This window comes from Parus major, chromosome 1A, assembly GCF_001522545.3.
Source record: "Parus major isolate Abel chromosome 1A, Parus_major1.1, whole genome shotgun sequence".
Classification (NCBI taxonomy): domain Eukaryota; kingdom Metazoa; phylum Chordata; class Aves; order Passeriformes; family Paridae; genus Parus; species Parus major.
Window position 1 is genome coordinate 52031492 of NC_031773.1, and position 131647 is coordinate 52163138.

A 131647-nucleotide genomic window follows, 5' to 3' on the forward strand; every position below is an offset into this window, starting at 1 on the left:
CTCCTCCTCCTCCTCCTCCTCCTCTCCCCACCCATCGCCCGGGAAACCGCCGGCCCCGAGCGCCGCCGCCCGGCCCCGGCCCCGGCCCCTCACGGCACCCCGTGCTCGTCCCCAAGCAGAGCCACACCCCGCCTCCCGGGCTGGCCCCTCGGCCGGACGGGCTGCAGCTGCTCTCCGGAGATACAGGCTCAAGCCTGCAGGACTCCGAACCACCCCCAGCCGCAGCCCAGAGCCCCCCCGGGCAGCGGAGATGCTCCTTGGCTCACGCCTTCCACGGGAGCTTTGGGACACCCCTCGTTCGCCAAGGGAAACATCGGTCTAACCACAGGACCAGGCTGCAAACCCTACATCTGCTACCAGTAACATCCAGTTCACTATTTTAAGCAAATCTTTATTGATTAGTTTGAGTATTTCTCTTCTTAGAAGAAACATGATGGTGAAACTGAAGACCCATTGAGTTGGGAAGGGCTACAGATTCACTTTCCCCAAGTAATATCAGCAGCACTGAGAAACGTGAAAGACAAGTTTAAAAACTCTTCAAGCAATCATTTTCATTCAACATTTGTGTCATTTACCAAAAAGAATTTGGCTTTCTGTTAACCCGAACCTGTCTTCCACACAGAAGAGTAAAACACTTCAAAACCTTGATGCCTTGGTTACTCTTCCATCCTCAAATGACTGGGAAGCTGAAATCCAATGTATACATCTGGCTACGATGCAAACACGACAGACAGACAGACAGACAGATAGATACTACTGCTACAACAAATTTGCTTGCAGTTCCAGAAAGATGTTTTAGGGGTGTCATAGAAACACCAGAACGAGAATCACACACGCATACGACTGATAATTGCCTGCTACAAAAGGACCAGATATAAAGTCCTGCTGCCTGATCTTGCAGTCTGTTCAGAGAAGTGGGAGGAAAAAAGACATCACAATTCTCTTACAGGTTTCCCAAGAAGTACACATTAAAACAAAGCAGCTCCATAAGCAGCAGAGTCTTCTATGGATTTTTGCCCTAGGGAGGAACCCCTATATGGGCTCACTGATGTCTACCTCATGACAGGGCGTAAGATCTCCCTCCTCTGACTGGCCATCTATTTTCAAGTCAATTGCAGAAAGTCAGTATTTTCCAGATCTTTGTCTATAGCTTCCCGACAAATTGCCTGAATCTGAACAATCAGCTCAAAATTTAACAGGACAAGGTTAATGGGCACATAGGTATGGCGACACAATTCCTTCACCATCACCATCCCTACAGCAGACAGGCAGTGCAAACGTGTGCATTTTTCTTCAGAAAAAAGGAATCTCAAAAAGGTTCAAAATCACTGGTTTTGAAAGGTTCAAAGGCATCTTTTGATGGCCAGTTTTCAGAAATTCACACATCAAAAAATAAACCCTCAGGCCAAGTTTTCAGCACCAAGCATCAGTGCAAAACAAATTTTTAATGGCAGAGTTAAGAAGGAGGAAAGGGTGCTCTGAAAGCAATGGTGAAATACATGTTCCTTAAGGCCCCATGTGGTTTTCTAATATAAAAACAGACAGAAAAAAAAAATCCCAGCAACCCACACTGACCACAGGCTTGGCAAGTTTTGAAGCATCTATGAGTGTGTTTTTAATATGCAGTTTACCTTGGAGGAAGCAGTTGTGATGAGCACAGAAACCGAGTCACATCCTCAGATATTAGAAGAGGCAGCTGGGAGGCAAAAATCCCCTGGAGATGTCTTAACACCAAGCCATTGCCCTGGCCACAAGGAGAAGATATGAGGCTGGTTCAGAGACCTGCAGTGGTATTAAGGATGAGAAAAAGGTGATGTAACTTGTGAGTGCTCTCATTCCTCCTACAAGTTCAGCGTAGCACACACAAGCCAAGCACCCTGTGTGCACAAACTAAGGGCTGCATTTAGTTCAATAAGGCAAGAAACTTCCAGCACACCCATCCAAGGCTGGAATTAGTAGCACTTTCAGGGGACTTAAGACAACAGAAATGTGATGTATTCCTCTATGTGGTGTCTCAGATTGTAATGAGTCAGCCCCTCTCTTGGCAGCTCTATTGTAGCTGCCTCCTACTACAAATGGGAAGACACTCTTTAGTTTCAACTTTACTTGTTTTACACAAACAGAGCATTTCACCTTATTACTGAAAATAACTGGTAAAATGCAGTCACCTAAGCAAGTTAATTAAATGAACACTTAACATGAAGAGAAAGGAGTGATGTGTTCCCTGCATCAGCAAACTCTTGGTGTCTGTCATCACACACCCTGTCTACATCATCTCCTCCTTCTCCCCAGAGGAAGACTGGGAGATGTATGGATGTGAACTTCTGTAAGTATTTCAGAAGATGTAGAGAAGAAGGATTTTGTTATTCTTTCCCCTAAACCAACAGAAAAAATTTACCCAGCTGGGAAAACAGGTTGATTGATGGGATTATCCAAATCTGAAATGCCACTAATTTTCCCCTTTTGGACCTTTTTGCTAGTCTGAGTGCTTAAAATCCAAACAATCTGTCTGTCAGGCTGGTATGCAAGTCTATGGAAAGGATCTTTAAAACACATTATTTCTGGCATTAGGGAATAGTCCTTATTTGCACAATAATGTATACTTTTCAAAATCCTTTTTTATGTAAGTATCCACACAAAAATGCATCCATGATTTCATTCTAACAAAACTTTTGCTTATAAAGGTTTGGATCTCATTTTATGCAAGTATAAGAGCTAGACTTTCTTGTGGGTCCCTTCCAACTCTAGGATTTTATAGAAAAAAAAATATAGTGCTAATTAGCATCTTCTGAGTATTTTCTTTTTAACAGTGTCTCTTAAACATGGATGTTCTCAAAACTGCAAATGTCCTGAAAAAATTGTCAGTTCTTCATCAGTAGTTAGCACCTTGAGATAATTTTTTTCCTGATCAAATCTACAACAGGAATTCAATTTAGACCAAACTTGCCCTCTTTAAGAAGGGCAAGTTGCACTGCAAATATGTGGTCAGAGTTTGCCAGTGAAACCACCTTGTTTATGGTTGTTTCTCAGTTCCATTGTTTTCAAGTGCTAATTCCCATGTTTTCAGGCTACATTGTATTAATGTTTCTCCCTGGTCAGATTTGCTAGAGCACTGTTGTTTTATAGCTGGCAACCTGGGCTTGTAGGTTGCACTGACTTCTTCAAATATTACAGTTCAGCATAGATGGTGCATGAGAACACTTAGCCAGTAAAGAACAGAAAGTTACGACCCAATTTCCCAGTAAACCTGCAAGGATAATTCTTCTTGAAAAATTCTGTAGTACAAGCCCCAGTCTAACAAAAAAAAAAAAAAAACCCAAACAACAAAAAACAAACACTCATGTCAACAGAGGGGTGTTTGTTTTACATGTCAATAAGGAAAGACCAATACATCAAGATACTAATTTATTTAAATTAATAGAAAGAGGGGGTAAAATCAAGATCTTATTAGTAAAAGGTATCATGATTCCACAGCCTTGAAGTTGCTCACTACATGGCAAAGGGAGACACTGGGAAGATCTCTACATTGCTGGCAACATTTAACTTAACAAAAAGGGTTAACTAATTTGGTTTGGTTTACAGAAGCCAAAAGACAGTCATAACAAAACCCAGAGGGCAACAAAAAGAAAAAACAAACCTACCATGTTTCTATACTATTTCTTAATAATGGCTATATTGTGAAAGCACTTGGTCACACCAAGTGACCCCAACTGTGCAAGATACTACCTGGACACATAAGGAATGTTCATTTTTGCTGGCAGTCAGAAAGACAAGAAATAACTGATGGATGAGATAATAGAGAAGCCAAAGTAGGAAGCAGTGAGATAGCATTACTATTTATAAAATGGATGTGCCTAACAAGAACAAAAAAAAATAGAAAAAAGAAAGAAAAAAAAAAAAAGAAAAAAGCAGGGGGGAAAGTGCTGTATCAGGTCAAAGGAAAGAGCCACCTTTTTCAGGATTTTGTCTCTTACAGCAGCTGAAAAGAACATAGGAAACTCATAGGGTCTGTGCCCCCCAAAGTCTCCCATCTTCCAGTATTTGCAGGTCACAGGCTGCCTGAGGCAGATGTGGTTGCCATGTATTTAGCAACCCTTATTACATTTCTCTTCTATGAACCTGTTCCACCAACCCCTGAACACATATAAGACCCTGGCACTCAAAGCATCCTCTGTTCCACCTCTCAGCCACATGTGAATTGAAGAAGCTACTTCTGTATGCTTTGAGCCTGGCTCCTGCCCACTTCAGCTGTTGGTGGTTTGCTCCTTGTATCAGGATAAACACTGAAGAATCAATTCCCCACCTCACACCGTTTCTGATTTTTTGTTCTTCATAGTAGAATAAACACCAAAGAATCAATATGCCATGTCCCCTATCCTCACCTTTAGTTAACAGCAGAGATAGCAAGTTGTCATTTTCCTGCAGTTGATCAATAGGTAGTTAAAAACACTTTGAAAGAGATTTTCTGTGAAAGGATTTAGAAACCCCATCCTAGAGACTAGGTTCTGCTAGTAATACCAAGTTTATATGAGAAGCAGTGCAGGGACCCTGCATGGAGGGAGCAGCCAAATTTGTCCATCATAGACTTATTGTAATCCATGCAGTGTGTCCCCCCCTTGCATTCCTTGTTAGCAATGAGAAAATGTGGTAAAGGGCTCTCTACCTGCCCCTCTCTCCCTTTTCTGGCTGCCTGGCAGCCCCACACTCACAATGGGAGATTTTCAGCACCATCTCTCACTCCTCTGAACTCTGAGCTGGTCTTGGCCTCACTTGAGTTCAAACCACAGTGAGTAACCCACAGATGGACCAGCTACCATTTAGCCTTAAATAACATTGCATTATTTATCATGGCAGCACAGTGAGGAACAGAATCAAACTGCAAGAACTTAAGAGGGAACGCAATTTGTCTTTCTCCTTGCAGTGACAGTGGATAATTTGACTTGAATATTTCTTTTAAATTAGAATGATGACTCCTTCTATTAAAAAAAAAATCCATAAACCGGTAGAACATTTAGGTTTATAATGGTCTGTTGAAGCAGACTTAAAAATATATAATTTAAATACCTCACTTCAAAGCAAAAAAAAGGAGTTATTTGCCAAGACCAAGGGTTTTCTTTCCTCTTAAGATTTTATCTATCTGTTCCTGCTCTCATAAAAGTCACTAATAAAATTCTCATTATTGAGCTAAATCAGACATGAATTGAGACAAAATCAATGATTTCTTCTAAAACATCTAGTAAGCAATGAACAAGGAACCCACTGGCCAGTCAGTAAATGCCAAAGAAATGTGAAAATTCTGTTAGTGGATATGCCAGCTTTACAGAAATTTCTGCATCTCTTTCCTCCCCAGTCTCTGACAGAATAGAAATTAATTTTGCAATAATTCTTGCTGAATGTGATTATTGTCCATAGCCATGAAACCCACTTTGTTTTTAAAAGCTTATGGGGCATACGATTCTTAGCTGATTCACAAGATAGAAATGGAGTTCAGGACTAAAACTTTTAAAGATAAGTTCATGGGGAAGAAATAAGTCATAATTCAATGCTACTCGGTTCACAACAGTATTATATCTATTCCTAAAAAGTCTGGATTTTAGCACACAGACCTGAAGAACTTGCTGTTGAACTCAGCTATTACCCCCTCCCTGCAAAGATTTCTCTTCCAGAGTTATTTTCAGGTGCCCTTGAAAATTAAAAAAATGGCGAAATGCTTAAATTGGATACCAAGAAACAGTTTGTTATCCTTTCTGTGCCCAAAAGGTTGATCTATATGATGTATTAGATTCTTCTGTTAGAGATTTCACAAAAATACAGGAGATGAGTACGGGTGCCTTTTACCTCTGAGATCACTCAAGCTTCATTTTACTATCTCTACAAACAGCCTCCCAAAGCTATATTCCAGAGGAGAAAAGCATCTCTCTCTCTCTCATTTTAATATACTATGCAGACAGATGAATATCTTTCCCTGTCTCTCACTTCATAAATTAATTTTCAGGATGCAGCTAAATCAGCTTTTACTACAACATCACAAAATGAAAAGATGAAAAATTGGCAAAATGCTGGAGAAAGGAGCTTTATACTGCACTCTCTTGAAGATATCAGTGTAGCACTGCATCTTTCTGAAACAAAGTGTGTGCATCACTTCGGGCACATGTGTACCTCAACCACACTTGCTCCATTTGAAAAGCCTAAATTAGTACTTGAGAAGTGTAAGAGAACTGCATTTAGATCCAGGAAAAGAAACTCTCTCTGCCTCAGAACTGTGTATGAGAAAGGCACATCTCTTGTTTGGAGTCCCACACTCTTATTTCAAGAGGCCCTTCTGCACACATAGCTCTTATTTGTGCAGTTCTGTGGGAAGATGATATCCCTGCTTTATTATGTTTTACTTTCATGCACTTTTTCAGATGCCGATTCTTCCTCTGTTGTTGATAAAAATTTCCATTACAGCTTTCCACACATAATAATTGCTTTTGCCCTATATTGGTAACGATGCCAACCAGCACAGTCGCTGCCTTGTTTTTGTATGCAGTGTGCCTACAGACTACAGAAGCATCAGACGCATCCTCACGATGAAAAATGTCTTCATCAAAGCAGTATATTTATCCACCTCTGCTTAATTAATACCTTAGCTTTTGAAAACCTAGGGAACCTAGATTTGCCAGTCTTTTTACAGTAGCTCTATATAATTCACACTGACTGGGACTTTCACAACTCGCATGTGCCATTTTATTGAAATAATAGCATTCTGCTTCAGCAAATACCAGCCAGACTAAGAAAAGACAAATGTACATCAAAACAGCACCTCTCTATCTAAATATGGGCTTAATACAAGAGGATGCTAACAATTTTGGTTAATCAAAACTTCTGTCATACTAGGCTTACAGTAAACAGAAGTTCTGACCATTAGCAATATGGAAGCAGTGTGTGTTAGGCCATTAAAAATAAAGAGGCACCCACATATACCAACTATATATTGTGCTTTGGCTGCTTTTAACACACACAATGTGGTTCTTGACAGCTAAAGTACTAGTAATTTTTAAGCACTTAAGGAAGGCTCTTGGATGCATAATTTCAAATATTTGTAAGAGCAGAAGATTTGTACCCATGAAATAAAACAAACTGTAAACAATCAATAGTAGTTACGTGATGACCTCACATGATGATCTCACAGAAGACATCCTTTTAGCACCTATATAAGGGTGACAAACTCCTCTCATTTATATTAATAAAGATTAAACAATTCACCCTTGTTAAACACAGAATCAGCTTTTGGATCCATAAGTAGAGGCAAATGATAGAGACAGACATAGAAATGGACAGTTTGGGAATTTCTGCATTAAATACTTTATCTAGTTTCATTTATTCCAGGTTTAACAGCAAAATGGAGGCAGCACACCCAAACCATCTGTTCCTCAATATATACCTGGAATTACTCCCAAAGCACTGATATTTTGTTTATTAGGATTTGCATTGCATTGCAAAATTCATGACTTGGGGCTCCTAAAATGCATGGAATTCAGTGAGAATAATGAACACAGCTTAAAGTAATTGCTGCGGAGATTTAATGCTTTGATTTCTGACAGTGAGCATTTAGGATTCAAGGACTTGCTTTTCTCTTTCCTCCAGAATGAGAAGGGCCAGTCATTTTCCAACCAATCCCAAATCTCTCCCATCTCATAATAAGAAGCACACTTGGGGAAGGTCTGATGTGGAGATGACAGCCTGGTAGCCCCTCACAGTCCCAGAAGGTTGTAATGTGGTGAAACCACAGGTGCTGGCAGCACCAGTCCAAATGCACAAAAGCATGAACAAGAAGAGATCTGGACTCAAACCTAACAATGACCAGAGCACTCATTTGAAACTAAGCCACACTTTTTTGATTTAGTTTTCAAAGTACTGAACATTGCTCCATTTGGCAGTGCTACAACACAGTGTAAATCAAATCTAACAAAACCTCTGAAATTCTGTAGGCACAAGCAGTTCTGTTCAGGGAAGGGATGAAAAACTCTGGCAACTTCTCTTCTGTCACAGATTTCTTCCAAAGCTTTTAAGTTAAACACTGATGAGAACATTTTCCATTGCATTGTTATTCATGTTCCCACAGTCACAGATATGATACTGCTCTGCTGTTTGGGTTTTTTTTTTCTTTTTGCTGTTTCATAGAAGTGTGATTTGAGAGGGTGAAAAACTAATTAGAGACCATTGATCCCTTCTAAAAAAAACTATGCATATTACTAGGTGCTGTTGACTCTCACTGCAGTACATACTGTCTGCACGCCTCATGGTTTTAACTGAGAGATACTTGCTGACCTAGGATATTGTCAGCACTTATGTTTACAGAGTATTTAAAGATAATGACTGTACATGACCCTTGAACTAAATGTTCTGGTTTTAAAATGTGAAAGAAAAACAAGGGAAAGCAATGTGTTACCATAAATGATTTTGAAAGAACTGGGAAACTATTTACTGATCCAGCCAACATTTATATGCCTGATTAATCTCCAGGAATCTGACAGGCTAAACACAAGTTTCTCAGTTTGCAGGACTGGAGCTGGGTTGTCAAGTGCACAGGTAACACAGGGCATTGCTGCAGGGTTACAAACCACCTGTCTGAATGGCAAATCATACCATGGAAAGCAAAAGGGCACGGCAGCTTCTCAGCTGCAAGGCAAATTCTGCAGAAGTTCAGGTGCTTGAGTAGTCAAATATGGTGGGCAGTTTATAGCCCAAAAGCTGCCCACGGCCTGCTGAGGTTGTTCACCTTGCTTGTACCTTGCTCACAGTGACCTTTATCATAGGAAAATACTGAGAGAAGTTTGCCAGCTGGAAGAATAATTTTGTTAACAGTGGCAGTCAGGCCCTGCTGTCAGCCTTGAAGGGCACCACACCTCTGAGAAGACACTCCAAGAGCTACAAAGCTAAAAAAGGAAATGACAGTAAGTGGCTTGCAACCTCTCCTAATGATTCAATGCTGCTTCCCTCACACTCCTCAGTGGCTCCTACTAAAGCAAGTCACCAGCTCGCCATGGTGAGAACCCTGCCTCCAGCAGCAGTGCTGGATGGAGTGCCTCAGCGCACATGCTGCAGAATTCCAGCTTTCTGGCAAGCCCTTCATTTCAGCAATAGGGCCAGTCATATGACAGGAAAGGGTTCCCAGCATTTGGCTTTCTCCAGACAGCAGAAGAACTTCTAAGTAGCCACCACAGGAAGAAAAATTGGAAACATCTGACCTTGTGACACTGGAAGCATCTGAGCACTCTGGAGGAGCACAGAGCTCGCAAGAGGGTTCCTGCTGAGCTGGACTGGGGGTGCCCAGACAGCAATGCAGCAATGCCTGGGCAGCAATGCAGCCATGCATTTTCCTTGTATGACTGCACTTGCTCGTGTACTTGTGCTCCTGACATTGCCTCGGCAGCCTGCTGGGAGGAGTCACTGCCCAGCAGGAAACAAACAGATTGCGCTATCAGTGCCCATTCGGGTGCTGCCTAGAGTCTCCTTATTGCTTTCTGTATCATCCTCTGGGGCTTTTTGCTGTTTCTCTAAAAATACAAAATGACATCCGATTGCACCACCACATCCTGCTCTCCCTTTGCCCTGGGCAGCACAGACAGGCTCTGCTCAAGGGGGAAGCAGGCAGGAGAGCTGTTTGGGCTCCTGTGGTCCGCAGGAGCCTGTTATGTACCCAGACCCCTTTGTGCTACACCGTGTATGGAGAACAAGAAGAGTCCAAACAGAAAACAAGATCAACATGGATATCATCGTGCTTTTTGCATGCACGGTAAACTTTTGTGGACTTCTAATAGGGCTTAAGGCATGTTCTGCTCTATTTAAGTGTTAAGACATTATCATTCAGCTTTTTTAGCCTAACCAGCCATAGAAAGATGAAGGGAAAGTGAATCAAAGGGAGTGATCAGAATTAAGACCACATGAATTTTTCAGTTGTGTTGTTCAGAAAGAAACACAAATGTGCAGGGCCTGATTGGTTCATGTGATCTCATGATAAAAAAAATCAGACCAAGAGCTGGCTTTAGACACAGTGACATTAAGTGCATTTGCTTCTGATATTTGTATTAATGTTGCAAAGACTGAAAAAGCAGGCTCCCTCTGACATTAAGTTGATGGTCTTTTCTGCAGATCCAGCCTGCATTTGAATGTGGTATTCTGACTTTTGGTAACCTTTATGCCTGACAGGTTATTTATTGGCATTTCATAATCATATGTCAGGCACTAGAGGTCTCTTATATTAATGTACAGGATCATACCAGATATGCATTTCTTTGATGAAGTACCTGTATTATTCTTTCTGTCACTTCTTGTATTCACACAAGGATTTTTCATCATTCCTCAGACAGCTCCTCAGACAGCCGTGAACTCCATTGAACTCCATCACCTGAAGCAGGTTAGGGAGCAACATACATCACAAAAAGCACAGCTAGAAGGAGGAAGGAGCCTGTATATTGACATCTGCGCTGCAAAAACATAAACATTTTAGCTTAAAATATTCCACTAGTTCTCCAACGAACTACCCACTCTCTCATTGTTCCTGTTTCTTACAAAGCAAATGCAAACTGTTAAATCAGATGCCTTCCATCAGAAAGGCCCCCAAACAAAAAGTCATGGAAACATATCCACAGAGCAGTGGCAGGCGTAGAGGAAGTGGTGGGGACACCTCTGGCTGATGTTGCCATCCGTGACTTCAGCATCTGAAACCATATTTTTATTCTGGATCTGGGTGGAGGCTGCTACTATGCTTGGTTACAGGAGGGGACTTAATTGTCCCTAAATTACATGAAATTAAAGATGGCAGTTATACCCTTCACCTTCAATGATGTTTTAATTAGATCCATCCCACCAGCCAGTCCATCTGTGCGTATCCATTTTGGCATATTACTAATGTGTTTAAAGGAAATAAACAAAGCCATGTGTTTTATGTTAAAACAAAGAACATGACATCTTGGTCACATAGCAATTAATAATTTCAGTGGAATTTTATTTCAGCCCAATATTATGATATGGGTAATACACAAAATCACAAGATATTAGTTTTCTATGTGTCAAGACATGTCTAGTACATCAGATGCCCTATTATTAATTTAACCAGTAATTTATTCAGATATTATTGAAAAAATTGGTTTGGGATGCTTCTGGTAGTGAAAGAGCTAAGAGTCTTTTTCACATCTTTCACATGTATTCATGTGAAGCAATTTATTGCTACTATCATATAAGATATCCTCTCTATTTATATATATATATTCATACCAAGCTGCACAACTTACGGTAAATTATTACATGTCTAAAAGTCATCTGTAGTTCAAAGATTTGTTACTGAGCACAAAGGAAAATATGAGACGCTTTGTTAAATGCATAAATAGACTCAGCTGACTTAGCAGACATGTGACCACCAATGCTCAGAAATTTCTTGTGAAGTATAAGGTAGGAAGCCAAAAAGGAAGCATAATGCAATATGTTCTTAAAGTTATACTGGAACATATGAGAAAGAGAGCACAATGCAGTATGACTTACTCTGTAACTAGTCTAACCAGAAAAAAGTAATTATAGTCAGCTCGCCATTAATACTGGGTGGATTATCAAATTTGGAAATAAATTAGGCTAAGGATGCACAACAGCTGCCTTGTTTCCAAACAGTCCAATTAAAGCTGGCAGGGCTTATTAACTCAGGCACAGCACCATCCAGGCATGGCACTGCGGCTTCCAGCCCTGAGCTGGTGCTGGGCAGTCAGGGGGGAAAGCACTTGGGCAGAGCTGGAAGCATGGCACTGACACCTTCAGTCCTGCAGAAGGCACAGTCCCAGCTGCCACCTCACAGCACTGGCCAGACTCCACTGGCTGCTTACCAAGGGATGTTCCTGGCCCTCCTCAAACAGGAACAAGACTGTCCTGTGTAAAACCCCAATTTCAGATTTGAAGATGCACCGATTTCTGTGGACCTACGGTAATACTGGAAGATTTTATATCATTTTGCCAAGACATTTGTTTAGCAGACAAATCTTGAACTTCCAGATGAATTCAAACTTTCTTCTTTCCTTTAAAATTGATCATTCTCCCAACTATGAGATTTTTTGGCTACAGCCAGGCTTTTCTGGGAGGAAGCATCATCTTTTCTTAGAAGCAGTACAATTACTTTATGTAATGAATTACTTCATGCTCAACACTCAATTATTTATTGATTTTACTTGATACTATGATTTCTTACTAGTTTTATAAGCAGTGTGGATCAGTTTAATTGTAGCCATTCTGAGGTTTTTCCCTTAAGTTTTCACACCCTAAGAGCAATTTTTCTTAACGTAATTGAGTCATCTGCAGGTTACAGAATACATGTATACAAATTAATTGGGCTGCTTCCTGGAAGTGATCTCCAGCTCAGTTCACACTTCAATGGCAGGTCTTTTGAGTAATCACCTGACTGATTCTGGGTACTGTGCCTACTGTTTCCCTATTCTCTTTCCATGTGCTCAGAGCTCCTAGAATGGCTATAAGAGTGCTTTTCACTAGAAAGACTTTTTGTAGTGAGTATATTGCACTCAGTACCTGGAGACAGAACATGGAAACTCAGGAAACCCAGAAACTGTGTTTTCTTGTGTCCAAGAATGAGACACCTCTACCCAAAGGACTGCCCATGCCCAAGGTACTTAACTTCTTTTTATGATATTGCTAATGCTGTATAAATAAATTGTTGAAATGTTTGGTGGTAGTGCTGTGGGTTATTTAGATTCTTCTAGAAATGTTATTTGGAGTTACCAAAACTGAATAATTCTTGAGACCCAATAAAACCAAGTGACTGTAAAATTAAATTCAATTACAAATAGGAAACTTTTTGAAATTCAAAACCACCTAGACTGTATTGTGGAAGGTCAATAAAAAGATTTTGATCACTATAAATAAGCAATCTGACAAGTTTATAGCTGTGTAAGAAATGATGCAACAAAGAATGACAACTAGTAAAATGAATCAGCCTTCAGTAAGTTAATGAAGTGCTTTTTATTTTATTCAAATAATACCAGTAGAACCTGTTCTAGAAATAACTATCCTTAACTTTGGAATGACAAAAGGCTTCCACTCTTGAACCTCAAACTAAACAAAGCCATCAAAAGGAAGACAAAAACTTCCAGGTTATTGCACTGATGTGAAGTAAAACCACAAACCACTTCAATGCTTTCCTGGTGAAGGAAATACTTCAATTCAGTGGGTAAGAGCTGTTGCTGAACTATTTCAAGACAAGAGGGGAAAAGAAAGAGGCAAGAGTTTTAACTAAAACTAAGTATTTGGGAAATATTAAAAAATGCCCTGAAGCTACTTTAACGTATAATCTGATGAATCATGGTTCTCTTTTTCTCCATTAATTTCAAGTAACATTTTCAAAATCTCTGATGAAAGAAGAATAAGATCTAACACACACTGACAAAATGGGCTCAGAAGTGATCATGGATTCTTAAGCCCAATGCCTAACTGGTGCCCTATTTCATATTCTATAGAAAAAAAATCACTGACCTCTTTCACCATTCTAAAATTCTCTGAAACATTATTATGATAAATCCATATCCATTTTTATTTTCTCTTTATGTAAATACATACTGTCATCCTTGGTATTTTTGGTATTAGCTAGAGATTTTTTATTATGGTTCAGTGTCTTTATTCAGGCAAGAAAAGGAACTGAATGTGAGACCTCTGTTCTTACTCAAAGGCCTGGAACAGGGAGTCCAGCTTCAGGACTGGTGGAGCAGTCCCACTGTTACGGCTTGGCACATTGGGTTAAAGGTCCCATCACAAGCTTCAGAAGCAATACCAATCAATGTCAGACACACAGAAATACCTTAGCCAAAATTACAGGGTTCAGTGGTCTTTCTCATACATAATTAGAGCAAACAATCATCCAGCCAATCTGCAAGAAGTCTTTTAATCAGAAAAAACCCTCAATCCTTATTAGCAATCACCTTGTCATATAAAATATTTGCTATTGCTTAAGAATGACAGAAGTGGAAAAATCCACTGGGACTTAGACGCAAAAAGCTGGCCGATATCCACGTCTGGAGCTCTTTTACAACTCAAGCTGCATTTTTTGAAATGATTTTCCTTCTTTTAAAAGAGGGCAGCGATGTGAGTTATCTGAAGACTGTGACATTTCTTCCAAGATAAGTAGCATCTTACAGCCAGTACTGTTGTTTGCATATTCTGTTTAACCGGCAGGATTCTTTCTGAAGTCTTCAAAAGTGGGTTTTGTTTTTTTCTTAAGTGACATTCTGGATTTGAGTACCTCCATTTTTATCTCAAGGCACACTGGAACAACAAATGCTACAGCTGACAGGAATGGAGCAACTTACCTGCAAGATCTATAACCCTGGACTTTTGGAGAAGCTAAGGCATCTAAAAGCAATGGACACCCTTCAAAAGCATGTACATAATCAAATGCTCACAGATCAAACTGTGCTTACTTTGCAAATATTAATTTTGCTCAACTAAGCATCGCAATTAATGTCCAAATGCTGGAGTTATCCAACACAATTAAGACAGCATCAAGACAGTCATAAAATCATAACTCAGGACATGAAGGACTAGTAACTTAAAATGCATCCCTTCTAATCGCCCAAGGGTTATGGTGTTATGGGCTATGGCTGTGTGGGGATTTGCCTGTCTGGAGCACAACGAGGTCCCCCAGTTTCGCTTGCAGAGTTGTCCAGGGACCAAGAGCAAATACAGATGCCACGATACGCAAGCGGTTGTGCAGACCCTGGGGAGTGTCCCTGCCCTGCACCTGAGGAGAGCACAGCAAAGGGCTCGCCCGCACCTGCAGGTCCCCAAGCCCCGCCAGCTCAGGCTGAAGGGGGTGATCTTCCCCTGTTTTTTATCGCAGCCTCACAGCCTCGCTCAGCGGAGGGGATATCCCTGCTGCATCCCTCCTTCCGCCGTCCTGCTCCCGGGAGCGGAGCTGCGGGAGGCCGCTCCACGCTGCCGCCCTCCACCGGGGCCTGCGTCCCGCCGCCCGCCGAGCTAATGGCGGCCAGGAGCCTCCCCCAGCGCCCTGCCCGTGACTCGCTTCCTCCAGCGGACGGGAACTGGGCGGAGTGAGCGGCCCCGGCCCCGCCAGCGGAGCCGTCCGGCCGTGCCCGGTGCCTGCAGAGCGCCGCGGCCGCCCCCGCGGGGCCGGAGGAAGGGAGGGAGAGAGGGAGGGGACGCCGCCGAGCCCCGCCGCCGGGGCGTGCCAGCGCCGCTCACCCCGCTCCTGCCAGGGCTCCGCCGCGCCGCACCACCAACATGCCCGCCGTTGACAAGCTCCTCCTGGAAGAGGCTCTGCAGGACAGTCCGCAGGTAGCGACCGCTGCCGGGACAGCCCGTCCGTGTGTTTTCGGTCGGTCGGTGTGACGCACCTGAGCGCTCTGAGGCGGGCTGGCGAGGGCCGGGGAGCGGCGTCCCGTGGCGGGGAGAGGGGCGCCGGGGGCGGTGCGGGGAGGCGGCTCAGGGCGAGCTCGGCGGCCGGAGCCAGCGGGGATGCGCTGAGACGGGCGGACGGCACCCGTGCGGCCGCGGGGGAGGTCTGGTGTCCCGAGGGGAGTTCGTCGGGGGAAAAGCAGGCAGAGTCTGCACCTCGGGGTCTCCTGGGACGAGGGCTGTCCCCCAGCGCGGGGGGCACCGTGTCCTTTTCTACTCAGCGCCCTGAGTGAAACTCCTGTGGCCTTTTCCTCGCACCGTCCCGTCTGGGTGCGCGCTCGGTGCTGTGAGGGTTGCCCTGAACGGCCGAGGTGTGTCGGGGAAGGACGGGTGGGCAGGGCTCGGTGCGCTGGCTTCCCCCGAAGGGAAAGGGACACCTGTGCGCTGTGAGTCACCTGGCCCCGGTGACAGAATGGGCTGGAGGAGTGTCGCCACCGGCGTCCCTGCTCCTCAAGGGCCGCAGTTCCCATACAGGAGCTCCCATGAGGACAAGTGAGGCGGATCCCACCGAAGATGACCTTCTGAAGGGATCAGAGGAACCAGGAGAGGCGCTGCCCTTCCTTACCCATGTGCAGGCAGGGCGGGAGGATGTTCCTCCTTTGGCCCCAGGGCAGCGCCCCGTGCCCCGCCGCCAGGAGCCGCGATGTGACACAGCTGCACAAGGGACCCCTGGCACTGTGGAAGCCCCACAGGGAAGAACATGCCACGTCTTGATGTATTCAGGGGCTGGTTGAGTGGAAGAGAGAAGTAACAGGAAGGGGAAAGAATGGAAATTCCACGGAGGGATGTGGAAGGTGTGCTTGGAGACCAAGCGTGGTGCAGAGAGAGATACGAAAGTAGTTGGTGAAGTGGGCAAAGACCAAATGAGGGCAGGGTGGATCAGTATGGGTCCAGCTCCCAAGTAAATGTGTGTTGTAATCCTAACTTGTCTGCTGATGGATCAGGAGGAGGAATGAATAGGTAAGCTGTGGAGCAGATTGCTGCAAGGTGTTATAGAGTCTGTCATGAGACATTCTGAAGTGCACCTGTCAGGACTTAATGAGCCTTGGGTCTTATCTTAATTGCCTCATTTTATCCTGTTCTTTTTTGTAATTTCATGAAATCCCATTCTAGTAAGAAGGATTTCCATCATCTCTTTGATGTGGTGTATTTGTAATCGTCCTTGGAATTTTAAACACTGCGCTGGAGGAAGTGTTGAGTAACGTGATGTTACACCAAAGTCAGCCCTGCTTGGAGCAGAGGTTTGGACAAGGTGACCTGCAGAGTTCCTTACCAGCCTGAGCTTTTCTGTGTTCCACAGTTTACCAGAATGTGCCAGATTTATTATGGGTAGTTAGTAACATTTTTAGTGTTAACCTATCTACTGCATCCTAAAGCCGAAGAAATTGATGTGCAGGAGAAGTGAACTAATTTACCTCTTCAGTCAACACTTCCCTCGATGATTAAAAATGTAACACTGACTGAAAGCAGCTGAACAATGCACTGAACTGGATTTGGAGGTCGTCGTATTTCCTGTGTCCTGAAATGAAGGCTGTCAATGTCTCCTTTGCAATCAGTGGAATACCAGGCAACACATAAACTTGAGCATTGGCAGGATGTTTTTTCTTGATTTGGTCATTGCTTTCTCTTTAAGCTCTACAGCTTTCAGAGGGAGAGACATTGTTTAATTTATATAATGTCCCAGTGTTGCTAAAATATATTCTTTTGATGCAAGGAAGCAGGAGTGGTTTTTTTCAGTCTTTTCTGTTTTTATGATTTTTTTCACTGGGGGGAACTTTAGATTCACGAAGTCAGGGCAAAAAAATTAGTCTCTGTTCCACAGAAATAAGCAACATAGCATCTTATAGGATCATTTACTTCTGTGAGAAGGAGCCTGATTCTCCTCTGCTCTGTGCAGTCACAGTGCAAAGGGATGGTGAAATGAGGCTGTAACATCACTTTTTATAATCTGTGGAAGTATGTGATTTACATGCAAGACCAAGGAGAATTATGCCAAAGTTATTTCTTCATCAGGTTTCTGGAACTTTATTTATCTCTACTCATCAATAGAGTACTTTTGTCTTGATTTGTCTCCAGACACTGGCTGAAAGATGCCATAAGAAGTGTCTTAATTTTGAGGTGTTTGGCTACAAAATAGAGAACAAATCATGTCAGCAGTCATGCTAAAATCAAGAGAAGTACTTACATGAAGCTAGAAACTATCTTTCCAGAAATTGAGATAATGTGAATAATGGGGCCTCCTAAATGTTAGCTTAATATTTGGATTATTGGTTTATTTCAGCAACATTAGCTGCTATTCCAAAATTTATCAAAATAGCAACAAAGAAAATACACGCATCTTGGTATTTTGTTGCAGTGAATTTTGTATGGTATTCTTACATGTTAAAGTTTCCAAGAATAACTTCCAAACTGTCTGAATCATTTATTGTTTTTATTATTTTTGAACAATGTGCTAATAACAGAGGCCAAGACTTTCAGAAGTTGGTTCCTGGAGCTGCTATACCTCAAGCCATATTTAGACAAATGAAAAATCTGAGCCTGCAAAAATTCAGTAAAGTTTACAAATGTAGCTGACATTCCTGTATTTGGGAACCTTTTCCAGCAGGATGAAGTGTGTGATTTGTGGCCTACTTCAGGCAATTTCTTTATAACTTTTGAGTTTTGGCTTGATAAACATTATGTCAAGTTTTATAATTTTTGCTTTCCCCAGATTTATTTTTTCACCAACTTTGTACCCTGTACTTTTCACGTTCCTTTGTAACACAGCTTGAACACTGTATAGATACAAGATATTTTATTGACATTATTTTGCTCGTTTCAATACATCATTGAAAACAAAACAGAAACCAGATATTTTTGAAAATCAATATGTTTTCAGTTACTGAAATAATATCTTAGTGTGGAAAACTCTTGAAATCATGCTGCAGTCCTTACAGGGGAGTTCTGTACAAAGGGCCTTTAAACATTTGGGTTCTTGCTATCTGTTTCATCAAATTGGACTTCTCTCCATTCTCTGGTTTTTATATTCACTTTATTTGAAAACAATACTTTGTAATGCATATTCCCTTACATGCTAGGATCTCAAACTGGCTTCCCAAACTGCCAGCATCTCTCAGGTAGGAAGTGTTGTAGCAACTCAGCACATCAGCAGAGTGAACTGCTGAGAGCTTTTAAAGTTACTCAGAGTAAGAAGGTACCGAAGAGAACCCAAAGACTGACTCCCAGGTCACGTATTTTAACTGCTGAGCAGCACTAGTTTCTGGCTTAGATACTTCTCAGCAGAGATGGAAAGATAGTTAATCACAGGCCAGGATTCTTGAAGGATGCTGGTGCTGACTTTTTCAGGACAAGAAAGTTTGGGCAGTAAGTTTTGCAGAGAAGAATAAATGCCTTAGGGAAGTGCATGTGCCTTCTGTTAAAATAGTGGAGTACCTTAAAACTTTGAAAATAAATTTCCCAAATTCAATCCTGGATGCCTCAGGTCGATTAGAGATTCCTGTAGTAGGAGGATAAATAAAGCACTTGCTCTTTTGCAGGACTGACATGTCTATGAAAGTACTGGAGTTTATGTATGCCCCTCATGTAAGCAGATGAAGCTCATTAATGTCATATGAGTTAGCTGTACAGATGGAGAGACATTTCCAGTTAGCCTCAAATAGATTGGATTTATCAAAGCTAAGACTAAGTATGGATCATGATTTTGTTAAAGGGACAGTCTTTCCTCTTTAATTATTGTAAAGATCTAGCAAATTCTGGAGCCCAGCATTATTCTGAAATGTCTTTTCTTTCCCTTTCGGGAGCTGTTTCAGCAACATAATTCTTTATTCCTGATGATTGCACCAAAACAAACCAAGGGAATTTGTTTAAGGTAACACGAATTCTTCCTTCCTGTTCCAGCTTGCTGACAAGGATGAGTTAGCAGAGTGAAGAAAGGACAGGGTATCTCCAAGTGGGTGTATCCTTGTGTGCCTCTTGGAGATGAACACTCAGTTGTTTGGTCCAGTGACATCAGCTCGCTTTGGCCTTGGCCCCTTAAGAGTTGCTCAAGACAGTAGGGAGTGAATAACAGAGTGTAAATTATCTCACTGGAAAGGGGTGCTTTCAGTGCACTCTGACACTGGAGAAGTAAAATGAGCAAGCTGTGGTGTTTGACCCCCAGTCCTTAACGTGGTTTGAATTACTGTTGTCAGCAGGAAGATACTCAGGATTTTTTACATTCCTAATTATGTTGGAAGGACTGTCTATTAGTTGGAACAAGAGCCTGGGAGTCAGGATGTGGCCATTACATTATATCACTTTGACTCTTTGTGCCTCAGTTCCTATCCTTAATAAAAGAACTGATGTTCCATGTGTTTAGTGATTCTGAATAAACAGAATAGTGCAAGTCAAGGGCATTTCTGATGGATTTTTACTTTTTACTGGCATCTCTTTGTAGTTGTTTATGGTTCTTTTTAATATTTCCACTCAGGACTAAAAACTGTTTGCTTTTTTTTTCTTTCATTGAAGACTCGTTCTTTGCTCAGTGTCTTTGAAGAAGATGCAGGAACCCTTACTGAATACACAAATCAGTTGCTTCAGGCAATGCAACGAGTCTATGGTGCCCAGGTAATTTTACATTTCTATTTCTTTTGTTCAATGTGGAGTAGAAGATAAATTGCTATTATGATGCTATTATTTACATTAAAGTTGCTAAGTACATGTACCTTCCGTGGTTTAAGAGGAATTGTGGGTGTTTTTCATCTGGTAGCTGAACCTCTTCGTGCCTTGATGCTCAGAAAACTCGTATTTATGAAAAAAAAAGAGTTATTTACTGTGTCTCCAAACAATTAATCAAAGTAAAATTGTGCTCCCTCCTTTTGGGGAGGCCAGCCATGACAAAATTGCTTGACAAAATGTAGACACAATTCCCAGGTCTGCACACTGACTTTAGGCACCTAACTTTGATGCTGTGACTCACCTCTTGGAGGGAACTGCCCATGTCCATTGATTACAGGGCAGACGTGCACTTTGGGTCATACTAAAATCAAGTGCCTACAGTAGCTGAGAAAAAAAAAAATGAGCTGGATCAGGAAAAATAACATTTTCTAGAGTGTTTACATGACCTAGATGACTAAATCTCTTTGAAAGTAAAACCTGTATGAGAAATTATATCCAGTGCTTTGGAAAATGTAAATCTGAGTGATTTTCAGTGCAGCTGATTCCCATGTGCATAAAATTAGGTGTTTCAAAATGCCGTATCTGGGTCTTTAAAGACGTAACACAATGTCTCATGGAAGTTTTGCAAGTATTTATGTAGGTTAAATTCCTGGGTTCACTAGAAACAACTTTTCTATTCTTAAACCAGTAAATCACAGTACACAGAGAGATTAAGAGCTATGGGGTATTTTGAATTTCCCTGAGGAGTGCCTGATCCTTACATTATTAGAAATCAGCTCAGCTATGAGTCAACTGCAAGTGTATGTCCGTTTGGTGGGATTGCTCTTTGGGTGACTGATGGTTTGACAGTGAAGAACCATTTCTCCAGGATCTGGCTGCCTATACCTGGAGGATACAGCTTTGGAGAGCTTCAAAGTTTTCATGTCCTGGATGTTGTGGAGATGCAGAGCAGCCAGCAGTGCTTAGGTACATAGGAAATGATGCAGGGCATGGCCCAGGGAGGGCTCGAGAGGTGACATGAAATCAGCACTGAAAGTCAGGGATAGGCATTTTGGTAGTCATGGTTCTTTAAGAGTAACAAAGAGCAGGGGGACATTGAGTGGTAGGAATCTGACAGCAAAGACTGGGTAGGGTTGAAATGGATGAGGAAGGGAATCAGGAGATAAATCTGATTTTCAATGTCCAGCTTGTGGGCTGCATGCCCCTTTCTGCTGATAATGACGTTTTAGGATGTCTTTTTAGGAAGTGCTTGCTCTGGTCTGTGATTCAAGGAAAAAAAAAAGCTTTTTCTGCTTTTGTTTGCCCCTTCCTTTTCATCTTGGTTTTTAGCCTTCTCCATTTGTTTCACCACAATTATAACATTTCCTTTTTCTTCTCATTATCTCAGTATATTTACCTGTCAGTAGTTTGCAGTACTACTGAGTCTACTTCATTTCTCTAGCACTTTTTGGCCACTTCTTTCCTGAGCACTGCTTTAGTTTGATGTAAATATTCAGTCATTTGTGAATATTGGATATATTCTTTGAAATAGGTCTTCGGAGTTTGATGCAATTTTGAGATATAGAAATAGAAGGGTAATGCTGAATTGCCTACTAAACATAAATGGACAGTTAAGAAAAACGTTTGTGCTATTTCTTGGCTGCCTAATCACAACTTGAGAGAGAGAAAAAGCACTTTTGTTGCTGTGTTATCTGGGCCTCAGTAGCAGGTGTTGCCAACTCTGTAAAAGCTGAGAGTATTGAGAAACTGTCTGAATTTGCCTTTTTATTTCCCTGGCTTAAATTTTATCTCTGCAAAGTCAGATTTTCTCTTTGCAAAGTCATTGTCATCTCCTGCTCTGATTTCCGTATCTATAAGATAGGAGTTACAGTTTCTGACCTACTTTAAAACAATGACCATAAAATGACTGGGATCACTGTCATGACAGTCAGACAAAGCAGCAGTGGTTGAGGCTGGTTGTGCCAGTCTCCAGTACTGAAAATTCAGGGTTTATGCCCTCTCAAAACACTTATGACAGTTTACAAAAATGTTAACTTTGTTTTCTTCCATAGTTTTTTTTCTGAACTTTGACATTTCTCAGATGTCTTAACCATGTTTTCAAGATTTTTTTTTTGGGCTAGCTTACTAGAAGTTTGGTGTTTCTTGTGATGAAAACTCAGATTTTCATGTAATTCAAACCACTGTGGCTTGTGATCAAATAACAACAGTTAACATTGCTCCTGTGCAAAGTCTCAGGGGAGTAGCAATTAGTACCAACTGCATGCTGTTAATTAACCATGTGGATGTATGATTATAGCTGTCTATAGCTGTCTCAAAACACTGCTCTGTGTGGAGAGCCACACTAAATTTGTAAAGTGACTGCTCAAACTGCTTTTAGCACTTGGATCAGTGCATTTGAAAGAAGTGTGAAAAAGAAATACTTGGCCATATTTTTTAAAAAAACATTTAGGAAAATGGGAATCCTTTTAAACATCTTTTCAGACTTCCATGTGTTCGATCAGGACTTTAAAAAGAGTGTAAGGAGGGATGTGCAGCATCCCGTGCAGCAGTGGCTCTGCTTCCTGTGCTGCAGCTGGGTGATGCATGGGTAGCAGATTGCCCTGGCTGCAGGGCCCTGGGTGCTTTACAAGCCTCTGGTTGCCTTGCAGGATGAGGACATTGCTCTCACCTTCCTGGGCACCCACACCACATGGGATCAGGGGGTGACTCTTCTGCACATGGAGCTCTTTAGTGAGAAAGGGGCTGTGATGCTACAAGGCAGATGCATTGTGCGATGCCCTGATAGAGGAGAAGTCACAGGACCCAAAAGCAGTACTTAAGGAGTGAGGTTGCCCTGATGCCCTGATTAAGAAGTCACAGAACCCAAAAGTAGCACTGGAGGAGTGAGGTTTGGTTGATCTGGCAAACCAATGTGATTACATACAATAAAGCACAGTGGAGCATTTTTATGTTTGTCAAATAAACCACACCTGTGTGAGTACATATTCTGCTTCCTGCTGTAGGTGTCCCAGCTGTGCTACAGTACCCTGAAATAGTTACCACAGTAGTGGTCTTATACAGGAACTCTTCCTTATAGAGTTTATCCTTGTAGTGCTTCCTTCTTGCATGCAAGCCCTGATGTTGCATCTGACATTACTGTTGGTTTCTGTAAATGTTGTGTTTGTCTGGATGTTTTAGTTCCTGATAAATGAAAAATATTATAAGGCAGCAGCAAACAAGGACTGTTGGAAAATGTAATTTGCTTAATTTACAATGCTGAGGTTCTTGCAATGGTGTATGAGCAAAGTGTGCCCAGTTTACCTTCCTGACCACTGTCGTAGTAAATTGTTTTCAGAGCTTTAGTATCATTTCCAGTTCTCCATCAGGCTATAGAAATGGCTGAGCTGGGAATCAAAATGCCTTTAGTAAATTTAGGAGACTCTTGTGTCTCTATCTTAGAAGGAATAAACAGTTGAGCGGGCGAGAGTAAGACGCAGTATTTTGTCATTGTAAAGAGATTTCATCTCATGAGTCCTGTCTAGAAACAGGGGCAGTGATGTCAGAAGAGGAGTAAAAAGAAACACATGTTGTCTTTATCAATAAATTTGGAGAGGGAATACCATGGGAATTGTGAAGCATGATCTTGTTCAGCATCTCTGTCTCTGTGAGCAATTGTCTTGTGATTCCAGAGGTGCAGAGGCAAAGCAGCAACAACCTCTGGAGCTTACTGCCTTTTTACATCCAGACTCTTAGAGAAACACCATAACTCCAAACAGTTATGGAATAGTCTTGGTTTATAGATACCACATTACATGGGTGTCAGGTCAGCTTGAATCTGTTGAGCTATTTTAAGTAGCGCTTTGTAAGTGTTACTTCTCTCTGCAAATTCATGGTTCCTCATGTCTGCATTGTTCAGCAGTGCTGCTTGTTTGATTTTCCTGTGTATTGCCTTCAGAAGGCTGTAACTCAATAGGTGGGTGTCAGGCTCTTTAGGCTATGCATGGACTTTCATATTTATTATGTTGCATAGCTAACCCCAGGTGCTGAGACTTCTTGCTTAATTAGCAAGTAAGCATTGATACAGCTTTTCTTTTAATTGTTTTCTCTTCATGTCTTCAGGAACAATTTTGTTGCCTTTTCAAATTATAAGACCTTTTTTTCCTAAAACATTTTAATGGAACAAAAATTAAGTTAGAATTTTATAAACTTTTAGTTCAACATAGAGAAGCTTCAACTGAGCGTTAGAATGGGACAAACATTTGCAATAAATTGCAGTTGTCATCACTGACTTCTGTGAAATACTGTATGTATTATTATTCCATACTCATAGGTTTGCATCATATCTCTTACCTTCCTGAGGCATACTCACCTTATATGAATGTCATTGTCTATGTCATTTGCTGACAGAGATGAGCACATGAGAACTAATATATTTACAAAGGCAGGGGAGTTGGATTTAGTACTGCCTATAAAGTCAGCATTGTCACCGTGCCTGGAAGCAAGTAAACATTTTGCTAAGGAGGATCTGGAGATCTGAGGCAGCATAAATGTATGGATATCCTGCTGGTAGTAATTGTTTTGACAGAAGATATTCTTTCTGTGCTGAGCTAACCACCCTATTGTAGCTGCTCTTGGTGTTTTTCAGCAGGGCTTTGACTGGTGGCTTCTATTCCTTGGAGCTATTGGATGATCCTTTGCTGAGCTGTTCCCATTTGTAAGGATGGAAAGCCATGCTGTGAATCAGCACCAGGGCAAGCCATATGTTAGCCTGATCTTGTAAAATGCTGTGCAGCCTGAGCACCCCAGTGAGGCTTAGCTTCTGCAACCCTGGGTTCACATTTCCAAGCCATTTAATATGCAAACCTAAGCCTGTGGGACTGTGCCATTTACTAGATTGCTGGATAATTCTGTGTTGTAGGAAGGTAAGCATATGTAAATAGAGCTGCCTAAAACTGTTGTATCAAGACACAGTTCTTTCTGTGCTGTGTCTGACTTGGAAGGTAAATGTGTGCTGAGTTCTGAAGGGGTGGACAGGCTGCAGCTACCTCATGGGTCTTCCACTTCAACCGCATTCCTGGGTCTTTTTTCTCTTTGATGAAGCATCAAGTTTTCCCAGATGTAAGCCAAAATGTATTGTGTGTCATTCTGTGTCTATACAGAGTGCATGGACAAATACCTTTACCAGTGTCATGCTTGTTTATGTGAAGCAGCCTTTGGCAGTTCTGTGTTGCAGTTTTAAAAATGCCAACAGTAGCTGGAGTAGGACAGTTGCTTTGCAGAAAGCTTCATTATATTGGGATTTGAACTGGGCATGCTGGAATAGTTCTGTGTCTTTAGAAGTTAATTTATAGCTCAACTTAATCCTTTACATGCCCTCAAATCTGTAGTCTGTTAGACAACTGTCTACAGAAATACCTTCGGATTTCAGCAGATTAGTCCTCAGTGTTTATTTTGGAAAAATACAGAGATCCTAAAAATGGATGGGCTGCATCACTGGGAAATTGTAAATGGCATGAATATTTTAATGCAGAGGTTGTAGAAAAATCAGTCTCTTCTGATGATATGAACAGCTTAGTGAATAAAAGTGATAATGAAGAAGGTGGAATCAGCCGCAAGTCTTTGCTCTGGGCACTAACTCAGAAAATAAGCTGGACTTTTTTTTTCACCCCTGGCTTATTTGAAGGCTGAGTCAGGTATTGAAGTAACTTGAAAATTAAACAGTATTTTTAAATCAGCTGTTTTTCATTTTGGGTAGATTAATTCTAGATTCAAGCCACCACTTCCATTACCTTATCCATTTGAACTAGACTCCTAGAAATCTATTACTAGGGCTATCATGCAAGTCAGGGTTAAAGAAAAGGGGAAAAAAACCCCACATCTGCAATCACTACTCATTTCATTATACTTGTTTACATAAAGTTTTTTCTTTCTTCTGGTACACTTTTTTATATTAATGCTGGAGAGATGTCTTCCCTGTTAAATAAAACCATCTAGTGTGAATGAATGTATTTGTATGGCCCAATACTGGCTAAGTTTGCCTTCATTTAGAAGGCTTCAATTTATGTTTGGGATTTTATTGAGTTTTTGCTTGATATATTGTCTCATTCATAGCTCTCCCACTCCATAAATGCGTGATGAATTCTGAAATGTCAAGATAATGTGGAAGAGATGTGGAGTCAGGAATGTATTGTAGCTTTTCTTTTGCTGTGGTGTATTGAATTGCAGTCACTTCAGGACAAAGGACATCAGTGTTGCTGTATCCATGGGAAAATGCCTTGGAAATAGATTAAAACCTGTTAAAATAATTTGCCTGGATTTAGTGGATCTGTCAATTGAAGCAATGCAAATAACTTCTAAGTCTTGGAACTGAATGGCAGCAAGGCAGGGGGAGGGGAAAAGGCTGATTAGGAAGAAATGGGAGGGGGATTAAACCAAACTTTCCCAGATTAGTATGCTTAGCAATGCAGTATTACCACTAGGTCAGCAGAGCACTTTGCCTGCTTCCTGTTCCTTATGCAATGGACTGTGTTTCAACTTGCTAGCTTAACTTGATTTGTTTACAGTTTTGGGGTGTGTTTTGTTTTGATTTTTGTTTGGTTTTGTTTTTTTCCCAAATGATACAGTTAATGATTTTGTACCTCTAATGGGAACTAAGTCTAGCAGGTGTTGGGAGGGAGGATGAAGGACACAGGATTCATTTTTTCACATGGGTAGGGATTGAGGATTGAGTAACAAGTTTGTGGTGTTCTGACACAAAGAACTGAGCCAATAAATGAAAAATGTGACCAGCTGGCAGTAGTGGGTTGTGAGTAATACATGGAACTGTTGTCCCCAAATCAGCCTAAAATCCCAAAGTAAGTTTTGTGTCAGGCACGTCTCTCAATTTGTTCTGTATCTGGAGTAGTAGGCTATGAATGTCTGCCTGAGGTCAGTTAATTAACTGTTGTCACTTGATTGTGTACTTGGTAAGGTGTTGTTAATTTACAGCCCTTCGAGATCCTCAGGGTTTATGAATTCTCCCATTATCCTGTCACATACTGGAGATCACTTCTGGGGAGTGGTAATCCCCATAAAATGCTTATTCCACTCATCTCTTTACACTGCCCATCTTCAAACTTCCCCACACACATGAGTAGTGATGCCCTTTGAATATTAAGTGAGGAAATTGAGGATTGAGTCTGAAAACCAAACTGGCAGAAGCCTTGTGGATGGTGGACACAAAGGAACAGGATGTCTTTGGCCAGGGTTCTTTAGGGGTTGGGGATTTTGGTTGGTTGTTTTTTTTTTATCAGCCCATTATTCTGAAGCATCTTTTAGTTTAGGAAATTTAAGCCAGAAGCATGTATTCTCTGGATTCAAAGCAGGTCACAAAACTGCAGAGTTTGCAGGAATAAGTAAATTGAAATAAACAGGGAAAAGAGGCGTGTTTCTGACACTTGATTTATTTCAGAAGAGTTCTCTCACCCTGATCCAGCTGTACAAGTTTCAGTTGGCTTTCAGTACCTGTGTCAGGACTTAGAACTGGGTAAGAGCTGCAAGAACACTATCTTTGAGGTTGTGTTTATGAAAAAGATGCCAGGTCTGAGAACCTCTGCTTCTTTTTGTAATCTTAATTTTCTCCCACATGCATACAAACAAACCCTTTTAATGTCTTCTGTATACTTGCAGGGAGTCCTGTCCTCCCTGTCATAAACTCATTGCTTGCTAGCTCCCACTTTGAAGGTGGCAAAGTCTCTCTGGTTGGGGAGACTGCTTGGGGGCAGATAGTTTAGGCTCATTCCTATCCATGTCTGACCCCTTAACAGGATTTGTTTTTTTTCATTATAAGGCAGAACATCCTTTTCCATCGCGTGCCTTGGGAAATGGTTAAATACCAAGTATTTGTGTAAAGGAAAAAACCTATATAATCTACATAATCAACCTGCAAATCTTAGAGGAATCATTGGCATTATTGTTGTGTGAAAAGTGTGGTCCTTATTACTAATTGGGCTGAGACAAGAAATAAGACTAATCCGTCACTGTGAAGTGAGAATAGTCATGGGGTGTGGATGATCCAAGCATGGGCCCCCATTCTCTCAGCTCTGAACTCCTGTTGGTACCTCAGAAGGCCTCTGCTGTGCCATCTCCTCCTGCCTCTGAGTGTTTCCACCACGGTTTTAAGATGGTCAAAATTATCTCATTCAACTTTTCCTGTCATGTGCTCACATGCAGTTGCTGGTACCTAGGCTGTAGCTGCTTTGGTTTGACTTTTTTTATTTCCCTGAGCACTTGGGCACACTTGAACACTGACTGAATGTTGGGCCCTGCTGCCCATATGAAGTCCTGGCGTGCCAAGGCGGTGCAGAAGCACCAGGCTGTAATGCAGTATGTCACAGGTGGCAGCAGGCCAAAGCAAAGGGTGTTTCAGGCTCTCTGGCCCAGATAGTTCTCTGTGTTGGCCTCTGCTTGCTCAGAATGACAAGGGACAATAAGAGAGCACACAAGCTCTGTCCCAGTTTTAATGGTTTTCTGTGTCAGCCCTAGTATAAAGGGTTCAGAGATTTGTTCCTAGTTTTACAAAATCTCTATGGCCTTATATATTTGGAGACGGGAATAGTTTTTTAAGGTTTAAAATTAAAGTTACTGGTTTTTTGCATTTCTGAGCATGAGAAGGATCTGATAGGGGTTAAGACCGATGTCAGTTACCCCCTTCCCTTTTTGCTTTTATTATTGTTGTAAGTCCTTGTTGACAAATCAGGGACAGAGCAGTTGATATGCTAGTGTTAGGAATACATTGATTAAAGATTGATATATCCAAATGCTTGTCTGGTTTTTCCAGCTGCCAAGTAAAATTATATACCTTCCCTACAAATCTTACCTGGTGTAAGCACAACGAGAGATGTGCTGGTTTGTGCTCCTGTAGCCACTTACAGCGCTGTAATTGCATTGGTACATTCCCTGAGCATGACTGCATTATGGAGGCACATCTGCTGGTTCACCTTATTGATGTAGATTTTGGGGGAAAATTATTATGTATGAAACATTCTTGTGCTGGTGTGGCAGCCTACGTGTTTGAGGTTGTTCTAGTTTTTGTTATTTTCTTGTGGTGGGGGAAACCCAAGCCTCAAACCAAACTCCCCAAATCTTAGCTCTATTCAAAGTAGTTAAACTATAGATCTGAATTATGTAGCTCTTACTTCTGCTTCTCTGTTGTCATGGTTTAAGCTCAGCTGGAAGTACTGACAGTCCTATTTCTGTGGCTTGCTCAACCCTATTTCTGTCCCACTCACCCCAGTGGAATGGGGAGGAGAATCAAAGTAAAACTTGTATTTTGAGATAAAAGAAGTTTAATAATTGAAAATAAAGTAAAATACAATAATAATGGTAAATTACAATAATGATAGTAAAAAGGGAAAAAAAAGTGATGTGCATTGCAATTGTTCACGACCCACTAATTGATTGAGCTCCCTTCCTGAACCCAGACTGGTTTTCCTTTAAGATACGTGTCCTAATTTATTTACTGGGCACAATGGTCCATGGTGTGGAATATCCCTTTGGTCTTTTGGGTTGTCTGTCCCAGCTGTGCTCCCTCCCAATTTCTTCTGAGTGCCCTCTCACTGGCCAAGCTCAAGAAAAAGGGGAAAAAAAATCCTTTATTTAGGATAAATGAAACTTTACAAAAATCCAAATCATCAGTGTGTTATCAGCACCATTCTTAGTCTGAATCCAAAACACAGCACTCTAACAGCTTCTGAGAAGAAATTAACTCTATTCTAACTGAAAGCAGGTATTTTGTGTGCAGGTATTTTGGGATTTGCTGTTTGCACACAGCTGAATGTTTGTGTAAGCAGTGTCAGATTCAGTCAAGAAGCTGGTAACAAAGTAGTGTTAACAGTAGCACTAGGGACCTTTCATTATTTCTGTTAACATGTCATTTTTGTTTGTAGAATGAAATGTGTCTTGCCACACAGCAGCTTTCAAAGCAGCTCCTTGCCTATGAAAAGCAGGTATGTTCAGCACATGACTTTGATTTCTTTTCTGCCTCAACACTTGTGAAGAGCTCTGTAAACACTGTTCTCTGGAAGTGCTCAGTGCATTTGCTTTACTTGGTTTCACGTGAATGCAGTTGTGAATTTCCCCAGGGTGTTCAAGTGAGTTGGGTAATTTTTGAGAATCTTAAGAAAAGAACCAAGCAAAGAAGAATCTTAAGAAAAGAGTCAAGCAAATTAAAAAAAAAAAATCCAAAAGGTGCAAAATCTGAATTAATAAATTTATGAACATACAAGTTAGTTTGCTCCAGTTCTATGACTTTAAAATTAGTATAATATGAATGAGTATAATAAGAATTAACACTTAATTTAACACAGTAAGTGCAGGGTAAAATAATGTATATTAATGAGTTTCTGGTTTTATATTTATTTTTATAATTTGTTGCATTTTGTAGAAATATTCATTAGCTTTGTAGTAAACCATGTGTTGTATTTTATGTATTTTATATTCATATTTACTGGTTTATGGACCAAATGTGTGTTTCTATTTCCAGCATTTTGCCTTAGGTAAAGGAGATGAAGAAGTGATATCCACCCTCCATTATTTTTCAAAAGTTGTGGATGAGGTAATTTGAATTGCTAATATTCTCTTTTTACAATACACAATATTAGTGGGGTTTTCTTTGTGTCTCTTATTTTGATTCCCACTCAAGGCTAGATTGTGCTTGGCTTTTAGAGTCATTTCATTCTGGATAAGAAAGTTTGATACCACCCTTCCATAATGGTTAGAGATGTTTCTGTGGCTTCATCCCATATTCTATCCTCAGAACAAAGCTGAAATTCCTAAGGGAACTTAAAACGAGACTAAAAAAGGATGTGTCATCTAGGCTGGGGCAATCTTTTATTTAATTCCATATTAAAATTACACATTTCTAAGCTTTAAACACTGCAGTTTGAGCCAAAACTTGCCAGGTATGGATGCTAGGCAGCTGTGAATGGGTAGAGTTGCAGTTTAGTTGCTGTGAGATCATGCAGAATCCAGAGATGTCTGGGGAAGGCTGCAGTACTGTGTGGTGAATACAGTAAAGCTGTGTGCAGTGAATACCTCCACACCCTGGAGGTTGCTGCTAAGTACTGGGAGTGTTTGCAAATGCTTTTGTTAGACCTGCCCATGGAACATTTCAATATGGCCTTGGTATCTAGGTCCTTCTAGCTTAGGTTTCATTTGTCATAGCAATCTTTGTGCTGTGAGCAATTCTGTGCTGTCAGAAAAGTCAGTTCTCATTGGTCTGCTTCCAACTTTGACTAAGAAGGCAAAAGGCTGTACTGAGGTCTGCTGTTCGGGAGAGGAGACAGGGTTGTGGGACGAAAAGTAAGTTAAAAATTTTAGAGCCCATGGATAACTCTAAGGATGTAGTGAGAGGAATCCCAAAGGTTTATTTTTTTTTTTTTTTAGGCTTTTCTTACTGCATGTGTGTTCTTGGGATACTAGAAAGGAGCATTTGTTATTACAAGTTTTGTAGTTGCTTATATGAACTCCAAATAGATCAAAGCAAGAACTTTCTCCTTCCCAGGTTTGAGGATGGTGCCTTTTGGGGGCAGAAAGCTGAAAGCCTCTGCTCAGTTCTGTCAGTCACATTTTCCCTCACAAGAACTTGTTCCATTCCTTGGCCTCCTTTTCTGTGTGTTAGCTTCCCCTTGTGCTTATTTAATTGTCTGTTCCATCAGCATTGAGTTGTATTGTCTTGTGGGAAATCCTGACTTCATCTTTACTTGCATGAGACTGCCTGGAGGTATCCAGGACACTGAGAAAACAGGCAGGATGTCACTTCATCACCCTCCTAGTGCTCCAGCAGTGTGACTGATAGCTGTCCTGCCTGCACCCATCTCATATTCTTAGCATGGCACTGTTGACATGAAAGCCTTGCCTGCCTTCATCCTATATAGTGTCACATGGGTGCTTTTAAACAGCTGAGTGCTGAAGTGTAGAAACACTTGCAAAGCCATCAGTGGGAAACTGCTGTGGAGGTAAAATATTTGAGTGGGACCTTTCATTGTGGTTGCCCCCTGTTGTGGTTGTGTCCTGGTTAACCTTTGTTCGTGGGAAGACTGTAGTTGTGGTGGTGGGGCTGTAACTCCATGGCATTGAGACTTAACAAAAACAGGTTAATAAAGGATAATTACAGTTCAAATCCTGTTGGGCTAAGCATTAGAATAGTCAAATGAATTGCCCTAATCCGTTATGTGGGAACTGAAAAGTTCTTGGATCCTTGGGAAATACCAGGCAGGAATGAAGCATTTAGGGATCCCCATCTGTCTCAGATACTTTAAGAAATGTATTTTGAACACTGAAGTACATTATATCCACTGGGCACAAATGGCTGGTGTGTTTTGATGTTCTGTGGTCTGGGGTTTTTATCTACATTGTGTCTTAGAACAATTCTCTGTTTCAGCTCAATATTCTTCATTCTGAACTGGCAAAACAGCTTGCAGATACAATGGTTCTCCCAATAATACAATTTAGAGAAAAGGACCTCACAGGTAAAGTTTATTCTAAGTTTTGATTTTCCTTATATGTTTCTTCTTGTTTATTTCATCATAAACTGAGACATAATGCCGTGTATTAATTTGTTCTTTGATGATTCACAGGAAAGTTCTTGGGTTTTTGTTTTTTTCTGCTACAGAATTTCACTGACAGGTGCATGCTTCTACTCAGACAAAACAAGTTCAAGTTCACCACATAACATTTTATGCACCATATGGTGCAAGTTTAAAAATACACAGCTTTGTTCTTTGTTGGGTCACTGTGCTTTTACACCAGTGTAATTTCACTGAAGTCAGTGATGCTATAATTGCCAGAAGGGAAATTTAGCCATGCATTGAGCTTGCAAACTGTATTTATTCCACTTCAGAAGTTTGGGGCTGTTTGACAAGCACAAGCAAGACTGTTGTTTTAACTTCAGAGAATAGTATATTCCCTACTTTTTAAGGCATCAGTCCTCTTTAAATCCTTGGCATGCAAGGGTAGTTCTGAGTTACCTGATTTCACCAATTTGGGATTTCATTGCTTAAACAACAAGGCAGTAACTCGAACATTTGATGTAATTTCAAAAGAAACAAGCTCATATTCAAGGTCAAGGACACTCTTACCTACTTATGCAACAGAAATTGGAGGTTTTGCAGCAGCATTTCCTTCTTTCCTTTTTCTTTTTTTTTAAAGCCCACTGCTCATTTCACTTGTCACAGTCCCACTTCTGGCCTTCATGACATCATTTTGATGTGAGACAAAACAACTACAGCATAATAAGGACTACTTTAAGTTCCTCAGTGTCTGATGGGAAATTGTGAATCCATCCAGGTGCCTATGTTAACGAATCCATTCGTTTTTCTTTCTCAGAGTGACAGCTTGCTCAATAAAATAAACTCACTCCACTCTTAATTAGTTTATCATATACTGTCAAATCTAAAGCAGAATTTGGATGGTAAGATATTGATGCTATAAACACTTCTTCACCTCTTTCATCTGGCCTCAGAGATAGTGATTCTTTTTCCATAGAAAAAATAGAGGATTTTTCCCTCTTGTTCATTAAAAAATATACAAAAATGCGTATCAAGCCTGCAACCAAAGCTTCAGTTGCTGCATGACAAAAAATGAAAGGTTCTTCAATTTCCCTGAATGTTATTTTTTCTTTATTATTCTATCCATCACTTTTTCTGATGCAGTCTGTAGAACAGCATTTTTAGTTGAGACCGGGCCACACTTGAGTTTCATAGAGGGATTAAACAAGGAAGCAAGGAAGAATAACTGTGTTACTGTATTTACTTTTGGTCCTGTTACATTGATACATTGAATATTGTAGAAACCTGTAGATTCAAGTTAGTTACAGGTGGAAAAATCTTCTGTCTTTCTACATCTGAGTAATAATGAAGCATTCTGGGGAAAAAAATGATGGGAGCGAAACTGATTAATGAGAAGGGTGTTAAAAATAATCAGAGACCATGATGACATCCTACAATTTCCCCTTGGTATTTTCACAGTTGCATAATGTCTGTTCTTGTAAATGTGCTTTCTTTGTAGCTTTTTTGAGAGAGTTTTGCCAGTTGCAGCATATGTTGGTGGGGACACTAAGAGTAGCTTGTGCCTGACACTTGTGAAGTTAAGTTGCCGGTTTAGTCTGTCTTCTCTCTACCTGTATCAGAATCTCACAGCCAGCGTTTGTAATGCAAGCTTCATACCCAGCAGTCAGGTGTGTTAGATACAGATTTCTTTGCACAGAGCAGCTTAGCAAAAACTTTTCCACACTGAGAAAAAATCATGTACAACAATAAGGTTTTAGTTCATACATTCATGAGTCTTAAATTTCTTGGTATCACATAAGCACTGTCAGGTTGTTCAGAGCTGTTGATCTTGTATGATAGTGGTGGGTCTTTTGTCAGAATAAACATACTGAAATGGTGCTTCTTTGGAGAAATGACACTGGCAGATAACGCACTTTCTCAGAGTGACAACTTGCTTAATAAAATAGACTCACTCCACCCTTAATTAGCTATCTGCCTATTCATTTCTCTAGAAGCCCATCTGGTTTAGCATTTTCAGGACAGGCACAGAAATGTATACATTTCTGCTGTGGAAGGGCTGGAGTGACTTGGGCAGTAAATATGCCATAAATGGTCTCAATTGAACCAAGTGATAACAGCTGGTTTTACTTGGAATGTCTGATTTCTCTTTTCCAGAAGTAAGCACACTGAAGGATCTCTTTGGCCTTGCTAGCAATGGTATGTGTCCCTGTTTTGTTTCTTTCTATTCATATGCAGCTGTTAGAGCAAAGAAGACATGTTTAATCTGTGCACATACACATCACATTTCTAAAAAAACCAATAATATTCCTTGTCTACAGAACATGACGTGTCCATGGCAAAGTATAGCAGATTACCGAAAAGGAAAGAAAATGAAAAGGTAACAAATGTGAAAGGGAAAATAGAATGTTTTCATAAGCCATTCTGTCTGTATTGTTGTTGATTTTGAACTTTGGAGAGTTCATTGCTTAAATTCACAGTAGCTCAAGAATACTTGTGATTTCATTTCCAAGCAGACATAAAGCTTTTAAACATCAACTCAGCAGTTGCACCTGTTTTCTCCAAGTTAGGCAAGTGATTAAATATTGTGCTCAACTAGAGTCCTTCAGATCCATGGGAGCTTTCCAGATAGAAGCAATCCAAGTGACTATAAACAGCTTTGTGTAGGCCTAGTGTTGTACAGCTGAAGTGGTGATGCAGTATCACTGAGGACAATTCATTGTGAACTGCCATAAAGCCTTGTGTCTGCTGTTCCTAAAGCATTCCATTTCTTCACATGTACCTTCCTGTTACCATACTCTGTATAGACTGTCATTCCACTGAACAATGCACATAACTCTCTTGGTGGGATTGCTCTACATTCCTCCTTCTTTGCCCACTGGACTGCTATTCTAAAATACATCCCTTAGTCAAAAAGTGTATGGCTGGCCCTGTCCTGAGAGTGAATCCGTTCTGCAGGATGGTCCTTGAAAGGAAACGCTTTATGGAACACAATGTGATATGGCATACTGTGAATTATTTACCTCTGAATTCTGCACTGGCAGACTTGTGTTGTGATCTCAGCTGCAAATAAATTTCTTCCACAGAGATCTGATCCAGATATTTAGTGGTGGTAGTTACATAGTTTGTAGTCACCAGGGCTCCCCAAATTCGTAAGTATTGTGACAGGGAAGGGCTTGAAGTACTTTGGGTTTTCGATTTCCTTTCTTTGTTTCTCATCCTTCATTTTAACCTGGAGAAGTTCTGTAATGAGAGTGATTTAAAAATAACTTGAAAATGATCAGTAAATATATCCATATACACAGTAACACTGTCAACCTCTTTATCATTTTTTGTTCAGCTTAAGGCAGAAGTGGCAAAAGAAGTGGCAAATGCCAGAAGAAAGCAGCACCTTTCATCCTTGCAATATTACTGTGCCCTGAATGCTCTGCAGTACAGGAAGAGAGTGGCAATGATGGAACCTATGCTAGGATATACACGAGGACAGGTATTGACAGTAAAGTGTCTGTATCACTTAGACATGTTCCTGGGAAAAGGTAAAACATTGTAGTTCTGGATTTATTTTGAGAACTGACAAATTACAGTGAGGGTGGGGGGAAAACAATTTGCATTCAGCTTGCCTGGATTCTAACAACAGATTTTGTTTGTGGCAGATAGTTGATAGTTTAGATATTCAGGAAAGACACTAATGACAAGAAAATCCAATACACTTCTATGCAAAATCAGCCTTGGGTTAGTTTTTTCACAGATGAGCTATCAGTGCAGTAGCATTTACTTCCACTGTTTACTCAGTCTGCACAAACTCTCCTATGTAGCAGTTCCCTTCCTGGCACATAATGTTCAGCATACTGATGAGGAGTGTGCAGGATGAGGAACAGAGCATGCTCTGGAGAGCTGGAAGGACAGAACAGTCAAGAGGATTGAGCATAAGGCTGGAAAATCCTTTTTCCAATTTTTCTTCTAACAGCAATTTGATTGAGTGTTTCTGAAGTCTGATAGTCTGACCCTCCAGGATATCAGGAGGATCAGCACTTGAGTCTCACTGTGACCCATTTTAAGGGTCTTTCATTTTGATGAAAGAAAGTGTTTGGAAAATGAGAATTGGGCTATGAAAAGCAGGAAATTGGATGTGGTGCTCTGTTTGAGGTTGGAGTGTGGCTCATCATCATCATGATATCATTTTGTATCCAACGTGCCTCATTTAAAATAGGTAGTAAATGAGGATTCAGTCACTTTCCCCACCATGGGAGTTCACACTGATTCTCTGCTGTTATTATCTTAAGTGTAAGAATTGCTTTGGTTTCCTTTACTGGAAGCCAAACAGAACTTTCTTTCCCTGTACTTCATCTGGCAAAACGGCTGTATCTCAGTGCTTTATACAGGGAAGTCTCAGGTTGTCATGGGAATGACTGAATAACCAGAAGCCAGTTTATGTTGATGCTTAAATATTGTGGACTGCCTTTCAGCACAAATATTTATTTTCTTAATTAATTACTCAAACATGTGTCTGCAGTTTCACATTTCCGACAAATGAGTAGGTCAAATGGAATTTTTGGAAGAAACAGTGGCTAATAGAGGGTTCATTTGACTGAAAACTGGCATCAACATTTATCATCAGTGGAATTTAGAGCTCTTTCCTTCTGAAGCAGGCTTCAGAAATAGAATAGGTGAATCACTCTTTAGGAGGGCATTCTTTCTGTCCTTTGTAAAGGGAGGCTGTGGTCTATACCATGGTTACAGAAATCTGAATCTTGGGAATCCTAGGTCCCAAGGTTAGAGAATAGGAGTGAAATCACAAGTTAAAGTGGATGAAATAGCTAATAAATTGCTTAACATCCAAGAATTTGCTTTTACATCTCTTTGCAGAGTAGATCACTGATTTTTATGCGTTTACCCTAATTAATTGCACACACATCCTAGCTGTATCCGTGTTTCACTCAGTTGCCAGTAGGCTCTAATGATGACTGTGCCCTGCAGCAGATAATACAAGGTCAAGTCTACACCAAGTGCTTTGCTCCTATTGTGTGCCTGCTGAGCCATACCAGCTAAGAGAATTAATCTTCTGACACAAAAGGTGCACTTTGGCCCTAGTAGCTTTTTTAGCTCCTTCAGTAGAACAAAACCCATCGTAAAACTGTAGCTGATAGAACCAATTGCCCTTGGAGGCTTCTGCAAGCACAGCTACGCTTTCCTGACTGACTTTGCTACAGCACTTTGAAAACTTTTATGGTGGAGTCGCTTTTATGGTGAGGTTGGACTGCTAAATCTAATGGATGAGCTGTGAGCTGTGTCCCATTCCCTTTGATAGGGTGGCATTGCACACGGTAGTTACTAACACCACGAGCCCCAGCCCTGCCTGGTGCTAGTGTGGAAGAAGCTACCTGTTCCCTGATTTGAGTCATTTAGCAAGTTCTTTGGAAACATACCTGTCAGCAGCCAGCAGCTTATCTGTGTGTGAAAGGGTGGAGAGTTGCAAAAGTGGGAAGTAGCAAGAAAGGCAACGCAGCTGTTTTGCCCATGTGTTTGATCGCCCGCCAAAAGTACTAGTCATAATGGGAGCACTGTTAACACTTCCACAATCTGCTTCTTGTCTGCCAAAGCCAAGAGAACCTTCAGTGCCCTTTTTCTTGGTATTTTTCAGATCAACTTCTTTAAGAAAGGAGCAGAGATGTTTTCCAAACGAATGGACAGCTTTTTGTCATCTGTTTCAGACATGGTTCAGAGGTAACCCAGTGCTTTTGTTTGCTTTTGTCATTCCCTTGGAGTCAGTAGTGCTCTAACCTAGAGCAGTAGTGCTCTAACCTTCAGCACATACCAGAGAGTGCCTCTTTTTCTTTCTAATTAGATTCCTTCCATGCTTACATTGTGTTGTTGGGCATATTATGTTGAAGCAACAGGTAGAAAGGAAATGTTTGTACATGGAAAAGTAAATGCTGTCTGTACACTGAAGAGAGTATTTTTACAGTATAGTCAGAAACTATATACTGTAAAGCATTCACATGCTCTCTTACATCCCTGTGTCTCTTCAGGAACAGAAAAGCATGCAATTTGGGCTAGAAATGGGTTACTAGTATTAATATGATAAACTTAAGGTGCTTTCTGAATTATAGGTATTTATATTTACTGGGTCTTCTGTAATAATACAGCAACAATAATCCATTAACCTCTCAAATAAGGATTTAAGGCCTAAAGTGTTTGGTGATGTAGCTACACAAGGCAAACAAAACTCCTCACCCTAGGTAACATATTTGTTGCATCCAGTGTAGGCTGTATTAGTCCACTGAGTTCAATGTGCTTTGGCTAAGTCCTAAATTTCAGTGAACTGCTTTTGTACTCCTAATTTTGTCATAATTTTTTTCTTACACCTCCCCTCCACATCTTCTACTTGTAGTGAAGAGTTTCTTTATAATTAAGTCCCTGTAAATATAAACTTTACACTTGAAATGTAATCATAATAGAGAGAGCATATGTTAAGGGGTTGTGATGGACCATAAAGATAATACAGTCCCAACTGAGTCCTTGACTTCAATGCTTCGTTCCTTTCATATCAAGCTGTAGCCAAATCATTACTTATTCTCACTCTGGTGGCACTTAAATAATGCATACTTGTTAATTTGAGAACCATGCTACAAACAAGTGCTCTGTACAGTAGATTATTTCACTAAATGATTCTTTACTTTCTGCACTTTCATACTTGTATATCTTTGCACACTCACTTGTGAAATAAATCCCTCTATACAGTCTCTGCAGCATTTGTGGAGACTGGAGGACAGATTTTAAATTCCATTGAAATAGTGTCTATTGTTTAGTAAGTCTAAGGCATCTTACTTGTGTCTTACAGGCACTGGGAGGATCCTGCCATTGTATCCTCACCATAGAATAAGCCCTTGTTTTCCACAGTTGGATGGATTTGAGTTCTGGACAGTGTGCAGTAGTAAATGAAAACAAAAATAGGCTGTTCAGTTATTTTGCTGAATCTGGTTTTTGTGTTTAAAGTCTGTCACACAGTAAAAAAGTACAACTCAAATGTAACTAGTAAAGGAGCATGATGTCTTTGGAAAAACCAAAATAGAAGCTTGTAAAATTCTGAATGGTACTGTGCAGCAAAGAATTACTGACACAGGGCAGGGTTTCATGACTTCACTTTGCACAGCCACTGAAAACTCTGCTGCCCACTCCTCTCCTTCCTTAGTGCTGGGGATCACAAGGCCTCAGTGAGTCAGATCTGCTTGCTAGTCAAGCTAAAAGCTTTCCATTTGTCAGCTTTGTTCCTTTGGAACAACAAGCTGATGTGACCCATTGTGCAGCTGAAGAATTTCAGTGGTATTTAAAAGCATTTTCATTTATACAGTGAATATTGCTAATGGTGTAAAAACACAGGAGATATCTACACTAACACGTTCTCAGTAACCACTTGGCCTAATTTTCACAAATGCATATCACTTCAGAATTGTCAGCACTTTTCTTCCTGCCTTAGAGAAGGGAGAAGCACATCTTAGGAAGAGTAATACAGTCTCAGAAAGCATGAAGATGCCAGGGGGGCTTTGTCAAAAGCATTTTCTAGTGCAACAAAAATGACAGATTAAAAGATTCATTGAAATAAAACTGAGGTAAAAACTGACAGTAGTTCCACTGTATTTAAAAACAGAATTTAAATAATTCTTGTTCTCATATCCAGTGATGGAGTCAAAAGGCATTAGCTTGCAAAATATGGTCCAATTTAATTAAGATTTTATGTTTTTCTGAATCACACCAAAGCAGAACACAGTATTATAAACAAAAAATTAAAGCTGAAGTGAGATTTGAGCTACAGCTTTTGTTAGTGTATTGTTCTGAGTTAATTAAAATCCATGACCAGTTACTAGTTGGTGTCAAGGCAGGAATTCCTGTGCGTTACAGACTTGGAGGGATTAGACAAAGTTCTGTGAAAGCCAAGAGATCCTCTAGTACAGCCTGCTTTGAACTACACCACAATACTATGGCAATGGCTGTATGTGTTCAGCAGTGTAAATTCATAGAAGCATTACTTTTAGAAGCTGTCTCTCAAAAAATAAACCTAACTCTTATTTCTCAACACAACATTCCTCATGTGCTCGTTCAAGTATTATAAAACACTATTTCCTATAAAGTCTATTCAAAAAATAAATTTCATATTTGCACTACCCACCAAGGTAAACTCAGATGGTATTTTTGTTCATTTTGGCTTACAGCTGTTACCTGTATCTGGTATAAATGGCTAATGATGGCTTTGGGTGCCTTTTGTATTGTTTGTTGTTTTTTTTCCAGCATACAGGGAGAGCTGGATGCAGAAGCTGAAAAAATGAGAATTTCCCAGCAGGACTTAATTGCAGTTAATGAATCTGTGTACACCCCAGATTCAGATGTAACTTCACCTGTCATCAATAGAAATCTCATCCAGAAGGCTGGCTACCTTAATCTTAGAAAGTAAGAATATTGTTGTTATCTGCTGGTTTGTTTAGTGGCTACATTTTTAGGGGGGAGGTAATAAACATCAGATATTGATGTTTGAGGGTCCTGAATCAGTTTGGTAGCTCTACTTTTCATCCACCAAGTACCTCTGTCACCTTTGGAAATGTGTTTTTGAAGCTTTGACCAAATTAGAGGCATTTGAGACTATTTTTCTGAAAACAGAATTTTGTTTCTGCTTGAATTTACCTGCAGGAATAATTTCCTGCATTCAAGTGGCTAAAAATTGGAAGCTGATGAGGCTGGGTTAAGATTGTTCCCAGATCTTAAAGAAGACATATTGTTTACAAAAAATATATGTATTTTGTAGTTACTACGTATTTTCATAAATATTCTCTTTTATATAAATGAAAGCTTTAGGAACAATGCAAGTTTGTAACTTTGAATGTGTATCATATGTAGAATTACTTCTGTAGATTTTACATATAAAATTTTCCATAAACTTCCACAGGAGTTAGATACATTGGTGGCATATAATAACCCTATTTATGTGACTGATTAATTATCAGTTTATTATTTTGTTTGTCTAGTAGTTTTTTCCTTTGTGAGTGTACATCTGTTAATTTCTCACAGTATTCCAAAATCTGGATTACACTATTATAGGACTCTATAGCTAAGAGATGGACTCTGAGATACTACTGCAGTAGATACTTTTATATATTATGATTCTTTGTGCTGAAATTGCTCATAGTATTTCATGTCAGTTACTCAGTACTCAATAATTCCTTAAACTAGAAAAGACGATTTTTAACTAGGACGTTTGAAATCAATTAAATTTTTCAGCTTTCATTAAGGATCAGTCTCTGCTAGGAACAGGTGCTGCTTTTTCTTCTTAACAGAGACCCATCATTAAAAAAAAAAAGCCAGGGTGAACATAGAGTTCTGATTAGCATCAGGATATGTTTGCAGTTTCATACCTGTTTGGAGTTACTTGTAAATAGTTACGAGTCTTTATCACTGCATCTTCTCATCAGTAAAACAGGTCTGGTGACCACAACTTGGGAAAGACTCTATTTCTTCACTCAAGGTGGCAACTTGATGTGTCAGCCAAGGGGAGCAGTAGCTGGAGGATTGATTCAGGACCTGGATAACTGCTCTGTTATGGCTGTGGACTGTGAAGACAGAAGATACTGCTTTCAGATCACTACTCCTACTGGCAAAACGTATGAGACAGGTTTTGTTTGAGGACAGCCAGTCACACCTACCCCTTCAGATGCTCTTTCCTGTAAAACTTGTTTGGTATAGTAGTAAGCTTTTCTGGGTCTCCAGAAGAATGTTTCCAAATTAAAAGCATATTCCTTCCAATCCTCCCCCACAAGTGCCTGAAAGGCACAGTGGTGTCTTAGCTGCAGCTTATTCATGATTCTTGTTCCTTTGGTGGTTAATGGATGTAAAGTTTGGTGATGTTACTATAAACACTGGAGTCAAAGAATCCTGGTGTCCACTGTTAGCACTTATACACTGTGTTTATATTTTAGGGGTATAACTCTTCAAGCAGAAAGCAAGAAAGAATATGAGGAGGTAAAAATATTTTCTTAATGTTATTATTCTTGCATACAAGTGAGCTTGAAGACTTCAGTTTCATTTTTCCTTTACAGTGGATATGTGCTATCAACAACATCTCCAGACAGATCTATCTCACTGACAATCCAGAGGTGGGAGCTTGTTTTCCATCTTTCAGTCCATTCCTTCAGCTTGCTCTCCCATTATTCTTCAGATGGTAAGGTAAACTACATGTCTAAAACAGATATTCTGTCTTGTTTTCATAGGCAGCTGCAATCAAATTAAATCAGACAGCCCTGCAAGCAGTGACTCCCATTACTAGCTTAGGAAAAAAACACGAAGTTCAGCACCCCAGGTAATGTTCCCCCTTGCATGGAGCAGGGACTGTGTGCAGTTGAATTGAGCCTGGGGCCGAGGGGTCTTAAGGAGATGTTGGGATTGTCACTGAAAAGTATAGATACAAGTCCAGGTCTCTGCTGGTAATGCAGCTGTGAATATGGACAGGGCAGGGACACAAATGGCCACCTATTGCTGAAAGTCAGCCTATGCTCAGAGTTGATCTGCATTCAGGTTTAATATACCAGTGTTTACTTTTGTCCTAAATAATATTAGGTTAAAAAAATAAATTATTAGAGTCCTCAGTGACAGGCAGATAGGAAAATACCTTACATGTTTGCATAGTGGTTAAGTCCTGCTTTGGATTTTTGAATAATCTTGTCTCCCTTCCAGAGCAAGGGTAGAGCATCAGTGATGCATAGAAACATATTTTTTTTTTACATTTGCACTTTAGCCAGACTGTGAAGAATATGGAAAATGACAAAATAATTCCCAGTGAATCAGCTGGCATTCAAGACTCCACACAACTCATTGCTCCTGGAACACCAATCCAATTTGATATCGTACTGCCTGCCATGGAGTTTCTGGACCAAAACAGAGGTGGCAGGTATGGCCAGAGACAGTGATCCATCAGTGTAACAGTGTGAATTTAGGCGAGATGAAGCATTGCAGCATCTGTTTGTGGTGATGACCAGAATCTGTAATTAAAGTTTTAATTCTTCCTTCTACAGGCGTGCAAATCCATTTGGGGAATCTGAACACAGCAGCAAAGATGAGGAGGAAGGTCAGTGCTTCTTTCTTCCGAAGAAAGTTAGTCATGATTTTAGCTAGTGTCTCTTAAGAAAAACAACTGACACTGTGGAGCAGAAATAAGAGACCCATAGTTAAGTGACCTTCCTGTACCAGCACATGCAGTGCCTGGCCCTGGCTGTTCTCCTCCTACCCTGTGCCTGGAACTTGCAGCCCTGTCAGAAAACTGCTCTCGGAACCAAAGCAGTATCTACTGCTCTGAACATTCACCCTGCTTTCCCTTGCTCACCACTGGCCATAAAGGGAGCCTGGTCAAGTGATGGCTTTGCTGCATGATGGCTGCTTAGTTGTCATTAAATCTTATGGTGACAGTCAAGGAGCAAGGAAGAATTTGGTGAAAACCTCACTGGGCCTAGCTGCAAGGAAGGTCAGAAGGACATAGAAGAAAGGGAAGCACGTACAAGGCTTAATGGAAGCCAAGGCTTGTGCACAGTCCTAAATTCATCACAGTTTATGTGCATCCAATAGCAAAACAGGCAAGGGAATTTTATTCTCTTATCAAATGAAGCATAAAGGACCAGTCACACTTTTAAAGCTTCCAGTCAACTGCAGTAATTTTCTTCCCCACCTCCACACTGCTGCCTGTTCACAGTTTGAAACTGGGTCAAGGCACTGTGTGACTCATGGCAGAAAGCCACCACTCATGACGGTCACCAACCACAGGCTTACTGTTGAATTTCCAAAGTGAATAAAATAATTCCACTGATAGTTTGAGCTACTGGAAAATTGAAGTAGCACAATGAAGGAAGTCATGGCTTTTCTCTTGCAGATTCCCTGCTGCAGCAGATGTTCGTGGTTCGGTTTTTAGGGTCCATGGCTGTTCAGTCGGATGAGACGTGCGAGGTGATTTATGAAGCCATGAGACAAGTGTTGGCCGCTCGAGCCATTCACAACATCTTCCGCATGACTGAATCCCACCTCATGGTCACCAGCAAGAACCTGAGGTACTGTAAAAGCATTAACTTGTCAAAATTCTGTTCTCTTCATACAATTGGTGGTTAATTATGTATCATTGGTTTTGTTTTTCTGAGACACACCCTTTGAGGAAGCAAGATCCCAAGAGTCACTTTACCTAGAAAGAAATCTCTTTTCATATTCTGGAGTACCTAGAAATGATCCTCCAGACCAAACTGTAGGAATGTCCTATCAAAATCTAAGGGATGCAGAGGGCCTTTTTGTCAAAGATACAAAAAAAGATGCAAAAGAATGGATTGGAAGATTCTCTTTCCTAACAATGTCCTTTAACAGTAGTGTCACTGTAGAATATGCCAGTATCGGACATTCCCTTTAGCTGGGCTGTGTTTATGTCCCTCTGCATTGTGTTAGCCCAGGCACTCAGGATGCTTTCTGAGTGACTCAGAAAGGTGCTCTGACCTGTGCCTGTCAGGCAGCTGAGAGTCAAGGCCTAGATTTGAACCTTGCCATCACAGCTCAAGCACCTGATTCTGTGCATGTTTCCTCATCTGTAAAACTGCTGGAGTTACTGCCTTTCTATTGTAAATGCCCTTGAAATTACCAGGAATCGCTTTAAAAATATTTTCTTTTTTTCCCAACTAATTGCAGGTTAATAGATCCTCAAACCCAAGTTACACGAGCAAGTGTAAGTAACTTTTTCTATCACAGCAGTGACTACTCAGTCACATGAACCTGAGCTAGCCTGCCAACTTGAGCTGATTAAAACAAATAAACTATTTCTTTTCCAGTTTGAACTCACCACTGTGACACAGTTTGCTGCCCATCAGGAGAACAGGAGACTGATTGGCTTTGTGATCCACCTCAGTGAGACTCTGGGAGAAGACTCCATGAGCGCGTATGTTTTTGAGAGCAACACAGAAGGGGAAAAGGTTTGTGTAACATTTAATACAATTTTTCATTTAGAAAAGAGGTCTGTGGCTTCTTGGCTTACACATCTGGGAAACAGTGCTATAGGAACAAGAGCAGCTCAATTTCTGGCCAAGAAAGCCTGTGTTAACATGCAAGCCTTTACTGGCTTATGTCTAAAAAGGACCAAATGAACAGACAATGCAGCAGCAGGTATAAGGAGGAAAGAATGGGATTGCTAATCCTAGCATAAAGAGAGAAGGGAAAGTGCTGTCCAGCAGCACCACTAACAAAAGGAATGTCAGGTATGTTGAGACATGTACAGCTGTGAAGCCATATGTGCTAACACCACTGGCTGTTTGCTGCCTGCTGTAACAGAAATAAGGAGTGAGATGCAGAACTTTTGTCCCTACAGACACTCCCCCAAGTGTGGGAATAAAGTGTGGTGACTAAATCTAACCAAGCTGAGTGCAAAGATTTTCCAGCCTCTGTGAGCTTTGAAGCTGAACCCAAGATAGTGTTCCTTATTTAGCATAGCAAATTGGTATTCCACCTCTGCTTTTAGACCTGGTTTTAAGACTAAGTTTGCACTGACATTTGTGTGATTTACTCTTAATTAAAAAACCAAACCACAACTGAACAGAACTTTACATTTATTTCTTCTTTGTAGATTTGCTATGCCATTAGCTTGGGAAAAGAAATTATTGAGGCACAGAGGGTAAGTTTGTTTAATTCCCCACATCTGTATGATATATCATGTTCTGCTTTTAGGCTGCACTGTCCAGGTACCTCTGGTGTGCATAAGAAAAACAAACTGCTACCCCTCCTAAGGACAAAGTTTTGCAGATATTGTTTGATTTCTCAGTAACACAATTTGAGATAAAATGTGCCACCCCAATCCAAATTCAAAATTACATAAATCCAAATGTTTGTGTCTGAAAGAAAGTTATGAGAAAAGTTTTCAAAAAAAACAACAAACTAACTCTTTGGGTGATGTATAAATCACAAACACTGCTTTTTCACTTTTAGAAACTTAGATCTTTTTTTCCTCACGTAGGGATGAAAATCACAGTGTTTTTCCACTTTAAATGAATGGCAGTTACCAGGTTCCTTGTAAATACATTTTATCAGTACAGATGTGACATTATTATTTGCTGTGTATTTTTGCTGCTAAGATTTCAGAACAAGATGGGGAATGAGCTTTTAGTCACAATCACTAAGCATGTGTTTAATAAATTCTTGAGGCAGTTTTTTCCTGGCTTTTCAATAACTAAAGAACAGCAGAATAAAGGCTCAAAATTAATTACTTTTTTTTTTTCTTCTTAAATACCCAAGGATTGTCTTTAGTTAACCAAAACGGTACTATTTATGTTTCAAATCTTTAGAATAAAGCTTGTTAAAAAAAACAAAGTTGCAAAAGCTTAGCAAGAAGTACTGGGCAGCTTGCTGACCTCTTCTTTTTCTTTAGGATCCAGAAGCATTAGCTCAGCTAATGAAGTCTGTGCCATTAACAAGTGATGGGAAGTTCATACTTCTGAATGATGTGTCAGAAGAGGATGGAACCATGCATGAAGGAGGGGAGGAATCAGAAGCATAAGCAGCTCCTGTCACTTCCTGCAGCCTGTGGGAGCAGCATAAAGCAGGGAGTCTTCTTGCAAGAATCTGTGGTTTTCGGTCACCTGCGCACACCTGAGGCCAGCTGCCCTTTCCTGCTGGAGAGCAGTGGTGTCTTTGCAGCGGAGTCCCTTTGGATTAACAGCCCAAGCACAGCAGGACTGTGCCCTCCAGGCATTTTGCGTGTGGGAATGTGTAGGGTGGAGCTGTGTCTGCGGAGCTGACAATCCCGAGGGGAGCCCCGTGCTGCTGGTGGGCAGGAGAGCACAGCTGGCAGCCACCGAGGGTTAATGGCATTTCTTACATTTATAGGGCCAGCAGCCTCTCATTCCACTGAAATTTGCGTGAGCTGCCAGCTCCGCTAACAAATATCAGGCTTCAAATTTCCTACCATAGTCAATTTTCATAGTTTGCATTATGTGCATCTGAATGAAGGTTAAAAATGCACTATCTACTTTATTTCAGATGAAGTTACTTTTAGTTTAGTTTATGTATAATGAGATTTAGCTTTTGTGTTAGCATATTTACAAAACAATTTGTTAAACACTAAATTTTTCCTATTAATATAATCTATTTTTATATTGCATCTAGAATAAGCTTACAAAACAAATCTAAGTGCCTACTCTTACCTTCCATGGGACCAAACTCTCACATTCTGTAATTAAATAATGGGCAAAATGTACCTCCTGGATTTATTATTCTAAATACCACTGATAATATGCAAACCTCGGAAGTAGGCAATGAATGTGGCATGTTAGCTGTGTGCAGTTTTTTCTATGGTTAGGTTTCTTGCCAGAGATGGTAACAGTAGGACAAATAAGTACTTTTATAGTAAGAATTCTTTGTATTTTTAACATTGTGGTGACATGCAACAGCTGAGTCTACCAGCAACCTTTGGTTTTAAGAAACTGAGCAATAAAATGTTAGATTTTACAAGTCTACAATGTATTGACAAGTCTCATAGTACCTTCCTGAGATTAGATACTAGAGAGATTTGGCTAATAAGTTTACATTGCTTTTCTGTCCTGCAAACATCAGCAACATTACTTTGCAAGAAGAAACAAAACAGATAAAATAAAGAGCTGTTGGGGGGAGGGTGGGGGGGTGTAACTTGTAGCACAGTTTCTATTAATCAGGATAAGGTACCTAACTTCTCAGTCACCCAGAGACTAGATTTTCCATAAGCAGAATCTGTGCAACAGTATCTGAAAGACCCCAGATTGGAAGTGTTTGATGTGTAATAAATCTTATTTAACTGGTTATTGAATTTTTAAAAGTACCGTGGAAGAAAACTGTTAGTAACTGACACAAAAACTTCTTCATAAATAAAAGCTGAAGCTCTCTTATTAAAAAAATCAACGCTGAACGGGTGTTACTGAAAACACTGGGAATGAGGTTCTCAAAATTGCATTTATTAACACAGTTTTATGTACATAATGTTCTCTACTCACAAACCAAAGAGACTGGAGTAACAAAATACCCTTTTGTACAATGAGTTAGGAAACATTAAGTATTACATTTGGTCCTTTGTACCTGAGAAGCTGACAACAGCTGTTGATGGACGTCTGATGCAACTCAAATTTCCTTCTGGTTCCAGGCTGCATTAGGACTTGCAGAATGTGCCTTTTCATCACCAGGAGTTTGCAGCAGCTGGCTGCTGCTGGGGCCATGCAAACCCTTGGTGGCAGGGCTGACAGGGAGCTGTGTGGCCACAACCCCTGGGAGAGCAGCTGCTGCCACTTCCAGCAGCCTTGGCACAAGGCTGAACACCTGAGGGCAGTGGTGGCAGCTGCCTGCTGGGGGTGAGAGCCTGACCTTCAGCCTGTTCTAACCCTGTCCTGAAGAAAAAAAACCTAAATTCATCATCCTCACGTCTATCACTCCTGGGAATTTCTGAGTGAGCACATCTGGTTTAGTATAGAGGACTTCTTGTTTTAGCTCCATTGTCTCATCTCCAGACAACCAGTTAGGGTCCATTTAGTTCCTGTAATTGCAACAGGAGGCCAAAAGCAACAGAAAGAGTAGTAGCACCACAGCATGAATTTTGCCCCCTTTCCATATCCTTGTGGGGAGAAAAAAGGATTTAATTCAACTCAGTGTCACGTGTGACATCCAAACCCAGGACCCACCTTGGATTTCAGGTAAGAAAAATCTTTCTGCATGTCTATGCTGCTACATGACAAAGAGAAAGAAGGAAATACAAACTACAGTCCTGTATTAGCAAGAATAGCTCTATTATCACTGTACATATTTGTGTATGTATATATTTTTGCCACATAGAGTATACATTCAGTTCTCCCAGATTAAACAGGCTTCTATAAAAATAGGCTATGTCTTTCCTCTAGAATTTCCATCACCAGAACCACGTGAATTTGTTAACCACCGTACATGAAGACAGCGCTCAGTTCACGTTATGTTCAACTGCAAAGTCTTACCATAGCAAGATAATGTCTTTCCAAAAGAAAAAAAAAGATGTAGAAGGGAAAATACAAGTGCAGACTAGAGTGTGGGCTGTGTCTTGACCATACACGGCTCCCTAGCAAGGCCATCCTGGGGAAAGGAACACCATCTATGGGTGATTCTGCCGTTGCTGTGGAAGGAGGAAACGCAGCACTTGGCCATTCCACTCCACGAACTTAGGTGACTTCAGCAGAGATGGGAATGTGGAAGGATGGGCACAGCAACTGCAGCAGGATGGGAAGCAGCAGCAAGAATGCTGATCTTGGCAGTGCTACTGAGCGTTCAGTGCGGGCACAGTTTAGTCAAAAAAAGTGTACACAAATTTAAAAAAAAAACAACACAAACCTGTATCAAAGTAAAAAAGCAAAAATATAAATCAAGTAATGCAGCATTCTTTAGGGCAGTTATAATGAATTAAAAATAAAAACTTTAATGAGCCCAGCTGATTTTAACAGTCCATGAAGCTTGTGTGTCATGTTCTCAGAACCAACAAATGGAACGTTCGGATCAGTCTGGTCTTTCCAGTTGCGACAAAACATTCATCCTTGCTGTCTGAATGTTGAAGTGACTGGCAGGAAAGGGTGAATCAAAAATACATCAGGAATTGTTTTAACCAATGACCCGAGAGTGGGTGGAACAATCTGAACCACTAAAACACGTATTAAAGCAGGTTTGGTCTAAAAAGAGAGTTTAGGAGTGCCAAAAAAAACCCCCAAGGGTAATTCTCTCAGCTGGACTGACTAGAATAGTTTATCCTGGTTGGTAAGAACTAGAAGGGTGTTATGTTCTGGGAGATTAAAACACACCTGTATATTTTAATAGAAGTGGTGTTTTCTTTTAAGCTAAGTCTAGCTACTTAAGTTAGGAATCCAAGTAACTCTTGCACAATCTATAACCTCTACTTGCAGGCATGGACACATGTTATACAGAGTTCTCACAGTGTTCAGCAGCTTCTGAGCCTGCAGTGCAATTATTGTTAATAACCAGGCATGTAAGACTGTATGAACAACACATGGTACAACAGACCTACAAAGGCTAGGAAATACAGAATTGAGGCTGAAACTTGCAATTAGGCACAACATATTCATGAACTGTAAGATCACTTAATAGTTACAGACACCCATCACAGTGTCTGGTCATAAAAGGAAGAGCTGATTGTGATTCTGTCTCGGCTCTGGATTTCCTTACTTCTGTGGATGCAAATCACACCTTCAGTATGAAATGAGAAGCAATTTGTTACGTTCACTTTTCTTGTTTTCCCATTCTTTGATAAGGGGGAAAAATGAGGGGAAAATAAATATTTGATGGGATCCTAAGCTCCCACAGTACAAATGCTGTTTATAATAAGGGGATTTGGAATTAAACAGTAATAAGCACTTCCATTTTGTGTAATAGATTTAACATATATTCACAACATACACTGTTATACCCACAGTGTAATCTGTGACTGCATTAAATGCAACAGGACTGCACAATGACATGTCTCATTTTTTGGACAACAGATAGACCCAATATCTAGATTCAAGGTTTTTTTTCTGGTTGAAGAGATGCCAGTTCAAATCTTGGACCAACAGCCTATGAGTTTGGATTTTTTTAAATGCTATGACAGAGATGCGAGAATGCATCTAGAAGTTGATAAGGATTTTTTTATCTGCATATCTGTACTTTAAAATAACTACCTCCAAGGTCAACATTTTATTAAATTATTTTCAATCTAAAGAAAGTGCTGTAAATAATGCAAACTCCTGAAAAATAGGAGTTTCTACAGGAAATATAGACAAACACAGACCTAGCTTCAGTGGATGCTAGTATACTACTGTACATTTTCTCTTGGATTTAACAGAGCAAGTAAATAAAATCTAGAGCTTTAACTCCTACAGAGTGTTACTGATGAAGACAAGGACATGAGTTATTTGAGTAAGTAATCATCACCCATACCAGCCATGTCATTTCACAACAGGCTCTGCAGGCGTAGAGTTGGAAAGATCTCCATTGCTTGCTTTACCAGATTCTTCTAAGAAAATAAAAAATAAAGGCATAAATCATGTTTAAGACTTCAAAACAAAACTCCTCAAATCCTAGCATATATACACGATGTCACAGCAACATCTCATGCAGTATTTCATGATCAGCATATGCAACATGACATTGCAGCACAATAAGTCCTGGCCCTATGAAGAAATTCATATTTGGGGTGAAAGGTTCTTCAATCAGCAGTACTTGTCTCAAAATTACATATACAATGCCCATACATTTTTGAGAGTCCAAGTCCAAATATCATAGTGGAGGGCATAGATATTACCATGTTCAAAAATTTCCACTCTGGTATGCATTTCCAGCTTTTCCCACTGCATAACACATTGCCTGGGGAACCCAACAGGTACCACAACAGAGAATATTTAACCTAAAATATAATTAGCTGATCATCTCCAAAATGGTCTTCTACAGACTCCAGAGCAGCATGTCTATTCTTCCCACACTGCTTGGAGTTCTTCAGATTTGTTTCTTTTTTTTTTTTTTTCTGGCACAGAATATTTATCTGAGCAACTTCACTGAATATGATCAAATATAAATTCATGCTAAAAGAGTTTTTCTTTACAAACTTTTTCTAGCACATAAGAAAACTGATCTTTTTCTCCAGTGACTGTAATTTCACAGGTTACTTGTGCCTTTGTCAGAACTACAGTGGGGAATTATTTCCAATTCAGTTTTTAATATACTGTTCCCTGAGTTTCTAAGTAACTTGTGACCAAACTGCATTTCTATATCTTGATCCTTAGGTGCACTCCCATTTCTTTGGAAAGAATATTCTCAAGAGAATCTTTCAGCATTCATGAGGGAGAATATACAAACAGGAACAGAAATGCAAAACACCAATATTACCTAGTCAAGAGACCACACCACAAATTAAGATCTTACCCCTTGAATACAAAATTCAGTGGGAGACCAAGCATATCATAAACATCTGAATATCTACATTAACTGCATCATCTGCTATATAAGTTGAAAACCAGCTGGTACAACGGGTGAAACTTTATTTAACACCACCAGTCAACACTGGTAACTGAAGAGATAAGTATGATGCTGAAGTTACTGAATTTAATATTACTGCAAGTATGCAATTCTCCCCGTCCCAGGCTTTTTTTGCCAATTGGGTCTTCTGTGGGATTGCTTTTTTTTCCACACCCCAGAAACCCAGCTTGAAATTCACCTATTCCAAAGAAGGAGTTCTTGAGCTGTTCTTGCTGAGTTTTAATCACCCATATCACATAAACCTCTCTCTGGAATACTCAACCTATATGCAAGAAAGCATCTATGAAAAAGAAACTCTATTAAGGCACACAGTCTCATTAGCCAAAATATTCTATATATAAGATTCACTCACCTTCTTTTTCTTTCTTTTCCTGACTTTCTTCTGCTGCAGTTTTATCTGCTCTGAAAAAAATTCTTGCACTACTTAGTGAGAAATAAAGGAGTTCAAATTCCTAAGGGAAAAGATAAAGAAGAAGAGCATCAGTGTATCACAAATTTGTAAACAAATATCAATGGGACTTTTCATGAGCATCTTAGGCACCTAGAATTCAGTATCTAAATCACTTAAATGCTTTTGAAAATCTTCCTCCTTTCATACCTTATTCACATGCATTTTACAAAGAAAATGTCAAATTCCATTAAAGGTCAACTTCAGCAAAGCAGCATTAAATTTGTCACCGACCTACTGAGGCTGAAAATGAGGCTTGTAGCAGCAGTGAGAACTTAGAGCAACTTGCCTATGGAAAATCATGCAAGCCAGTAATTTAAACTACAATCTTCATCAGTGTCTGAACAAGGTTCAGTGATGTGGTTTTTTAACACACAGGACCAAACACAGTGCACACTCCTGGGAACCATGAGGGCATACCAGGCCTTATCTATTCTAACAAGACATTACAGAATGTAATCATGGGCTGTAAAAATAGCCATTGACATATTTGTGGATAGGCTTCTCCAATCAAGAGAGAGAAAGCACCATATCACAGCTGAAACCCGAGATGCTGCGCTTCCAAATTCAAATGCACCTTTCCTTTACTTGATAGCCAATGCATCATTCAATTAAACAGCTCAGAATTAACACACAGGCAACTCTGAGGGATCACAGCATTATGTGCAATCTTCGTTATAAGAAGTTTAACCAAAAGATAGTCTCTCCTGTTAAAGCATTCAGTTGCATTGGATTTCAAACTCCATGGGACAAAGAATTCCAATGAACCAGGTCTTCAGATATCACAAAAACCAATGGCATTCCCTTCAGGTCATACACCTTAAGTCTTTATGCTCTTTCTGCATTGCTGCTGTAGACAATCCTCTGGATCTTGCTCTCAATGAGCTCCATCACAACACAGGTACATGATTTGTGATGAGTAAGTGCTGAACCCAATATAGAAATAACAGAATACTAACAGAAATTGTTACCAGAACACATAACCAGGCCCATGCTGTACCTGTAAACAAAATTCCAGTCGCTTGTGGGTAAGGTTCATAGTCTGTAGTAGTTTTTCATCTTGATTCGTGGACTGCACTTTCTGTTGCTTAGTTACTCCTCTTATTTCCTTCACATACTTCTCTCTAACAGACTGGAACCAGTGCAGAGAATCAAACTCCTGGTACTGATCCAAAAGCTTCAGAATGTAAGCCACACCTAGTCATTAACAAACCATGTACTAAAGTCAACATGCAATTTGCAAAATATTTTGTGAATGTCTTTAATGGATGAGCCTAATGATAGTTCCATGCAAATATAGTTTTAATTGTTATTAACTTACAATTAATCTATCAGGAAAAATCACAATAAAGAACAAGCTTATATTAAAACATCACTTCTCCAAATACTTGCATTCCTTCTCAACTGGATGAGAACCACAAACTTGGAAAGAAATTTGGAAGCACCAATATATGTTAAAACTCTCTGCTCCCATACACAGCTATTCCATGTTTAGGAAATTCTGAACACAACCATAACCCTCAAATCCATTTGAAGGAAAGACATATCCAAATAAATTATGGAATTTTTAACTATGGGAACAGACAAAGTATAAACAAAACTTTTCTGAAATGTTGGCTTACCCAAAGGCTAATGAGGGTGCTGAAACTTACCCATGGCAAACCCATCATCAGTGAAAGCTGCTCCACTTTTGTTCTTCTTATTCAATTTCTCTTTGCAATTCATTGAATGCTCTACAAAATTGAGGGTCTGAAAGAATGAAAGGTTGTCTTGGGATCACGAAGACGCAGAAATGTCACAAGGTATTGTCATATATGCTACTACAGTCTAGTACAAAACATTTAAACACAAGCCTGCTCTGACAAGAGCCCGGTGCAGTGCAAACACTCACCAGCGGGGGGACAATGATGTAGAAGTTCTGCAAATGCATGTTCTTTGGGCTGCGGAATTCGGGAGCGAACACATCCACCAGCATTTTGAAGTACTCTGTTCCTTCTGCAAAATTCCGGGTCAGGTCACTGAGCACAGAGTCCAGCTGCCTGCAAGGGATGAGCAATGAGCTACCTGCTTCTGCTGAAAATCCCTTTGCTTACGCACCTCTTGGGAAAACAACCCTCTCTTTGCCCTTTGCCTATCCACAATCCAGGATTTGGGAGAGTATCCTCCCTCTACAGCCCATTTGAACAGTGTTTCTTGATTTAATGGATCTCAAAAAAAAGGTCTATGAATAGAATACTTGCATCTTTTTTATCTAAGACCCTGAAAATATTACAAGTATTGCTCAGGCACACAGCGAGGAAAGCTTGTTAGCTTCTAGACAAGGATTTCTTCAAGAAATCAGGTTCTAGGTCTATTACTATCAATGCTGCTTCACATTTTCAAAACAACTGCTTCTATTTGCTTTGTTTTGAAACAAGTATTTTTGCATAAAGGCAGAACTTTTAATACATGTATAATACATATACAATACAATAACTAATAGCTCCATTTATAAATATAAAATGACAATTCTTTCATTCCACCCTTGTCCCAGACCTCAAAAGTGTGCTGTACCTTGCTGCTTTTTGTGTTTCTTCTGAGAGTCCTTCTTCTTTCACCAGCTCTTCAAAGTTAACAATATCTTCCAGATCAGGAACAAACCTGAAAACTTACTACTTGTTAGGATTATGCTCAACTGTCTGTGTTCATTGAAGTATCTACACTAATTTATAATTTATTTAATTTAATCTTCTGGGCTTGAACTACTTAGTTCAAATTATGTCACATCTGTCATACATTCTCATCCAGGCATTATTAACCTCATTTCTAAACACATACACATCATTGTTTGTACTTCTGTTTTTACTGAGCTGTCATCTCCTCTCTCTAGCAGATTGATACTCTTGGTAACTCTAAGTTTACTGTTATTTGCAAGAAAACCAACTCCTTCCTATTATGTATAAGTTGCTACGTTTTAATGACCTTTCATAAACATAGACAAAATCTATACAGAAAAGCATGAAAGGAATGTGCTTTCCAAATTCCTCAAGGTTTGTATTGTTTTTTCCTTAATGAACCCTCAAAATTGTTTAACATGACAAATTGCTGGCTTATGGACTATATGCCTTACTAATGTGTATTTCTATTCACTCTTTTGCCATGTTTTTACATAGAATATATTTTATTTTTAGTGATTTATGTCCATACAGTGCTGAATCCTAGCACTATCTTCAATAATTCCACTTAAATGAAAGCATATAAGTGGAGCTTTCCAAAATCTATGGGGGATAAGGGCATAGGGAATATTAGCAAGAATAGAGAGCAAGGAGAAGAGAAAGAGCAAAGAGAAAAATGAAATATTTGTGGAAATACCTAATGGCACTACTGCAGCAGTGAAGTCCCCCAGATCTTATCATTCGTACATAACCCATAGCGTTGCCTTTAAAAACAAGAAAAAACAAGGAAGCAATTTGTAATTACATACACACACACACACACTCTTCATAGCTCCTACAGGCTCTGAAACACAGATTAAAGTTGCCATGTAGTTCTGGCACAGAACTTGGCTCTCAAAGCCAAGTTATAAAAGTTAAATTGAATCCTGCTATTAAAAGTCTATATAGAGAAATAAAACAAAAATGTATCATCAACCAAGGTTTTGTTCACTTTCGTACAAATTCACTCCAGTGGGCACATTAAACATTTGCAAGTTCAGATCAGTTCTGCACATTTACAGCATCAGTGGCTGAAAATATCATTGTCACATCATGCATTGCTCAGGATACTTCAGCTGGATATATGGCCAATTTTTGAAACACATGGAACTTAGCACTAGGAAATACACTCAGTGTGGATAAAAGTCAGTTCTATGACAAAGAGAAGAACTGAAAAGGGAACAGGAATCTATGCAAGCTGTAACTGCATTTGAGATTAAGACATGCAAAGGCCATTTCTGTGTAATTAGATGAGAGCATGTACTTAGCATGGGCTGCAAGTGAACTACTTTCCACCTGACTGGAATTAAACCTAGCTTTAGCCTGAGCTAAAAGGTCAGCTACTAGGTGATGAAGATCTGTTCCATTTAATTACATTTATAACATATTAGATAGCATTTCATACCAATTTGACTTATGAGTTGTCTGAACTGGTCAAGATAGCTCTGGCCATCCGGGGTTATTCCAAGTTTTCTGATGCCACGGTTGAATTTATCTGCTCTTTCAAAGGGATACTAGAAAAAAAAATATGTAATTTGTAATAATTACCTACTCTTAGAAAAAAAACTTTTCATCACATCAATAAAATCCCATTTGTAATGTAGTTTTACACCACATTTACAGCTTTATTTTTTTATAAATTATATACCTGCTTGTCTGTATTGGCTCACATGAGTCATTTTACTAAGTCACTTCTCCAAGTTGAAAAGTGAAATAGTTTTCTTGTGAAAAAAAAAAAGAATTCTTATAAGAGATAAGCACTTGATATGCAAAGAAGCTAGCAGTCTATTTTTCTAAATATATTGTCTCTCCAATTTTTGAGACAGTTTTCTAGCATGGAAAACCAGACCCTCATTCCCAAATTCTGACACACTGGAATGAGTGCTACAGGATCACATAATTTTGGATTCCATTCAAGTAAACTTATTATTCAAAGCTGAAAACTGTTATGCATGAGTTGAACAAGAAGTTTAGAACCTCAAATAGACTACAACTCCATCAAGTCATCCTTAGGTCACTGAGAGAATGGTTTTAGCCAACTCCATATTTACAGAGCAGACAGAATGGAGCAAAGCCCTGAATACAGACATTGCTAACACTGCTTTTTTCCAGGACAAAAGCTGTCCCTTTGTCTGGAGATACACATTTAAATAATAGTAGTGTTATGGTTTGGTGCACCTTCAGTCACATGAAAGTAGCACTCCTTTTAGTAAATTACTCTTGAGCCTTCAAAAGCTACTATACCTTGTGATCATTCTGATCCTTCACTTCCCTGAAGAATCTGATGTCTTTGATAAGTCTGGATTTGATATGTTCATCATACATGAACTGGCTAAAAATGTAAAACTTTTTCCTCAAGAATTGGTAAGTGAAATTTACCTAGAAGGCAAAAAGAAAAAAACCCAGTCAAATCAAGAAAGTTAGTGAAGTAACAAAGACATCTAACACCCTGTTATCAACATATGCCTGAGTAACTTCTAATGCAAGTTCTCAACTTATTTTAATTTCACTGTTTTAAAAGAATAAGGAAAAATAACAAACATTCTCCTGGAAAGCCTACTCTATTCCAGGAGAGGCAGAGGGACCACAGGACAAGGTCAGTATTTCAGGTGATCACCTGCCCTACACAGCCATTAGTTTATCTGGAATATCCTGTAACTGTCCTTTTGAAACAATACAAATACCAAGTTGAAACAGGCAGACATGATCAACTTCCTCAGTCTGTAGAATCTCCATAACCTCCTGACACAACCTTTTCACTTCCTAAAAGTTTTGTAAAATACTTTCTCATAGGGCAGAACCTTCTACCCTACATATCTCAATACTTCTCATATGCAAAAAATAACTTGCAATCAGAAGTGAATAAATCTACATCACCATAAACCAACATAACAGCATTTTTGAGACAGTACCCACTCTCAGAAGAAAAGTGAAAGAAATCATTATAACTTTATTTTTAGTAATTTCTACTTCTAAAATAATGACTTGAGAGTGGATTCAATATTTCAGCAAGTTCGTTCTCTTTTTTATGATAGAGCCAGAACAGAAAAAAAAGGAAACAGCAACAAGGTGGAACTTAAGCAGCAGACTGGAAAGCACTGACCTAAAAATACCTTTATCACTGTATCCAACCTTGAGAATCCCAATGATAAATTCCTGCTGTAGCAGACACAATGCACCTCTTTGCATTTACCTTGCAGAGAGGCAAATACCTTTGGCTGGTTAAAATGGTTACCTACACTTCAGACATCATTAAAAGATTTGCAGTAAGAATTCATTTTTCCAACAAGTGTTCAAAGGTCTGTATTTTGCAATTTGAAAATCTGATATTTCTTAAACATAACAAGTACAAGACGAACTTTAAAAAATTGACACTGCATTTTTTTCAAGGTTTACTTTAACTGCAGCAAAAGTATCTGTCTGCTAAGTGTCATTAAGGAGAAAATCAGGGCATACTGTCCAGAACAGTCCAATCAGAACATCCATCTCTTCTTTGATGTGGTTTTTCATCTCTTCCTTAACATTTATGTAACTGGAAGTGACAACACTCTCAAAAGATTGTGATATTGATTTGTGCCACAGTGAAGAATTGATTTCTTAATTCACACAGAACATTATTACTGCATTATTAAAACTGCATAACCAAATAAAGTATTATGAGATGCAAGGAAGAGGCTTTTGTCCACAACCACAAACAAACAATCCAACAGCAGCAGTGCAAAAGATACTCACTGTTGTGTTCATGATTCCTGTTCCATGGGTTCGAATTGAATTAGCGATGTGTCGGATGTTGATGGTGTTCAAGTGTTTGTTATTACTTGTTCTTTCAATGAAGATCTGGGAGGCAGGGAGGGAAAAATAAAGTTAATTACCCAAAACTGGTTCTGTGATAAATTATTGAAATAAACAGCCTACATCCTATTTCTGAGAGCAGCTGATTATGGTGATTAGGTAAAGAACCAAGAAAATACAGCATGGATACAATGAACTTTATCTGGTAAATTCTTATGATTTCTACACAGCTGTGATTCAGCAATATAAGGCAAATGTTGCACTCAAGACTCCCATATTTGAGATTATATCCTACATTACGTAGTCTAAACTCTATTGGCACCTGTTTTCACATTCTGACCTCTTATATACCACACCAATGAGTTCCACTACTGAACTACAAGCTATGAGAAAATGTACTTCTTCCCTTTTAGGAAGCCCTTCATTCATTTTGCTTCATCTCTCCAATAATCCATTTTCAGATACACACTTTTCAAGCTCAAAAATCACATACTTAGTATGTTCTTATACAGCAGCCAATTATCCTTGCTGCCTTCTAGCTTCACCAGAAAACTGACATGCAGTGATCCCACTGGAATGACATGTTCAAAATACGCTACACAACATTCTCTGAGACCAAGCCATAGCATCCCCCAAGATGTTTCTCTAGAGTATCGATACTATTTCACAGCCTCTCACTATGCATGTTCAGCCTGGGCTTTTCTTACATATACTCCACTCTACATTTTGCAATCCCTTCAAATTGGAGCCAAATGTCAGGAAAAGTGTGGGATATACCTTACCTGATTATTCAGATTGTAGAGGTAGCGGGATACAAAAACATGAATATTTCTCATGATTTCCAAAACATCCAGACCCTGAAACAATATTATTTATTAAGAATTACTATAAAACTTCTCAAGAACTACTGGCACACCTAACAACTCAGATGCAGAAATACTGTTTCTGCAGTTACTTGAAGGTTATTTAGAAAGCAGTGTTTTTCTTTGCAAAATGAAGAACCTCTTAACGATTTTTGCTCCATGTCTGTAAGATAATGCATAGAGGAGAACAAAAGCAGCTCAGCCCACGTTTTAGCATTTGCACTCTTGCCTGTTTTTTGCCAGCTTCCCCTGAAAGTAAGGAATCCTCCAGCCTATTCCATAAGGCACATTAAACAACAAAAAAACCCCACAAATTGAGATTTGAGATTTATCTTGAGATTAGTATTTTTCAGATTCTAAAATATAGAACCTTGCCTTAGAGATTCCTACAGACATTTAGATGTCTATAGAGAAATAAGCAACTAGCCAATTTTCAATATTGTTAACCCAGCCTGCATAAAAGACTGAGGTTTGCTGTTTACAATAAAAATTGTACAACAATGGTTTACATTTTTTCCCCTAAGGAGTCCCTTCATTATCATTGTGCCTAGAGATGATTTCATTTATATACCCTATTTCCAAGCTGTGCCAGGGATTCTATCAGGCTTTTGAGGCTGGGATGTTATGAAGTGTGGGGTGTCTTTGCTTTGAAGTAAAGCTCACACCAGAATGAATATTATGAAACGAATGTTGTTAAATTGTTTAATTCTTTGTAACAATGTGCTGATCAGGTATGGCCAATAGAAAACCAAAGCTAGAAACAGAAGTTCATCTACAGCACTTTTGGGCCAAAAAAACAGCAGAAGTTCTTAGTTCTATGTGCTCCTTCACCTTAGGAAGACACAGCCACCATAAACATGACTAAAAAAGGGCAATTTCTAAGAGCTTTCATCCATGTGCTAACCCAAATGAGGGAATGAAGCAAACTGCCAAAAACATCCAATATATTAAAAATTTTGAAGGAAAGTCTTCAAAACTTTTTGAAGCAATCTATAGACCTTCTAACAGTGGATATCTTGACCATTAACTTGATGACACTACAACTTTATTCTGATGTCACCATGTTTAGCAGCTTTTAGGAGTCTCTAAAGCACTCTCCTAGAATCTAATTCACAGGTGTCCCGAAGTCCTCTGTGTCCAACCTGTGAAATAGTTTCTTTTGATGATCACTAAGCAGAATCTGCAGAAAACCTAGCAATAAACCAGGAAAGAAGACCAAACACTCAAAGGTCATTCCAGACTTTCAACAGTTTTCTGGATCTACTGCTTGCCAAATTGCTGACACTGAATTTTCAAGAAAACATTCTCTGAATTTGCATATTCAATTCATTTCATTATGTTAAAAAAATGAACAATACAAGTCCAGCAGGATATTAAATTATATCAGTGTGATCTCCAAAGGCAGATAAAGATCCTGCCTCACAATTAAACTAGAAATTAAAGGTGATTTTTTCCAAACAGGTCTCTGCTCTTGAATACTTTAATTTCAGTGACTCAGTGGTATGACAGTGGAATGGTTTAAACTCTATTCCTGTCCTGTGGGCACTGTACCTGCTCCAGAGTCTGGCTGGGAAGGTGAGCCTCAGTCATATTTAAACCATAGCGTTGGGTTGCCAAGTTTCTCATCTCACTGTAGGTGGCCCAGTCATGAAGAGCTACGGTCGTTAAGTTGTAGAAGGTCTTGTCCAAATAATGAGTTACATAAGCTGTGAACAAAAGGATGAACTAAAATAATGCTACCTGTTTAGTTAGGAAAAGTGTGGAAAGAAGTGAAAAGCTATACAAAGCTGAAGTATAAGAGATGAAAACAGAACCAAGCAAATGTTTAACTCCTCACCTTTTATGTCAATGAATCGATTGAAAAAACGTATTGGGTTCAGAAAGAAGAAATGAGCCAGGTCTTTCATGCCAACTCTGAAGGGGTTTCTGTCATCCAGCTTCAGGTGTGTGTGAACTGATAAGCGCAGGTCCTTTTCTATCTCTTTACACAATTTGTCCAGCAAGTGCTGTTCAAGAAAGTTAAAAAAAATAAAGAAAAACCCACCAAAACCCCAAACACACACACACAAAAAAAAAACAAACCACAAAAAAAAAAAAAAAAAAAAAGAGTCATCTTCAGTGTCCATTTACAGTGCTGTTAGCAGAATCAACGTTTCTCTCCACAGACATGTGTAAGACCATTAAACTAGTGAAGAAAGCTTCACTCTGGTAGGGCCACACAAGTCAAAGTGAATAAATATTTGGGAACCAGAAAGATACTGATTTCCTGTGTTCTTGTTCTACTAGACAGTAGCAAGAAAAACCTACACAGCTCAGAAAATGTAAAGGTTTACCTACCAAATGCCATTTTTTACATGGCTAAAACTTCCACATGGAAGTTTAACACAACTCACACTCAAGTATTCTCACTTCTCATTTTAAGGGAAACTAAGCTTATGGCTATCTATCTAAATAGTAAGAACAAATTCAGTGAGGAAGAGTCTTGCAATAAGAAATTTGGTCTGATTTTTGAATAATATGTAATGTTTTGTCTTGAGCTAGTTAAATAAAAAACATAGTTCAAAGGTTAAAAACTAGGACTTGGGAAATCCAAATTTGCACTTTCTTTGTCAAGTCTAGATAATAATGCAGTTAAGAGGCCATCTATATTTGCAGATCCCTCACTACTAAAAGCCATGCATGCACACTAAGAACAGTAGCATTTATTTTAGGCATTCATCCAAACAGAAGCTAATCTGACAAGAAGCACTCCTCTGTCTGCACAGTCAAATCTATAACTGAGGTTTTGTTAACTTACATAATTTAGAGTGCAGTATTTTCATGTTCCCAGACAACACAGATACCACTAAAAATGAGTCTTAAATAACCAAAATCATCAGTCAAACCAAAAACTTATTTATTAAAATACTTCACACTGAAGTTGTCTGTGCTATTTTTACAGATCATATCAGATTTGCTACAATAGATAAGAGCTAATATACATTACAATAGCTAATTCAATGGCTATTGTAATATTATTATTAATAAGAATTGCATAATTATTCATTGTATTTATTGTGTATTAATAATTCACAGTAATTACAATTAAAATAATTCAATATTGTAATAGATTACAATAGTTAATCTGAGATAAAGATATTTCAAGCACAGTGGTATGTTTAATTCCCAACCACAACAAATTACCTCATTGAGCACTTCCATGATTTCTTTGTCATAGCATTCCAGAAGCACCTCATAAGATTCCAAGTGTCTTGCATGCATCATAGCAGGTACACAGTCCCGTAGTGCACTAAACATATACTTATTAAAAAATATCTAATATTAACAGACACATATGTCACCAGCACCTCAAACAGTGTTCAAAGCTAACAAAAATCAGAATCACCAATCTTCTCATTTTCATTAAAAATGGACTTCATAAACCCTACTGGAGTGTCCTGTCCTTTATCTGAGGTATTATTTCTTACTGACTTGAAGATCCTAATTATTAGCTATTTCATCAGAAATTATTTTCACTTTATTCATTTCAGTACTGTACAACCCTGGAACAGATGTTTTTTATCAGGATTATCATGCCAAAGCATGATTCACATCTGCAGCAAGTACACAGTACTTCAACAAGGGGATAAGAGACGAGGGGTGGAAAAAGCTACAGGACAACTATCCAACACAGAATCACTGAACACAGTGATATCTGCTTTAGAAATATGTAACCACAAAGAGGAACAAAGGCTTTTAATGTTCAAGTCTAGCAGGTGTTCACTTCAAATTAAGAGTGAAGAGAGGAACAAAGAGACAGACGGACACAGAGTTGACAATAGCAACCTGAGATTTTTTAAAAAATCTAATAGACAGATTTAAACCAAAGATTGCTTTTATATCCTCCAGAATGAGAAGAAAAGTCTGAGTCAGTACTAATCAGGGATTTGCTTTTTGAGCTTTTCCTTTAAGAGCTTCAGTCTTAGGTTTATCATCTCTTAGTCTGAATCTGTCACAACAGTTAGTAAGTTGTACCATTATTACTTACATGTAGTCTAGCAGAATCCACTGCATTTTCATAGACATCATCTAAGTAGATTGGAAAGACGGCTCGATGCCAGTACAAGAAACAACAGTCACATTGTGCTCGAACTCTGGAATAAAAGATGAATTGTTAGACACAGATTTGGAAGAAACCATTCTTCTAACACAGTGAGTGTATTTAAACTGAAGACAAGTGCATTTTGAGCCTAAGCTTTACACCATTATTTTAATATTCCAGATGCACTGACCTTCAGAAGAAAGTTCTTTATTAAAGAATTTATCTTTTTTTTTATTAGCCTTTTATAAATAAAAGGTGACGGCTTTAAAGAAAAGGTTAACTCAGTCTCTGAAAGACTTAAGTCTTACATTACAGCAAAGTCCTAAATAAGTTTTCTTATTACATGCAATTATGACCCTAGAGACCAAACCTACAGTCTCAATTTCTCCTGAGTCAACAGAGAAACAGGCCTGTCCTGATACAACTTCTCTACATTTATCCAAGGATTTTATCAGGAGTCTGCCACTAAAGGTGTTCATCTCTCTCCGTAAAAGCTACTTGGAACAGACATATTGACCTGGTTTTCAAATGGTCAACATGATGTATCTTGAGTGTGCACTGTAACTACAGCAGCAGTAAAACATGGTGTCACACGTGAACTAGCAGCCCAATCTCCCAAACAGACTGGTACTAACTCAGAAATTTTGAGGTTGGGTTAAGGGGAACACTTCAGCTTATCATAAAACCAAGTCACCCAGGAAAGTGACAGAATTTCTAAATAATCACCCGTCAGGTGAAATATGACTTGCCAAAGACAAGCAAGCTTCAGGCTTAACTCTGGAACTCTTTCTGTCCATCCCTGCTCTACAACACATGTAAAAATCACCACCAGCATGCAGAGACCAGATTTTGCCATTCACACAATGAGCTCCCCCAAGACACTATTCTGCCTTCTATATACTGCTGTCACTGCTTACCTCTCTGTGAGTTCACTGATCAAGTCCAGTTTTTTCAGAACTAACTGAAGGGGAATAAGTTCTTCATCTTTAAATGTTTTCTGCAGAAATGAAGGGAAAAAAAAACCAAACCAAAACATGAGATCACAAGCTGATATTTTTCGTAAGACACTCCAGCAAACAAATGAAGGGCTGGAACAACCATGGCACTTACCATCTGTGTTCCCACACTCAGTGCAAGGGACACGATCAGCCGCCTCTGTTTTGTACTTGGCCCATCAAGGGTGTTCTCAGCCAACACCAAAGCAGAGAGGACATCCAGGCGTTGCTCACTGTACTTTTTATCAGAAATTACCCTTTTCTTGATGACAAAAAGACACAGAAATTCAGGGGAAAGTTATCTAAGCCCAAAGGCAATAGCTTACTACTTTTTCCCAAAGCTTGTGGATTTGTCATAAATTGAGTATTTCTGCAAACAAGTTATGTTTTGTGAACAGAGTACCTGAATCCAGATTCACTCTGCCAATTCAGTGATATTACCTGTCTGTACTCTTGGAATATGTGCAGCCAACATGAACATAGGTTAAGTCATACTAATGGAGCCCTCTATTTACCAACATTTGCCTTTTTACATATTTTCTGATAAGTAGTCAAAATATCAAGAACTGCTCACACCAGTGTTCTTTTCAATATCCTTCAATACAAAAGTTCAAGCATATTTTTATTAATTTAAAAATAATTTCAATGTAATTACACATACAATTTGAAAAGTTCATGAAAGTTATCTATCTATATATATATACAGGAAGTGTTTGAAGATATAGTTTTTTTTAGTGACTTTGAAGTTTGGAACCTCTTCAGCTCATGCCACTCCTGCTACATAGATATATATCTGTATATAAATTTTTTATAAGCACAACTATTTTTTTGCTTACCCTAGAAAATATAGAGATGGCAGATACATAAATTGAGATTACAGCCAAATAAAAAGGAAGTTTAATAGCTGCACCAGTAACAGTAGCATACATGCTTCGTAATTCTGCTGGTGGATGTGGTGAAAGAATAAAACCAATCAGTAATACATCAGAACAGCCATGCTAAAGTCTCATTTTCCCCTTTGCTCTGAATTCTGAAATTCAAGGTTGTACAAGCAAAAGAAGCCATTTTATCCCACAGTGAAACAGAGGACTTATGCCCACAGTATGCTCCTGTAAGTCATCATGTACTGTTATTTTGCCAAGAAGACAAAGATTTAAATAACAGCCTGTTTGCTTAGACCTGCAACAGATTGCTTTATGAATGTGCATCAGAAAAGAGGTAAGCAAAGGTCACTTTGTGAAAAATCACTAGAAATAAAATGTAAAAAGAACACAGGAAGATGATGACAAGAGTTGCAGCAGTTTAGAGGAAGAGAGGAACCATTCTTGGTCAAAAAATAGGTAACCATCTATGCTGTACTGTTTTCCAGGAAAAAGCTTGGAATTACTGGAAAGCTTATATATCTCTGGATTATGATACAGCACTACACTACAGATTTTGAAAAAAATGCAAAAAATACTTTAAACTCAATATTTTAAAAAAGACTTAATTAGGGAGGTTAATTACTAGAACTTGGATTACATACCTTGGCCACAGAGATAGAGTGAAGGGCCTGATACTGCAGATGCTGAGTGATGTGTGTCACAGAGTCTGCCACAACCATGCTTCTTCGGTAAAACATATGTTCTATTGCCTGAAGTCAATCCCAAAACACATTAGTTCACATAGTCACCAAAACTGCTGCCTTTAGAATCTGCCTTTATGCTGTGTGACTCATCCACACTGCAAATACAGACTCTTTCCATTTTGTAATGTGCTGTTACTAGCAGTTACAATTAACCCTTAGAAACCAAGAAAATCAAACTATTCAGGAGCATTAAAAAGTTTCAGGACTGATCTAAGTTTTGGGGGTTTTTTGTTTGGGTTTTTTTCAGTTTTGTTTGCCACTGCTTTTTGAAGTTATCCTGAAAGAGTATCTCCCTTTTGGAAAAGATACCAGGAGAAATGTGAAATCTGGGGAGGAACAATCTCCCACACACCAGCATATACTAGGAATCACCCAAGTGGAAAGCAGCTTGGAAGGCCAGGAGCTGGGGGGTCCTGGTGGACAGCAGGTTGAGTGCAAGGCAGCAATGTGCCCTTGTCTCAGAGAAGGCCAATGGCAGCTTTGGCTCCAGTGGACAACGCTTTGCTGGCAGCTCAAGGGAGGTGACCCTTCCCCCTGTTCAGCACTGGTGAGGCCACATCTGGAGTCCTGGGTCCATTTCTGGGCTCCTCAGAACAAGAGAGACACAGACATACGGGAGAGTCCAGCCAAGGGCCATGAAGGTAATTCACAGACTGGAGCATCTCGCATGAGAGGAAAGGCTGGGAGAGTTGTGACTGTTCAGCCAGACAAGAGAAGGCCTGGACAGGGATCTTATTATTGTTTATAAATACTTGGAGGGATGGTGCAAAGAAGATGGAGGTAGGCTCTTGTTAGAGGTGCCCAGTAACAGAACAAGGGGGAATGAGAACAAAACGAAACACAGGAGTTTCCCTCTGAACATCAGGAAACACTTTCTTACTATGAGGGTAATCAAGCATTGTCACAGCCTGGTTGCCTAGAAAGGTTGTGGAGCCTCTACCCACAGAGTTACTCAAAAGTCAACACAGTTCTGGCCAACTGGCTCCAGGTGTCTGCTTGAGCAGGCACAGGCTGGACCAATGATCCCCAGAGATCCCTTCCAACCTCAAGCATTCCTTGACATCAACTAAGGAAGCCAGTTAGAAGCTATGAAAAACAATCCCAAAACAAACACACACACCAACCCAGTCCTAGCCTTCCAAATCTATTCTCTAACCAAACTGCTCTCAAACTAGAAGCCACACATGCAAAAATACTTCCCATCACAGTTTTGGTTTTTTAAAATATGGGATGTTTGGTCAATGTTCTCTGTAATTCCTACATGAAATAAATAATTTTCATCCAGTGACCTACCTTCAGAAGTTCCACAAGTCTGCACAAGGCTTTTACTGAGGTTTTGGTCATAGGTTTTTGCATCGACATGTAAAGATTCATTGTAGTTTTAATGATGGTGCTAAGACTGTATGCATAAAGAAAACCCTACAATAGAATGAATACAAGGGGAAGAAAAATGAATAATCAATATTTCCACGTGTCAATAAAATAAGTGCGCTCTGTTTTGTTCCATACATGACAGACAGCTAACGTTTGCCCCTGCACAACAGAGAGCCCACCACTCCACTACACTAAGTAAGCCTGGGATCCCAAAGATGAATGAGACTCTTTTATTAGCACACACTATGAAATTGCCTATGATTCATTAGACCATCTGATTAACCTCTTCTAAAGCCATTCCAATTAAACACAGATTAGTGAGTTAAATAACCACAGTGCCTAATGATTCCAGTCTAATGTAAACAAACCCATCAAACAACTCCCATCTCTCCAAGAAACATCCCATCACAAAAACATCTTAACCTTCCAGATTCTGTGGAACAAATACACTGACAGTATTTACACAGTTTTACACTTTATAAATAGAGATGTCCATCCCTCAATAAAGATACCAATCATTTCTACATCAATATATGCTAAGCTTTTAAATACAATGTTAATTATATCCAAGATGACAAAAAATTATTAAACTTACTTCAAAGAAAAAGCGTTAACAATAAAAAAAGAGAAAAAGAGACTAAGAAAAGACAGCAAGTGGTGTAGGAAACTCAATTCAGTATGAAGCAAATTTTTAAGACCACTTCAACTAATTCAAATGTAAAAACCACAGATCCTAGTACATGCCTATCTTTAGCTAAAGAAGATTCAGGATCATGATTCTTTCACACACCTATTCTCATCAAATTTCTGTCAGGTAGGTAGATACTTAAAAAAACTAACAAAAAATTAAATTCAGAAATAAGATGCATCTTACATTAAGACTACATGCTGTTAGTAGGTCAAAAGAAAACCAGCTGTCTTGGAACGTAGTAAGATTCTTTCAAAGTACCATCACTAGGCAAAGCACAATAAACAACACAAAACCTTTACTGGGAGTATGTACTCTCCTAAATAAAACTAAATAGACACTGGTTCAGTCCACTCTAAGTACCTCATGACTCAAAAGGAAAGAAACCCCAAATCTTTACTACAGAGAAGACGAAGCTTTCTTGATTTCCTATGTCAAGAAAAAAATCCAAAATTCTAGCCACTGAATATTTAGTCAGATTCCCTTTCCCCACATCCTTTACCAAAACACCTTCTATTGATTTTCTTGGAAGTGTACTGGGCATTAAAAGCTTTATAAGAATTCCAAAACTGTGAAATAACACACCAACGATCACAGAACTCCTGTGATTTCTTTTTATGTTCAACAACTTGCACCAAAACATCTGTTTGCTGCATCACCACATTAAAAGATTGCACACCTGGATGAAGACGTTGCAGCGGTTAGAAAGATCTTCAGAAAACTTGGTTGTGCGTTGCTCCTTGGACAAGATAGATTCCATTTTTGTCATCCACGAGCTCACAAAAACATAATATGACTGCATATCTCTGGGGATGGAAACAGAGAATGTTACTCACTTCAAATAAGAATATTGTGAAGATTTTCTTATTTCTTTCCAAAACTTTAAATCTTGCAAGGGAAATATTTTAAACCTTCAGTCCCCAAAATAATAACTCACCTTTCCAAAAGTATCAAAGCCCTATACTCATTTACATTTTAATTCTCTAAAGGTTAAGGATTAGTTAGTCTGCCAATTATATCTGTATAATGAGTCAAAAATTATCTCCTTTTCAGGAGAACACACTGCCCTCTTAGCAGTGCATATACTACACTTCCTTAAATTAAAAGGCTAGATAAAATGGTTAGAAAATGCTTTTAAACACTGGACAGAAAAGTCCAACTCTGGTGCTACTTTTTTTATTCCAGTTTGAACTTCTGTTGCTTACACACACACAAACTAATACAACTTGTCATTACATCAATGCCAGACTGGACTGCTCTTAAGTAACATAATTCTACCAAAGTTTATCTGCTTGAATCACACTAGCTGTAATTAAATGGTTAAGTAGAGTTAAATAGAGAATTGTGAGACTGTAATACAACTTCCAGCAGTTTTAGAAGGAAAGTATTTAGGTCATTGATCCTGTTTCCAAAAATCACACTTTTAAAAAGAGTCCTCACATTTAGGGAACAGTCCAATTATTAAAGGCAGTGCTAAGATTTGTAAACAAGCAAAAAAAAAGTTATTTGCACAATTCAAATCAGCAGATGCAAAACCTGAATTCTACTACAACATCCTCAAAATTGTGTGTGCAAAGCAGGGCAACAATACTGGGGAAGGAACAATAAGGCCTGCAAGGGAGCTGAGGATGTTCAGCCTGCAGAAAAGGAGGCCCACACTTCACTGCTCTCTACAACTCCCTGAAAAGAGATTTTAGTGAGGTGGGGTCTGGTCTCTTCTCCCAAATAACAAGTGACAGGCTAAGAGGAAACAGCCTCAAGTTGTACAAGAGAAGGTTTAGATTGAATATTAGGAAAATTTCTTCACCAAACGGGCTGTCAAGCACTGGAACAGGCTGTCCAGGGAAGGGATTGAGTCACCATTGCTAGAGATATTTAAGAGACATGTGGATGTGGGCCTTGGGGACATGGCTTAGTGGTGAACTTGGCACTGCTGAGTTACAATTGGTGATCTCTCAGGACTTCTCCAACTTAAATGAGTCGATGCTTCTATGAAATTAATGTGAATACCAAGATGTTTTTCTGACCTTTTTCTTAATCCCAAGACCAGAAGCAAAGAAGCAGTGCAATTATACCCTATCTAGGAATTAAAGCCCAGGAAAGAATCAGCGCCAGGAAAAAGTGGATTAAAAAAGAAACAGAGCAGAAGTGAAAATAATCTGTCAGAGAATCAGGCACAGAGCTGCTTTTTCCCCTTCCCTCCTCCCCTCCAATTCAGTTCTGCCAGTTTGTTTATGGGGTTGGAAGATAACGTGTAAAATTTAAGCTTTTACTGCCATTCCACAGACCTCAGCTTGTGCTTTCATGTTTTGTTCTGAAACATAAAAACCTTTGCCCTGTTATCTTCCTATGCAGGTCACTTGTTCTTAAGACTAACAGCTACAAATATTCCATCTCATCTTTAAGAATTTTAGAAGAGAAAGAAGTGAGATGTGCACTACATGCAAAACACAAAACAAGAGAGGCTTTTTTCAAATACAGATAACTTCAAAGACCATTAAACAAGCAATAAAAACAGTCACAAAGAAAGAAATGCTTGCAAAGAAAGTATCATCACCAAGCAGAGGAAATCTCCACTATAAGCCTACTAGCAACTTACCTCCATAAACACATAGAAAGCAGAGAGCCCTAATAGAAAACAAAGCAGCCCAAGGTTACTAGACACTAGTTTAAAAAACAAAAGGGAATTTGAAAATGTGGCAAGAGATGTAACTGAAACAAATATTTAGAACTGCCAGGAACATTGTTATTTCGGTGTAATAATATATATTTTGCTGAAAGCATGACATGAAAAGCAGCTTAGTTTTGACCAAAATTTTTGCAGCAACACTAACACACACATGGCTGCAGTGAACAAGTGACTAACAGCACTGAGACACACCACACAACATGCTACTACATTGAATGAAAAAGCCCACATGCTTAAAAACTATTTGACAAATAGCATCATGAGGCAGTATTTAGGAAGCATACTTGGTAAGTGACTGTGCCCTCTGCTGTAGAAAGTTCTCCCTTTGGGTTTTAACTGTATGAATACTTTTCTTGTCCAATAGTTTGGCAGCAGCTGGAATCTTTTGAATCAGAAAGTTGTCAGCAAACCAGATAATGTTAGCTGTTAATGTAATGGCAGGTACCTAGGAATAAAAAAAAAAAAAAAGGAGGGGAAAATAGTACCAAGTAGAAATAAACACAATTAAGTGTTTATACAGTTGAATTTATTTCTGTGTAATTGTTTTCTATAGAGTACTACACTGATGTTAAAAAAGTTTTCCTAGATGTTCACTAAGGACACTATGGGCAAAGTTATAACCACTCTCAGTGATTCTAAACAATATTAGAGAATTTAACAATTTCTTCATGCCATCCAATATGAAAACATACCAGTCAACTTTGAACTTAGAGGTCTTCCAAAACAAATGTTTATAGCCACAGTCAAAACCCACAGCATTTATTCAGCACCAGAGTATTTGTAACTCAGTTTTTTGTCTTCAGTACCCTATTCATCTTGAGAAGAAAGATTTTAATAAAAATGGCAAGTTTATTTTACCTTGCTGCTATTGAGTGCACCTATTTTAGACCATCTTTAAAAGAAAATGGCAAGGGGGAGTTATAAAAAGTAGAAAATTTTTAACTCTGTTTTCAGACTCTTTTTTTTTCCCAAGTCTGTGCTGCAGTATGCAATTCAGGAAATTATCTACTTCATTACTGAAAGAGAGAAGAATGAAGTATTCACCTTTTTACAGACATCCAGCAATGACTTATAAAATTTCTTGTCTACAGTCCGAAAAATCTGAAAATGCAGTACAAAGAGGCCACAGATGCCCACATATTTATCTCTCTGGTCAATTTCTGAAGGTTCACCTGAAAAAAAAAAATACATCTTTGTAAATTTTACTCCTACACAAACAATATAAACAATTTAAGAAACAGCGAAGCTGGCAGGAAAACATGAGCTTGCGTTACCAAGTTTGGCTTCGACGTTTGCAAAAGCTGTACGAAGGGTATGAGCAAATTCTTCAGCAAATGTGCTGTTCTTTGACACTGACACTCCACCATTTAAAGAATCAAACTGTTGCTCTATACAGGCCTGAGTAAAAAGGGGGAAAATATCAATATATCAAGACAATGCCATGAGTTTTGGACATCAAAAGAGTACTGGTTTTCAAGAGAATACTGGAAGAGCACACTGATTTAAAACTAACCTAAAGTAAGCCTTAACCTTCTATGACATAAAAATTCTTGACTATACTTACATTTTTAAGTATAAAACCAGAAAATATTAAAACAGTCTTACACTTGACATTCAAACCCCCATTTTATTTATTTTCCCATTTCCTCTAAGGAGTATTGTTAAAGAAACCATTTCATGAGCTAGTGCTAAGAAACTAGATGCGTATTTTTATTATCACATTATAGTATGTTACTAACTGTCTTTTAAGCAAGACTATCACACAAGTTCCTTGTAGGATGTGGCACATGACCTTGCAGCATAAAATCACACACTACTGCTGGCAGTTTAATAAAGCTCCCAAAACCCCACGACAGTCCAAAAATAGAAAGACATTTCATACTTTCCAAAGATATTAGAAAAGTCTTTATTGGAACTGCAGCTAATATTTTTAATGATTTCTTGCTAGGAAGAGGCATTTCCAGGACAGGAGGAGAAAATTCCACCCAAATCCTATTGATGTCTCAAACCTATAATGAAATCTTTGCACTTATACAGTATTAGGGAAATATAACATGAAAAATGGATAGCTGGTAGCAATGTCCTTTGAAAGAATAAGCCAAACTGTGATTAATTATTTACCTATCATTTCCCTTTTGAAGGCTTTTACAGAACAAGCCCTTTTACCTTTATGCCATTTAAGATGTAATGGCACAACCTGAGCAACTGACTCTAATTTAAACAGGTTCAACAACATTATCCTCTGCCTACCATGCCACAACATCCCACTCCAATGTCTGTAGTACACACTTTTCTGAAGAGATGGCTTCTTGTATGACATTGAATTTTACTGTATTGAAAATATAATAAAATCCTTCTCATCCACCTGTGCCCCTGCATGTTTCAGAGGTATGTCCCACCACAGTGGCCTCTAATGACAGCAACCTGTCTCATATATAAGGAACAACAGGTCACACTCAGCATATTTTAAAGAACACTGAGGAAGCTAATTAATTTTCAGCTAAAGTAAAGACCTATGCTATGTAAAGCTACTCATTATTATGTGGACAAAAGCAGATTTCTGATAATACACAGTCCTAATGCCAAGCTGTCTGTGTTTCTCTAGTTCAGCAAAACAGTCAGCATTTACTGCTACCATTCAAAGCTTGGCACAGTTCAAGCAGATGAGAAGAGCAAGAGAGGATCTTACAACAGAGCCTTTTTTCTCCCAGGCACAGATGCAAGAGCCAAATTCACACATCACTGTAACCGGAACAAAAACAAAATACAAACAAACAAACCAATCATTCTGCAAAGAGGGTTGCTTTCATGTGAGCTTCCTCTATCATACTGGGGAATATTAAGTTCATTACCTGAAATATCATTCCATCAAGTAACTGGCATTCCAGTTTTAATAGCAGTTTTTCAAATGGCTTTAGTTTATCTTCTTGAATCCCAAACTTAGAAGGGTTGTGATGGACAGATTTTAGCAGCCTGTAAGGGGCAGGTGTGGAACACACACATACATCATACTTAAAATATAGTCACAGTTTTATCATATCCTGCACTATTTTGATAAGAGATTTTTATTCCCTCCTCATGCCCTTAACAGCAATTGCATAATTTAAAAAAACAAAACAAAAAAACCCAAAAACAAACAAACATGAAAAAACCCACAAAAAAACCATCAAAGAAACAACAACAACAAAAAACCACCAATAACAAAAAACCTCACATGAAAAAATACACTGGGTTTGTATAAATAATTTGCATTTGAGTAACTTCCATTTATTTTGGTTTTCAAGGATAGAGTTAATATTCCACTAATTCTGCTTTATAATTGTTGCCTCTTCAGCTTTTATTTGATACCATCCCTTCTTAAGGCTGTACACCCATTCCCATGATCAATATAGACAAGGATAATCTTAGCTCAGTTTTTCACACAGCGAAATTTTTTACTGAATATTCTTTAAACCTCACCAACTATTACACTGTTTGCCAAGATGCTTACCCTGCACTGCAAATGCAACATTCATACTCAAATACACAAAATATTTATTGGTGCCCTTAGAAGGACACTGTGGGAGCTTAGCCCTGTTTTTCACTGAAATTTCTGGAGAGATTACCAAAATCCACGTTCCTACACTGACTTTCTTGGAACAGAGATGCATATACTTTTATCTTTTAGACTGTGGGAGTACTTTTCACATCAGAGACACACCTCTTGTACATGGTCCAGTGATCTTTCAGTGTGGCATGATTGTCAATTATTTCATCCAGAGTGATCAAGATTGTGAGCAACTCTCCTAGGTGCTCATACATTGCCTGTTTGTGAAGAAAAAAAAAAAAGAAAAGAAAAGACTGTAGTTATTAGAAAGTTTACTGCAATCCTAAGTGGCACATAAAATTTCAGTTCCATTCAATATATTTTCAACCCACAAGATATCAGCTAGAGAGTTAAACAGGAGAATTTGTGGTTTAGCAGCTTAAATATGCAAGACACAAGGCACATTAAAGGGGTGTCAGCACACAAGCTAAATTCCTTGATCCATTTTGACACTGAAGACACAATTTTAAAACTTGTCTGTATGCAGAGGCACACATTGCAATAAGGGAGCATGCAAACACTTTGTTGCTAAGAAATTTAGACTATGACAGACATGGAGACACCAGGCCTTCCCATGTAAAGGCCAGAAAAAGCTGATTAATAAAATAAAACATTTAAATTTAAAGCTGTACTCAAAAGTCACTTTCATGGTGTTTTTCTCAGGATTAATCATCAAGACCTATATATATTAACATAAGCAAAAGAGTTCCAAATCATTCCCACCTGAAAATGAACTCCAGATGTCTCTATAATTTTAGGTGCATTCCTGTAAATAAAATCAATATTTTAATGTTTTTTTAATCCTTAGAACAGATTATACTTGTCAGTTCTGTATTCATGGTGCATTCTCTGTTTCCTGGGGTACATTTTTCTTCATTAACATAGTAACTTCAGGAAACAAAAGAACCTCAATAACTGATTAAAAGTATAGGCTATGTGAAATCTGAATGCTCTGATGAAATTTAATACTGTATTTTTGAAGATACAGCACATGACTAGTTGAAAGCACCAAGTGTAATCAATGCACATGTGTGTCAGCAATTCACAATTCAGTTATGCAAATAGCCTTAACACACCCAGAGGATAAAATCACTTTGTATTTAATCAAGCCATGTCCAAGCTACACATCCAGCACCACACAAGGAAGTCTGCTTTGTGCTGTGGTATAAGCCAAAAATAAAAGCAACAAATAGAACTGAGAAGAATGATGCTATCTTATTGGGGGAAGAGGAAGCAATCAAGAGTCCTGCAGAGGTATTCAAACCTAACTTCAACAATCCAGTTCAGAACTAAAGCTTCCTCACAGTTTTCAAAGGAGCTAAACCAAACAGCTCTCACTAAGATAAACTTCAGGTGTTAAAAACATGGCTCTTCCATGAAGAATATATGCTAAGACTTACATTTTCAAAATAGACTGTAGAAATTATCTGTTTTTTAAGCTAGATATCAACCAACAGGGAGAGCCTCTCAAACAGAACAAGGATGAAGAATTAAAAATATTTCTCAAACATAAAGACTAAAAATGACAAGCAATAACATCCTTGCATCTCATTACATACAAGCACTATTTTTTCTGAAAATAAAACAAAGCCATTTCCATAACCATTTATGAAGCCCTAATTTGCATGGCAAAGCACTCTATCTCTAGACAACAATATTCAAAAAGTGACCATGCCTTAAATAGAAAAACAAAATAGATAGAATAGAGTAAATGCATTTAACTCTACATAATAACAATACAGCATTTTAGGGAATAATTACTTGTTGCTGGTATACAGAACAGCCAGCTGATGCACTACATTCACCACCACTTCATAACATCGGGTAACAAAGCAAGACAGCTCCTGAAATACAAGAAAATAAAATGCATATAAATGTATAGATCCTCCTCATACACAAGATGCCATTGCACCAAAAACACTGAACATAAACTACAGAACATGCAGCCAAAGCTCCAGCTACATCCCTAACCCAAGTCAGTGGACAGATCTACAGAAGGACGGAAAACATCCTACTAATAGCTCTGAAACAGCATCTAGGACTAAGCTAAGAAACTGCCAAACACAAGCTTCCAGTACAACTCTGACACTTTATACTACTGGTTCAATTTAGCAAAGACAGCAAGAAGTGACTTGACAACAGAGCCCAAGTATTTTCAAGGATAATATCCCTGGGAGCAGAGGCTGTGCTTCTTTCCCCACTAGATTTAAGAGTCTCTCTGGATGCTGGTAATAGGAAAATTCAAATTAGAAATTACCACAGAAGCCTGTACCTACAGTAAGAGTTATAAGCCACAGAACATTGCTTTAAAACAAACAAAGACAATATCTTTGAAAGGTTTGCCTGATGAAGGCAGAACTCAGGCTTGGTTATGTAACACAAAATGAGTACGAACATGTCAACTCTGACCATGTAAAGTAGTATCTTAATTTCTATAACGGATTGTAACACAGTATTCCTTGAACAACAGGACAAATTAATTTGAGTTTCCCATAACCACAGTAATATCTGCTCATTAATTTACTTTACAAATCCCATTGGGGAAGGGTGTGATGAGTCTAGCCAGTCTGCACACAGATGGCTTTATAACAGACAGCCCACACTGGCTGAACAGTCAGCCTGCCAGGAGACTGGCTAATAGATGAATTCTGTCTTCCTCTCCATCAAAAATAGATCTTATTTGGGCTTCTGCCTTCTATTAGTCACCAGTTTTCACTGTAATGTTTAAAGTAATGTTTCACAAACATTACTTCTTATACTTGTACTGCTCTAACAAATGCAGCTGAAATAAGCCACCAGATTCTAGAGGAATGGATTAATAGACAGCTGAGATCATGTTTCATGGGGAGGTAGCACCAGCTGCCATTTTAAAATTTCTGGCAAGTAGTCCAATTCAACAGCACATGCATATTAGCAGCTACATAACACAGACAAGATTGCAATTTTAAACTAATATTTCAGAGCACTATTTTGATAATGTTTTTAAAAATCTTTTTGACCAAGAAAATTTGAGGCTACTGCATCTAGCTAATCCAGAAAGCCCAGAGCAGCCAATAAATCATGAGCTCTATGAAAGCAACTTTTCACCTGTCATATTTTTTTTGTCATATGTCAACTTCGTATTTTCACAACGATTATGCTTATAACACTGACCAGAATGGAATTTCCTAATCTAGGGATCTAGAACACTGAATGCATTTAGGTGAATCCAACTGCTGATAAAGAACAAACTTCATAAGCAAAACAGAGAATGAAGGATGAAACCTACAAAGTTGGTAAGACCAAGAGCTTGGAAAATGGGAAAGAAAACCTGAGAGATCCTAACAATTCACTGCACTGCAGCATGGTAAAGGAAGTTGAGAAATTACTTCCTACAGCATTTGTCTTGTCATGACACAGTAAATGATTAGTGCCATGCTGCAGAATCAGAACGGGAATTTTAACTCTTGTTAAACCAGAATCTGTTTAAACATTCTGGAAGCTTCCTCTATATTCCCTATTTCACCACAGCTACTTCATTACAAGCAATATTGCATAAAAATAGAAACATTTTTGGGAATTGGACAGTCACTTCAGTTATATTAAGGGCAAAAAAACTGCACAATAGCCTGAAACCCAAGAGCACAGGAAATCCTCAAAATAAAAACAGATCCTGTTTTCATGCAAAGGATCTTGAACAACCAAAGTGTATAAAAAAAAGTGTTCTTCCAAAAATGTTTGAAGGAGACATGAGCAATTTTTTTCAGGTACATACTTTGATTTTGCTTTCTTCTACCAGCTAAAAAAAACCCAACATATAAAACAGTTAACCCATTTCCAATGTTCAGTGAACACTAAAAACTTGCTAACCAAACTGACAAAAACAGCTATCTTTACATCAGATGAAAGCAAGCTCAATTTATCTTCTCCTACTGAAATCTTTCAAAGTAAATTCTAATTCCTTCTCTCATTAGACTTCCAGAGAGAAGCATAAAAGAATCCCCAGACAATGTGTGATATGTCAGCTGGTTGTGACAGGTCTGCAGGCAAAACATAGTAACATATCAAATGACTGCTATGTCTCTCAGCAAAAAGCAAACAGGATATGGCAGACTGTTAAATCCATTTTGCAAGTAAAATTAAGGTTTTAATTGCTGTCAAACAATCAAAACATACTCTACCTGCAAGAAAGAAACAAATCTTCCCATCTGTATTTGGCAATCTCCCTCCACCATGCTAGAATCTGTGGCTTAAAAGAGAAATATTAGTCAACACTTTCTAAAGCCTGTGCTGTAATTGTTAAGCTAACATTGAAGCTTGCCCTCCAAGCCATTTATTTGTCATACTAGTAGAGTGCATTATTATAAGTGTATTGATAGAGTCTCAAAACCTAATTTTGCTTTCCTAAGGTGGACTTATTTTTGGAGTTTCTTTTTCATTAAAAATTACATGGTTTATAAATTAGATACAAAGCTGGGAAAAGTCTCCTTCATCTGAAAAAAAAGAATAAACCCCAAATTTCTTTAAAGGCATATGTATTATGTAACTTCATATGCTTCCATTTTAAAGAAATTTGCATGAAAATACTAGGTATTTATCTTGCAAGAAATATCCAGATGTTTTTTACTGAAATAATGTACTACATGATGAATGTACTACAGAACGAATTCATTTTCTTTTTCCTACATATCCTTCTGCACAAAAGAACAGGTTTACCATCATAGCTTCACAGCATTATCTGTATGACACAGATATATAATAGTTACATCAGCCATGCCAAACTGTTTCAGTCATCTGGAGCAGTTTGAACATCACCTGACAAAATACTGTCTTTTCAATGTCACAATAGATAGACACTATGGACTTCAGATTTTTTTTTTCTGGGTCACTCTGAGCAAGAAAAGCTCACTTAAAATTGTAAGTTTACCTGCCTAAGAAATGCAAGTCTTCTTGCTACAAAAAATATATTCTTTTACAGCTGTCAGAGATTAAAGGAGTCTCCATACTTCTCTAACACAGAGCTCTGGGACAGGATACTAAACATTGCATTGCTTCAGCTTCACACATTCTATGTGACCTTTAATCTCCTTAATGTATGCCCCAAAAAATCCCTATCCAACTAGCTGAAGTTCCCAAACTAGTCCTAGCCACTGCAAAGACAAGATGGGGAAAAAATATTTCTTTACATAGATGGAAAAAGCCAGCATAGTATTTGTTTAAAACAAATTTCAACCATCCTTGAGGCAGTAAGTTTGCCAGTTGTTTAAAGTAAGCAAGCTTGCTGTTATCAAAGAAAAGGCTACAAGTAGGGATATGGAAATAGTGAACATAATTTCTGCATTCCTATCTAACCCTCAGAAAACTGACCTCTCAGTTCCTGCCATTTCCAAGCATTCCTTGCACAACACCCATCAGGAACAAAGTGCTGCTGGAACTATTATAATAATCTGCTATACTCTGTTTCACGCTGGATACATGGAAAATTCTGAGGGATCTCCTAGTATCATTTTGGCAGCCTATGATTTTAAAATACTTAAAACCATATCTGATAAGACAAGCAAGTCTGCTAAGAAAAAAAGAAAAAAACCCAGACACATACCAAAAAACTTCCCACATAACAAGCTAACAAATCCCCCACTTTTCCATGCTCCTTAACCACAATAGTTATCTTATATTGCATTTAAAAGAATGATAAACAGTCCCAAGCTCAAAGATTTCACATTCCCTGATACTTCTGTCACACTCTCTTACATTTCTTATGACCAAGATCTGTGCTTATTCCCGCACTAGTATTCCTTAAGGTGGAAGCTTAAGGCCAGTCATTCAGGAGTTACCAGTTTAACTCCAAGACAAAAATCAGCTTTCACCTAAAGCAGTGTCTCATGATTTGTGAATTGACTTACAATTACTTGTGCCCACCTTATGCCACAGTCTAAACATGGAGTGTGAGTTACCTGCACTGGAAGGTGACATCAACACACTCCAACTTGTCTTGGAATACCAATTGCGTAAGTGAAGAGGTCAGGACTTTGGTCAAGTTATTTATTAATGGTTTCATTGTTTTACTACAATTAAATCACAGATTTATTGTTTTACTACAACCAATGTCAAATCTAGTCCCAAAAGGAAATAAGTTGGTTTAGGATGTGTTTACATATGAATAACATATCCAAATTCCATACCTTGCAAAATAGCTGCTACAGTAGACAAGTTATATTTAATTTAAGACATTTAATACAACCTCAGCAGCTCACACTCCCCACATAATTAAGGCTGCAACAAAATTTCCTATTAATCTAACAATACCTACTGCAGGGCTTTACAGATAAACTTTACCATCTTAAGCTAACTCAGGACAGCTACAAGACACTAACATATATCCCTATAACCTCAAAGTTCTCTATTTGATGTGCATCACAGAGAAAGCATGTATCCATATAATAAAATTACAGTTATTGTAGCATTTAATATAAACTGAAGCAATAATACAAAACTACATACTTTTACAGTAAAGGGAGCTACTTACCTCCTTCTCCATAAAACAAGAGGCCATTATAAAATTTAGTTTCTGCCTAACAACAAAAGCAGAAATTTGTTTTTTAATAAATAGGATATATGTAATCAAGCTACAAAAATTATATAGACATATCTTGTTTCTTTATTGATAAAAATAAATCTATGTATCAGCTTGCCAAACTGCAAACCCTTTCATATTCAATAATAAAAGTCAGCTGAATTTACCTCATATTTTAACTTCTTGATTTCACAGCAAAGAGCAGCATACACAGTTATAACTTTGTTTAGAACCTAGACTCAAAGCAAGGAAAAAAAATACACAGATTACAAACAAGTCACATTTAGAATAGGCCTGGATTGAGGTTGAGTAACTTTTTTCTTCCTTTAAGCATAAAGTGCTTACCTTGTTTTCTGTCTTTATGAGCTCCAGTAGGGAAGACTGTTCATATGGCAGAAGCTAAAATTAAAATAAAGAGCAAACCAAAAAATCACAAAACAATCAAACAAAAAAAAAAATTTCAACTTCAAAAAACATGAGTCAAAAATACATTTAACCAAATGCAAAACCAGCACACCAACTAGGCAAGCATTCCTCCCCAGTTTAATCTCAAATACGGTCAGTAACAAGAGAGCCACAATTGCACATTACTGGCAACCTGCACTGCTGGAATCCTTTGCTTTTCATCTTTACATGGGAATTCCTTTGCTTTCACTCTAGGTAGACAGGCAAATTACCAGGTATATTGCATAGCATTTACAACAGTTCACTTACAAACTTGAAAAGCAAAAGTATGGTCATTATGGCATATATAGGAGAAAAACCGTTCAGGAAAACTAAAACATGAATTAATAATCCCAAATGCCAGAAACGGGAAGCAGAAAATACATCTGTATGCAGGCACTGACAATTTGTACTTAAGTCAGCCTGATTTTGACTAGTTCATAAACATGCAGTGCTGTGGTGGCCCTACACATAATTTATTCAAATTATTCAGATAGATGATTGCTTGAGAGTGCATCTTCAGCACAGACAAGTTTCATATGGCAACAAAAGCATTTTTAAATTATGTCTGCAAATTCAGTGAAGAGGAAAAGCTAATGCTCCACAGAGGAGAGGGAATTTGTGGCCAAGAAAACAGCCAATACTGTAGCAAAGCCATTAGGTCAAAATACAACCTATAAATACACACACAGTTTACTCTGCAGTTTTACAACTATTAGTGAGCTCTCCTGGAATCCCAGCCCCCAGATGAAAACACTAACAGTCACAGGGAAGAAGTCTGCAGAAACCAGCCTTCCCAACACATAAAGAATTAGAAATTCATTTAACTTCTGCTAGCATCCAAAGGACTAGAAAATAATAATATGGAAACTTCTTCTCATATGATATGCACCAATTTATTAATTACTTGATAATTAAAGTAGTATTGGATAGGTTTCTCAAACACAAAAGGCAAAATTATAAGAGCACAAATGCATCAAGCTTTTACTTCTGAGGTTTTGAAGGAAAGGACAAACTGGGAAAGTAACAGTTGCAATGTATATTAAATATATGATGACCTTTAAAGCAATGGGATCAAGACTGAAGTCCCAAACATCTCCAACAGAGTCATCCAAAGCATCTTCAATTCTCTTCAGCTGAGACGTATATTCCTCAAGAAATTTTCCATAATTCTTCAACTGCACTTCAGCATGGATTTCTGAGAATGGATAACGTTTGTACAGTTTTACAGAAAATTCAGTAAATTACAACATCAAAAAATGGTATTAGAAAACATTTAATCGGTTGCTATTTAGCTTTAGCCCTGTATTCCTCATTTTGCTGTGGCATTTTTCTTTAATACAATGCAGATACAAGATAAAGTTCTTACTTGTTTAATAACAATCCTATATCTTAATGTTGGTTTAAAAGAAATTCAAATACTACTTGATGAGTATCAAACATCTAAGCAGTATGCAGAAAAAAAAAATTTAAAGGTATATGTATTGTTAAACCAAGACCTTAACAATCACATAAGGTGCTGAGTAAAGAAATTACTGTAGAAATTGCAACACAGCAGGTGACCCTACCCATCAGCTGAAACAGTACATATGCATTTATATAAGAACTTTGAGGCAATGGCTAATCATTTCAGCCTGAGTAGCAGCTGAATTTCCAGCAATCCTCTTTCCATTCTCCCTGGTACCTCTCAGTGAGTTATCTGAGCATTACACGGAAAGGTTATGGCTTTTAGTCATTCCCTCCCACTTTCAAATTCACCCCTCTCAGAGAGGCAGAATTTTTCTTCTGCTGGGCATTGAAATGCACAGCTCTCTTCGTGTCAGGGACAAGTAGGTTTAAAGGAACAGATAGGTTCAAAGGCTAACATTCAGCTGGTAAACACCAGCAACAGTGGTTTCAATCAGTGAAGTAAATCTAAAGGCAAGCAACGCAAAAAACAGTTTCATCCTCTCTATCCCAATCTTTTTTATTTCCCATATTAAGATGCTCCCTATTCCTCCCCCAAATTAAACACAATTACTGACTTAGCTGCACAATCTGAACCACAGAGTAAATTATTACAGTTCAAGGCTTCTACACTCAAGAAGTAGAATACTTTTTCATGTGCAGACTAAAGTGTCTTCCCCATAATTAGATAACAAATCCAACAGCTTGAGATCTTCTGCTATTTGTTGAAAATAGGATTATCTATAAAAAGTTAGAGAATGAAGGTCAGCTGAACAACTGAACTTTTCTTACACAAGAATTCAGCTGTCACATAGCTTTGTATGTGCCCTTTTCACATTTCAGCGAGTAGACTGGCCTAGAAAGTTAAAAATAATATATTATTTTATGCTGCACATTCAACCTCTTCTTCATTGCAAACAAGTGAGCCAAATGGTAGCTGATGGCTACTTCAGTGGGAGAGCACTGCTGAATCAATTACCATTGAAACATTTTTTGCAGAAAGAAAATATCTGACTGAGCAACTGCACCAAGCAGAAAGGGAGGAATGAATAAAGACAAATTGATAAGGAAAAGATGAAAAGCACTATGTACAGGGAGGCTGAGACTGAGAAGGAGAAATGACTGCAGTGAAGACCTGAATTAATTTGAAGATAGAACTTTGAAAGCAGAAGCAATGCCAACCATAAAGGCACACCGACTGCAAAGCCTACCCAAGGAGCACAGCACACTCTCCCACATCAGTGGTATTAATGTCATTGAGTTCAAGCAGTACCTGAAGCTTAGACAGTGCACAGGCATTGTCAAGATCAGGAGACTGAATTTCACACAGGAGAAGAAGTGAACAAAACACTCTTCAGCAGCAGCACTCCAGGCACTGATGTGTAGCCCTTAAGTTGTCTCATCGTACTATTCTACTTCATCAAATCCATCTCATCCTTCAGCTTCTTCCTAGGGCATCTTCTGTAAGCTCTGCTGCAGCAAACCAGTAAAACACTGATAGATGCACAGCCCTGCTGAACGGATTTTAACCAGCTACCATGTCAGTGCTTTACTGCTAGAAAATCTGGAGTAGGGGAGACATTTAGAGGAATGCTCTGGTACTTCCCCAGTCAATATCTCCTCCCTTCACACAAAAGACAAACTAAGCACAAAAAGACTGTCAGTTACTGGGGCTTTTTAGGAAGAACAGAAAAAACTTCAAAGTCATAGAAGAGCAGGAAATTGGCACTGCTGTTCAAATCAGTTCCCTATGAAACAAGAACACTGAGCATTTCTCAAACAAAACCTCACAAAAGCACTCTGCTAGAGATCCACAGACTGTCACCTTTCCAGCACAAAAATTATGCATTTCAGCAACACTACAACTCATTAAATACTTCCAAATACTTAATTATTGATAGCCATCAATTTTCTACCTTGTACTGATAATCTATAAAATAAGAGACAGGAATAATTTCTCACTTTCTTAGTGAGACAAGAGTGGAAGCTCTTAGCCAGCCAGAGATGGGCAGAGCTGCACAAATAAAAAATTACTTGAAGATGAGGGAAGCTTTCTAAGATGCAGAACATTTTTCCTAAATAAACTGACCCGTGCAGAGAAAGAAAATGAAATAATAGAAAGCAGATATCATCCTTTTCTTCAAAGCAGCAGCCATACTTCATAAGATATAACGTGGTTACAATAACGTTTGATTTAGTTTCTCCGCAGGTGATAAAACTAAAGCATTATAGTTGGAACAGTGCAAGAGATAACTCAGTAGCACAGATCCCTCAACTTAATCTAAACTTCTTCCATAAAATTGCAATATCACTCACTGGCAGCAGGATTTGGAAGTGCCATACCCATACCTATCTAGGACAGAGATGTAACAAACCAAACTTGCTTAGTGTCTTATGTCCTCAATTGAAGAAGTTGTAACTGCCAAATATTAGTGATACAAAGTGAAAGTAGACAACAAGAACAAAAAATGCTTTTCAAGTCACAGGATTTTTCTTTGGCTTTTCTCTAGAACATTGTGTGCTGTTCTGAATGGAAGATCACACTGTTTCTTCACCCTCGAGATGGTGATAACGGGGCATATTAAGTCATGTAAATTTTTTGGACTTGCACTTTATGTCCTGGTCAAACTAGTGGAGATCGAGCATTTTCAGTAAAAGCTACATTTTCCTTTCCATAACTAGAGAACTGATAAAAAGCTCTGCTCTGGACTTCCACTCAAGTCCAGACTAAACGAACATGGCATAAACAGTATCATCCCTTGGGATAACATTTCACGTGAAACAGTTCGTCCGCGAGTGACATATTTTCACAGCAACACCTGGTACAATTAATTTGGCACAGTTCAATTTACAGTGTGTATTACAGTGTGACAACCATATAAGTTCCCTGTTTAGAAACTAGGTCACCTCCACAGGCTGAGTAAAACGTGGAATTTGACAGACACATGAGCCCACCGTGAGAGACTTCAGCATCGCAAGATCTTACTCAATTATATTTTAAAGGTGATACTGCAAGTGACCGCCCGCCTCCCGTGACAGCGAGCCTGTACCAATGAAAGCTGGGCACAACTAACTGCTCACAGCATATCTTGATGTGACTTCTCTGGATAACCAAGGAAGCCACTGCAGAAATTTGTGAGCCACGAGGAATGTCCGGGAAGGAAAGAAACACGGTCCCCACGACAAGCCCGGTTCGTGCAAGGGCAGAGAGGGTGGTACAAGCAGCCTGGCCCTCCCCGCCGCACGGGGGGCACCGCGGGCGACTCCCCCCGAGGAAGCAAAGGACGAAAGGGCTGGAAAAGCCACTCCCCCACCCCAAAACAACCCCGACAACTACGGAGAGGGTGGTGGGAGCAAAGGCGGTCCCGACGGCCGCCCAGCCCCGCAGGCCTGGCCGCAGGGGGAGCAGGCTGGGATGGGGCGCGGGGCAGGGTCCGCGGGGGACCCGGGGAGGGGTACTGCGCTCAGCCCCCGCTGAGCTGACTGCTTCCTCCTCCCTCCCTCCCTCCCTCCCTTCCGTCGCCGCCGGGGATGCAGCGGGGCGGTCCGGGGGGAGCAGGGTCCGCTCAGCCCACGCCTCCCCCCGCTCCGAGGCGGCTCCCGCCACACGCCGCCGGCCCGGCCCCGCCCGGCCCGCCCTCCGCGGGCGCTCACTCTGAGAGCCGTCGTCGAGGCGGTCGAACTCCCAGTCCGGGGACAGCGTCTCCAGCGCCATCGCCACCGACCCCGGCAGCGGCCGCCCCTGACTCAGGCGCACGGGACTTCCTGCCCCGCGCCCGCGCCGCACGCCGGGAAATGGAGGCGGAGGGGGAGCCTGGGCTCCGCGGGAGGAGGCGGGACAGCGCTGGCGCCGCTCCGCCGCCCCTCCCTGCCTCCCTCACTCCGCCCGCCGCGCCCGGGGGTCGGCGCCGGGCAGCGCTCGCGGCTGAGGGGCCGGGAGGCGCTGCCCGCGGCGGGGTAGGGAGTTCGCTCCTTCCCCTTTTCCTCCGACCCCCGGCAGCTTGAGCCGGTCGTGTGGGTGAGATGGGCCAGCTTGGCAGGCACCGGGGCTTCAGGAGCTTTCCTGCTTCTCCCCCGGGGCTCGGACCCAGCCCAGTCCCTGTGACACCGACTCCGTGTCTCTGCCAGCCGCTGGCAGGAGGGAAAGCTCTGCCGCCCCAGCGCTTCCCCTCTCTCAGCAGCAGTGCTGGGGGAACTGGCCCTGCTCCGGGACAGACCGGAGCTCAGGGACAGCTGCAAAGCTCCCGCTGATCATCCCCCTGTCATTTGTGGGCACAAGGGCCATGAGGTACTTACCTACGTGCCGGTTTTTTTTCTTTTTTCCCAGGGTCCTAGAGGGTGTCAAATCAGAATAAAAATAGAAGTACTTAGGATAGGGAGAGGAGGAGCCGTTCAGGGCCATTAACAAAGACCACAGCAATTTCATTAGCTCAGCAGAATCTGTAGCATCAGCAGAAAAGGAAATGGCTTTCAAAAGCAATATCACCAGGAGCATCAGCAATGTCAGTGGGGAAAGAGCAACAAAAATAGCAACCTGGATGAGAGATGTATCAGTAAGTGCCGGACCATCCATAAAAGCTAACTTGGCAATGCAACAATTCTGAAAATAGCATCCACTTTCTGGTTGCTTTATGACTAAAAGGAAGCCATCCTTTGGAATCTATTGATTTTAAAGTTTCTAGGATTGAAAGATTTGGTTGGTTGAAAGGTCACGTTTATTGATGAGTTTTTCCTATTTAAAGTGCATTGTAAGAGGCTGCACTGGAAAGAACTCTGATTTTGAACATATCAAATAATCACGATGTAAATATGTCAATACATCTCCACTCATTGACTCTTAGTGAAACAGAAGATGTTCACATTGGGTGGTCCGTTTATTTAAGTGACTGATAATTGGCTTTTCCTTTGGCTGCCTAGGTGGCAGTGTTTTGTTGCTCACACTGAAATTATTTAGGTCATTTGTAGATTCTGCTAGAATTTCTGTTTTCTCTGAAAATCTGATTTAGACTTTATCTTGAAGTTCACTGGCAGTGAGACTGGCTGGAATTTAATTGACATTTTATAAACAAAATTTCTGAAATTTGGGTGACACAGCTTCCATTTGTACCAGGAAGCTTTTATATGGTACAAACTCATAGGAATTGCTAATATTGCTCAAATATCTGTTAGAATCTTCAGGAAATAGGGTAGTAAGAAATGTCTTTAGACTTTATTCAATAGGAAGTGGTTTCTAAACTTACCTTTACTGAAAACAGACATAATCAATAAAACAATCATTTCTTTTTTTTTTTTGTCAGGCCAAAATGATCATGAAATGAAATTTCATAATGGACTTTACCAGGAACTGAGTAAAATGTGAACACAAATATGTTCCAGCTGAAATTACTTGTTACACTTGGGTGCTAGAAAGGGTAGATGAGAGAATAAAGTCAAAATATAGCAGAATTAATATGATACTGCAACTGTTTTATTTAATAAGGCGTTAGATTCATAAATCGACAGGGGCCTGATTCCATGAGTTATTAAAAATTCTTTTCCTTTTGAAATAATCCCAATTGGAAATATCACACTACAATGGACAATACAGTCATCCGGTATTTTAAACAGTATTTTTCTGATACTTGAAAGCATCCATATGATATTTTAACCCTCCAAACAGAAGCCTTTTTTTTTTTTTTTAAAAAAAAAAAAAGGTAGAAAAGCACCCAGAGCAAATATTGCTTCTTGTATTTACAGGCAAAGCTCCACCAAGATCGACAGTTAGTAATTAAATTAAACAGGAGAAAGAATTTGATTTGCTGTATCTGCAGAAACCCAGCTATTCTCTCTGTTCCTTGTCTGTGGAATATTTGATGCTTCGCTCTGAACATTTTAAATAAAATTAAGATCTTGTTCAAAGTTTTTGTGGCAGAATTCCCAGAAAGGATTTACCACCTGAGATCTGCTCTTTGCAGCTCTACACCACTAAGATAGCAATAACTTTTGCAGATGTAGTTTCTACTCTATCATATGGAATTTGAGAGACTTCCAGATTTATCCATGTGAGTAAGGCATATGCACATGATAGTTCTTGCCACTCGTTAAATTGGTGAAATAATCTTCCTCATCAAATATATACCTCCTTTTGGTCAGTCTGGAAAAATGAAATGTCAAGTGTAAGGTTTGAAATGGTTAATGACTAGTTAAGACCCTCGGGGAGAAAAAAATGCAAGTTTTAAACATAAATGTTGCAGATAGAACAGACGAAATAACTTTCCCACAAAATCTTGCTTCAGCAAGCGGAAAAATGTGAAATGTTTTTGTTGTATAAAATTTTAGTTGAAACTTGTCATGCAATTAACATACTTTGTGAACAACCATACAAATCCTTACTTTATTTTTTTTAATTACTCAGTCTTTAAAACTGAGTGAACTCTAAAGTACTCCTGAGGAATTTGAGTCTGAACTATGACCAAATCTTTAATCATCATGAAAAGCCCCATCAAGGCTGATTTCCAACAACAAAAAGCCTATGCAGAGCTAATTTAGTTGATTACTGAGTCCCAGGGCATGGTTTTCAAAAGAAAGCAAATCCTGGAAGATTCCAAGCAGTTTCCCAAGCACTCCAGTATGTGCACACTGTGCCGAACAGTCTTTCCTAATGATCTTGCCAAGCCTTGAATATGTCTTCAAAGACACTGAGTAGCTTCTGCTTCACAGAAATCAACAAGGATTTAATATATTCAGCTACATCAGGTCTTATGTTTGTTCTGTACATTTCTGTATATGCAAGCACATTTTGCATATTTTGCTATTTACAAGCACGTTTAACTCCTGAATAGCTTTTGTAAACATATCCCCCAATCAGTTTTTGCCATTTGCTGATGTATATCTTTTGAAAATTTGGCAACACAAAGGAGAAAGCCCATGCTGAAAAGCTTACTATGAGTACATGCTGTTTTTTTCCCAAAGCTAAACTTTGACTTCATGAAAAGGGATCAGAACTAGAAGGAAAAAAAAAAAATATCAAAAAAAGAAGCTTAATATATAAAATGTGCTCCAAAGAAAGTAAGCACTGGTGCTAGGATTTTTTTCCTCAGATGAACAAGGAATTAATAATTTGCAAGGTACTTCTCTGACTGGGCTAATACTTTGTGTCACTTTTTCCAGCAACATAAAACCCAGAGGAATGCACTGTAACTGGTACAATATTTAACACTGATGTTGGAGTTTACTAATTCATACAAGACTTATCTGAAAGATGTCAGCCTAATAATTTTTTGGATATCAAAAATGTTGATTGTAACTATTTGCACTTGAAATTCTACATAGGCAATTTGTTAAATGGTTGTTAAAACCATTTGTATGAATTCATTATTCTCATGATAAGTGTGAAGCTGATGGTATGAAGATACCATCCTTGTCTGTGTTTTAGCATGCCTTCATGGCCATTCATGTCCCTGCCCCTCTTATTGCTATAAAATCTAAAGTAAATCCCACGTCTTCCTTCTCAGCTCTTCTTTATATAGCTCTTTGTATATGTTGACAACAGACACCCTCTCTTGTGATTCTTCCCTTTTATCATCTAACATTTTAGTGGTCTGTGAGGTTAATGGAGGTCTATTATTGTCCCACTGGGTTAGGAATTGTGTTTGGAGATGAAGGTGTGGCAATTAAGTGAACCTTGGTGCTTTCCACTTGCATTGTTGTGCTGTCTATGTTGCATGTGTACAGGGAATAGAGCCACAGTTTACTACAAATTGCTTACCCAGGAAAACCAGGCATTTTGCCGTAAGCTTGTGTGTCAGTGGTTAAATGCCAAGTGTAGTGTTCTAGTTGGAGAGATTTTGGATCATGAACCAAGACTTGAAGTTCCATGAACTTCAGCAATCCTTTAAGCTAGCTCCAAACCTTGCATTATAGGACCATTTTCATGCCAGCTGTTATAGTAGAAGTTGATTGCACCCTAATTGTATGGAATTTGTGCAGCTCCCATCAAAGTCATGGGAATACTACACACACATTCATTTCTCCTACTGGCAGAGGTAGAGTTATCATTCCTTTAGTGAGGACTGTCAATACTTCTTGTTTGAGCAGATTGGGGGTTTGCTCAGCTGCAAACTGAGCTTTCCATGAACCTGTATAATCCTATTGCTACAACATCCTATCAAACTGGGTAGCTAATCTTTCTGAAAGAAACTGCCAATTCAAAAAGGAAAACAAGATATTAACAACAGGCATTTCAGATCAACAGCTCCTGCAGTAGTTAAATGATGCATTTTAGTCCAACAAAATTATGAGTTTTAGTTGTTCTATTGTACAATTTAAAGAGGGAGTATTTTAAAGAAATTTAGCAATGAAATTTTGTAGATCTTCTGTGGGATAATTGGAAGACATGAGCCTGCATACCCATGGAAGTAGCCAATAAAAATATTTTAAGAATAAGTCACAAAGCAAAATCTTTTAGCTTTCTAAATGAAATCTGGAATTACTGTGCATCATTCTTTTTAAACCCACAGTACCATAAATACTAAAGAAGGAACCATTTATGTAAACATATTGTCCCACTTTGTTCATAGAACTTTTTGATGATTTTTTGTTTTGTTTAGTTTTTAACACTTCAGAGCAAAGAAAGTCACTAACTCCCTTGGCTGATTTTTCCATAATCTAATAAATCACCACACACTCCACATGACACCATCATGAGAAGAATTTTCACTGAAGTGGACAAGTACTTCTGTAGCTTTTTCACCCCATAGAAAAGCCATTACAGGAACTGACTAGTGATTTTTCTTTGTGGAACTTTCTTTGCAAAACAGAAGTGCAGTGGTTTATTTTAGTTAAAATGTTTTTAGTTTAATTTCTCTTGATTCCACTCAGTGCCACCTACACTTGTCGGACCACCAAGAGCCTTGAATAAAGGACAAGATATAACTTTGCTACACAGGACTAAATCAGGGGATGAATAATGGTATGAGACTGATAATGCAAGCCCTTGTGTAATTTTCTCTGTGGGGAGACTGTGTTGTGCCAACCTGACTTCCTTGGGGACTGGCACAATTTACCTCCTGCAGCACCTCTCCTTCCTGTGCCCCCTGAACAGGGATGCAACAGCACTCCTTGTCCTTGAGGAACTTCTCAGCATTTGAAGTCCCCTGAGGAGGAGGTTGGGGGCCTGGAAGACAAACCCTGGTGATTACTATTGCAGCTCTTTTGCAGGAAAGCATAAAAAAGTCTCATTGACATATGGATGTTTGCATTGTCTACTCTATTTTCAACTGTAGCAAGGTGACTGCAGGTCATAACTTTGGCTTTATCATTGCCTCTGACCTCTCTGACATAGTTCATAACTTGGCTATGAGAATTTTTTTTTCCATTTTTGTCTTCCTTGTTTTCCTGACAGGAACATCATGTATTTCAGTTTATTACACATGCATGTCCTTTGTGTTGCTGAGGTTTAAACCTGACCTAATTTGCAATGATGCTTATATTACTGTCATACTGTCTACTCTTGCTTTTGCTATTCCTGTCCTTTTTGGGGTCATTTTCACTTGCTTTCTGGTCTTTTTAGCACCTTAAATTTGTATTTTCAAGATCTTCTCCGTATCTCTGACAAGATTTTGTCGTAGCTTCCAAACAATATTGAAATTGAAACACTTTTATTAATAGAACTCAAGAGGTAGATTTTTAAGAAATGGTTAAGTCAAGTGACCTGTTTTCATAATGCTTGGCAAAGGCACTGATATGGATTTCCATCAAGTCATTAATGTTTTTTAACCCCATTACTGGCACCAAATAAAGTGAAAATTAATTCTGATAATCTACATGATCTCTGACTGTCACGGCAGAGTCAAAGGAATGTCTCACCAACAGCCTCGGAAAAGGGGGAAAAGGTGCAGGTGAGGCGTTCTGTCCCCCCAAGCTGTAAATGGCCGGAGCACTGCTGGGGAAACTGCACACATCTCAGACTGCAAAATGCCACCTGGGTGGCCGTGACTACACAAAACCAAGGAGTTACTGGAGAGGGTGCAGTGGACAGCCACAAAGTTGATGAGGGGTCTGGAGCATTTCTCTTACAAGAGCTGTGGGAGCTGGGTCTGTTTCAGTGTAGAGAGGGCTGAGAGGAGATATCATGGACTCCTACAAATACCTCAAAGGTGGGGGCTTTATAGGGTGGTGCCGGACTCTTTTCAGTGGTGCCCAGCAACGAGGAGCAATGGCCATAAACTGAAACACAAGAATTTTCACCTGAACATGAGGAAGAACTTCTGTACATTGAGGGTGGCAGAGCACACGAACAGGCTGCCCAAAGAGTCTCTCTCCACGGAGACATTCAAAACTCACCTGGACGCGTTCCTGTGTGACCTGCTCTGGGTGACCCTGCCTCGGCAGCGGGGCTGGACTGGATGATCTCCAGAGGACCCTCCCAAACCTGACGATTCTGTGATTCTGTGACTCCCGCGCTGTCGGGCCGGGAGCCCCCAGGCCCCCGCCGGTCCCTGCCCTGGGGCCCCGCGGCAGCAGCGGGAGGGCTCAGCCGCCGCACGGGGTCGGGGGGCAGCGGCGCTCGCCCGGCTCCCCGCCCCTCCCCTCCCCTCCACTCCCCTCCCCGCCGAGGCGGCAGGGCCCCGCCACCCCCGGCGTGCCCCGGCGCCAAGGGGGCGGCAGGTGCGGGGCGGCCCCGCTGTCCCGGTGGCCGCGGGCCCGGGCGGGGTTGCGCCGCCGCGGATGCAGGCGCTGGCCCGGCGCCAGCGGCATCGGCGCGGGTTGCATCAGACGAGACGCTCCGCTCGGTGTCGGCCGTGCGGCCGCAAGATGCTGCGGAGAGCCCCTCGGCTGCTGCGGACCATCTGCACCACGGCTGCGGTGAGTAGCCCCCCCCGTGCCGAGCCGTGCCGAGCCCGGGAGCCAACCGGCCGGGGGGCAACCAGGGGCCGAGCAAGGAGGGGGATGGCGGGAGCGGGTATTTTCCAGGACGTGATGAGTATTGTCTGTGCCGAGGCTTTAGGAAAGCGCGCACAGGCACGGCAGGGTCGGGAAAGGGCTCGGTGCGGGTGCAGAGGCTGCATCTCGCCGTTCGGAGAGCGGGATCGCAGCCATCATCTGGGCGCTGCATCGCGCAGGGATGTGCCTGGCAGCTGCGGGGAGCAGGCACCGGCGATGCTGTGACAGTGCCCCGTAATCGTGTGTCAAGAACAATGTGATGCAGCCGTTCTCTGCCTCCCTCGTGCTGGGTTTGCCCTGCGAGAAGCTGAAGGCTGTCATCTCAGTTAGAAGGGACCGTGCTCGTTCGCAGCGCCAGAGAGAAGCCCCCCGCCCTGGCCTGTTTCGTTTGTGACCGTGTCATCGCCGGTTCATAGCTCTGGGATGGTGGGCTGCTCAGGGTTGAAGTTGATGGCCTAAATTCCTCTGCACCCCATGTTTTAGTCTTTTACAGCTCCGAGCATTTGTTTCAAGCCATTTTCTTTACGTCTTGTTACATCTATAGTCTGCAGAACTCCTCTGAGTAACCGCTCCCTGAAAGCCTTGTCCAGTCCAAATTATCCAGATGTGTAGCTCTGGAAGTGAAGTGGAATGAGGCTGGGGGATTTTTTTCTTCCCTAGAGATCGTTCATTGTTTCGTGTTTGGCTGCTCAGTTTCGTGTGAGAACAGCAATCCTCGGGAGGTATCTGCATGAAAGGCGTTAGAATAAGGAGATTTAACACAAGCCTTTTGGAAATGCAATCCAAAAAAAAGAGAGAATGAATGAATGGGAACACATTGCCCTGGATGTGTATGTCGATGGGGGCGGGGCTCTACTATAGGTTTCTATTTACAGGCACTGGAATTTAGCACATGTAGGGGGATCTCAATAGAAATAAAGTTGCAGTACTGCTTCTCAAAACAGGCATCGTTCTATGATTATTTGAACAAGATGTAACGATCAAATATTTTTAGTTTCACTAAATTCTTATGCAAACTAAGTAAAATACTGTAATCTTTTTGATAATAAGTTTTGGAAGCAGCAGAGTAGAGGTTACTAAATCTTGATTTTTTAGGAAATTTATTTAGAAGCTGATAACCAACTGAAGTTTAGATGCACAAACAAAAGAGGCAGTAACAGAAAATTATTTTTATCCAAAAAGTAAATATTCTCCTGTGGTGAGATTTTGTAACTTTAGACTCTTCTTAGTAAAGAAAATGTAGATGTTGAACTTACCTCCCATTTCTAAGATCTAGAACTTGACAAGATAGTTACCAGCATTTGTCAGGCTGCCATCTATGCAGTACTTAATTCTATTTGTTAGTTTTATTTCTGTTTAAGTGTTTTGGAAGAAAAAAAGAACCAGAATGGAATCAAACATTAAAATACTGTGTAACTTTTAATGAGCTATTGTAAAACAAGTTCCAATATGGTATCAAGGGATTATATGGACAGAATTTTTAAATACAGAAGTTTAACTTAAATCTTTGCTATTGTATTGAGGTGGTGAAACACATGTGAACTTTCAGACACGTTGAACATTCAAGATAAGACTGCTTGTACAAGAGCTTCTCGGATTTTATGGTTCTACCTTTTTATTATTTTCTTAATTCAAATCATGAGTACTTGAGTCAAGGAAACAATCACTGCTAATCTGTGTTATGTTATAAACAAAATAGAAAGTTAAAGAAGAAATTAAAAGTTCAGACAGTGAAAACAGAATTACATTAAAGTGAAAACTAATTTTCTAAAATCTTGTATTTTGGCAGCTTTGTCATAATAACTATATTAGTCTATGATTAGTCATAAAAGAAAGGCCAGATCTCCCTCAACCACCTGAACTGCATTGTTTACTACAACCAGGAATTGGGTAATCTTACAAAATGCAGCAAAAGATCCACTCTGATGCTACATGACTATTAACCTTCGTGTGCATGCTATACATTCACAGTCAGCCAGGCAACTGCAAAAGAAGTCTAATATAATCTCAACACCACTGTCAAAAACAATGAAAAGTTTTATCTCTGTATATGTTAGTGATGATGATGGAGTATCCATCTAGCATGTTATTCAAAATCAAAATTGTTTTGGTGTTCTTTAACAGAATCCATTTTTAAAGTTTCGTGATGAATGCTAGCGATGGCAGAGTGGCCAAAATGTGTCATTTCTGTGAGATGCAAAACACCAAACTGTTTTTCTTCTCTGTGTCATCTTATAGAACTTTCCATTTTAATTGGGTGTTATGTCCACATTAAATTCTTCTACAGAAATTTCCCACTTCCACAGGTCTGATTCATTTTAGGAGAGTTTCCAAAAGAAGATATGAATGGCTATAACACCTCATTCAGTTTTTCCACTGTAATTTTTCAAATAAAACAAAAAATGAAGGACTGAACTTGTGGTCTGATTGTGCAAGTCCTTCCACACAGATTTCTTTCCCTTTTTTTAACTCAGTAGAAACCCTATGCATGGTTGACTTGTGGGTTTCTCTCCTGCTTTCTACTGATGGCAGTGAATGTTGATGCACAGACAGTCTAATCAGATGTCATGCAATACTTGGAGAGAGAACTCAAGAATCACTGGTCACATTTACCAGATCTACATTGTGATTGAAACCAGTCCCCATTTGAGTTACTTTCTGTAAGTGTGAGACAGCAAAGATCCAGAGTAATGTTTTTGTGCACTACAGATTTTCCCACCCTGCAATCTTCTCAGTCTTGCCAGTTCCAGTTTGGGTTTGGTGGGCTTTTTGTATTTTTTATTCATTTGGGGACTGTGTTCTCTGTTTTCTTCTCACCGTTTTTTGATTCAGTTCCACAACTCGCAGAAATTAAAGGTGTAGCTTTATTGAAAGTATGTTGATTTACAGCAACTCATGATTTGGAACTGGAACTGCTATGCCATTCCATGTAATATGAGAGTCAGATTTATTAACAGGGAAACATGAACTGAAAGTTTAGGAATAGAAGGTGCATATGTTGTTAACACTTTGTGAATAAACTCTTTGTGGAAAAGTAATTCTTTAAGTGGTGATAAATTGGGACTTAAAATTACAAGAAGATTGTCCAAGACCAGAAAAGCAGCAGAGTACAGCAGTGAATACTCCAAAAGTATTTGAGAATACTCTAAAAGTGCGTTGAGAAAGAGTTTGGGTAGATTTATAAATGCAATCATATGACATGATTATTTGTGATGGCAGAGGAGAAAATTTATTAGCTAAGAAGATGCCTTCCAGTCTTGTGTTCTTAATGAGAGATGTTAACAAAAGGACAGAAGTAGAATAAGTAATTATCATCTGGACTATTTTTAACATTTATTCAACATACTAGTTGGGCACTAGTTAGCACAGTACAGAAATCAGAGGATTTCATACCATGCTAAACATGTTCAATGATCCAGCAGGTTAATCTTTCTCCAATTTGCCTGCTATACTTAATACTTGGGAAAATCTAATTATTATTTTTTGTAGCAATATTTCTGCTGTAAAGATAAAGACATCCATCATAAAGCATTGATAATGAGCACTACCTGCATCTGTTTGGCCTTGCTGGATAAGGATTGCAGGGATAAGTTGTAATTCAGAACAAGGTCTTGTCCTTGTTAAGAACAAAATAGTGGACTACTTGAGGTATAGCTGCTAGCAGCGCAGTGTTGGTTAGTAATATGATCATCACCAATCTCACAGACATTTTTACCAGCCAATTATATCAGTCTGTTTTTCCAAGGGCTTGAGTTATGCCCACCTTTGCATCTTACTGCATCTACTGCAGTGACACTAGTGCTGAGTAATGCTGCAATACAGAACTGTTTTACTATGCAGTTTCATTTTCAGGGAAAATATTGTCACTGTTACAAATAATTATTTCCTATTGTTTTATATTAAAAAAAAATTAAAAGCACGTTTCAGTATTTCTGTAATGGAACCTACCAATTCATAACTCCCTTTTCTAAAGCCAGCTGCACAGCAAAAATGTAACCTGAAACCATGTAAAATGCATTCATAATAAGTCAGCTGTGAAATGAATTGCAGTGGATTGTGGTTTTTGAGTAACCTGTTTTTCAGGACATTTCTCTTTGTCATATGATATGATGGGCAGTGCAGACCATTTGTTATCCAATCAATAACCCACTCAAAGTATCCTCATGTCCCAGCAGCCTAAGAAAGGGAGGAGGAGGGAGGAGATAAACATACAAGTGCCAACTTACAAACAAGACAAATGTCAGTGGTTAAGACATTCATACAGAGCTTTGATACCTCTAATGGGTCATAATGAAAAAATGGAGGTCGAAGTCCAGTTGTGAAAAATGAAATTAAGAACAAAGTTTGTAATTAAGAACAGAGGGTGTGGTTTTATTTCCTACCTTTCACTCACGCCTTCTAAGAGAAGGGATCTGTATAGTTTGAGTCTAGGAAGAGTTTGTGCCAGATTCAGCTTTGAGGAAGGTAAGTTTTCTGTTTATTCTGTGCAGACCTTTCCTTTTTAACCAGCTCTGGTAGTCCATTTGTTTTTCAAAAGTCTCCATTTTCAGTTTCGAAAAGTTGACTAAAAACGCAAAGACAGTGCATATAGAGACAGTTCTGTCCTTCTGCCATGTTTCCATTCCTGCTGCCCAGCTGGCCCTATGTTAGGACTCACGGCAGTGCTATAAATTAGGCTGGTGAATAGATCCAATTAAGAATAATCTGCATTTTTTTATGTCAGTGCCTGCTTACTTCAGTACCCTAATGCAGTTCTTGCAGCTACAGGAGTACTGGTTCTGGGATAAAGGAGGTGTTAGAGGTGAGGGGCTGGAGGTAGGGTGGGAGAGGAGCACAACTGAAACATAAATCTAACAGGACTCTGAAGGAAAGAGTAGTCTTCTCAGGAAGGAATCACTTGAAAAACATAGCAATATCTGATATTCTGATATCATCGTAGTGTTGTGATTCAAACTATCATAAATTTAAAAAAAAAGTGGAGGTGGTTACTTGTACCTGCTCAGCCTGAAAAAGCTTAAATCATGTGTCCAGTGTACTGGGATCCAAATGCAGCAGGCATTGGAAGTCCAGCAAGGGAACCACATGTAGGAGGATCAAATGGATGATCATCACCTTTAACTTGGCAGGAACAATGCAAGTTTGTCTTCTTTAGCCTATACACGTTAACCACAAGTATTATACCTCGGTTTAATTACAGGGATTTAGAGAGCATGTTCCAGCCACTTAAATTATGCCTAGAAAAAGTGTTTTATGTATGTTTCAAAAAATGTATTTTAATTTCTGACTATGGATAAGATCATGGAGCTTCTCATAAGAAGCCATGGGTCTATCTAATAAAAATTCTAAAAAAGCCTTATAAACATCAGTGACAGTATCAGATGATACTTTCATGTGAAGTATGCTCTCTCTGAATTGTATGTTGTCTGTTATTAATCTCAAAAAATTGATTATTATTCCTTCAAAGGTGATTTGGCTAGAAAAGACTATTCCATTTTAAATCAAACTAAAAACTGACAAAGACAGATCAAGACAGAAATGTAAGCAACACCATATTTTCTTTGCATCCTATAACATGTTTTGTTTTTATTCTTTTTACCAGGCTTATCAACATAAGCTAAAGCTAGCCCTTATAGGCCAAAGTATTTTTGGACAAGAAGTTTATAACAAGCTGAGAAAAGAGGGACATAAAGTTGTGGGTGTATTCACTGTGCCTGACAAGAATGGACAAGCTGATCCTTTGGGTAAGTGTAACCTGAATCCAAATGTTAAAATTACAGATGTACATTAAAAATTTGCCTTTCCATGAGAAGGTTGTATCTATATGGGAATGACTTGCATATATTGCCTTTGTTCCACTAAATCTAGTACAAGAACTATGTTTTAACAAACACCAGTCCCAGAACCGGTTTAACCTCATCAGTTTGTCAGTACTTCAAAAAAGCAACTTTTAAAGTAGTTTCTAAACATGCAGAGCTGTATATTAAGATACTGGAAAACCAAAATTAATCTGGATATCTTATTTGAATGTACAGCCTAGAGGTAATCAATCTGAACTAGATCTGTATCTTACAGCAAATAGCTGCTGAGCCTGTATTCAAGTGCAAATGTTTGTCACCTGCTTCACTGTGCTGGCTGGGACATTCATGGCATAGAGCCAAGATTGTTTATCCCTGGCTGTCTGCCCTTTTTGACAAGCTTGTATGTGGCAGTGTACCTGCAGAGCCTATTTTTCCTCCACCTGGACTAGGGAAAGCACATTCAAAAGGTTGGAGGAAGCTTTGCTGTCCCTTTCTCCATGGTAAAGGTGCATAAGGATTTTACTAGGCTTACTAAAGAAGGTTTTGCTTATTCAGAATTGTACTCATACTCAGAACCCAGCATGGCAAAGAAGCTAATTTGGAACCACCTGAATTGTCACTTTGGTTTTTGCTTCAGTGACACTAAGACAGTGAGTCAATATGATTAGCAAATAGAAGTGCCAGAATGGAATGTACCTTTGCACATAATCTGAAATCAAAACTACATTCCATGAGCTGTTTCAATTCTCTCTTCATTTTGGTTGGTGGGGGGTTTTTGGTGGTTTTTTTATTTGTTTGTTTATGTATTTGTTTTTGGTTTATTGTTTTTTTGTTGTTGTTGTCTGGTCCTGACATGTTTTTACAGAACTCTCATGAGGGAAGAATCAAACATAAATTTTGCTTACTGATGCTGTGGTGTTCACAGACTAGCATGTAGTTCTCAATTCTATCTCATTAAAAGATTTAATCACACCTTGGAAGAATTAGAGAAGGCAACTACTGACTTAGAAAATGAAAAATCGACTATCCATGTCTGGGTTGGGTTACATTATATAAAGATTTTATATATGATGTAGCATAATTTGTTTACAGTATATAAATTATTCTTGTACAGTTATTATGCTAACAAATATAACCAAGTAAATCTTTCAGTCTTTCAATCATATATTTATTGTAACTAAAACCCCAGATTAGTTTACTCCAGTCTCTCCTGATTGGGGGAAAAAAAAGGAAATTCAATTACTAGCTATCTTCACTTCCTTTTACTTCCAGATGACTCAAAAGCTTAAGTCTCAAACGTTTTCTAAAGTTTCCTGTGCCCTCAGACAGCTACAGTCTTTGTTTCTAAAAGTAACTTCAGTACACACTAACTTGTGTGGAATGATATTTAAGTAACTATTTACTTAAGAGTTAAATCAACAAGCTAAAAATGCTTCAGGTCAAGATCAACATCCAATTTCACAGACAAAAAAGAGAAAGTATGAATACAGGTCTTTTCTGATTTCATTAGTACTTATTAGCCAAGTCATAAGAGTGAGCTGAAAGTTGGGATTGACATAAACTGTAAGAATGAGAATCAAAGACAGAATGAATAAAATATATCCAAGCACAAAGGTTTTTAAACAGCATACAGAAAGGCAATGTAGTCACATACTTGATCTGCTTGAGTTGTCATGCAATATGTCTCTGATTTCAGCTTGAATTTGTAACAAAAAATGAGAAAAAAAATCTTGTTCTTGCCCCACAGCACTGGCAGCAGAGAAGGACGGCACTCCTGTTTTTAAGTTCCCCAAATGGAGAGCTAAAGGCAAGCCTATCCAGGAAGTTGTTGCAGCCTACAAATCTGTTGGAGCAGAGTTAAATGTCCTTCCATTCTGTACACAGTTTATCCCCATGGATGTTATTGACTGCCCAAAACATGGCTCTATTATTTACCATCCATCCATCCTACCACGCCACCGAGGAGCTTCTGCAATCAACTGGTGAGTTCTGTGCATCAAAATTACGTGTTTGTCACCTCAGGATGCTGGTCTGTACCCATTGCTATTGTAAATGCTGCAGTTGACTTGCAACTGCTCTGAAGGAACTTCCCTGGAGCAGCTGACTATTTGGTACATGAACTGCACTTCATACCTAGGATTCATTGTTATTTCCAATGCAAGTTCAGCTGTTACTCTGGGAGGATCAGTGGTGTGATCTGTACATTCATATGTTTTACTCACATGCACAAATCGACAATCTGGAGTTTCCATAAACAGGACACTGCCCTTGTACCTCATCCCCAGAAACACTAGATAACTATCACAGGAGGGTTTGATACAGACCCTAAGATTTCACAGAGTGGAAGGGAGACGAGAGAGGAGAATGCACAAGAATCAAACCTTATATCACAATGCACAAGGTAAGTTCAAATTGTCACCCTGAAGGAACTACACTGCATTAATGGCCACAGTAGACTCTAACCTGGCACTCTTGTGACAACAGAAATGACATTATCACAGTCTCTAAATTCAATAGGAAATTACATAAATAAGAAGAAACAATTTTAAAAGAATCTTACAGGCAGCATGGTGGCTATCTGAATCCCTGCTGTTGTGGATTTAAAGCAAAAGCACGCTTAGTTTCATTTTGTTAATTTTAATCCCTTATTAAGATAAAGTACTAAGCTGAAATACTTAAACAGAAGTGTTAAGGAGACTATTAGAGAAGTAAAGAAGTCAAAAAGTGTCAGTTATGTCCAAGTGTGTACAGTAAAATACCATAAGCTCAGAGGAAAATGAGAGTGAGATGGTCCAGAAAATGAAGAACCAACTTTTTAAGGCACAAAATGTAGTAACAACAATTCCTCCAAATACCTTAAAGGTGGGAGGTATGTAAGTGATAGAGGTGTCTGATTTAACAAAGGTATTTATAAAAGAGAATATCACAGTAGGAAATCTGTATTGGTATTCAGGATGGAGGAGCTTAAGATGTTACTATTCTACAGTCCTTCTTTTTGTCAAATAAGTCAGAACAATTCTCTCAAGCTGAACTGTGAATAGAAGACATTTCAGTGATCTGATGAAGGAGTAAGAATCTCTTATTCAGGACCACGGGGCTTCAGCAAATTTGAAGTTGCAGATTTGAGATTGCTTGCAACATTTCTGTTTCTAAAGATTATGTTGATGCAGGTGACTGGGAAATAGCAAAAGCAATACCAGTTTTAAAAAGGCTGAAAGAGAAAGCCAGGAAACTTTAGATCAATGACTGATTTCAATCTGTAATAAGGAATACACTTTCTGTGCAAATGAGTAAATGTGATAATGTAAAGGTAAGAAAATCAGAGGTCATATTCAAAATTAAAAAATATAACACAATGCACACAAGGGGAAAACCCCCCTGACTATGTGTAAGCAGTGTTAAAGCTAATAGTTGTTACTTAAAAAAGATATCATGGAAGGATCCATTCATTCAAGAGTTGGACTCGATCATTTTTGTGGGTCCCTTCCAACCCAGAATATTCTGTGATTCTGTGATCTTAAATACTGTCTGCATCTCAGCTGGAACATGAACAAGCTAAGTTCAGAAGAGGCTAAGAAAAATGGTCAAGAGTACAGGACAGCTTTCACATGACTGGAGACAAATTATGTAGTCTTCATCATGGAAAAGAGGTCATTGGGAAGGATATAGCTAGCTGTGTGTTGAGCATGAAAGACGTGGAAACGTGAATAAGGAATGATTGCTCATTCTAATCAAAAGTTAGGGAGCAGCCAGCTAAGACATCAGGTAGTAGGATTTTTCCAAAAAAAGGAGTTATTTTTACTCCATACAGTCTGTTATTAAATTGTGCAACCCCATATCTAGAGAGCTTTAAAAGGTTTCTATGGAGGAGAAGTTCATCAAGATGTATTTCTCAGAAGGGTGTAGATACAAACTCTCTTTCAGAAAGGCAAAGGTTTGCAGAAATGGGAATGTATTGCAGTGCTGTATCACTCTGTCTTGCTCTATTTTGCATATTCCTTCTGCAAAAGGAATCTATCTGCTCCTGCCCTTCTCAGGTAAAGGCCGTCATCCCAAGGCCTTTAAACCAAGCTAGGATTTGGCCTTGGCTGGCTGTTCTCGTGTTTCACCCTCTCATCCCTTGTTCTAATCACTACTTTCATATATTGTGGCTACAGCCCTGGTGATGATCAGACCCTTTATCCCCACAGCATAACCAAGAAAACCTTTGAGAATTGGGCATGGCTGAACATAACCAGGTACAAACTAGGGCCCTGGAGTGCAGAGGGTTCCTCACTCACTTCATTTACAGTCTTTTTCAGCTGCTGCCACTTTTTCATCAGCAGCCCTTTGTGGAAGGAGCTGGTGGACAGAGGAGGGGGCACACAGTTCTTGTCACCTATTCAGCATCAGAGACATTTGCTCATAAAACTTTCTTCTCCATGCTGAGGACGTCCATTTCTCACTAGAGTGCTCTTTTGGAATTTTTACGTAATAAAAAACAGAAGAAATGCAGCTTAAGTATGTGAAAGATCTGATATGAGCTAGGCAAAGTCCTGTAAGATTTCACTTCTGTTATATCTGCCAACTTCCTTAGTTGTCTTTGGAGTTTGTCTCTTGTTCAGCCCATATGTACTTCAGTGTACTTCACTCGTTTTAATAATGTAGCTTTCAGTGCTTATAATTAATAATGAATTTTCCTGTGTATGAGCCAGATCTCAGATGATCCTTGTTACAGCATGGACTGCTGAGGGAATACTTATATGAGATATGTATCACTTAAAATAGGATTGGCTTTTGCATGCAGACAAATGGCTGAAACCATGCAGGAAATATTTTTGTCATCATTTCTGGCTGCACCCTTAAGAACACTTTTCCATATGATTCCAGTCTGATTTTCTATCATTCTGAGACACATGCCAAAGGAGAGCTGGAAAATTTTAGGTGGCTGGAATTCCCTTTGGATGCAGAGGTGGATTCTGAGCTGAGGTAAATCAGCACAGGTCTAATGTAAGCATTGCTGTGTTCATGCACAGCAGCTGAGAATCTGGCTGGATAGCCTTAATTCCCATAACTTTTCCTTAAACAGTTGCATATCCATCATTTTCCACTCTGAGTTTAACTCCTTTTCAGCTGTGTGACAAATGTGCTTTTCTTGTTGACCTACAGATGAGTCATGAGGCTTAGCTAATAATTAAAGTAAAGAATCATGAACTATTAAGATAATATTCTGTTAGGTTCTTCCATCTTTCAAATTCTGTCATAACTGAGGTACACCTTTTGCTCTGTCTTATCATTAATAATATTTTAAAAATAATTATCACAATGAACTGTGTGAGACAGCCTGGGTTCAGCTGCAGCATTTCCTGGGTCACTTTGTGGAAGCCACACATCAACAGTGTCAAAACTGTGGGTTCCTGGCTGAGAAGTGAGCAGTGAAAGTATAGCAAAGATAGTTAGGATTTTCTTTACTATCTTTCTGAAGAAAATGGATGTGTAACATGTGAGTTGATACTCCTAACTATTTTCATTTTGTCTGTATTTACTTTAAGTCTTTTTTTTATGCCTAGGACTTTAATTCAAGGAGATAAGAAAGCAGGATTTACTATTTTTTGGGCTGATGATGGTTTGGACACTGGACCAATACTTCTGCAGCGAGAATGTGATGTTGGCCAAAATGATACCGTGGATGACCTATATAACAGGTTTCTCTTCCCAGAAGGAATAAAGGCTATGGTATGTTTAGCTGTGCTAAATACCAGTTTTTTTAAAAGGAGAAGAGGCTGGAAACAAAAGAAATATAGACAAGATATATGCATTTGGAAAGACAGAGGTTGGGATACTCAGCCAAATCCTAGACTTCACTGGAACCGTACAGCTGCACAACAGCTGAGGAAGTGACCTCAGAATATTTGTTGCTGACAGCAGGCAGAGCATATTCTGTTTCCACAGATGTCAAGAAGTTGAATTTGTCTGGCATGTGGCTCTTTCCATAGGTTTCTTAAATGCTTTTACAAGACAAAATCTTTTAAAGGCTCAGAAAAAAAAAAAAAAAGAAAAAATAGGCGTGAGATTTTTAAGACAAAAGGGCAGTATAATGTTATGATGTTTGAAGCTCAGAGTTCTGGTGGATTGACTTTGGGTTTTCTATGCTTGCCATTTTTATTTATTTTTTTTTTTTAGTGAATAAAAGAAAATGCACAAAAAATACTCAGCATTACTCCTTATAGATATTTTTTTTCTCCCTCCATTTAAATGCAGAAAAATAACTTTTTGCAGAGAGAAAAATGCAAAAGTTGAATGCAATCATACTGAGCCACATTTTTGTTCTGGGGAATTCATACAGCTCTAAGTTTGGTGACTAGGTACTCCCATGAAATTTTGGAGGCTATTTCTTTTGCCAGAGAAGCTCAAGGAAACACACATGTTTAATCAGGGCAGCACTGGTCCCTTAAAGTTTGGAAAGACTAGGTTTAGAAAAACCCAAACCTATTCACCTTGTAGCAGAAAGTCTTTTGCTGTTATTCCTAAGCATGACTGAGGAAAAAATGGTGAACCAAGCTAACATTAAATCTTTTACTTTTTCACATAGGTAGAAGCTGTACATCTAATTGCTGATGGTAAGGCCCCTCGTATACCTCAGCCTAAAGAAGGGGCAACATATGAAGGGATCCAGAAAAAGGAAAATGCAGAGGTAGTGTGAAGTAACACTGTTTTTTTGGCATAGCAGTAGAAAAGCTATTAACTCAGATGACAGTAACAGCAATATGAAGTTCATATTAATTTTAACAGAGTTGTTTCCACTTTTTCCTGGGATACCTATTAGGATGCATGTAATGGAGCCCCAAGTAAAGCTCCATTTTTCTTTCAGCAGTTAAATGTATTTAGAAACTTGGTGTCCTATTCAGGATCATGTACAGGCAGCTAAGAGGCAGCTGCAATTTCACTGGATTCTTAAAAAGCCACCAGGCTTGTAGATACAACACTGAATCAGGATCACTCTCTTTGTTTTCCAATAGGCCATATGAAATTCTCTACCAGAAGTACATTTGATTTTAGGAAAAGGGAGATTTGGCACCTTTCCTTCTAGTGCCAAAAAATAACACAGGCCATATAAACAACACATACAAAAATAATTGTATTTCCATATGAGAATTATTTTATCTAAGCACCCTTACTGCATTAGATGATCTTGTTTGGGAAAATGTGGTGGTGCATCCTGGCATGTCTTGATTTCCTAGATCTCCTGGGACCAACCTGCAGCAGCTTTGCACAATTGGATTCGAGGGCATGATAAAGTGCCTGGAGCATGGACAACAATAAATGGACAGGTATGCTCTAAAAACCAGAAGAATATTCTTCTCTATACACTCTTTTTTACTTTTTTATTGTAAAATTAGAGATGTCTGTATACAGGTGAATACAAATGGCTGTTACATTGGGGTAGCTCTAATTTGATAACTGTATGTTTTATGTGTATCTAGAACAGGCACCTAAAGAAATACACAGTATTTCTGTGCACAGTACATAATAGCTTTTTAATCACAGTGTCATTTAATTTGAAGAAGGACAAGTACAATACCTGAAAACAAACAAACAAAAAAAAAGAGACATGGTACAAAGGTACCAAGAGTAGAACCAAACTGTGCCAGTCATTTTGGGAAGCAGGTGTCCATTACAGTATAATACAGCCTATGTACAGTGGCCAACATCACAGTATTGACAGCAAAAGGAAACACTGAGCTGCTGAAATAACAGAAGGTTTCATTTTAAGGACATTTGGGCCTAGGTAGTTTGCAGAAATAAATCTATGAAATTTTATAGAGTGAGTGGTCCCTCACTCTGGGCATGCACTGACAAAAGCTGCTCCCTTTTCCTGCACTGGTTGCAGCATGCACCCTGTTACAGCTCAGATGCTTTGCACGTTTTGGCAATTTGCAAAGTTTTCCATGTTCTGAGTTACAAAGATCTAGAAATGTTGTAACATGTTTTCCATGTGTAGGTAATTATCTTTTATTTCTATTATATGAGAAGTTCAAAACAGTATCATAAATTGTTAACATTTAGAACCTGTGCACTTTTAATTACATTTTAGGTGGTTACTTTTTATGGATCATCATTACTTGATGCTTCAGTGCCTGCTGGACAAGAGCTGACAATAAAAGGTGCTTCAAGACCAGGCCTTGTGACAAAGAATGGCCTTGTTGTTTTTGGAAATGATGGGAAGATGGTAAGCTCTCAGTCTGGCAAACATAAGCATAGTTTTAGCAAGAAGGGCAAGTAGCGTGGAACTGTCAAACTAGAGAAATCCAGGTGCTAATGACTGACAGCTAATTCACTTGGAGTTTATCAATCTTCTACTATCCTGTAGAAAAGATATTCATGTTTTGCTTTTCACTCAATCCATAATCATTATATGGAGTAAAATATATTCTTACTAGGAGAGAATCCAAAAGACAGGTACGAGTGGCCTGTGCTAAATTGCCTGCATCAATATCAGCTTTCCTGTAAGTCATTTATTTCATTATTTCAATCACTGTATTAATGCCTAAAAACTCTTCACCCAAGGATGTACTACCTCCCAAACAATTTAAAACCATATCCTCTCATTTTTCAGGTACTAGTAAGAAATCTGCAGTTTGAGGATGGAAAAATGATCCCTGCATCTAAATACTTCTCTGCTGATGAAACAGCTGCCCTGGAACTTACAGAAGAGGAGAAAAAGATTGCAGAAGATATCAGAGTAATTCACTAAATTGCTATAGGGGGATATTATTTAGACAAAAGCATTAAATACATATTTTTGGCAAGGCATATCTTTTGTTTAGTCATGCAAATAATTTTTTGATAAAATGTACTCAAAGTATATGGGGGTGAAGGTTTAGTTATTTATATTAATTCCGGTGGAATTGGGAATTCGTTTGTGTATTTGTCTCACTTTACAAAGTTTCCTTTCAGATACAAGTGTTACAAAAACAGTCAGTGCAGGATCAGTAATGGGAAATATCTACAATTCATGAAGGTGGCAATGAGGAGGAACAATCAGAGCTTCACTTCATAGAAGTGAGGTTTTCAACATTGGCAGACTCGGACAGTTCTTGGAATCCTTATTTCTCTGTGGTGTTAATCACTAGGATGTGCTCAGAATGGGCATGTTGCACAAGCTCCAGGGAGTCTCAGAACAGCCTTCTGAAAGCAAAAGGCAGCAGTGTTCCCACTGCACCTGTGTGCACTGTCTCTTCTGCCACAACCACACGCAAGGGGTTGGCTTCCAGAGGGATGGGAACAGCTGGAGCAGAAAACTCTCAGAGCCAGAGAGAAATTTTTCTGCCCTCTCCTGAAATCTGTCTCTCTGTAGTGTCAGTGGCTTAGCTGAAAGCCATGTTTGTCATTAAAGTTTTGTGCCAGAGCAAATGAATCATAGAAGTCTTGCCTTGTGCTAGCTCTGCTGCAGGGTTATTAACTTTTGGCACAGGTCATGCTGCTTCATGTACTAATATTTTAAACTGCTGCTTCAAGATTACTTTGAACCTGCTTGCCACCAATCTAATTCATAGCCTGGAGCTATTGAATGACTGAGAAAATTATGAAAAATAAGTATAAACTCATCAGTTGGTGACACTGCCTGCTAACTCTGAAACTCAGTTACAAGTAATTGAAATATTACATTACCGGTTATTTAACTGTTTATTTCTACATCTCATGCATGCAGCTTAAACTACTTCTCAGCTTTGGCCAGGTGCCTGAAATGCCATCAATCCATTCATAAACTGCCCCAGGCCATCATTGCCTATACTGATGACACATTCCATCATGCAATGGGAACTTATTATTTGGAGGATAAAAAAAAATCTTTAAAAAATGGGTCTAAAAATTTTTAGCATTGCACCATTCAGGTTTCTTGCCTGAGTAAAATTACCATGGACAAAATACTATATTTTGATCATCTAATTATGAAACTGAAAAATTTCTTGTCTGATATCATGTCTCTAGGCTGTTTTAGACCTTCATAAAATAACTTCATGTTTTAGAAACCTTTGAAATAAGTTATGTTGTAGGCACAGATACCATAGAAAATACAATTTGATAAATACTTTCTGCTATTATTCATTATTTCCTCTGTTATTGTTATGTATTATTAGGCTATTTGGAAGGGCATTTTAAGCAATGTTGCTGTGATTGAGGATTCCACAGACTTCTTCAAATCTGGAGCATCCTCTATGCACGTTGTCAGGTGAGAACATTCAAAATAACAAACTTGTAAAGCCAAAGTTAATGAAAAAAAAATTGTCATGGTGCCTTTAAATCAGCAGTGTTAAAAAATAATCCCTCTGTGTTTTCCAATATTCTTCCTATTCCCTTTCTTGCCTGCACAGTTAAAACATGTACAGTTCTCCTCACAAAGTTATGAGATATTGATGTAATCCTGCTCTTTCTACTGAAGGAAAATTCCCCTTAACCTCAGGAACATCATCCCCAGGGGAGATTGGTGATGCCCAAACCTGTCTGCATGCCTCCACAGGTATCTCCAGACCAGGGGACTGACTGGGAACATGAGCAAAGAACTCCCCCAGAGGGAAAGAGAAACCTTTCACAGAAAGAATTGAGCCCATGCTTAAAGATGCACTGAGTTTATCATGACTTGGGTTTGCCTTCTTTTTGCAACACAGACCACGTTATAAAACCAGCATTTTCCAAACAAACTGATTATTGTGCTGATTGCTTACCAATCTCAATGTCCTCCATATATTGATTGGAGTAGTCCCAAATACTACTTTCCAATGGCATATCAATATCTTCTTGTAATTGTTTTTCAAAAGTTTACCTAGGAGTATTCCAGAAGTGACATTTTCTTTTTCATAACAACGACAATTAAATCAACAGATTTCAGGAAAATGGATAACTTCTATGCCCTTCTCTGAGAAACACAAACAGACACACACATATTTACATGCATACAAACTGAGGCCCAGTTTTGATCCCTCTTGACCTTCTTATGATTCAGTTATCTGGAGAATTCTTTCATTTTTAATTCAAGTTATTCCTTCTTCCAAACCTTTAGAATGCTAGAAGAGATCAAACAGAAGCATAGTGGACTTCAGCTACAGAATGAAGACGTGTATATGGCCACTAAGTTTGCAGACTTTATTCAGATGGCTGTCAGAAAACTCAGAGGAGAAGACAAAGAGGAAGAGTTAGTCATTGATTATGTAAGACCTTTTATTTTGCACTTCCTGCTTAGTCTTTCTTGGGTTTTAGAGGCAGACAATGCATTCAATTATACTGCTTGATGCAGTAGGAAAGCAAAGAACTACTTGGTTATACCAACTTCTGTATATTTCCATTACATTTTACTTCTAACAGCCACATATACAGGCTAAAATGTGTCTGGACATTGGCTGCAGATATCAAATGCTTGTTCAGGTACATTAAACTATTAATTATTATATATTTAAGATAACTTGTTGTTTGTTTCACCCAGGTTTCAAAAAATATGAACAACATGACTGTGAATATGCCATACCAATGTTTCATAAATGGGAAATTTATAAATTCTGATGATGGAAAAACATATGACACTATAAATCCAGCAGATGGATCAGTAAGTAATTTCTAAATGTGATTGATACCAGTTTTTTTCATTGGTTTTGCCTACTAAAAAATCTCAAACATTACTCAAATATTGCTGATTTTTCAACAATATACGAAATTGGACATTCCCTAGAAATAATTTTAATTTTCAATTTACTTCACATTTTGTGTATTCTACAATTTTTTCCATTTGAGTCAAGCTGCAAAGCAAAAATAACCTACTTCCACTTCAATTATTATATCACTTTTCACACCCAGCTGAATATTTTACCCTGATTTCATTCTTGTTTAGCTTTGCAAACAGAAACTGCTGAAGTTTATTTGCTAAAGAAGTGTTTCTTTTAGGATATTTGGTATATTTTCTGTCAGTAATTAATTTCACTTTTTTTTTACTTCCTTATAAATCTGATACCTTAGGGTCATTTGACATTAAAACATCCCTTTAAATTCCCAGTACAAAAAATAACTTTTCAATAAGAAAATGCATACTGTTGCACTTCAGCCCTGAACTACCCAATATTGGTTGAGCAACTCATAAGTGTGAATTATAAATAAGAGAAGTGATTTTGATGTCCATGTAGTTGCCATTTAATTAAAAATAAAATAAAATAAAATAAAATAAAAGAAAACAACAACAACAACAATAATAATAATTATATATATATATATATATATATACACACACATATAATAAAATAAAGTCTGCTGGAATCAATGACACAAATTTCGTTATCATCAGAAGTCAGACTCTGATACTTCTCCTGAAACTCATCATAGAATGGAACAAAAGTAATAACAATTTTGTATGAGGATTTACAATGTATGTGTGATGTAACACAATCATCTTAAAATACTGTGTGTTTGTGGTGGTTTAAGATAACAGAATCTCCATTTCTTAAGAATGGAACAAGTTAATGGAACTTGTTTTAGCATGTTTAGATATTAGATTGTGATACCACATATAAAGACTTAGAGCTCCCATAATATCACATTGGTTTCACATCAGAAAGAGAGTGTCAGATCCAGTGGGACAATGCACCTTGCTTTGAAGAAGAAGAAAGCTTGAGGCATCTGAGTCCCTGCAGTGTCCTCCAAATTCTGCCACCTCAGTTGTAATCTGAACTTCTTACAGCCTGGTTCACCCACAACAATCGCCACAGATGAGGATATTAAGCATCTGTTTATACCCATTCTTGAAGTTTGGGAGGAAGGAGTAACTCTGCATCGCAATGGTTCTTCTTGAGCTAACACAATGCTACCTTTGCACAGGTAATAGCCAGTGTTTCTTCTGCCTCACTGGCTGATGTTGACAAGGCAGTGGCAGCAGCAAAGGAGGCATTTGAGGATGGTGAATGGGGAAGGATGAATGCAAGGGAAAGAGGGCGACTCATGTACAGGTATGTACAAGACAGCTTGCATTTGTTTCATTTTCTCAAATCTTGTTCTGTTTTGCTGAAGAATTGTTGTAAATGTTTCCTGAATGCGATGGATGCTCCTAATCCCACAGTCAGAGGATCCAGACTAGTCAACTTTTCACCCCCATTCACAATTGATTTACTTCAGTGTACCAGCCTCAGGTCTTAGCTGGCAAACTTTCTTGTGGTCTCTCACTGCCACCATTCTTTCATTATTATTTATGAATGAAAGCAAAGAATTTGAGGAAAATATATTTTAAATACTTGATGTCTTAATTTAAACTATATGAGTTTTGTTACAAGGATTGAGAATTCCCTTGTAAACCCCCATCCTTCCATATAAATGAGGCTAAGCTTTAAAAACAGTCTCCCTGAGTTAGGTAGGCAGAGATTTGACCTTGCTAAGCCTGCCTACATGTGCACAGGCAGAGATTTGACCTTGCTAAGCCTGCCTACATGTGCACTCTGTACAGTAAACATACAGCTACAGTATGCCACTAATAGTGAAGTAGACTGTAACTGATGCTCGATTTTCCCAGGATCACAGGCCAGCATCTGGCTAAAGACCCACTGTGGAGATGTGTTATGGTCTGCAGTGGATAAATTGTGCAGAAATTCTCTAAGCTGATTCCAACATTTACACTTTCACCTCTTTTTTGTATCTGTCTCACTGTATCTAGTTAATGCCTGGTTCTTATTTTTGCCTGTGTTGCTATTGGTTCAGAAGATAAGCAGAATTTTGTTGAATTAATGGTATTTTAATGCTGAGGTTTGATTATTGAAGGGGAAGGGGTATCTTAGAAAGATGATAATACTGATTAGATAGTGTGAGCATGATACTGGAGGCAGCTAATAAAACCTCAGTTATTAGAGATCCTCCATATGCAATATGATACTTCGCATAAGCACAGGAAGAACACTGTTTTGCAAACTTCAGGTGACTAGAAGCATCAGAGCTTCCCTACACAGAGAGCCTCTTGTGTGGGCTATATTAAAACCTTTTGTTGCTTTTTCAGGTCTAAACATGCAAATTAAGGAGCAGACATGAGTAAAGAAACTACTTTTTCAGGTTGCTACTCCCGAAAAAAATGCCACATTTTAGAAGACAATGCAGGAATCTTAGCAAAAAAGAATGAAAGCAAAGCCAAAAATTCTGCTTATCTTATAAAGTGTGTGACCAGGCCATGAAAAAAGGCCTGCAGGACTCTTACACAGTTAGTAGTCTTCACAAGAGAATATGGGCAAGTCAGAACTGAACATTAAATACACCTGGTCACTTAAGTTTTTTGTAAGTGTGTACATATTCAAAGCATGCATAAACTTGTGTTTAATTTGTATCAGGAATGTAAAGTGCTTCAGAGACAGAGTTAACTCTGCCCTAAAGAGAAAATTTTAAGGTGTGAAAACTCCTGCTCTGTTTTACACTTGGAAGATTTGCAATAGCTATATTGTGTGTATGGAAAATACAGTTCCCCTACACCACGTGGGTAATCCCTGGATTAAAAGGTTTGCTTAGGGAACTCATTCTCTAGGATAAAACACCAGAGTGTTTATATTGCAAACCATTCCTTGTGGATAAAAGCCTCTCTACATCACCTAAATTGAAATCAGGCCCCTTCTTCTCTGGCCTCTGTTCAAACTGAAGATTTTGAGTGCTGAGCCAGAGTGCCATTAAAGCTCTGCTGCTTTGTCTCAAGGAACCATTAATAAAAGATATTAAGCACACTTTAAATGGAATCTTCTCCTTTGTCCCTGACATGCCCAAATCCATTCTCTTGCACAACACTGCCAATGCCCTGACCTGTAGCTGGGTCTCCAAGATACACTTAAAGGTATTAAAGAACATTTTCCCACATCTCTGCAAATGCTTTAAATGGCCAGAATTTACATAGTGGAAAAATTTCACAGGTTTCACGCCCAGTTTTGAATACTTCTTTACAGGATCTCAAATGTACTTTTTAAGCTCTTAAAATCACATGGGAGCATTGATTCTGTGTACCAAATCACAGAAGGAAGCTGAAGAAAAGCATTAATGCATGTGAGACAATGCGAAGGACTGAATGTGAAAATTCATTGATGCAAACAGACTTGAACAAGGGAACACTAAACTAACAGTAGTGCCTCATAAGTACAAGTATCAATCTGTGCAGATGTATTTTAGAGACACTTTGACAATTGTTATTAACTTACTTACAATCTTACTTACACCTCTTGTGAGTCTGCACAGTTCATGTCTTCATTAAGTCTCTGATACAGCCAGTGTGAAGACATTTGCAGAATAATGGGAAATTGTTCATGTTAGGGAGCAGTGGCTCTACCTCCAAACTGAGTGGGAATGCTATTTTGATTATGCTTCTTTGCCACACTTAATATAATTTTAGGCTGTCAATGGTTACATGTCATTTCCCTTTGATGTGGATTTTTAACCTTTTTATTAAAGACTTGCAGACCTGATGGAAGAACACCAAGAAGAGTTAGCAACAATAGAGTCTATTGACTCAGGAGCTGTCTACACTTTAGCTCTGAAGACTCATATTGGAATGTCTGTGCAAACATTCAGATACTTTGCTGGATGGTGTGACAAAATTCAGGCAAGTGAATATGTAAAAAAAACAATCAATGGCAGTGCTTCTCCACACTTTCCTGTTGTTATCCTTCTTAAACAGTTCCAAAAAGGAAAAAGTAACTGAGGAATCAAAAACTAAATCAAAATTAGAATTTTAACTAGAATGGGTCTCCCTGTCAATACAAAAGGATAGTCCACCTCCAGCTGGAGAATAAGGATTTAGAATGTGGTTCTAAAAATAAATAACTAAGCTAATAAATAGCTAAGAAATCAGCTGAGGTGACACAGTGGATATATTTGCTTGGTCACCTCTTGATTATTCATGGGACAGAATGTCAGAATGTCACTGTGCTCATCATGCAGGTAAGTGCAGAGGCTCGTGCTTTGCTACAGTCTGACCAAGGCTGGTGAGTTTGCTTGATGGCCACACATTAAAGAGCAATTCCTCCAGTATCTTTAAGACCAATGAAGAATATAATCCAGCTTTTTTTTGTTCATCAGACCTTCACTTTATGTTCTCCCATACTTTTTTTTATCCATGCTGTTATTTCATCCAGCTGACAATCAGGACTTGATTACAATATCCACAGTAGAGAATCATACATTAGAAGCATCTGTGCCTCTTTCCCTCACGCAAAAATGCTTGTGGTTTTGAAGCCTATTCTGTAGCTTTCTGAAACATACTTACATGGCAAATATATTTGTAATAAAAATTATAAATCAGGATGAAGATTTTTCTCTCCTCTGTCTTTTAGGGCGCTACAATTCCAATTAACCAGGCCCGGCCAAACCATAATCTAACATTCACCAAGAAAGAGCCAATTGGGTGAGTATCGCTTTTTCTTCTTAGTGACAACCTTGACATGCAGAAAAGCCATTGAAAAGCTGACATCAAATATGTAATCTTTCCCTGTTTTTCCTTACTTGAAGTGTCTGTGCAATTATTATCCCCTGGAATTACCCACTGATGATGCTTGCATGGAAGAGCGCAGCATGCTTGGCTGCAGGCAACACCCTCGTACTCAAACCAGCTCAGGTGAGAACAAGAAGAAATATGCAGCTGGCCCAGATACCCCTGTTCAGGCAAAACAATTTAGGCAATATAGCAGATCTCACCCCTGGGCTGATCTGTCAAAGATTGACTGTGTCATATATTTGAAAGAGCTTTTGCAATAATACAAACTGCTGTGGTGGTACAAAGTATTGATTGACTCCAATTCTGCTCCGGTGCTAATCTCATTTTCAAGAATTAATTATTTTCACAAGAAGCCATTACTTCTAATTTGCCAATACTGTAAGAAGGTGAATATTGTATCAAAACTATAATGTATTGAATGTAAAAGGTATCATCATGCTATTTTGATTAAAATAGGAGACCTAATCTAAATGTTTCTACCTAGGTCACACCTCTGACTTCCTTGAAGTTTGCAGAACTCTCAGCTAAAGCTGGATTTCCCAAGGGTGTTATAAATATTCTTCCTGGTTCAGGTAGGTAAAAACTTCAACTCATCATTTTTCTAGGAGAGGTCTTGCTAAAACTGGTGAACTTCTTCACCTTTGTGAAGATCTATTACATAGGTATGTTCATAGGTACTAGGCTTGCATATTTTCATGCAGTTATTCCACATGTTTGTGGAAGAGAGTTGGAAAAATCTGGCTTTAGTTAGTTGTAGGAGCTGTCAGCCCACACCCTTCACAAGTTCCCACAATTTTCACAAACATTCTGGAAAAGAATGTATTGAAGAGAATCATGTTTCACTTGATTATAAAGCTTCATTTTTTTCTCCTAATTTTATCAGGTATGATTGTGAGACCTAGAGCAAGCTGGTAAAATGCATATTCATAGTCCACACTGTGTTTGTTGCCTGATGTCACGATTTTCCTCCTTCCCCTAAAGGAAGAAAGTGACAATGTAATTATATGGGGCAGGCTTGGTTATAAACTAGATTATTCCACCTACAGTGGAACATTCAGAAGCTCTTTAGTCCAGACAGAAGAATTTGGAGACACTAATGGGCTCCAAATTTTTTGTAATCATAAGAATAAAGCTGCAAATACAAATAAGGATGTGATACTATATTTGATTTGTGGTGTAGGCTCCTTCTGTGTTACAATGCTGCTGCTGGAGTAGTAAAGATTGTCTTACAATTACACTGCTTTCCTCACCCTGATAGGTGGCTTAGTGGGACAGCACCTCTCTGAACATCCAGATGTTCGCAAAGTTGGATTCACTGGCTCAACACCAACTGGTAAACAGATCATGAAGAGGTACTCTTAACAAAAGATTCATATATAAACCCTGCTTACTCTGGTTCTGAAGTGTCTTGCTAGATATATTGTGCACATAGCAGTAATGAAAAAACATAATTACATATGGTCATTTACCACTATGTAGAATTCTACAAAGTCACTACTGGACAACAGAGGTTTATACATTTTCACTAGTTATGATTCAAAGGAAATAATGGAAAAATAAATTAAAAATTTGGTTTATATGACTATTTTGGATTTAAATGACTATAGTTATTTTTTACAGTGCAGCTGCTAACCTGAAGAAAGTTTCTCTTGAACTTGGTGGCAAATCACCCTTGATCATATTCAGTGACTGTGAACTTGACAGAGCTGTAAAAATGGTAATGCTACTTTGAAGTAAAATTTATTCAAAGTCTTTGTGGTACATCTTCACAATATTGCAATATTCGTCTTGACTTGCCAAAAAAAAAACCCAGGGATCCTTTGCATGAAAATTTCTTTATGCCAGCAAAATTTAACTGTTCATTCTGTCCCAAAAAGACAGTATACAAGAAATATACATTAGAAATTACAACAAAACAAAAAATAGAACTCCCTATTACAACTATATAGTTGTTAGTTCATAAATCAATCAATCAATCAATTACCAATTATAAATCATAATAATTAATTTTCCCTACCAGCCATATTGTGTTCAAAGTTCATAAATAAGATGTTGCACTGATGATATCCTTTCACATAAAGCATTAAACTGATGGGGTCACAAACACTGTATGCAACCTAAGGGAACAGAATGGGAGACTGAATAAAATGCCTATAAATATTAATGCTTTTTTCCTGATCAGGGTATGGGAGCAGTCTATTTCAACAAAGGAGAAAACTGCATTGCAGCTGGCAGGCTGTTTGTGGAAGAATCAATTCATGATGAGTTTGTTAGAAAAGTGGTAAGATATTCAAAGACTAAATATGTTTTACTGTGGCAGAAGAATCCACTAGTTTTATAGACACTTGTGTTTCTTGTTTTCAGTTGCTTAATTTCTCATTATTGCATATGATAGTGCTGCTTCTCAGGATCCTCTTATAGGGTTAAAAGGAAGCACTGAAGGAAGATAATTGCACCAATAATGCATAGATAAGTGACAGTTAAATAGTTATTATACCTTCAGTGATGGTTCATATTTGACTAGGTAAATAAGATTACAAATAATTACTGAACTCAGGTCAATGTGATTGAAGAAGGCTTCTGTAAAGTTAAAGGAATATGGGAAGCATAGCTAGAATAATAGAAAAGTCACTTAAAGGTCATTAAAAATCTAACAGTCACCATTCTGTGCTACTGGAGAATTCATTTATTTTGCTTAAGAACAGGAAATCACCGTCTTAAGTAATTTACCATTGGTAAAAAATTATATTTTACGTGTCTATCTTAATAGCAGAAGAGAATATACACATGAAGAAAGCATCAAAAACTTCTAGAAGTAATTAGACATTATGGAACCAAAAAAAAAAAAACAAGCCTCATTTTTAAAAGGGAGAAGGATTATATCTAAGAATGCAGTAATTTCTTAGATGCAATCTTCATAGCACCAAATAAATGCAGCATTCCAAATTTCTAGTCACTTTAACAATATTGCTGTGTTATGTAACTTCATTTTAATTGGGTAACCCATAGGTTGAAGAAATTAAAAAGATGAAAATTGGTGACCCACTTGACAGATCTACAGATCATGGTCCGCAAAATCACAAGGCACATTTGGAAAAGCTGCTGCAATACTGTGAAACTGGAGTAAAAGAAGGAGCCACGCTGGTGTATGGAGGAAGACAAGTACATAGACCAGGTAAAATACTTTCCAGAGGTATTTACAACTTTTACAGTTTGTGCAAGAGCTGTGATGATTGTCTCAGCTGTATTTTGTGGAGTTGCTGTATCATGGGAACAGTACACAGTACCAGGTAAGCCCACAGAGCTTTCAAGTCTAATATTATGAGAGACTGTGCAAATGAAGTACGAGATCTTTATTCAGATCTTACAATCTATCTTCTTGTTGGGTAGCAAGAGAAACAGTGGCCTCTGTGACTTGCTGTAACCTTGTCTTCCTGCTGTCAGAGTACAGGGTCTTGCCCCAAGGAGTCACCTGGGCTGTGGCACGCAGACCTTCCAGCCTGGCAGGAAACAGCATGTTGCCTCTGATCAATGCAGGCCATTCTTTTACCCTTTTGCCAGCCATTTCTCTTGAAGTGCATGCATTTCCATTCATATGTCATTCATATCTATTTTCTATTTCAAGCTGCAAGTTATTTATGACCTCAAAGTACGGGACAGAAATAGCCTGGACAATGGCAAATCCTTAAGCACTTTTACCATGCTCAAATGCTGCTCTATCCTCTCTCTAGGTTTCTTCATGGAACCCACTGTGTTCACAGATGTTGAAGACCATATGTATATTGCCCAGGAAGAATCCTTTGGTCCTGTGATGGTCATCTCTAAATTTAAAAATGGGTATGTGCTCCTCTGGTTGCCACTAGAAACTATTTTCCCATTTTCACCCTAAGTGAAGAAGTGACAGCAGACACAGTATTTTGTTAAATCTGAATACCTAGCAGTATGCAGTGAAATGTGTTAGTGAAGTTTGTGTGGGAATTGCAACAACTTGATCAAATTACGAATTGTGTATTTTTCCCAGTGGAATTACTTATTTTTCCTGTTACAGAAGTCTGCACTGTTGTGTACTGTGTAACACTGGCACATTACTGTTGCAAATGAAAATTCCTCTGTATATTTAGTAAACTGTCATTTCTAATATCTTTCATTCCAGATCATAAGAATTATTTAACATACAGATGAGATTAAAACCCTGCATAGAAATTTCACATAATTATTTCCACCAGGTTTTATCTTCTGCAGTTTGATAACAAAGTTAAGAACCAGCCATGTAAATTACCCTTCACATCCATAAATTCTATAGTCTTAAGGGACTATATTGAATCTTTTTAAAGTTTTAAACTACTATTGATTTTTGAAGCTGTATGGAAATGAGATGCAGATAGAAAATAGCACTCTGGAAATGGCCTGAAATTTGTGTCTTGATAGCTGTTTAAATTCCAGCTTTTATTCTGCTGTAATTTGTAAAGCTGGACAAAATTTTAGCAAACTGATTCAGCATCTGCTGCCATGCTGTCCTTTACAGGCATATTTGTATTGCTCTAATTCCCAAATTGTACAGTAGCAACATTTCCCATGGCATCTCTCAGTGTAGATATTAACCTTTGAAATGTGAGGTTATGAGCTTCTCAAGCTGGAAACAAGGGTGTGAGTTTCTGTGGATCTGCCAGATTGACACACAAATTTGTCCTTAATAAGGCATCCTTAAAAACTCTCACTCGAGAAGACAGGCCATGTGAAAAGTTGCTTCAATGACAATGAAGGTGGCAGGTTGCTGACACTTGTTTAATTTATCTAGCTGTAAAAGTTAAATAATTTCTTTCCCCCACAGGGATGTCGATGGAGTATTGCGACGGGCAAATGCCACAGAATATGGCTTAGCTTCAGGAGTTTTCACAAAAGACATAAACAAAGCTCTCTACATCAGTGAAAAACTAGAAGCTGGGACAGTTTTTATTAACACGTACAACAAAACTGATGTGGCAGCACCATTTGGTGGATTTAAGCTGTCTGGCTTTGGGAAAGATTTAGGTAAGTTGTCTCCTTCCCTCATTTCTTGTCTAAGAGTCCTAATCAATCAAAGTACTGTCTAGGTACGGTGTATTTAGTAAAAAATGAGCTATGGGTGCACTTTCCTGCGTCTCCTACATTCCTCCAATTACAGTAATCCAGTTCCTCTCCTTCCCTAAATATTCCCACTTAATTCCTCCCATTCAGCTTTTCCTGTACATTTGTGAGTAACACAGAATATCCTTCTCCAACTGCTCTGAAAGCAGACAAATAAAATACAGCTTGTCCAGAGCTCTGTACAGGCTACAAAAGGCTGTCAAGTAAAAATGGTATTGGCCAAAATATTCTTTCCCTCAGAGAGAACGCTAATTTAGGTTTCTTCTCTAAGTAAGAGCATGGGAAACTTTTTTATATCTTAAAATGTCACCAAAATTTGCCAACAGCCACAGAGAAAAATGCATAACAAAATATTTTCTTTTCAAAACAATTTTTTAGAAAAGTGAAGTCACTCTGTCCAAAAAGCTTCACAAGTTTGGACAGATCATGTCATGGCAGAGAAAAAAAGGAAAACCAAATTTTATTCACACAACAGATTTTTTCCTTTTGGAAACTGCAAAGACATTTTCTGAAACCAAAATGAGTGATGGTGTCAAGGAAAAAAAGATTACTTATTTTCACACAGCTTCTCTACCTATGACCTTTAATAGAAGAGAAGCAAAGCTCATAAATTCAACTATGGGCCCCCAGTGGCCATCTAAGGAGTACTGCTGCTTGGGGAGCTGCTTATTAAATTCCAGTTCCTTTTTCTTACACATCTGTTGGGTCTGGCCTCTTGTCAAACCAGTTCTGTAAATCACAGTGGGAAGGTAATTAGTCTTCATTGTTCCTTAAGGACTCAAATATTGGCTAGAGTGTTTCAAATTTTTTCTTAATAATAGTTATGTTCTGACAAAATTAATTTAATTGCTGTTTAACAGTTCAATATTGTGCTTGTACAGGTGAAGAAGCTCTTCATGAATATCTCAGAACCAAAGCCATCACTGTGGAATATTAAAGTAGCAGCTTCACTTGAGAAATAGACTTTCAGCAGAGTTTGAATCTTGATGACTACATGAAGCACTTAATACCACACCTAGGATATGCTGTCTGCAGTGCTACAACCAAAAAGAACAAAACAAAATACTCATTCTATGGATAAGTTTCTATAAATTGGGTCTAAATTTTAGTCTGATAGACAATGGCTTTTGGAAATCACCCTGAAGTTATTTAAATTATGTAGCAGCAACAGTTAGTAGCACAATTTCCCCCTAACCCCACTCCCCCTCCCCAAGAATACAGTTCAGTTTCTTTTTGTTAAATAGAACTGAAGAGTAAGTTCTCACATACCTGCTTCATATTTCTGTTACATGTTTACATTATCATTTTAAATCCTTAATTATTAGTCTTCTAAAGCTGAACTAAAATATACTGATGATGCCATTTTTGCTATAAACCAGTTCAGGTTTTACGGTAGCAATTAAACACTCTGCTCTGGTGACTTTTCAGCAGTACAGAAAACCTTTGTGCCATAAGAAGTAAATCAATGCAAGGAAGTGCACTTACTATGATCTTTGTATAGTAATACAGAGTTCAATATTGGTGTTAAACTATGCATATCAAGCTAAAGTTACTGAAAATATTTTCTACCTTTTTGTTGATACAGAATGTGTGATCTGCCTGCAATTTGAAAGGTGGTTACATTAATGGATTAAAATCACTTTTTGTGTCTGTGCACATGGACTAATCACTGTTTCATACTGCATGATTATTACTTTGTATTTCACTTTTGGGTTCTTTTTAAATCTGTGGGAAAATCCTTTGTAAAATGACCAAGGTCAGATGTTGGCTTTCAAACTTTTTTCAGGTTGGAAGAAATTTTCTACAGACTGAGATCTTATTTAACTAAGCCTGTTAAGTAAGACTCCTTGCTCTTAGAATGCAAAAACACCCAAAGCTTTGACTATCTGTGGGCTGCTATTAAAGGTAGCAGTCTGATTCTTTGATTCCCATCCTTCCACTTCACTAAAATATTCCATGGTTTAATCAGTAAATCATGTCTCCATCCTACATTTAGGCCACATTGTAAAAGAAAGACCAGAATCCTTGTTATTTCTTACCACAAATACTACAGAAACAGGTATTAAAACTAGAACTTTATGCACAGGATTCAAAATAAATTCTAAAAATAACTGCGGGTTTCAAGTCATGACATGAAGTTTAATATTTGAGCAAATACAGTATAGAAAATTTTACTTTAATGGTGTAGAAAATACAAAGTTCCTTTAAGAAACAATGATACCCAGGAGCATGACAGATACTTCTGAAATGCAAACTGATTTATGAAGTAAATGTAATGGCCCATACCATTGTATTTGATCAATCTGAGGTAAGTATGAATGGGACACACTTACATTGATTCTGGTTTCACAATTGTGTCAAGCCTACTTAAATACAGGCCAGCTGAAAATTCACCTTTACATCCTTCTGTCAGTGACAGCTGTTAACAGAGATTATAAACATGGAAGGGAAATTGGGGGATGAAAAGGCTAGCTTAAAGCTATCATAACACCCGAGAGGCAGCCTTGATGCTTTGAGTATGGAGGGTGTTTGCACCACAGCCACACACATTTCCCACATGGGCCTGTAACCTTCCTGTGCTGGTGTGGAGCTCGGTGCAGGCACAAAGGGTAAGTAACCCTTTGCTGAACTCTCTGGTCATGGCTGTCCTTACCCAGGCTCAGCCACAGCTCCGGTGTTCAGCAGTCACCACCATGAATGCAATGTAGGCATACCTCTGAGCTATTAAAGATCATGTTTAATATTGAAGAGAGTCCATAAACTCTTCACAGGACATGGAATATAAAAACAAAGCTTTCTTCCTAGTTAACTCTTTCTTGCCCTTGAAGAAAAACCTATCTTCCTATAAAAAAAGGTCTTTCTTCAACAAAGCAATAGAACAATAATTTTTAACTTTCAAGTGCCCCTTACTCAAGCTGTTTTCTTGGTGTAATCTACTATGAAGTGCATTTCCCTGTTATTGATGAATCAAATCACACTTAATTCTTCTGAAATCCAGCTTTCCCCAGTCATGAGTGGATCCTGAAATCTCCACCATGTAAACTATAGCATTTCACAGGATCCTGAGAGATGCCACATTGGGAAACAAAGTGGTTTTCAGGGCCAGCTCTTCAAAGTGAGAAAACATGATTTGGTTGGTTTGGGGTTTTTTTAAGTAAAATAAAATAGATTTACTCATTTGCTTTGCTGTCCAAAATTTCTATTTTGCCCTTTTCTCCTTTTTGTTTAGGAAACTTAATGTTGTCTACTGTCACTTCATCAGTTACAGAGTCATCTTCATCAGATTCTGAGTCATCTTCTGAAGTCAGCAACTCTTCATCTGTATCAGAATCACTCAGCTCAACTACAGCCACATTCTGGAAAAAAAAAAAGAAAAATATCTTGATTAACACATTATATATATTACATATATATATATATATATATGTATACACACACACACTACAGCACTTCTATCACTGGAGTAAAACATAAGGCAAATATATTAAACAGCCTACTACCATAAGAAAACCACTATCACAATAAAAAAGACTTTTGGGTTTTTCTAGGATTATGATGAATATCACAAAGTCTCCTTAATATTTAAATTGAAGTTTATATTGGCCTATAGCAAATCTAAGGCCATATTTATACAATTATCACAGAAAGAACTGAGTCAACAACTGAACTCAGATTGTCTAAATCAGGCATTTAAAGTGATGAGCAGTAGGGATCAAAACCACTTTTTAATTAAAAATTCAAATGAAATAATTTACTGCATAAGGTGTTGACAAATACACAAACATGTAGGTGTGCATATATATTAAAAAATAATTCAGATTTTATAATGTAATAGTATTCAGGGCATTACAAGTACTCTAAAACTGAAAGCAGTTTAAACCACCAAGGTATTTTTGAAGGGATCTCATATACTATATATTTATTTATTTATAAGGTATTTTTTAAAAATAAATAATAAATATTATTTATTTTTCATATATCCATATACAGAGCCCTAATTTCTGCTTAGCCAGAAGGCATTTGGCTGGGTCATGCACATATATCACCTTCATAATAAAGTTTTCTTATATAAGCATGTGGCTGCAGCACTTCAGTTAAAACCAGAAAAAAAAATATATGTGACTGTAAATAAATAGACAAATATCAGTAACAAAGGATCACAACAACACTAACAACTTTTCTAAACCCAAGATTTAGTAATTCCTAAAAATATGAACAGAGCAGAGCTGAAAGCCAGTTATTACTCTTACACTAAGCTTTCTCTTATGTCTTATTAGGCCTTATATTATTCAGTTTCTAAACCAAATCACCTAGGAGACATTTAAAATACAATTTGTGACTTCTGATACAGAGCTGTCATTTCAAAAGCATGTCTTATTCTGTTCTTAAACTACTTCATCCCCAGTGATTAAATTCTGCAAGTATGAAAACCAAGGCGTAAATTTCAACCAAATAAGCAAGTTCTTATATCTATGTTTTGAATTAGCAGATCAAAGACTATGGTAAAGACTTCACAGAAAATGGTAAAGACTTCACTTTATCTATAATATTACTCATTCTAAGATCAGAGAGTTATTTTAATTCCATCTAGATTTATATTATAATAAAAAAAATACATATTTACCATTTCTATCACTTTTTCTGTTTCACTGTCTAGATGTTCAATATCAAACTGATGAGCAGGTGCTGTTACCATTTTTCTTTTGAGCTCATCATTTGCCTGAGCCATCTGTGGTAAAAAGCTCTGTACTCGGTTCAAAACTGAAAAGAAACAAATATCACATATATTATATATATACCCATAGATAAAGAGATGCTCATTAGTGTTCACACCTCAGAAATGAGCCTTTAAACAGATACTGTTTCAACTCTGATTTCCAGCTGTCTACAATAATTAAGTATAGACTGAAGGTCTCAAAGAAGATGGAAAAATTAGTTGTAGCAGATGTCATGATAGACTAATGAAAGGTCAATATAATTAACAAAAGAAACTCTGAAATTAAGATGGTGGGAGAGAGATGGAAGCTCCAGGTTGAAGTATCAAGCACTTATGCTCTACAGCCCAGTGGGACTTTACAGGAATTTTAAGGTAATCAATGGAATTAGGAGAATCACACTCATATCCTTTCCATGGAGGAAGACAATATTTCCACCTCCAGAATTTCTTCAAATAAACTGCCCCACACATGCAGATGAGAAAAACTCTGGTTTCTTTCTTTAAGAAGAGGTACTATTCCAGGTGAGCTCCACAGAAGTCTAACAGTAACAATCTACCTTTGAAATACTGTCATCTTTGTCAACTTATATCCAACAAAGAATTTGATGTAACAATCTTTTTAAAGTTCAACTCAATCACAAAACAAAAAATGAAATAATTTGACAGGAGTCCTTTTTAAATTAAATGCTTTCATACAACTAATATATCACACAGAGAAGTTAATTCTAAAAAGAGATAAGAGGCCCAGGCAACAACTCCATACTAGGAAAGAACAATCTGTCCCTAACACTTAGAGCTGTAACTCCTAACATTGCAAAATGTAATTTTGCAGCAGCAGCATTTACCTGACTCACCAGTGGGACATGAACTGTAATGGGAGGAGGACCTTCCACCTGTAGAAACTGAACACAAAAGCTTCTCCCCCTACCTTTTCAAGGAAAGCACTGAAGCAAAAGTTGTGTCACAAATGTTACCTACTACTCCACACGGTTCCAGAGACAAGCTCCTCATTACTTACCATCACTCCTTGGCACCTTAACCGTCTGTAAAGTTGTGGCCTTCTTTCTGCTACACTTGGAATTAATCAGCAAAATGTCTTCCAGGCCTGCAAACAAACAAACGAGTATTGAAGTGCTTAACCTGTCAAGTTCTCCGTAATTGTCATCTGCTTTTGCTGCTCTTGGGAGAAATACTGAGCTGCAGGGGTCAGGGGTCTCACCCTGCAGGTCAGTATTCACACACTCCTCAAGTTTAAGCTAAAGTTCCTTAAGCTGTTTTTGAGCCAGAGATTGATTAAGCGAGAGTCATAACGCACAGAAAAACCTCTAATACCTCACAGCAAGGCATGGTGAGGTGGGAGCCGAGGCGTGCCACTCGCACTGATTTAAATCCCGGTGCCAATGACCTCCGCTAACAGTGGGCAGCAGCAGCACCATAAAACCCAAACCGTGTCGGCCAATTCCGCACCAATTATCCTCATTAATCCTTATGACCAACGCCGCCATCCGCCTGGTATCGTTAATTAAAGCGAAGCGTTCTGTCTTTTTCACTCTTTTCTTTGGTCTCATAAAAACGTCGTTACGACTGCCCATAGTTAAACGTGGATTTCCCCGCTTACTTACTCCGCATTACCCCTCCCCGGGAAAGCAGCTCTTCAATACAGGCACAACCTGTATCGATGCGACCACGAGTGGGTCACCAGCAGCCCGGCGGCCCGACGAGCACCTCCTTCGGGCTGCCTGGCCGAGCCGAGCCGGCTGCAGGCCGTGCCGGACTCACCTGGCCGGTGCCGGACTCACTCACCTGGCCGGTGCCGCACGTCCAGCAGCTCCCGGGAAGCCGCGGGCCCCGCCGCGCCGCCGGGCCCCGCCATGCGCCAGCCCTCACGGTAGTGGAGCGGGCCGCGCGCTCGGCGGCTGCGCGCCCCCTGCCGGGCGGGAGGACCGCGGGCACTGCCGCCCGCTCCCGTGTGGGCCAGCGGGGCCGGAGCGCCGCGGGGATCGTCATGGATCGGTTCGGACCTTCCGAAACACAACAAAGGCAAACGCACGGAGGCCAGCCGTGTTGTCCTGCTCATCTGCTCACCCTGGTGAGGCACATCTGGAGTGCTCTGTCCAGTTCTGCGCTCCTCAGGACGAGAGGGACATGGAGGTCCCGGAGCAGGTCCAGCGGAGGCAACAACCATCAAGGAACTGAAACATCTCTGTAAGAGGAAAGGCTGAGGGAGTTGGAGGCCTGTTTAGCTCCGAGAAGAGATGACTGAGAGGAGATCTCGTCAATGTACGTAAGTTTGTAAAGAGAGGGTGACAAGAGGATAGAGCCAGGCTCTTCGTGGTGGTGCCAAGCAACAGGACAAGAGGCAGAAAATGATGCACAGGAAAGTTCCACCTGAAGCTGAGGAAGAACTTCTTTACTGTGCAGTTGACCACACACTGGAACAGGTTGTGGAATCTCCTATACTGGAGATATTCAAGAACTGTTTGGACATAATTCTGTGCAAAGTGCTCAAAGACAACCCTGCTTAAGCAGGGAGGTTGAGCCAGACGATCCATTATTGTCCCTTCCAACCTGACTGATTCTGTGATTTGGCACAAAAAGTCCATCCCATCACCATGAAGTGCCATGAGCATGTGGAACCAAGCCACCAGCAGGTAACATCACCCAAACACCTGTCAGTAGCTGCTTGTCTCTCAAAACTCCCCCATTTTCATTTTTGGAATTTAGAAAATGAACCTAAAATTAAATATCAGAGCCTGAGGGAGTTTTACTCATCCTTTGGAAAAGAAACTTACACAACCACCAAGTTCAGCAGACACTGGCCAACCTGTTATTCAGGATTTGCTCTGCAGTTTCTGTCCTTATCTGTCCCTATGTGTTCTGCAGTTTCTGTCCTTTCACATTTAGACAATGTGAAAGCTGCAAAAAGAAAACTGAATTGTTCATAAGAAATAAAATGGGAAGTCCAAGATGAAAATGAGAAAAAATTGTAATCAGGTAAGTGGTGTTTATAGGCCCTCATTGCAAAGGACACAGGAAAAAACCCAACCACACAACCACCCAGATCCCAGCATCTTGGAACTAGCATGAATAAGAAGCAAACCTCTGCAAGGCCCCAAGCAAGAGACCACCCTGCTCTTTTCCTGACAGACTGTCCCAAACAAGTGCCTCTGCCACTTCCACAGCTCACCCACAGTGCCAGGTGCATTCCACTGAATTTGCAACCTGGTTTGTACCTTTCTCCCTAAATGTGCTCCAGAATTTCCATTTCTCAGAAAAATCCCATTGCTAGCTTTAATGACTAAAAAATATTGAGGGCTGAGATTTTTGCCTTGGGCCTCAAAAGTGAGTCTTTCTGAATTTGTACCCAACCCAAAATAATAGTGTGTGAACCTCAAACAGTATATTTCATCCATGGGTATTATATGATTTCCATGGAGGGTGGGGCATAATGCTGTCAAGGAATCTGTAGTAGGGAGTTATGAAGTGATTGCCCAAGATAACCAGACAAGCAATTAGAAAAGCCAGGAACAGTACCCTCAGGTGCTATTCCCAAACCTCAGGTTTACAGTCTCACCTGTTGGCAACAATGGCAGATGTAATCTTTATCTGATTTGTAGGTTAGCCCAGCTAAGTATCCATGCTGTGTAACATCTGAGCACACACAACCATAGGGTTGCTTACTAGGGTAGGCACGCTACAATATCTGCAGCCCAAATCCCCAATAAATAGAGGATTGAGACCGCTGAATTATTACCTCTGAGGTTTGGGCTGCTTCATTTAAGGTGGTAGTGATGTGAGTGTTCAAGCTGATTCTGTATGTTTCATTCTCATAGCACAGAATGTTTTGGCCCCAGTCCTGCAAATACATTTCCCTGTGCTTAAGTTTCTGCTGTTCCACATATCCCCACTGCAGCTAGCTCCAGTTTATGGCAGACACTTGATGACTTGCCTGTGCTGTCTTTTTTTTCTCTCTGTAGACAGGAAAAGGTTGTAGGCTTGGCTGCTGTCACCATCATTAAATCTTCTCTTTTCATCTTCTTTCTTCCCTCTCACCTTCCAGCTAAGGCATCCTCACCAAAGTACCAAGCAACAATTGAGGAATAATATTAATACTGTTAATAAATGCACAGATTTAGCCTGCTTGACTATTTTTATAAAGTGGTGACATTAAGTGTTTTGCAAAATAGGAGTCCAGCAAGGCCTTGGTTCCATACTTAGGGGCAGCTGATGTCGAGGGAGGTACTCGCAGACTTAAACGCTCTTTTCAGGGTGTAAAGTCTAGTTCGGCAAGAACAAGAATATTCCAACTGATCCAAGTGCTTAAAAAAAAAGGGCACTCCTGAAAAAGCTGCTTTTAGCCAACTGGCAGTAAAGTGCGACAATGTCCTGGTAGCTGGCAGCCAGCAGTCAGTACAAAACGGCGACTCCTGTGCTACATCGCCAGGAAAGCTTTTGCGAGTGGAAGCAATGGCACGGGCACCGCCGGCGCTGCTCGGGGAGCGCCCTGGACCCCATTCCCCGGCTGCGGGGCACCAGCCAGGCGCCTGCGGGGGCAGCGAGGCGGGGCTGCAGCTTCGCCCCCGCTACGGCCGAGGGCCCGGGAGGGCGCAGCGGGAAGGGGACGCCGGCGGGTCCCGCAGCGCG

The 131647-nt window shown here is 39.1% G+C and overlaps 4 protein-coding genes across 10 annotated transcripts; 2 read left to right on the forward strand and 2 right to left on the reverse strand.

Moving 5' to 3' along the window:
- The first annotated feature begins 15185 nt into the window (after nt 1–15185).
- Nucleotides 15186–48461, forward strand: APPL2 (adaptor protein, phosphotyrosine interacting with PH domain and leucine zipper 2). Of its 2 annotated transcripts, none has more exons than XM_015628196.3 (21): nt 15186–15327; nt 19954–20052; nt 30009–30068; nt 30605–30676; nt 32504–32591; nt 34785–34826; nt 34949–35007; nt 35968–36114; nt 38269–38351; nt 40914–41072; nt 42089–42277; nt 42593–42635; nt 42713–42769; nt 42884–42972; nt 43408–43560; nt 43685–43737; nt 44533–44707; nt 45327–45363; nt 45467–45607; nt 46255–46302; nt 47053–48461. In XM_015628196.3, the coding sequence occupies exons 1-21, from the start codon at nt 15274–15276 to the stop codon at nt 47179–47181; spliced, it is 1977 nt and encodes a 658-aa protein (XP_015483682.1). In that variant the 5' UTR covers nt 15186–15273; the 3' UTR covers nt 47182–48461. The 2 variants fall into 2 exon arrangements, with proteins under 2 accessions (XP_015483682.1, XP_015483683.1); XM_015628197.3 differs by lacking the exon at nt 15186–15327 and adding an exon at nt 15347–15367 and having other exon boundaries at nt 47053–47181.
- A 128-nt stretch (nt 48462–48589) lies between these two features.
- Nucleotides 48590–87750, reverse strand: WASHC4 (WASH complex subunit 4). Of its 5 annotated transcripts, none has more exons than XM_015628193.2 (34): nt 87625–87750; nt 83583–83722; nt 82426–82479; nt 82248–82313; nt 82033–82078; nt 79688–79755; nt 77289–77371; nt 76251–76293; nt 75642–75745; nt 74794–74914; nt 73216–73339; nt 72986–73113; nt 72226–72386; nt 69932–70058; nt 68484–68609; nt 67089–67196; nt 65679–65825; nt 65486–65565; nt 64515–64620; nt 63671–63787; nt 62325–62493; nt 62039–62193; nt 60407–60481; nt 59565–59669; nt 58077–58211; nt 57238–57346; nt 56491–56557; nt 55693–55779; nt 55031–55178; nt 54792–54888; nt 54140–54336; nt 53044–53143; nt 51597–51672; nt 48590–50226 (listed from the first exon to the last, which is right to left on the reverse strand). In XM_015628193.2, exons 1-33 carry the CDS (start codon nt 87683–87685, stop codon nt 51605–51607), a joined length of 3522 nt encoding a protein of 1173 aa, XP_015483679.1. In that variant the 5' UTR covers nt 87686–87750; the 3' UTR covers nt 48590–50226; nt 51597–51604. The 5 variants fall into 5 exon arrangements, with proteins under 5 accessions (XP_015483679.1, XP_015483678.1, XP_015483681.1 ...); XM_015628192.2 differs by having other exon boundaries at nt 48590–50867; XM_015628195.2 differs by having other exon boundaries at nt 48590–51672; nt 79688–79749.
- A 6912-nt stretch (nt 87751–94662) lies between these two features.
- Nucleotides 94663–123942, forward strand: ALDH1L2 (aldehyde dehydrogenase 1 family member L2). Its single transcript, XM_015629215.2, has 23 exons — nt 94663–94815; nt 100493–100634; nt 102439–102673; nt 106241–106406; nt 107263–107364; nt 107912–108001; nt 108766–108900; nt 109288–109413; nt 110813–110904; nt 111733–111880; nt 112153–112272; nt 113532–113659; nt 116118–116268; nt 116999–117069; nt 117174–117279; nt 117644–117731; nt 118418–118511; nt 118780–118876; nt 119342–119440; nt 120169–120334; nt 120891–120996; nt 121991–122190; nt 123168–123942. The coding sequence occupies exons 1-23, from the start codon at nt 94678–94680 to the stop codon at nt 123221–123223; spliced, it is 2856 nt and encodes a 951-aa protein (XP_015484701.1). The 5' UTR covers nt 94663–94677; the 3' UTR covers nt 123224–123942.
- Nucleotides 123943–124348: 406 nt separating this feature from the next.
- C1AH12orf45 (chromosome 1A C12orf45 homolog) lies at nt 124349–128903 on the reverse strand. Of its 2 annotated transcripts, none has more exons than XM_015629216.3 (4): nt 128807–128903; nt 128022–128108; nt 126911–127047; nt 124349–125642 (listed from the first exon to the last, which is right to left on the reverse strand). In XM_015629216.3, the coding sequence occupies exons 1-4, from the start codon at nt 128874–128876 to the stop codon at nt 125457–125459; spliced, it is 480 nt and encodes a 159-aa protein (XP_015484702.1). In that variant the 5' UTR covers nt 128877–128903; the 3' UTR covers nt 124349–125456. The 2 variants fall into 2 exon arrangements, with proteins under 2 accessions (XP_015484702.1, XP_033370463.1); XM_033514572.1 differs by lacking the exon at nt 128807–128903 and adding an exon at nt 128626–128648 and having other exon boundaries at nt 124405–125642.
- Between the last annotated feature and the right edge of the window lie 2744 nt (nt 128904–131647).

What these genes read in the sequence shown, in the direction of transcription:
- APPL2 (XM_015628196.3), top strand. Translation starts at nt 15,274, where the DNA reads ATGCCCGCCGTTGACAAGCTCCTCCTGGAAGAGGCTCTGCAGGACAGT. An exon ending in AACGAGTCTATGGTGCCCAG is followed by an intron (nt 20,053 to 30,008) that starts GTAATTTTACAT and finishes TTTTGTTTGTAG; the next exon opens with AATGAAATGTGTCTTGCCAC. An exon ending in CTTTGGCCTTGCTAGCAATG is followed by an intron (nt 34,827 to 34,948) that starts GTATGTGTCCCT and finishes CCTTGTCTACAG; the next exon opens with AACATGACGTGTCCATGGCA.
- C1AH12orf45 (XM_015629216.3), bottom strand. Translation starts at nt 128,876, where the DNA reads ATGGCGGGGCCCGGCGGCGCGGCGGGGCCCGCGGCTTCCCGGGAGCTG. An exon ending in TAAGGTGCCAAGGAGTGATG is followed by an intron (nt 127,048 to 128,021) that starts GTAAGTAATGAG and finishes GTTTCTTTTCAG; the next exon opens with TTTTGAACCGAGTACAGAGC. An exon ending in CAGAAAAAGTGATAGAAATG is followed by an intron (nt 125,643 to 126,910) that starts GTAAATATGTAT and finishes TTTTTTTTCCAG; the next exon opens with AATGTGGCTGTAGTTGAGCT.
- WASHC4 (XM_015628193.2), bottom strand. Translation starts at nt 87,685, where the DNA reads ATGGCGCTGGAGACGCTGTCCCCGGACTGGGAGTTCGACCGCCTCGAC. An exon ending in GTTCTGTATACCAGCAACAA is followed by an intron (nt 76,294 to 77,288) that starts GTAATTATTCCC and finishes TTTTATTTACAG; the next exon opens with GAATGCACCTAAAATTATAG. An exon ending in TCTACAATCTGAATAATCAG is followed by an intron (nt 59,670 to 60,406) that starts GTAAGGTATATC and finishes CCTGCCTCCCAG; the next exon opens with ATCTTCATTGAAAGAACAAG.
- ALDH1L2 (XM_015629215.2), top strand. Translation starts at nt 94,678, where the DNA reads ATGCAGGCGCTGGCCCGGCGCCAGCGGCATCGGCGCGGGTTGCATCAG. An exon ending in CCATCTGCACCACGGCTGCG is followed by an intron (nt 94,816 to 100,492) that starts GTGAGTAGCCCC and finishes TCTTTTTACCAG; the next exon opens with GCTTATCAACATAAGCTAAA. An exon ending in CAGAAGGAATAAAGGCTATG is followed by an intron (nt 106,407 to 107,262) that starts GTATGTTTAGCT and finishes TTTTTCACATAG; the next exon opens with GTAGAAGCTGTACATCTAAT.